General features: G+C 33.0%; 17 protein-coding genes, 1 long non-coding RNA gene and 5 other non-coding genes across 31 annotated transcripts in view; 8 read left to right on the top strand and 15 right to left on the bottom strand.

Annotated features, from left to right (window-relative positions):
• The window catches only part of LOC11415434 (protein CHROMATIN REMODELING 4), a 17,323-nt gene extending 15,908 nt beyond the window's left edge, over positions 1–1,415 (bottom strand). For 2 of the 3 annotated variants that reach the window (XM_024781253.2, XM_003608467.4), the window contains exon 1: positions 1,197–1,414. The gene's annotated coding sequence lies outside the window, so the exon portion shown is untranslated. Of the gene's footprint in view, positions 1–1,196 lie in introns of all 3 variants that reach the window. The other variant, XM_024781254.2, reaches the window with a different exon arrangement.
• A 7,031-nt stretch (positions 1,416–8,446) lies between these two features.
• Positions 8,447–12,444, bottom strand: LOC11437903 (aspartate carbamoyltransferase 3, chloroplastic). Of its 3 annotated transcripts, XM_003608463.4 has the most exons (7): positions 12,300–12,401; positions 11,130–11,260; positions 10,727–10,964; positions 10,513–10,652; positions 9,770–9,943; positions 9,307–9,543; positions 8,892–9,206 (listed from the first exon to the last, which is right to left on the bottom strand). In XM_003608463.4, exons 2-7 carry the CDS (start codon positions 11,241–11,243, stop codon positions 9,099–9,101), a joined length of 1,011 nt encoding a protein of 336 aa, XP_003608511.2. In that variant the 5' UTR covers positions 11,244–11,260; positions 12,300–12,401; the 3' UTR covers positions 8,892–9,098. The 3 variants fall into 3 exon arrangements, with proteins under 3 accessions (XP_003608512.2, XP_039689466.1, XP_003608511.2); XM_003608464.4 differs by having other exon boundaries at positions 8,447–9,206; positions 10,727–11,260; positions 12,300–12,444; XM_039833532.1 differs by having other exon boundaries at positions 8,447–9,215; positions 9,315–9,543; positions 10,727–11,260; positions 12,300–12,444.
• A 56-nt stretch (positions 12,445–12,500) lies between these two features.
• TRNAE-CUC (transfer RNA glutamic acid (anticodon CUC)) lies at positions 12,501–12,573 on the top strand. The gene has a single exon. It is a non-coding gene; the product is annotated as a tRNA-Glu (tRNA).
• Positions 12,574–14,917: 2,344 nt separating this feature from the next.
• On the bottom strand, positions 14,918–16,322 carry LOC11413384 (uncharacterized). The gene has a single exon (XM_003608462.3). The coding sequence runs from the start codon at positions 16,141–16,143 to the stop codon at positions 15,181–15,183; it is 963 nt and encodes a 320-aa protein (XP_003608510.1). The 5' UTR covers positions 16,144–16,322; the 3' UTR covers positions 14,918–15,180.
• Positions 16,323–23,759: 7,437 nt separating this feature from the next.
• LOC11407768 (WD-40 repeat-containing protein MSI1) lies at positions 23,760–27,943 on the top strand. Its single transcript, XM_003608461.4, has 5 exons — positions 23,760–24,525; positions 24,611–24,763; positions 26,389–26,513; positions 26,604–26,699; positions 27,437–27,943. The coding sequence occupies exons 1-5, from the start codon at positions 23,854–23,856 to the stop codon at positions 27,660–27,662; spliced, it is 1,272 nt and encodes a 423-aa protein (XP_003608509.1). The 5' UTR covers positions 23,760–23,853; the 3' UTR covers positions 27,663–27,943.
• Positions 27,944–30,858: 2,915 nt separating this feature from the next.
• Positions 30,859–31,875, top strand: LOC112420993 (uncharacterized). The gene is made up of 2 exons (XR_003010902.2): positions 30,859–31,068; positions 31,710–31,875. It is a non-coding gene; the product is annotated as an uncharacterized lncRNA (long non-coding RNA).
• A 1,418-nt stretch (positions 31,876–33,293) lies between these two features.
• LOC11407257 (katanin p60 ATPase-containing subunit A-like 2) lies at positions 33,294–40,237 on the bottom strand. The gene is made up of 11 exons (XM_003608460.4): positions 40,061–40,237; positions 39,532–39,693; positions 39,375–39,430; positions 38,148–38,213; positions 37,884–37,991; positions 37,474–37,540; positions 37,170–37,254; positions 36,007–36,167; positions 34,915–35,016; positions 33,876–34,098; positions 33,294–33,686 (listed from the first exon to the last, which is right to left on the bottom strand). The coding sequence occupies exons 1-11, from the start codon at positions 40,103–40,105 to the stop codon at positions 33,553–33,555; spliced, it is 1,209 nt and encodes a 402-aa protein (XP_003608508.1). The 5' UTR covers positions 40,106–40,237; the 3' UTR covers positions 33,294–33,552.
• A 9,522-nt stretch (positions 40,238–49,759) lies between these two features.
• Positions 49,760–53,742, bottom strand: LOC11405283 (gibberellin 2-beta-dioxygenase). The gene is made up of 3 exons (XM_003608457.4): positions 53,156–53,742; positions 51,151–51,499; positions 49,760–50,250 (listed from the first exon to the last, which is right to left on the bottom strand). The coding sequence occupies exons 1-3, from the start codon at positions 53,560–53,562 to the stop codon at positions 50,008–50,010; spliced, it is 999 nt and encodes a 332-aa protein (XP_003608505.1). The 5' UTR covers positions 53,563–53,742; the 3' UTR covers positions 49,760–50,007.
• Positions 53,743–58,148: 4,406 nt separating this feature from the next.
• On the bottom strand, positions 58,149–63,744 carry LOC11406846 (uncharacterized). The gene is made up of 5 exons (XM_003608456.4): positions 63,037–63,744; positions 62,722–62,874; positions 61,899–61,985; positions 59,307–59,435; positions 58,149–58,448 (listed from the first exon to the last, which is right to left on the bottom strand). Exons 1-5 carry the CDS (start codon positions 63,520–63,522, stop codon positions 58,359–58,361), a joined length of 945 nt encoding a protein of 314 aa, XP_003608504.2. The 5' UTR covers positions 63,523–63,744; the 3' UTR covers positions 58,149–58,358.
• Positions 63,745–66,038: 2,294 nt separating this feature from the next.
• On the top strand, positions 66,039–70,467 carry LOC11411854 (pre-rRNA-processing protein ESF1). Its single transcript, XM_003608455.4, has 7 exons — positions 66,039–66,789; positions 66,996–67,067; positions 67,166–67,422; positions 67,953–68,115; positions 68,192–68,320; positions 68,745–69,433; positions 69,798–70,467. The coding sequence occupies exons 1-7, from the start codon at positions 66,181–66,183 to the stop codon at positions 70,090–70,092; spliced, it is 2,214 nt and encodes a 737-aa protein (XP_003608503.1). The 5' UTR covers positions 66,039–66,180; the 3' UTR covers positions 70,093–70,467.
• A 1,654-nt stretch (positions 70,468–72,121) lies between these two features.
• On the bottom strand, positions 72,122–75,962 carry LOC11407767 (DNA-directed RNA polymerase II subunit RPB7). Of its 2 annotated transcripts, none has more exons than XM_003608454.4 (7): positions 75,837–75,962; positions 75,174–75,327; positions 74,589–74,754; positions 74,426–74,476; positions 73,807–73,872; positions 73,621–73,689; positions 72,122–72,414 (listed from the first exon to the last, which is right to left on the bottom strand). In XM_003608454.4, the coding sequence occupies exons 2-7, from the start codon at positions 75,287–75,289 to the stop codon at positions 72,352–72,354; spliced, it is 531 nt and encodes a 176-aa protein (XP_003608502.1). In that variant the 5' UTR covers positions 75,290–75,327; positions 75,837–75,962; the 3' UTR covers positions 72,122–72,351. The 2 variants fall into 2 exon arrangements, with proteins under 2 accessions (XP_003608502.1, XP_024636778.1); XM_024781010.2 differs by having other exon boundaries at positions 75,174–75,316; positions 75,837–75,951.
• A 3,428-nt stretch (positions 75,963–79,390) lies between these two features.
• On the bottom strand, positions 79,391–81,943 carry LOC11442711 (40S ribosomal protein S14). Its single transcript, XM_003608453.4, has 6 exons — positions 81,786–81,943; positions 81,493–81,615; positions 81,352–81,397; positions 80,248–80,333; positions 79,930–80,059; positions 79,391–79,676 (listed from the first exon to the last, which is right to left on the bottom strand). Exons 1-6 carry the CDS (start codon positions 81,786–81,788, stop codon positions 79,609–79,611), a joined length of 456 nt encoding a protein of 151 aa, XP_003608501.1. The 5' UTR covers positions 81,789–81,943; the 3' UTR covers positions 79,391–79,608.
• A 2,907-nt stretch (positions 81,944–84,850) lies between these two features.
• On the top strand, positions 84,851–88,372 carry LOC11415433 (cytochrome b561 domain-containing protein At4g18260). Of its 2 annotated transcripts, none has more exons than XM_013601900.3 (4): positions 84,851–85,256; positions 85,487–85,651; positions 86,942–87,090; positions 87,677–88,372. In XM_013601900.3, exons 1-4 carry the CDS (start codon positions 85,119–85,121, stop codon positions 88,029–88,031), a joined length of 807 nt encoding a protein of 268 aa, XP_013457354.1. In that variant the 5' UTR covers positions 84,851–85,118; the 3' UTR covers positions 88,032–88,372. The 2 variants fall into 2 exon arrangements, with proteins under 2 accessions (XP_013457354.1, XP_024637193.1); XM_024781425.2 differs by having other exon boundaries at positions 84,852–85,256; positions 85,484–85,651.
• Positions 88,373–88,821: 449 nt separating this feature from the next.
• Positions 88,822–88,894, top strand: TRNAF-GAA (transfer RNA phenylalanine (anticodon GAA)). Its single transcript has one exon. It is a non-coding gene; the product is annotated as a tRNA-Phe (tRNA).
• A 1,242-nt stretch (positions 88,895–90,136) lies between these two features.
• On the bottom strand, positions 90,137–93,864 carry LOC11426174 (urease accessory protein G). The gene is made up of 4 exons (XM_003608451.4): positions 93,255–93,864; positions 92,580–92,701; positions 92,362–92,466; positions 90,137–90,635 (listed from the first exon to the last, which is right to left on the bottom strand). The coding sequence occupies exons 1-4, from the start codon at positions 93,766–93,768 to the stop codon at positions 90,552–90,554; spliced, it is 825 nt and encodes a 274-aa protein (XP_003608499.1). The 5' UTR covers positions 93,769–93,864; the 3' UTR covers positions 90,137–90,551.
• Positions 93,865–97,723: 3,859 nt separating this feature from the next.
• On the top strand, positions 97,724–101,106 carry LOC11435805 (uncharacterized protein At4g18257). Its single transcript, XM_003608449.4, has 3 exons — positions 97,724–98,108; positions 98,574–98,891; positions 100,479–101,106. The coding sequence occupies exons 1-3, from the start codon at positions 97,825–97,827 to the stop codon at positions 100,651–100,653; spliced, it is 777 nt and encodes a 258-aa protein (XP_003608497.1). The 5' UTR covers positions 97,724–97,824; the 3' UTR covers positions 100,654–101,106.
• A 398-nt stretch (positions 101,107–101,504) lies between these two features.
• On the bottom strand, positions 101,505–101,577 carry TRNAR-ACG (transfer RNA arginine (anticodon ACG)). Its single transcript has one exon. It is a non-coding gene; the product is annotated as a tRNA-Arg (tRNA).
• Positions 101,578–109,449: 7,872 nt separating this feature from the next.
• On the bottom strand, positions 109,450–109,534 carry TRNAL-UAA (transfer RNA leucine (anticodon UAA)). The gene has a single exon. It is a non-coding gene; the product is annotated as a tRNA-Leu (tRNA).
• Positions 109,535–109,593: 59 nt separating this feature from the next.
• Positions 109,594–109,666, bottom strand: TRNAR-ACG (transfer RNA arginine (anticodon ACG)). The gene has a single exon. It is a non-coding gene; the product is annotated as a tRNA-Arg (tRNA).
• Positions 109,667–112,506: 2,840 nt separating this feature from the next.
• LOC11407765 (DNA replication licensing factor MCM3) lies at positions 112,507–118,815 on the bottom strand. Of its 2 annotated transcripts, none has more exons than XM_003608445.3 (17): positions 118,656–118,815; positions 118,461–118,570; positions 118,170–118,378; positions 116,910–117,040; positions 116,593–116,831; positions 116,276–116,512; positions 115,981–116,135; positions 115,692–115,900; positions 115,410–115,575; positions 115,130–115,332; positions 114,866–114,925; positions 114,690–114,779; positions 113,969–114,141; positions 113,656–113,727; positions 113,411–113,552; positions 113,014–113,108; positions 112,507–112,862 (listed from the first exon to the last, which is right to left on the bottom strand). In XM_003608445.3, the coding sequence occupies exons 1-16, from the start codon at positions 118,719–118,721 to the stop codon at positions 113,049–113,051; spliced, it is 2,322 nt and encodes a 773-aa protein (XP_003608493.1). In that variant the 5' UTR covers positions 118,722–118,815; the 3' UTR covers positions 112,507–112,862; positions 113,014–113,048. The 2 variants fall into 2 exon arrangements, with proteins under 2 accessions (XP_003608493.1, XP_024638346.1); XM_024782578.1 differs by having other exon boundaries at positions 112,507–112,855.
• A 2,350-nt stretch (positions 118,816–121,165) lies between these two features.
• LOC11411851 (3-oxoacyl-[acyl-carrier-protein] synthase I, chloroplastic) lies at positions 121,166–125,493 on the bottom strand. Its single transcript, XM_003608444.4, is given in 8 exon segments — positions 121,166–121,707; positions 121,807–121,873; positions 122,527–122,628; positions 122,751–122,864; positions 123,851–124,024; positions 124,318–124,436; positions 124,439–124,748; positions 124,853–125,493. Coding segments are annotated over 8 exon segments (1,410 nt in total). The 5' UTR covers positions 125,309–125,493; the 3' UTR covers positions 121,166–121,639.
• Positions 125,494–136,697: 11,204 nt separating this feature from the next.
• Positions 136,698–139,889, top strand: LOC11405720 (transcription factor bHLH144). Its single transcript, XM_003608442.4, has 4 exons — positions 136,698–136,860; positions 137,393–137,528; positions 137,828–137,981; positions 138,448–139,889. The coding sequence occupies exon 4, from the start codon at positions 138,756–138,758 to the stop codon at positions 139,542–139,544; it is 789 nt and encodes a 262-aa protein (XP_003608490.1). The 5' UTR covers positions 136,698–136,860; positions 137,393–137,528; positions 137,828–137,981; positions 138,448–138,755; the 3' UTR covers positions 139,545–139,889.
• Positions 139,890–140,932: 1,043 nt separating this feature from the next.
• Positions 140,933–141,307, bottom strand: part of LOC11405282 (tobamovirus multiplication protein 1) — an 8,847-nt gene continuing 8,472 nt past the window's right edge. For both annotated transcript variants that reach the window (XR_003011702.2, XM_003608440.4), the window contains one exon: positions 140,933–141,307. This exon is cut by the window's right edge and continues 19 nt beyond it. Coding sequence is in view for 1 of the 2 variants with exons in the window: in XM_003608440.4 (XP_003608488.2) it covers positions 141,303–141,307 (5 nt within the window). In the remaining variant the exon portion in view is untranslated.

Raw genomic sequence — 141,307 nt, 5'->3', positions numbered from 1 at the left:
TACAACAAATTTTGTGTTTGGTAGGAAAACAAGCTAATATCAATTAGCAAGGTTTAAAAATAAATGTGGCGATCAAAGTTAAGCAGAAGCTTTGAACGTGTACAATAGTGATGTCAAAATTAAAGCAAATGAGATGTTTTGTTTCACAATGTTAGGACAAAAAATAACCTCCACGCTATCCCTCCCTCGAAAAAGAAAGCCAAAAGCTTACTGTCAAACACTAAAAAACAGTGGCATTTGATCACAAGACATGTCTTCAAGGAGATATTAACATGATTAATAGCATTACCAATCCCATTTCAACTATCTCATTGCCAATGTTAGTCCCCCAGTTCAACTATATTCACACACTAAACAACAAGAAAACATTGAAACAAATATTGCCTACACCTTCAACCAACCATTCTACCCCTCCCCCAAATCAATCATATAAAACATTCACAATCAATGTATTATAAATGGCAGACGGAAGACCATGGCAGAAAGCCACAAATCCAACAAAACGGCGAACATATAAGGTCGGCATATCCAAGTATGGCGCCGGCATCCTTCAGAAATTACCCATGTCGGTTTTCTGAAAAATCGCCACCGGTATCCACCATGGCACCGCCATGGCCGATATTTGACAACGCTGTTGACATTAGTAAACTACTTGAGATACTATAAGATTCGCATTATCCAAAAAAAATCCCAAATCAAAAGCAAGATCAGATTATTCATATCAAAATAGACAAACTAGAAAGGAACACATCCAAGTAGAAACTATTAAATGTACTAAATCTAATTTAATCTCATATCTAACATAATGAAACGTATGCAATAAACAGCAAGTCACTGAATCTTCCAAAGCAAACCACAAAAACTTCATCAAAAACTTATCAATTCACTCCAAAACGTTAAAGCATTATCATGCACATTGAATTCAACTTAAAGCAAAACCTACAAACCCATTTAAAGCACTATTCAACTCAAGAAACCATCTCAAAATCAAAGTAACATTCTAGCTTAATAAAATCAAAAATTCTTCAGCAAAAACAACAATTAAACACACAGTGGCTTAAGAATGAAGATACTCAAACACAAACCAAACAAAACCCAGCTGAAATCAAACAAACATATAAAACCCCAGAAAAAGCAAAATTTGCAGCAAAACCAAAGAAAAAAGCAAGCAAAACAAGAGAAATTAAGAAGCATACCAATATTGAAGATGGATCAAAGATGAATTGCATGAGATTGAAAAGGGGGCAAGGATAGTGTTTAGGGCATGAAGATGGATACAGCACCGAGAGAGGAGAGAGAGAATGAGAGAGATTCGAGGAGAGAGAAAACGTGAAAGGGGCAGACAAATGTATAAATAGAGAGAGAAAGTAAAATGAGATAGATATGTTTGTTGATGTTTGTGTTTATAGAGAGAGAGAGAGAGAGAGAGAGATGTATAGTTTTAGAAAGAGAAAGACACACAAATACGGATTCGCCGGGCTCATAGGACGATCTGACATGGCAGTTGAGAGAGAACCACTCTTCCATTCTAACCATGCCACGTGGCATCCATCACAAGCTTTCTTGTACTTTCTTCTTTTTTTTTTCGAAACTCAAGTATCATCTGTACACAACTGCGTCCATTGATCGTTTAAAGTAATCAAAATGCATCGATCGTGTTTGAGTTAATTAAGATTCATTTAAGTCGTTGTTTTGTATTTCTACCATTTCCTTCATTTTCAATTTTCACTAACATTTATATTAATGAGTTTGGTTTCTAGAGAGAGAAATACTCCAATTCATCATATGAACATTCTCGTGATCAGTTATCAATGCTTGTGTTACATGTTTTAATGGAGTGCTTCATTTTTTTCGGTTAATTATTACGTATAATAATGTGGCTTTTTGCTTTTTTTATTTATTTATTTCTTTGCTTGTTTATTTCTATGCTTGAAAGTATAGGATATAGGATGTAGGAATAGGATTACGACTCTGTCCTTTTATTTATAATTTCCTATAAGTGAAAGTGAATGTGTACTATTGTCCTTCAAGGGTAACTCATGCCATGCGTGCTTATTTTGAAATTGGTTTATTTACTACAATTAGGACATTTTACTATTACTACTTGTTACTAATAATAAACAATAATCTTTATTATCAAAAATAGAGTTTTACTTTTACATCTTGTCGTATAGTATGGAATTAGGAAAATAATGCGTTCAAGTCAAAATCTATGTTAGATTCTGTTTATTAAGTCAATAGTTACATTTATTTATATGCTTGCTATATATGTAAATATGCTATATATATTTTGTCTCTTATTTATTTTTTGATGGAATTTATATCTACTCTTGTGAAAATAAAAAATGTTAAATTAGATCCTCCATATCTTTGTCGCTTGATGAGGAGGAAATTGGGGTTTAACTAAGCAATCTTTTGATATTTTATTTTTTTGAGGGATCTTTTGATATTTTATGTTAGATAGAGTTTTGATCATGTTACTATTTTTATCAAAAGGAAAAAAGTCATGTACTGCTATTTTTTAAAAAGGAATGTAGTAATGTTCTCTCTTAAATGGATTATCCATTTTTAGTATTTAAATGAGTCACATGTATACATATTACTGATTTGTTATAATTTTTTAATAATAATTACATGGTAAGCATTCAACTCTCACACAAATTTCTTAAATGAAACTAATTAATCATCTATTTGTAACTCTACATCGTTACATTTCAATATTCAAATATTTAAAAAATACGGATCTCGTCGAAAGAGATAGTACTTTACAAAACATATCTCCCTAACAGGTACTTTTTTTGTTGCTCCTGAGTGAAAGTACCTCTTAGATACAAAGTCTTAAAGAGTGAGACTTTTTCATTGTTGATGTTGATGTTGATAGTCTTATATATGAGTTTGGATTCTCTATCTCAAAAGGGGGTATTTAAGTGGATTCTAACTCATATAATTAGATTATTTGTGATTTTAATTTCTCGAGTCCTTTTAATCAATCATGCCCCTTAACTTGAGTTCTCCATTTATCAAATATCCCATATAGTTCTTTTAGGATAATGGATGCGAGACATGTAACAAAAATACTTTCATATAGTTCATTTAAAAAAAAATTTGTTTAATATAGCTCATTTAAGAAACAAATATTTTATACCAAAAAAAAACAAATATTTATTTAATCTGGCTCGTTTAAAAAAGGGCAAATAGTTAAAGCTGGTATTGAATGGTATCATTTCAATTTTTCTAACATAATAAAATCATTATTATTTTTTATTGATATTTTTATAATACTATTAGTATTGATATTCTTGTTTTGGCTGATATTATCGATATGCTGAATCCTCTAAAATGATCAATTTAATAATTATCACATGTGTTCGTTGAAAAATGATAATATTGGAAAACGAAGCTTTAAAACTTTACCATAAACAAAGATTGAGTTGAGCGAGATATATTTAGACATCCAACAATGTAGTGAAACAATTTCTAAATCCGAGTTATAAGACTTGTCAAAAAAAAAAAAATCTGAGTTATAAGAGGTATCAATGTTTGATAAAGTTCAAATAAAATTATTTTCAATTGATAAAACCTATTGAAATCTTATAAAAAATACTTATAAAATGGGTTGGTTTGGTAGTGGAAGTTTGAGACCTAGGAGTATGTTCATGTCTTAAGTTTGAATATTTAAAGTGTTAATGATTGTGTTTGACGAATTCATTCAGAGCATTGCGCTTTGATCGAGCTTCTTGCTAATGAACGGTGGGATTGGTCCTTTAAATTTGTTGATCTTTGAGTTGAATACCAGGTTTAAAAAAATGGTCCAATACCTTGTTATCAAGATTTTCCTTCATAACGTATTGAGAATAAATATTAAACTGGACTTTTAATATGTATTTTTTTAGTCTCGGTAATTTTGATGCTAAATCACATATTTGAAGCGAACAATTTATACTAATGAAAAAGGAAACAATTTATCGTTTACTCCCTTTTTTGATAGAAATGGAATTTAGTTAATGATAAACAAGAGGATGACTAATGGTCTTGCCATCAATTAACAACAAAGAGTCTAACAGAGGATTAGAATGCTCAAAAATACTTAAACTAAACGTAGCCATATGACCTAAATAAAGCAATAAAGACAAACATTCATCGGAGTACCGGTTGATAAGCTGAACCATAAGTTTTCAATTTGAATCTAAGACGTTGCAAAGTATTATGACAATCACATATGAACAAAAGTATGCACCATTCTATAGAGAGGAACAGAGAAAAGAAAAAGAAAAAGGAAAAGGAAAAGATGGAACAAGAGGAAGAAGAGAAAAAAACTAACAGAGGAAAAGAATAATTTTTGTTCCTCTCAATATTTTTGCAATCCGAAAATAACAGTGGGTTCTTTTAGAACATATTATAGGAAAGAAAAAAAAGCTCTCATGTTTTATATCATCATGCATGCATGTATAATATGTAGGGTTAAACAAGTTCTTAATCCATGTAAATATATGACCTTTTGTTTTTTAGTCTTTCTAAAAAAATGGTCTTTAAATGTTTACTTTCAGCAAATTTGATCCTAACTGTTAAAATAGGTGACATTTCATATGGGAAAGTTTAAAACTTTTTCACCATGAGCAAGTAACTTTTGACCATAAAATCAAAAGAGGAACACATTCTTATCATAATCTCTCAACATCATATTTTTTCTTACACCACCCTTCTCTCTCTTTTATGCTCCCACTCACCCACCACCACTAACTATAGTCTTAATCTGAATAAAAATGCAGTTGAATTGCATAAATAACCAAATCAAATATAAGTCCATTCACGATTTTAAGGTGACAACTAGGGTACCCATGGAAGAATGGTGGGTAATTTACCTCAACCAATACACATTAGCCACATAAGCACATTAATGGTATCCATGAACTATCTTGACCCCACCAACAAATTGCTCATTTTCATTGGTTGGTGAGTAAATTACCCACCATTCTTCAAATGTAATCTAGAAAAAACCCGATTTTAAACTATCAGGTTCAGTTTGATTTTTGAAATTTTGGGTTAAACCAAAAAAAAAAAAAATCATTTAACAAAATTCTGTAAATTGAAATTGAAAAAAATAGTTCATAACACTAATCGTATACACTCGATTAATCATCCTCTCAAACAGAAAAATAACGAGACACAAAAATATCTAAGATACATTTCTATCAAGTAATTAAATTGAGAGCTGCAAAAATAAATAAATAAATAAATGTGAAATTGAAAGCATGTCAAATATAAATATCGATTACATGTATACAAATTTAAAAGCAAAATGTTAGATCCTCCTAGTGATTATTAATCTTCTTTAATTTGAATTTACATGTTAAATTAACAGAAGGGTGGAACAACCGAAGCTTGCTCAACACCATGGTAATGTTGGTGGAGGTGGTGGTTGAGTGGGAGCATAAAAGAGAGAGAAGGGTGGTGTAAGAAAAAATATGATGTTGAGAGACTATGATAAGAATGTGTTCCTCCTTTGATCTTATGGTCAAAAGTTACTTGCTCATGGTGGGAAAGTTTTAGACTTTTTCATGTAAAATGTCACCGTTAAAATATGTTAGACCTAAAATGCACAAAGGGACTCAAAACGAAAGATTATATATTTATACGGATAAAAATATGTTTTAGCAGAATTTTTTTCCTATCAATATTTTATATTTCAACTTTAGTTCTGGTCACGTGTACAACATTAAAAAAGAAAATGCTGGTAAGATGTGGTAGCCTGGTAGGTGTGTTGCTGAGCTCACAACAACAATGAAGAGAGTGATATGGTGGCAACGGGTTTGGTGGGGAAGAAGGGTGTGTTAGGTATTGACTAATTAATTTAGCTTCCAATTTTTTTAATATAATTAAATAAAAACCCTAATGCCAAGTTGGATGCCAACACATTGATGAAGCTGGTGTGGCTGACTAAACTTGCAAATGTGAATATTGAGGGACTAACTATTTATTAAAATTTAAGTAGGAAACTGAATTTTTTATGGAGAGGATCTTAACCCCCAAGTAGGAAGCTGGTGTGGCTGGACACATGACAGGTAGGTGAGTGAATATATGCTGAATTATACAAGGACTCTTTGTTTGTCTTATTATTAATTCAGTCATATTGAAATATAAGAATTGTTTGTGTCAATATCTCAGGTGTAGAGATGACAAATGTTCATGCAGATTCTGTCTTGATCAGTTCCGATAATATAGTTGAAATCGCTCCGAATGCGGACAATTCCAATGGTGAATCACAAGTAGAGCCTTCTTCAGAGTTTTATGAAGGAACGGATTTTGCATCATTTGAAGATGCAAAGAATTACTATACAAGGTACGCAAGGAACAAAGGTTTTAGCTTTCGCTTGGGTCGTATTACTAAATCAAGAACAGATGGATTGATAATTGGTCAGGAGATTCTTTGTTCAAAGGGAGGGGTTTCGACCTAAAAAGTATGCAAAAGTTGCAGCACATGAAGCAAGCTAACAACAATCAGGTTGCATGCATAGCTACTATAATCTGGAGTATGTGGAAAAGTAGGAATCTCAGAATTTGGCAGCAGATAGCAGAAACAAGCAGCAATATTTTAGAGCGTTCGAATCACTTGTTGGAGGATTGACAGTACGCGAATGGCAAGAAGATTGGAAATGCTACTTGTTCAGCAAATAATAATATCAGAAACAACATGACAACAACGCAAGGAATCACAGAGCAACGGTGGCGGAAACCGGCTAAAGGAAGTTTAAAGTGTAACGTCGATGCTTCATTCTCAAACTCCCGTAACAAAGTGGGGATAGGAATATGTATCCGGGATGACAAATGAAGTTATGTGTTATCCAAAACTACGTGGTTTACACCGTTATGCACCGTGGAAATAGGCGAAGCTCTAGGACTCTACCACACCATTATAGTTTAAGTATTGCTGAGTTGAGATTTTTTATTCATGAAGTGTCTTAAGGGGAAGAACCAAAGTTTTCAGATTTGGATTTGGTGCGGTAGTTGTGTCGTGTATGTTTCAATCTCAAATCAACGATCATTATAGTTGTAGCTGATTTTGTTATTGTGTAATTTGAAACTTAGATTAATGACTGGCATAAAAAACTGAGTGCTTTTTCAATCGAATGGAATTCAAATCCAAATTTCGTATTTATTGTTTTTTAGAGGCTTATGTGAGAACATAGGACTAGTAAAGTATTTGCATCTGTTATATGTTGAATAAAAAGAACCTAAGGCAAGGGACTTAATATTGTCTCCAATCATCTAATCTTAATTTATTTCTATTTTTATATGTGCCATTTATCATGGATTGATTGTTTTTTTTGTTTGAATATTTTGTGGGCTTAAGGCAAGGCGTTGGAACCTGCAAAGGTCTTGAATTTTTTTTCTTTCAGAAGCTTGCAGACTGACATGTACATTAGAACTTTTTCTGCTACTAAGTACAGTCTACAGCCTCTCCAAAATAATAATAGTAAGGTAAGGTTCCAATGCTACTATTTAAGCAACTTTGTGATTGAGTTCAAGTGTTTAATAAATTTTAATTAATGACAAATTAATTGAAGAATCAAAGCTCGAATTTTGTTTTAAGCAAGTTTTTATTAAAACTTTACTTACTTCATGGCTAGACTCATATTACCAGGAACTCATTTTCCAATGAATAGAAGGGTAAGACAAAAAAAATAGGCAGAGCAAGGCCATAGACAAATTACAAATTTATTGTTCACAAAAGAATACTAATCAAGTAGTCAAGCATGCTTAGGCAGTATTTTTCACTTTTGTTTGAAAGGCGACGTAATTTTATCAATGAATGCAAGAGTAGAAAAGTGTACATATGATAATTGGAATATATGAAATGTCTAAAACCACCATAACATAAAGACATCAGAGGAAGCCTAAAAAACTCCACGCCAATAGATTAAGACACTCCTATAAATTATGCAAATTTTCCACCAGACTCGCCCACAATCAAGAAGCCTTAGGCCCTCCTAAACTCAAAGTCCTTCTATAGGATCAACACATTTCCATATTGACTTGACAGCATAATGGAACTCCACTCGAATGATAGCTTTGTCGCACCATATCTACTACACCAATGTGTCAGAACACCTCAACATTATCAGTTAAAGATGAACCACGATTACACACTCCCAGCTAAAACAATACCAGTGGAACTCAACATCAAGAACACAATAACACAACTTAAAAATTCTGACAGAACAGAGAACCGCTTGCAAGAGCAAAGTTTGAAAAAATGCAGAAAAATCAAGTAAATTTCCCCCGATACGTTTCTCTAGACGATTGACATTATTGATCACATATGCGCCATGCAATGACCAATGAAAACCTGATGGCAACACCTCTAAACCGATTCCACCCCATCCAATTAGACCAGTCAAAGATGGTATCAACAACCTTGCATAGTTAAAAGTAGGTTAGGAATATGGTTGATGGTTGTCTTGGAGAATTAGTGTGCTTCCCGGTAATGGCGCTGAGATCGGGCATACGGTGCTGGTTGCTCTATAGCTTCACCAAGATGAAATTTAAGAGGCAGAACAAGGTGTTGATCGTAAGGTAGTCAATATGGTAAGGATAACGACGTTTATGGAAGACTGCGGTGGAGAGAGGGGATCTTAATGAAGATTTAGTTATCTTAATTAAGGAACCGAGAGGAATTGGTGTAGGAGTTTATCAAGATTTTGGATGCAGGTTGAATATGCAGATGATAGAGGCCATGAATGATACAAAGCAGTTACAGATGAAATCAAGGGGAGTAGGGTATATGAAATCAATAGTGAGAGGAGGAGCTTTGTGAGTAGGGTAGATGAAGATGTGAGTATGGGTGGTTTTGATATATTTTTTCAATTGAATTATTTAAAAAAATAATAAAATATGATGTGTCAAAATGATAGATATTGATTGGCCGAGTGTGTATGATATCTTTACACTGTCTGCTTACCATCTTTAATCTCTTAAAGATTAGAAAGTATAATGAAAAACAAAAAGGACAAGTATTAAAGGATGTGACAAGCAAAAGCATAAGAAGGTACGATTGATGTTTCAGCATCTTGCAGACATTTTGAAGATGAATTGCAAGTTCACCACCCAACAAGCAAGAGTTTCAAAATAGCCATCCGAATATATAAACCATATTTGGCTTGCCTAAAGTAAGCAGCCCTTGGATCAGCATCAACATCCACAGTGATCTGCATCAAAACAATACCAAAGTTGTAAATCGAGTAAACTTGGTACTTATGCTCCTAGAGAGACCTGCACAAGTCACAGCGTTTGATATAGAATGCTTACTTCATCAAGTCTTGGAAGAGGGTGCATAACCACGGCATGTCTTTGCATCGCCTTCAGAATATTCTGATTCACAATATACTTGCCTCTTGCTTTTTCATATAGGTCGAGTCTTTCTCCAAATCGTTCTTTTTGAATACGAGTTTGATAAACCACGTCACACTCGGAGGCCACTTCCACTAAATCAGAACTTTCTTCCCAATCCACTCCTTTTGATGTCAAATAGTCTTTTATATCGTCCTATAAATGTAAATATCATTAGTGACAAACCAAAGTTGTGCGTTACCGATACAAATGGGAAGGTTCAAAAAGACAATATCTATATTTACAGCTGTCAAGATACATTGTGATTGCCACATAATCTCAAATTAATAATTTTCTAACAACCAATTCTTTTCTCACACCAAGCATACTCATAAATCTCAAACATACACTATGAGTAAAAATAAGAATGTTCAACCATTACCTTCATTTTTACCACATCTGGAGAGACAAAATAAATTTTCACATCCTTGTACTTTGCAAGCAAGTAGGCCAGTGATCGAACCGTCCTTCCGTTGGCTAGGTCTCCAACAAGCCCAACTTTAATACCATCAAGCTTTCCAATCTCTCTTTCAATTGTATAGACATCCAAAAGTGCCTGAATAGTGTTCGAAAAAGATACAAGTTCAAGCTAACATTTTGGATATTAAACCAAAATGTTGTACTAATGAAAATTTTCCCTTTATCCCATAATTATTTATGATTAACACAAACATTTGACCAAGCTCAAAAACAAGGATGAGGGTATTAGTATTATTAATAGTTTATCAAAGTGGTGGATGGTAGCAAAAGACCAAGCATTGCAGAAACAAAAAATCACGTTCTGTCTTTTAATATTTGCATTTCATAGACCTCTATTTTGATCTCCATCATGTTTGATGTTTTTAAAATTTTCATTGAATTTTGAGTGACCTTTAGACTTCTCAAAATCCAGAATCTATATACTTTTGTGTTAAAAAAAAAACAAAATGCATCCATGATACATCTAGAAGTTTTGAAAAATGGACTAGCAATGAGATGTATAGCCTAAATCAGTTTGATTTGCAGAATAACCTACATCTTATCCAATCTATTTGACATAATATAGTGATGATTTCTCCAAGATATTATAATCCAAAACACGGGAACTTTGGTTGCAGTAGAATCCAACATGGAATGCATACCTACCTGGGTCGGATGTTGTCCAGGTCCATCCCCCGCATTGACTATTGGAATGCCAGCAATAGCTGCAGCTCTTCTGGCAGCACCACTTTCAAAGTGTCGAAGCACAATTAAGTCAGAGTAACCCTCAACTGTTCTTATTGTATCTGCAAGCAAACCACAATGAAATTCTTTAAAGAAAGAAATCAACATCAAACTTGAAATTAAGGGAATCAAAAACCTTCAAGCGTCTCTCCTTTAGCCGCGGACGAAAATTCTCTAGCATTTTCCGTTGTTAAAACCTCTCCACCCAGTCTTCTCATAGCAGACTCAAATGAAAGTCTAGTTCTAGTAGAGGGCTCGTAAAATAAGGTAGACATAAGATAACCCTCTAAAATCTGGCTTTCAGGAGAATTTCTCTCAATATTCTCCATATCTCGCGCAACTTTAAAAATGGCGTTGAGAGTATCTGTATCAAACTGTTGAGCTTCAATAACATCATCAAGTTGAAATTTCTGCCCCTCTAAAAAGCAATGGATTCCGTCTCTTTGCCAGGATTTTTTCACATTGTCACATTTTGACAAATTGTTTGTGCATAAAAATCTAGAAATAGGATAGCATGTAGATTTTAAATAACTAGGTACCATATAGGAGATTTTGCTACGACAGCATACAAAATCTGTAGGGCATTTTGATATCTTTGGAGAAAACAACTCCATGTGCATTGAGCAGGAGAAAAGTGAAGATGAAGCAGCCATTGCAGAAGAAACCAACCCTAAAAAAGTAAATATATTATTAGTTGGCTAAACAGATATTGTTTCAAACTGTTCATCCATCCAAGATATTCAATAAAACCATTGAAGACATTATGGCGTAATTTGATCCATTTAGCTGAGCCCACTTAGTGGAATAAGGCTTAGTTGTTATTGTTGTATTAAGCATTTCTCATGTAAAAATGACTGGCATAAAAGTCTAGAAGACGAGGAAAGATAACAAAAATTTGAACCAGCACAACATAGTCAGAGAAAAGACAAGCGGAAAAGTCTAAACTTCACTTTCAAAATCACCAACAGTCCAACATAGCAAATAAACCAATTTAAACTATTAATCAAAATGGCTAGTATTGCAATGAGAAAAAAGGGAAAAGAAAATTCAAATTGGTGTTCCAAGTAAAACAAAAATGCATCCAAGTTAAGGTCTTACGTTAAATAGACATGCAAAGCATTAGAACAATAAAAAACTACAATAAGAAATGTCAACAAGCAACTCTTTGATCCACAAAAGAAAACCTTCCAAACAATTCATGAGCTAAACACCAATAAAACAAGAAGCAAAAGATCCTATAAAATTTTCTCTGCATCAGAGGTTTCTATCTTTGAAACTTCCGATGGTTATTTCCTTCCAATAATAGCTCATAAGAACCAAATTCAATATTTTTCATGCAAAGAAGGTCCACAATTTTGTCAAATCCTGATATGAACTATACATAAACAAAACAGATTCCCAGCCAATCTTGGCCGTCTGATATCAAATCAATACCGAGATTGATCACTGCGTGGTATTATTTATGGAAAGAATCAGGATCCAAACTATACTGACTTACTCCAATCATGGCCATCTAATTTAAGATACTCATAACATATATACATATAGTGGACTATTTCAAGCATCCTACATGCTAGATTGTGAAATTATGCCTTAAACTTGAAACTTAATCACTGAAAACTAGTCATGAATTTGAGGATCCCATGCATTTTAATCACATAATTCAATTTTGACAAAATGGTTACAAGCTTGCTATAAAAATAGTATACCTGTGTGTTCAGTGGCAGTGCAGTTAGGTGTGAACTGCAAAACTGTGAAATTGAGAAGAGAAGACAATCTTCTCAATTAATCTCGCAATTTTGTAAGAAGGGACCTTAGTCCTCAAATATTGTTTGTAATCGCTTTTTCAAATAAAATAAATGGTTATACGTGTCCTTTAAATATCTTTTACATTAGCGCTTAAACATCAATCCGTTGTAGTCTAGTTGGTCAGGATACTCGGCTCTCACCCGAGAGACCCGGGTTCAAGTCCCGGCAACGGAATTCTTTTTATTTTTCTCATTTTTCGTTTCACGTCCGTAATTTAGTACAGGATATTGTGTTTACTAGTTTGGAAGAAAAAATATGCATGTATTTTTTTTTTTGTTAACAATAACAAAAATCAAATTGCATAATAGTATCAGCAAATCACATGGTTTTTGAAAATTTTACGAATCTAATTAAATATATGTTCAAGTACCGCTTCTGATCATTTAAGTTAAATGTTTATAACAAGTTAATCCTATAAAAATAATTGTTGATCATTTAAACCATAGAATATTTATAGTGTTATATAGTAATTTTTAACCAACTTCGTTAAGAGGTGTATAGACCATTTAATATTGAAGTGGTAGGTTCAAAAGCATTTAAGACATTAAAAATAATTACGTACGCTTTTTTTTTTGTTTTTAAATTCAAACTTAATTTTATATATAAATATGTCACTTCACACATATCAATGCATAATCTCGATCATTAATATATTTAATTATCCATCATAAAAAAATTGATATTGAAAGAGACAAATTGAGTATCTTATATACTAACATTTGTCTTTATATGAATAATGCATATAATCAAACTACAACATGTATTTAGGAATCGATGTAGCATTTCCTTAAAAAGAACAAAACGATGTAGCACTTATTAGCGAAAGAATCACTTGATATGCAGAAGTGCAAATTTAAACCTGCAAAGCTCGTTTTTTTCTGCACTTACTGCATGTTAGTTTCGGCTCAATGCTCTTCAACACAATAAGAAAGCAAAATTTCACATACAAATACATTTAAATATATGTCAATGCAATTTGAATGCAAAGAAAAATTATAGATGAGGATCCATTAACCCTCTCCTCTTCACTGAAGAGGTTATTATCATTATATTCACAATCTTGTTTATTTGTGGTAGCTTCACTCATCCATAATGTTAAGCAACAATTAAAGAACTGAGAACATAATCCGCACAGCAGTAATGCAGAATAGCATAGAATGTATAACGCGAGTGCGGTTTGCTAAAAGATTGAAGCATCTAACTACCCCACATTTTATACCATTGCCAAACAGCCAAGAAATTTTCTAGGTAGAGTTATGGACTAAGAGGGGACTAACTTGATGCACTCAAGGGAATAACAATAAACATCTAATTACAGAGTGCAAGTTTGATTATGCGGTGATGAAAATTGAGTTTAGTTTAGGAAAACATACACTAAATGGTAGAGGGGAATCTAATCCTCCCAACTCAATCTCTCTTATTGTACCATCTCTCTTCTCTCTCTTTCAACTATTACAACTATGATCTTTCTTCTCAATTTTTCTCTCTGGAACGAACGAGTGGTTCATTGTTAACAAAAGCTCATCCATAAATAAAAAAATTGCAAGAAAAATAGTACAATTTCTTGTTATGAATAATTTTGCTATCTTGAGTCAAATGTTCATAAAAAAAAAAAAAGCTTTACGGAACCATAAAAAGGTATAAAAATATTAAAAATTAATAGGGGAAGATGGAAAGTTAATGCATAATTTACATATGATTGAAGTAAGATTCTTCAAAATTAATTTTTTCGGTGAAGCTAGCTTTTCATTTTGCTGGGTGGGAGGTTTTTTTTAGAGAAATTAAAATTGGTGTGAAATAGATTTTTTTTTTTTTATTAAAGGTAGAAAAATGTTGAAAGTAGAAGAAAGTTAGTTTGCTTCACTACTTCAAGTGTCCCATGTTAAATGCCACCCTAATCTTTATGAATCAATGGCCAAAACATCAACAATGAATGAAACTGATTCCCAACAACTATAAAATGAATGGATTTTAGATGTGAACAAAGAAAGAAGAGAGTGTAATGAGAGAGTTGATGTTGATGGACCATGATAAGATTTTGTGGGATAATCTAATCTAATGGTGGGAAAAATTGGTCCATCATGGACCAATATCTCAATGGGTCCAAGCTAAATGGCATCTGTGTTACAAATGAATATTGGTGTTATCAAAAGTAATAAGAGAAAAAAAATCAATAATAAGTTGTTTCATTTGAATCTCACCCTTGTTTGATAGAGCTTTCCTTTCACAAAAGTCTTGAAAGCCTTTGCTTTAAAGACTAAACTCTGATTACACTCAACTTTGAGAGGGTAACCATCAAAGTGATTAACTTATAGAGCATCACATGAAGAAAAAAAATTGACAAAAAGGCCTAGTTGTAATTGTGACTAATTTTTGTAAACACAATTAACTTACACGAACAATGCTGAATCTCATTTATCAATAAGGGTCAGGAAAGAAAAAAGCCAATGAAGTCATATAATTGTGTGTCAATTTAGGGGAAAAACCCCGTCTAATATATTCAAGGGAGGATAACATATGGACGCAGTCATGATATCAAAATGCATTTATAAGGGAAGAAAATAATGAGCTTCAACTTCTAAACAAGCATTGGTTGATACACCGCATTAAAGAGGAAAAAACCGAAACACTACACATGCAAGAATTGAAAATTCAACCAACATACAATCTATCATTGGTCTTTCATTCCCGACCATTTTACACAATTTCATTACATCATCATAAGTAAGAAAAATAAACTTACAAATCAAACCCACTTGGGTTAATTGTCTCATCCCACAATCATATATCCAAATTTTCCATTTGAATGCTGCTCTTAAGAGGCACATATTCTCCAAGGTAGCCACCAAGATGATCATGCAAAGCACTCTTATCAATCTCTTGATGATGATAACTCTTGCAAACATAGTAAAACACACTCTGCACCAACAACCCAACCAAATTCACAATGACAAGAACACCAACCAAGAACCCACCAATGAAAATCCTAGAAAATACATCATAGCCATCACCACCATGTACCACAATCACGCTAAACATCCCACTAATAACAGCACAAAGAAACAAGTACCCACAAACTAAAAGTGAAGCATATCTAACCCTCCCCTTCAACAACTCATAACTCTTCTTCATAGCAGCAAAACCATAAAGAGGTTCAAGCACAGACACAACACTAGCCAAATGCCACAAAGCAGTTATATAAACATGAACAACGAGAAACAACACGAAAATCAAAACAACAGAGAAAAACAACAAAACCGAATTATCAGTGTCAACTGCTATAACCATCAGAACCAAACAAAGAATAAAGACAAAATTGTAACAAAACATAAGTAGAGTGACCCATAAGAAAGTAATGAACAAACGCTTGAAAACGTTAGGAATTGCTGAAATGGTGTTTGAAAAAGACACCGGCTTTGAGGTGTAGAGAGAAGCGACAGTGAAAACGACAGCAGCGGTGGAGAGGAGAGAGAAAGCGAAGAGGAAAATGAGATAGAAAAACTGAATGATGAGGAGAAGAGTCCAATCATGAGAGGTTTGTGCAGGATCAGTGAAAGGAGATTCAATGTGAGAAATTAAGGGGTGTGTGAAAAGTGAATGTGCTAAGATTGCAAATGAAAGAGGGAAAATTAGGATTAGGGTAATTAAGTAGAAGGTTTTAGGGGAAATTTTTGGAATTGAAATTGATTCTTTTAAGATGTTTGGGATGTTGAGGAATTGAAGTTCTTCAGGAGCTAGATCCATTGTTCTTGATTCAGGAATAATGGATTTGAAGAATGGAATTGAATGAAGAAGGTTTGAATTGAAGTTAGGGATTTGAAATTTATTTATTATTTGTTTGTTGAGATGAGATTTGGAATGAGAAAGATGTGGAAGAAGGAAAATGGATTTCGAGTACTTTACTTTCCTTTTTGTTTTGGGTGAAGACACGTTTATTTAAGACATCAGAGATTCTAGATGTTCAAAGTTGACTATTCTAACCCAATGATCATATTATATTTCGTTAAAATATTTTCACAGAATATTATAATGTTTCCTCTATTTTATAAAAAATTGTTTTGTGCTTTTTCACATATATTAAAAAATTTAATTAATGTTGTATTTTGTTTTTAACAAGCTAAAATAAGATATATTAATCTTGCAAAATGTTTCTTCTGTCACAAGAAATACATGGAAGAATTTAGAACATGGAATCAAATTAATTTTATATTTCCCAGCATTCAGACGGGCACTACATGCACGTTTGTCCGCTCTTTTAATTGTGAAATCGGTTAGATTTTAATTAAAACTACACGTCTAGATATTTGAGATTTCAAATTGTACCTACATACTTATCTTTTAAATTACATCAACAATATAATTATTTTTATCAATTACTCTGACAATATAGCATTATTATGGAAAAATTGTTGAAATGTTTGAGATTTTAAATTGTAACAACATACTTATCTTTTTAAATTATATCAGCAACATAACAATTATAATACAAAATTTTATCCTTTTCAATGACATTAATACTATGACATTATTACAAGAAAATTTGTTTAATGGTATAATAAGAATAAATAGAATTCTAACATAAATTTTCATATTTTCTTTATACATTGTTATAGATAATATTATAGTGAGGTTGTTCATATTTTAATGTGATTTAACTTTTTTAATTAATAATTATTATTATTATAAAAGGATAAAATAGTAAATAAAATACTTTAAACAAAGAATAAAATTGGAATAAGAAAGTGTCAGTCCAAAAACATGTACTTTCTTTATAAATGCTAGCGAAAAGAGGGGCACTCACGTGTACGTCTTTTCACTCTTTTTACTGCGCTAACGTCCGTAGATTATCAACGTTATTTTATAAAAAAAATTGCGAATAAATTACAAACGATATTTTATATCAATTTTTTGACATAGATAAAAAATTATAAGTATAGATATTTGTGATTTTCAAATGTAGCAAACTCAACAAACCATATTTATATTTTTCAATGACAAAAATAATATAATTTATTCGTAGTCATATTTGTTAGAAATTTGCGCAAAATATTATTTTGTTGGATCGATACTTTAATAACTTATGTTTAATTTATTCGTAGTCGTATTTTTTTGAAAAATATTAATGTTACTCATCTTTCCTCTATGCTTCTTAAAGCATTAACATCTGTTTGAATAACTTTGTTTAGCTCATGTTAGGAAAAAATAACATAAGTATTGTTTACGTTGAATTCATTTATTTTGTTTGGTATCATTTTCCATCAGATCTAGGTATGAACTTGGTAGTAATGAGTGACTTCTTATATATGTGTTTTTTTTTTCTTTGTACAAACTTGTTTTTTATCACGCGAGGGTTTCTTTATTTATTTGTAATTTCATTAATTATGATTATTATGATTTTAGACATATGATAAAGAGAGCCTTAAAGATGTAATTGAACAAAAATGTATTAACGATTTTGAAGTGTTGTTCGATAAGGACCAACAACAACTAAGACAAGACAGCTTTTTGACTCGCTGAAGTCCACAAATCAAAACATTTGTAAGGAGCCACTCACCTCTACTGAAGTTAAGAAAGGATAATTTATGAGGTTATTCAACTGCATTTTATTTCCCTGAAAATTGTTATTTTACCAATCAATGCATTGAAAAATATTTAACGTTTAACCGTTTACGACTTATAATAAAATACGGAGTAGTATGTTCGAAATACAAAGAGATTATAAATTTTAACTCATGTCACATTTATGTATCATGTGTTTGTTATATATCAAATAACTAACTTTTTTAGTTATGAAGTTTTGAATACGTAGTTTATTCTGAAAACTCTTTTATTATGCAGACATCGAGTTTAATCAATGAACAATAACATAAATTTACATAATAAAAGGTATGAAGTATCATTATTAAAAATACAAAAGTTTAGAGAAAACTAAAGGATAATAAACTCTACATGAACAATAACATAAATTTACATAATAAAAGGTATGAAGTATCATTATTAAAAATACAAAAGTTTAGAGAAAACTAAAGGATAATAAACTCTAAATGAAATATATGATTTGGTTATGATATAACTTTTCAATATCAAAATAATTCATATCTTAAAATTTAGACAAATATAACAAAAACATTTGCATAATCAATTTAAGATTGGTTTATATTTACTAATGATATAATGAAAGTGCTAAAGATGGCTTTAAGACGTTGACTAAAGAAACAAATACATAAATATTACGTTAAAAAGTGGTAAATTAAGTATTTTAAAAGTTTAAAAATTGTTGTTTTCAATACAAAACGGCTACTTATAGCTTTCTTTATTGGCTAACATCACCCATAAAATAAAGATCTCATATTGTTATTTTTTCATTAATTAAATAATTTTTGAAGTAGTCGTCTAAAATTTTAGCAACGGATTTATTGAATGACTAACAAGAAATATAAGTATTGAAAATAACAATGAGAACAAGTTAAGATGACTTATAAGGATTGAAAACATTAGATTTCATTACTAAAAATACCGACTTTTAAATAAAAATTAATTATAATATACTCTAACTGATAACATAAATATACAACATAACAATATGACCTATAAACTTAACAACAAACATCCACATAAGCATCTTTTAATTAAACTTGATAAAAAGAGGGCAACAATGAATATATTTTATAATTTAATGGATTAAGCTGTATATTTATAGTGACTAAAATCATATTTAACCTTTAAATATATAAAAAGTGGGTGCATATACGATTTAGGTTAAGGGAAACTAGTGATTATTCTCTATTTATTATGGTTGATTTAATTTCCTTATCATCTTTATGCTCCAACAAAATTATTCTTTCTTTCTTAATGTTTATGTGGGCACTTTTTTACGGTGGAGGAGGACAATTCGGTAAGGGAGCGCTACATGATAGAATAATGGAGGAGAAAAGGAAATTGATGATGGAGGAGGAGATGAAAGTTTGCGGGTCAAATCAGCTTAGTCATGGTTAGCAAGTGCGATATAATATTCGGATTCCTTTAAGACTAATATTCTTTAATAACCAATATGAATAGAACTTACCAAGTAAAATATCAGTAGGTCCGAAGAATCTTTCGCCAACTTCAACGCCATGACCACTCATATAAAACATTAAGGAATTACTTTTTTGTGTTTGACTTATTAAATTTGATAACTTGGTCAATATTTCAGTAGTCTCAAGATAGTACCTGAGTGAGTTCCAATAATTTGCATCGTCCCTCGTGATATGGATATTTTCGTCAATAAATATACATATCATCAAAATATCTTTCATATTGGCACGATGTCAAGAGAGCGTTATTCAAACATGTTTTGATTATTGATAAGAGTATAAAAATATATGAGCAATTTTCAAAAACTACTAGAACATCATATTATAAGAATTCCAATATCTTAACAAATTTCCCTCACAACATTGTTGTAGCTAAAGGAAGACATCGTGTTTATGTCTTTGCAGATGTTACTGTGATTGAGCATATGTCTTTTTTTGCAAGACCAACTACATTAGAGTCAACTTCCCAAGTTCTAGGTATTCCTCTATTAAAAATATTTGTCATTACTCACATACCTCCATAGTCACACTCTGTTTCTGAGTTACAATATTATGGTATTATTATGAACGTCAATGTGTTCTAGTTTCAATGGAAATGTGGTGAGTTCGGCCATAAAATATGTATAATCTAACTAAGAATGATTTCACTCGAGAAACGAATTTGAATTTTCTTGAACAATTGATCCTACTGTATAGCTCATTAACCACTCGAGTCCGATTAATTGGTTACTGTTTTCAACATTTTCAGTTTCAGTACCATAATAATTGTTCAGATTCAATAGTGTGTTTCCTTGGGGGTTCGACCATGAGGTATGTATAATGTGACTAAGCGTTATTTCGCTCGATAATCGAATTTGAAATTTCTTGAATGATTGATCCTGCGATATAGCTCCTCAACATTTTAAATAGAGTGTGTTACCCTAATATAAGCATATTTTTGCTTTATTTTTCTTTAAGGGTAGAGGAAGCATATTTTTGCTTTATTTTTCTTTAAGGGTAGAGGGAGATTGTTATTCTCACCACATTGAACTTTCCGAAAGAAGTGTTTGTTCTAGTGACTTACATTCGCTTACTGTCTTTCCATAACCTACAGAACAACATAAACAAATAAAATACTTAAATAAGTACACAAGCATTTATCTTAAAAGATAGACAAAACTTTTAAAAAAAGGTAAGTAAAAACCTGTTGAGATATTAAGTTTAAAGTTTTTTTGTTTGTTACACAAGTATGGGAAAAGACCCCTGAAGAAAAAGTTTGGGAAAAAAGTTTTTTTTAAAGGTAAATAAAACTTGATAATCTTAATACAACAAACATAAGTGTCTTATTAACCGATCAGTTAAGTAACTAAAAGTATAAAGAAAAGTCAAATTTTACATTAAAAAGAACAGGGGCATTACACACCTTAATATCTTTTTTGAGTCAAGGATAAGAAAAAAAATATAAATTTTCAAGTTCGAGGGCATTTTGCACATAAGTGCAAAACTTCAGGGGGTATTTGCAAAACGTCAAGTTGACTAACAGAAGAATTTGACGGAAGGGGTAAATTGATTAACGTTGTGCAATTTCAGGGGGGTAATTGAAGTTTTGTTAATGTCAGAGGATAATTGACGAAACTTACAATTTCAGAGAGGTAATTGTCTATTTACTCAAATAATTACTAAATTAATTGAATAAAAAATCAACAACAATAAAGAAGATATTTGCCATTCAAAAAACAAAATGAAAGAGATATTTGAGTTCATACCTTTTGATGAGAAGTTATTAGATATAAGCATATATAAATAAAAAATGAAAGAGATATTTGAGTTCAACCTGCAAACGACGAATAAAAACATCTCAAATAGAGTAAAATCATAGATAAATAAAATATGAAAGGTGATCAAACAATTCATGTTTGTATACTAATTTGATTGTCTTATTGCACCAAAAATAAAGGTAAATATATATGTCATTCTTCAATTAGTGACTATATTTGTGATTGGTCCTTGAATTCAATCAAACAATATTAATTCTTAGTTACATTTTTCGAAACAATAGTAACTACCAAACATTGTTTCCTCACATGTGATCAACATATCCAAAACCATACATAACATAACATGTAATAACAAAGATATTCACACAAGCTGAAATTCAACTAATATTTATAAAAATATTCACATATCTCTTGTTCGCTTTGAAAGGACGGCACATTTTAAATCTTTCATAGAAAATCTTTTAAAGGAGAAAGTTGTGTGTATGGTATTCTATAAAATAAAAATATAGGAATTGTTTGAAAAATATAAAAGGTAATGTGAAATGTCAACATATCACAAATACATGACTATGCAGTACGAGTGATTAAAACTAACCTTATAGCATGCCAATTTTATGAAAGTACCAACTTTTAAGATCAAACAGTACAATACCAACATATGGTATCCTTTAAAAGATTCCTCTTCACATTATCATAAAAACATTAGTTGGCCAACCTTGTAGAGAAATGCGTGTATTTGGTATTTTAAAAAATACATGTAAATGAATAGTTAGGAAAATATAAAAGGTAATGTGAAGTTCCAACATATCACCAATTCATGACTATGTAGTAAGAGTGATTAAAACCAACCTTGTAGCATGTCAATGTTCCTCATAACATGTCAATGTTCTTAAAGTACAAATTTTTAAAATTAAATAATAGTGTCTGCAGGGTGTACACTACAATGGGGGCTATTTAATGTTGTGTTAAATAAGCGAAGCACCTACCGTTGTGGACGATCTTAGTCGATGAATTTTACAAATAGGAAACCATGTTTCTTAATGTGTAAGTCGTAAGGCATACACATACACGCTCTAGTCATTATTAGGATAAATACCTTTTTTCGTCCCTGTAATATTAGCGAATTCTGGTTTTAGTCCCTGTAAATAAAAAGATTTAGATTTTGTCCCTGTAATTTCATATTCTTCCACTTTTGGTCCCTCCTTTCATCACGTCAACAAAATCTGCATCAATTGCGTCCCTGTAATTTCAGATTCCTCCCACTTTTGGTCTCTGTAATTTCATATTCCTCCACTTTTGGTCCCTCATTTTACATGCCATGTATGCAGATTCTGCTGACGTGGTGGAATGAGGGACCAAAAGTGGAAGAATATGAAATTACAGGGACAAAATCTAAATCTTTTTTTTACAGGGATTAAAATCGGAATTCACTAATATTACATGGACGAAAAGAGGTATTTACCCTCATTTTTATTAGCAAAAATCCACATTTTAAATTTATCTAATAAATGATTTATGTTATTATATAGATCACATACATTGCATATTGAATCAATCTAAAAGATGAATTTCTACTTATAATAGTGACCAAATGAGGTACACAAGTTTAGATTGGTTTATCAGAAAATAAAATTAGAAGGTATAACAATGACATTAAATTAAATGTATGGATAACATCTTCGTGGAAGTGTTACTTAGACACAAACCCAAATAAAATTATTCAAGCACACATTCATAAATAAAAATATTAAGAAACAATAATATGGTCACATTTATTAATTATTTTTTCATTTAATTATTTTCAATTGTGAATGTGTGCTCAGATAAATTTTATTTGGGTACGTGCTCATGTAGATTTATCCTAACATCTTTAAATGAACGTCACGTCACATCATTGTCACTCAATACCTTTTACCACTTACTAAGAAACATTTGAAACAATTTTTTCTTTTCATGTAACAAAAAATTTGTCAATAAAAGTTGACTCGTAAGAAGTTGATTTTTCCATAAGGTCGTGAGTTGAACTTTTAATTTTAGAGTGAGAACCAAATATCTGATGAATGATAATGTTCATTAATCCTTAAGACCTATCCTAACTCTCGTAAGTCCCCAGAGATCAACTCACCTAAATTTTTATTCACAAAAAATTTGTAAATTTGTGTATCCATTTTTTTTTTCTAAGCATCAATATATACAAATTCAATTCTTCTCTTTCATGGGTGGTCTCATTTAGTCATACTTTGAGAGAAGGGAACGAATGTGCTGACTGGTTGATTAAATTTGGTGCAACTAATACTGACTCCTTGAAGATGTGGACTTCTCCTCCATCTCAATTGGATATCATCATGCTTGCGGATACCTCTGGGGTATTTAGGCAGCGGATTGACTAGTTTGGTTTTCTTGTCTTTTAATTTCCTCTTCATCAAAAAAAATATATACAAATTCAATTTAATTTTCTATTATTTTTATTAAATGATAATCCAATTTAATTAATAAAAATACGGCAAAGGGGTAAGTGAAGAAGTGAGGGAAGTAGTGGGATAGAGAAGGGGTTAGTGAGTGTTTATATTTCTCCCTCGAAAAAACAACATCACATTTGAGAGTTAGGGTTTTGAAAGTGGATGGGGAAAGAAGACGAAGAAATGAGAGGCGAAATAGAAGAACGAATAATCAACGAAGAATACAAAATCTGGAAGAAAAACAGTCCCTTCCTCTACGATCTCGTCATCACTCACGCTCTCGAATGGCCATCTCTCACCGTCGAATGGCTTCCAGATCGCACTGAACCCTCCGGCAAAGACTACTCCGTCCAAAAACTCATCCTCGGGACCCACACTTCCGAAAATGAACCCAATTATCTCATGCTCGCTCAAGTTCAACTCCCTCTCGACGACTCCGAAAACGACGCCCGTCATTACGATGACGATCGTCCTGAAGTTGGAGGGTTTGGTTGTGCCAATGGGAAGGTTCAGATAATTCAACAGATTAATCATGATGGTGAGGTTAATAGAGCGAGGTATATGCCTCAGAATAGTTTTGTGATTGCTACTAAGACGGTTAGTGCTGAGGTTTATGTTTTTGATTATAGTAAACATCCTTCTAAGCCTCCAATTGATGGAAGTTGTAACCCTGATTTGAGGTTAAGAGGTCATAATACTGAAGGGTATGGTTTGTCTTGGAGTAAGTTTAAACAAGGACATTTGCTTAGTGGTTCTGATGATGCTCAGATTTGTTTGTGGGATATTAATGGTACTCCTAAGAATAAGTCTCTTGATGCTCATCAGATTTTTAAGGTATTCTTATTGGGTTTTCTACTTAATTTTGTTGTTTTTTGTTGCTTGGTTTGTTGTTGATGATTTTGTGTTATTGTTTGTTTAGGTTCATGAAGGTGTTGTGGAAGACGTGGCTTGGCATTTGAGGCATGAGTATTTGTTTGGTTCTGTTGGGGATGATCAGTATTTGCTTGTATGGGATCTAAGGACACCGTCTGTTACTAAGCCTGTTCAGTCTTGCATTGCTCATTCTAGCGAGGTGTGTTGCTTAATCTATTTAAATATATGAGTTTGTTTTGATTATAAGCTCTTTTACATTTGGTTTTTTCAAGGAAGTATAATTAGTTTAGGGTTTAGTTTTGTGAGAATATGCGTTTGTTTGTTGTGAATTTTTGTTGCATATTCTTTGATTTGTGTTAAAATATATTTAATCTAGGACAATTGTTTTTGGCTTGAAAGTAGCAACCTATTTTGTGGAAATTAGTGCGAGGGATTGGTGAATCTGTCAAAATGAGCATGGCCTGGGGATAACGTGCTAGGTGGAAAGATACGGCGAAGTATAACATGCACCATTCGAACTGGGTGGTTGAAATGGAGCAGGGCCTCCAATGCTTTATGTGATGCAAATGTAGGAAGGCCTAGGAGTTTGTTTTGGATAATAAGCTCTTTTACATTTGGGTTTTCAAGGAAGTATAATTAGTTCAGGGTTTGGTTTTGTGGGAATATGCATTTGTTTGATGTGAGTTTTTGTTGCATATTCTCTGATTTGTGTAAAAATAGATTTAATCTAGATAATTGTTTGTGGCTTGAAGTAGCAACTATTTTGTGGAAATTAGTGTGAGGGATTGGTGAATCCGTCAAAATGAACATGGCATGGGGATATCATGTTAAGTGGACAGATACAGGGAAGTTAAACACAAACCATTCAAGCTGGGTGGTTGAAATGGAATAGGGCCTCAAGTATTTTATGTGATGCGAAAGTACTGCTCAAGTTGATGGGAAAATTTCATTGGACGACTCTAAGAACCAATATGAAAATAAATTAAGCGTGGCGGAGATAGGGATGTTGTGTTGGATGTGTGGTACACTAGACAAGATAGGATTGGAAATGACAACATTTGAGAGAGAGCTGGGGAAGCACCTATAGTACAAAAGATAGTGGAAACTAGGCTTAGGTGGTTTGGGCATGTAGAAAGAAGACATGTGGATTCCATCGTAAGGACAATAGATCAGATGGAGGAGAATTACTAGAGGTAGAAGAAGGCCTATAAAAGGCATAAAAAACTATTGAAGAAAAATCTTGAGATTAATAAGTTGGATAGAAAAATATTGGTTATTGTTGTTTAGATATGAATTATGATGTGCTGTTGTAAGAGGGAATTTGAAACATGGACTTATATTTTGTGATTATTCTAAAATTATCAATTTATTACTGTTCAATCTTCATTATATCTTTTGAAATTTATGAGTTTTTGAGAATGTTTGACCCAACCCATCAAAACATAGTGATATTAGACCTAAAGGTTCAACGTTGTGTTGAAAGACTTCATTCGGGGTGGGTGATAATTGAAAACTAAACACGGATAATGCATAAATTTTTAATCACGGTCAATATTTGAGAACTGGCCGAGACTCCACTCTGCAGTTGTACAGTGGCCATATTTCACATATCTGGCTTCTCATATTTTCCTTGCTGATATAATTTCCTGTCTTTACTCAGATTTTCAATCTGTTGGCTTCTTATAATGTCTTCTCCGTTGTGCTCTAATTCGACTTTATCTTTTAGCAGTGTTCTAGAGTTTTCACAATGCTGATATTACTCTCAATATATATCACTTCTAATAACACTTTTCTTTATATAATAATGACATTGGATCTTGTTAGGTTAACTGCTTGGCTTTCAATCCCTTCAATGAATGGATAGTTGCTACTGGTTCTACTGACAAAACAGTGAAACTGTGGGATCTGCGCAAGATCGGCAATGTTCTTCACACCTTTGATTGCCATAAGTAACATTCTCCTTAGTTGTTTCTATATTTACTCTAGATGTAATTATATTTAATAGATATTAATCTGGATTGTTGTTTTCGGGTTAACAGGGAGGAGGTTTTCCAGGTTGGCTGGAATCCAAAGAATGAGACTGTCTTGGCTTCTTGTTGTCTTGGTAGGAGACTGATGGTGTGGGATCTTAGCAGGTATTGCTTAATGAAAGCATCACCATATCTGGACTTTTTAGTGAATTTTTTATTTGTTTCCCTGAAATGTTTACTGAGTTTTGGTATGTTGGTGATTCATTAGAGATGTTTATAAATAATAAACCCAAAAGCCGGTCCTTCCAATGGATTAAAGTTTCTCTTACCTTTCAATTGTTAATTTTTTAACCTCATGAGTGAATTAAAGTTCTACTCTTTTTAGCGAATTAAGTGGACATCAAATTCTGCCTTTCTCCTTAATGAGACTAATGGAGTAATGGACATAATCATTATCATGTGAACATTGATATCAAATCAGTTGTTGACACCCATGTCCCCTGATCTTTGGACTTTGATGTAGCACCGACTTTTGTTGTAGACGGGGTGCCAATTGCATGCTTCTGTTGATTCATTTGTTTGTATATAATATATGGGCTTCGGTACTTGTAACGCACCTTGAATGTTACAATTTTATTCTTTTTTAATGCCAAATGTTAGAAGTTAGTTGTTAGATTAATATTTACTCCTTCGTCTTTTTGAACCCAATACCTCGTTATCCCGTAGCTCAAACCGGTTGAGCTATCCAACCCCCTCAAATGTTTCAAGTTAAAATGGCTATTGTGGGTTGATTTTCTGATGAAAATGAATTATTAAAAAATACCATTATTTGATTCATATATTAAGAAGTCATATATGTAAGATATATTTGCGATGACATTGTTGTTCACTCTTTTATGTAGGATCGATGAAGAGCAGTCACCCGAGGATGCTGAAGATGGTCCACCAGAACTGCTTTTTATTCATGGTGGTCATACAAGCAAAATATCTGACTTCTCATGGAACCCATGTGAAGATTGGGTTGTTGCTAGTGTGGCTGAAGACAACATACTTCAAATATGGCAGATGGCAGAGAACATTTACCATGACGAAGATGATATGCCAGAACAGTCAGCACAGGCCCCTTAATGTAATTGAACTCAGTTTAGTGTGAAATATAGGTTGAGTGTTTGGGTCTAAGGTGCTATTCCATCTGTATTCGTGCTGTTACTCCTTTCTACACAATTGTAGCTGTATTTCAATATGGTATGAGGTATGATCGATTTGTTAGTGACTGAACATAATTCTGAAAAATTGGCTGGATGACTTGTTTTGTTATGCGTTGAGTCATTAGGCTTATGTAGTGTTGTATAATTTTCTTGATGTCAAAGTTCTCAGGTCCCTTTTAACCGAGGTGGCTGATTCTGCAATGAGAGAGATGTGCACTCTGCCTGTGTATGAAAGCATTTTGCCTTATTTCCTTGTGTTTTTGCCGAAAGAATAAGTAATTTAGTTTGCAGTCATGATGGTTTAAATGACCAAACCCCTTTTAGGATGAACCTTGCATACCCCACCCAAACCTTTCTTTCTATTTGAGTTGCCCCCCTACTCTATTGATTGTGCATCAAGTCTAGCACAGTAGACTTCTGTCACAACATGCTTTTGTCTCCACGCATGTTAGTAGAGCTTCCAGTCTTTAGGAACCAAACTTCTTTTTACACTGCTTCATACATCTCCACGCAAAAAATCGACATGATCTCTTCATTTACTTTGTTCTTACTCAGATACTCATACTCTCTGTCTTCCCCAATCGCTAAAGCCACATTTACTTGGACCTGTATCACCAATTTTTACTTCTGATGACACTTTTCTATTATTTTTCAAAATCTTTAGGTGATTATAGTTTAAGAGATTTGCAGATTATCAAATGAGTCAGGAATGGGGTTTAATTTGGTATTCAAAGATTTGAGGTTTTTCTGAACTTCACATCTCACATGTTCGCCCCTTGTGCTCTCATTTTATCTATTAGCAACAAGAACGACCTCGGCAAAAATCTCCTTAGAGCATCCACATCCATGCCACTTACATTGGTGGTATGAATGGACCTCACTCAATATATTATATTACTTCTTACTTTTCAATTATTTAAACCACTCAACTACATTTTTTAAATATTCATACCACTATTCTAAAACTTTAAAATGGGTCATTTATTAATAAAATAGTCGTTGTGATATTTCTTTTCACCTATTATGTTAATTGAAAAAAATAATAATCAAAGGTCAGCGATGTAAGAGAGTTGCCGTGCAGGAATACTATGGTGAGTTTGGACACTCTCTTACCATGCCAAACATACAAGACACGCTAATAAAAAACTTAGACTTTGTAAAGACATTCGTTTGTGTCGGCCAATATTTATGCTTTCACAACTCGGAGATGGAACTCTGGACACTTGCATCACATTCATATATATATTTTTTGTTCATTGAACCCCTAATTTATTTTGATGTGCATTTCTCTAGAACCAACTCAATGATTGTCTCATTAATTGCATGCAATAGGTAACTCTTGATGCTATCTCCTCATGGCTTATAGGCATAGCCTAACATGATCAGTACTCTTTAAATGAGAAGGATTGCACAAATCTTGCATAGTGACAGTCAAAGCATGGGATTGAAGGTTGAACAAATCTTGCATCACTTAACATTTCTTTTTCCTCTCCCAAGTTAATTGAAAATGTTTTTTCTCAGGCCTATTGAGGCCCCCTTCATCAATTTGTTAGAAACTGAAGAAGGATTGCACTTCTGATAAACTGGATGAATTTTATTCGAGGTAGATGCAATAGGCTAATTTACATCACCCAGTGTTGTTAAGATATATAGACATAGTTGTATCCAATCGAAACAAAAATCGACAAATTAGAAGATAATAACAACTCTAACAAAAGTTTTAATTTAAAATTACTCAAACAAATGGAAAACTTGATAATGACTATTCTCTTTATGCATCGATACAAAAAACCTATGAATTGGCATAACTCATTAACTTGCTATTGTAAGGTTTTCCATTAAATTAAATTTTCTAACCTACATATCATTTTTGGTTTTGAAGGAAGCATGCTAGTAAAACCAAAGCACGTTAAGCAAAACTAAAACCTAAACATTTTTTTTAAATGCCTCTAATTTTGCTTAGCTAGCTAAAGGTCTTTTCAGTCTAGTCAAAATAATGTTCATCACATTCAACAAAAGCATAAAAATGTATTGCTAGCTCCTTAAATAACAATGTTCCTTGCTTCAACAAAAGTATAAACAAAGTTTCAGATATTTTTTACAAGGCTAAGTTTTATATTTAACTTGGGATAATTGAGTAATTTTCCTAATTTATTAACATGTAAGGATACCGGGAAGGACATTATTAAAACTCCATAAGTCCATTAAGTAATATATAATTGAAATATCAATTTATTAGGACATTCGCTATACGTCACATGCTTGTGACGGCTTTTAATCGCGAATATGGGTATTTTTATCATCCCTACTCTAGATTCACAGCTTCAACTATTGGAATAGATTGTAGTAGTACTTATCGTTAGCTCGAGATTTAGTTACACCAAAGCATCTCAATTCTCTGAATATGTTTTGCAGGAAAATAGAATCTCTCTATTTTTCTCAATTGTCACATTTTAACTATCAAATTCAATCATCTATTTTCTATATAATTTTACATCTCATATTTTCTATATAATTTTACAGCTCGCAAATTTCATCTTTTTTCAGTTTTAATGATGTTGAAATTGAGTTGTTTTCAACGTATTCTACCAATTGTTTTGGTTACAATGTATTCTGCTAATTTGGAAAGAAAATAATTCTAATAAAAAAACTAACAAACTGAAAAATAAAATAAAATAAGGAGGGATATGAAGGCAAACACACCAATTGAGGGCCTAAAATGGTCGTTATACTTATGGCGCGTATTCAAAGTTCAATATTTGACAATGAGAGTAATTTTCTTCACAATTTCAGAGTACACATTTTTTTGGGTTACTACATATATATTAACACGTGAATTAATTAATTAAATGTAAATGTAGGCCATCATTGTCAACAAAAATGGCAATGTAGGGACACAGGTCTCCATTCACCACGGATACATCCTTGAGCTACAAGCTACATATTATGTTGCACACACCTTGCGGTTTCAAATTTAATTAAATGTGAAAGAATTAAGAAAAATAATAACAGAAATTTCTATGTATATTACCATCAATTAATTGGTAAGTTCCATGCATTGTCCCTATAAATACACACAATCTCAATGCTATGTTTCATCAAAATTAAGTGTTTCTGATCAATACAAAAAAACAACACCATCAATACCAATTTGAAACTGCCAACATGAGTTCCAAAGATTTAAGCATTCAGAACGTTCTTATCTTTACCACAAGGCCACCTCCCCAAACATCCAAACCTTCAACAACTGGGACTAAATTTCCAACTATGCAACAAATTTTTGGAAGAAAGAAGTGATTACATACCATTTGTGTTATTTCATACAGGTGCATGCTTATTTATAATAATAAAGATAATATTTACTCTTTTTCTTCTTCTTGGTTTTGCTCTCTTTAATTACAAACATAAATAAATCAAGATAATATTTTTTGCTTAGAATGTATTTAGATGGGGTAGTTGAAAATTCTAAGGAAATTAGAATTAGGCAATTCAAATGGTTCAATTGAATTCCCTTTATTTTAAAACTCTTTTGTTTAGATAGAGTAATTAAATTCTTTCTTCATTCTTAAAATTTGATGGTTATTTCTATTAATTTTGTTATAAATAAATTTGAGACTGTTCCAAAATTTGGAAATATACGGTCCAATTTGTAAAACTTATGGATCAATTTGTGCGCAACTTCTTGAAATTTTAGGGATCAATGTACAAAATTTTAAAAATTTAGGGATCCATTTGCAACATTGGAAAAAATTATAAAGACCAATTTGTAATTAACATTGTATAGTTTAATGAAGGAATTTCAATTATTAGATAGAATTTGAAATTTTTTAAATTTAACTTCGACAAAATACTTAAAATCAACTTATTTTAAAAATTCTCTAAATTTATCATTTAAACAATGAATGTTACATATAATTTGATTTACTCTTAAGATACCTTTTCTTATTTCAACCTTTTATGTTTGCAGATTGATGCATAAGAATTAAGAAGGTTTGCTGACTGAATCAAGGAGAATGAATCAGCTAGCTAGTGTATATTTGTTCATTGTATTGATTAATTTAAATTTGTTCAACTTATCCTTTGTTGTAGTACTCCTTTAATTAATTTGTTTCTCATTCTAAAATTTGGAAAATGTATGTATCTCCTTGTTCAATTGTGCTTGATTAATTCAGTCCATGTGCCACTATAACATAATGCATGCTTGTTAATTTACTCATCTAATCTTGTGACAAGACAACGTCTTTTGGGTGTGGTTAATTAATAGAATGGGGAAAATATTATGATTTGCAATTATATGATTGGTGGTGTAATCCTTTAGAATGTTTACAATCTGTTTGAAATGACGTGACTGTCTTAAGTTGGTTGGGTTAGAGTACCTGATGCAAAAGCCAACCCCGCTTCACAATCAAATATTCAACTCTAATCGTTGACATTTTCAAATGTTAAGACGATGAAATGAGAACTGAAGATAAAGTGTTTTTTTTTTTTTTAAGAAGTTAAATTAGCCTACTTAAATTAGTATCTGGAGAATTAAACTGAGACTCTGAGAAAAAATACACTCCCAAGTTCCGAGCCAATACCACCGTCAACCAACGGAAAAAAAAAAAAGTTGCATGGATTAAAATCAAAGCATTCCAATATTTAAAAATGCCTAAAATTCTCAAAGTTGAGTCCCAAAACTATAATTAAAAATGTGGAAATCAAAGCGGTAAAATAATGCATGTGGACCACATGAATACTAAAATAGAAGAACCTAAATCTTTTTATAAGAGGATAAGAACCTAAATTTTGAAGTTCGAAAAATATTGGACTAAAAATGTTATAAACCTAAAAATAATTATAATGTTTTTACTTCAACCCTCAAAATTAGAAATTGCCATATTATTCTCATATAAAGGTGGGTTGGTATTTTAGGGTGCGGTTATGGTGCATAAAAAAATCCTTATGCATCCTGCATGAATTCATAAATGGTTTTGGAGTACAACTCACAGAAACCATTAATCTTTATGCAGGGTGCTGGAAACCATTAAGTACATCTAATGGTTTTGGAGTACAACTCACACAAACCATTTATGGATTTATGCAGGATGTATAAGGATTTCCTTATGCACTATAACCGCGCCGGTATTTTCTAGGGAAATAATTTTAAATTTCATAATAAAATCGGATTTTTGTTTTTCCATGAAACATATAACCTGATTCTTTACTGGATTTCCAGTTTTAGCATCGAGCAGAAATAGGAATTATGAAGAGCTTTCCATTCAAGGTTTTCTGAGCGTGAACACGAAGAATACTTCATTGAACACCTAATGCTGAAACAAGTCCTCATATTTATTTATTTTTTTGCCAAATGACAAGTCTTCATTTTCTAATTATAAAATAGTGCGAAAATTAAACTTGTGGGAAGTGAGAATATGCACAGAAAATATTATTTCAAAGTAAAACAAACTAATGTAGGATTTTAAAGAACAGAAACATTCTGTGCAGTTTGTTACTTAAGTTGTAAAAAAAAATCTTGGTACTACTAATAAACAATGAACAAAATCAGATATAACGTTGCATACAGATTATAATATTACTGCTCGTCTGCTCTGCTGCAGAAGAATAAACTAAGGAATGTAAAATATCACAACCATTTGAAAAACGATCAAGTGTGATCACTCACATAGAAGAATGTGATTAACATGTCATGAAAATCTATAAACAACATCACTGTACCCAAAATAATACTATTTTATTTTTCCTAGTTGTGCCGCAACAATTTTATGACCCCAAATCATAGATCACCTAACAATAACAATTACATCATTTCATTGAAGTATTTGACTACCATAATCGGCATTAAACGTGTCGTATTTGTGGGCAAGAAGATGAGCAGATGGCCGTGTGTTCCTTAAAGCTGCCTCTACATCTTCAGGCACGACTGGCCCAACTTTTGGCAACTCTGCACCATAATAATTACTTATAATTCACGAGGAGTAAAATTAACTTTACGAAAATAACAAAACAATGTTTAAATTTCATGAAAAATGCTCATATTTGAAAAATAAACTTAAAAGGAACAAATATAAGTGTTCCTGTGCAGGCACATATCATGGATACATATTGAGGCTAGATTTTGTAAGCGATATACCTTCTTCGGGCACCACATCTGGTTCTTGTTCAAGTTGTGTCATTAAGCGTCTCAATGGCTGCATTGCTGTTTCTTTACAAAGTAAGCGAATATCCGAGCCTGAGTATCCTTCTGTCCGGTCCACCAGTAAATCATAGGGCATCGGTTCCTCATCAGGCTGCAGAGGAAGGAGTTCCTCAAACATTGCTCTTCTTGCTTCTGGTTCTGGAAGCGGTACAAGGATCTTTTATTTATGGTCAAGGCACAACCATTAAAAAGAATCAGTGGAGCATTCAAACGCAACATCAGATTGCTTGTTGAAGATCAATGAAATAAGCACTGAACTATGGTCTATCCTCAACGTAGTAAAAGACAATAAGCATCAATTTGCTGATCAAAGGGTGCAATGAGCTTCATGCATACCGTGTTCTTTTTCGTGATGGTAACATTTGGTATGTCCCAAATATTCTTGAATAAAAAAATAAATAAGGGTGCAATGAGCTTCATGCATACCGTGTTCGTTTTTGTGATGGTGATGCATACTCCCTCCGGTCACATTTATAAGCAAAAAACAATTTTTTAGATACATTGAATAATTAATGTATCCGGTCACATTTATAGGACATATACATTAATTATTCAATGTATCTAACAAGTTGTTTTTTGCTTATAAATGTGACCGAAGGGAGTATTGTGTTTATACGCAACTGTAAGCATGCCTACTTCCAATGCAAATGAAATCTAACCCCAAAACAACAATTACTGATATTTTGAGAACTTACCAAGAAAACTAGAAAGAACACCAGGTTCGTTTGTAAGGAATAGAACGTTATAATGACAGTACTCTAGAAAGCATAAGTAATGAGGTGATTAAACATGCTTACTAATTTACTCCATGTTCCCAAAAAAAAAAAGAGAAGGAAACCTAACAGATAATACATGTTTCATCCACAAGATCAGTTTCAAATTCCATGAAGTAAAATGTCATTTAGAAGACTAGAACAATTTGGTCAATTCAATTATCATGAACATTAAGCAAAAACTTAAACTGGAAGGATACTCGCTTCTCAAGACGTCTAAGCATGGCTGCATCCAATTCCCAGGGAAGATTTGTTGCCGCCAAAACAAAAACAAGTTCATCCGTCCGTGCTAAACCATCCATCTGCAATCTAATCTAAATGATTAACATCGGAAAAAGCATGGCAGACGCAAAATATATATATGCAGCTTCATTGTATTGTAATAATTCATATTTACTTCGAGACTGAATTTGCAGAAGGCACAAACTGAAGTAAAAAGAAAAAACGTTCACAGTTCCAAACGCCAACCACCCAGGAAACTTAATTAACTAATGGACAACGTCACTCATGATTCTGCAAAAGCTAAGTTTTAATTATTTATTTGGATAATCTATCTTTAATCTTTGTTCACTGTTCAAATTATGCATGAGAAGCTTATGGACCTTCCTCCATACTGAAGGGTACTAGAAGAAATGCTGGATTATGTGTAAAGTAAAATGGGAAGAAAATGAAAAAATAGAATTCTGAAATTTTTACAATTCCAACGATTATCATTACTGTCTATTTACGATGAGAATGTGGTATTACATTTAGACTAGCAGTGGGTTTCTTAAATTGTAAAGTACCTTTTATCGTTTTTTATCTGACTCCGTTATAGTTGCTGGTTCATGGGGGAAATTTATGATCAATAACATGTTTATTCAATAAATTTCTTCATCATACTCGGCGGCGGTATTTGTCCCCAACACATATAACACTAATCTGACACAAGGTTGGGTGGGAGACGTGAAATAAAAAGGAGTCTTATAAAGGTGATAACTTTCAAAGTAAGTGTGAGGTCAGAGGTTCGATCTTTCTACTCATTACCATTGTATCGGCCCCTCATGCCAAAAAACACTCTTCCAAATTTAGCATAAGCTCAATAAAGTCAGTTTAGAGTTTAGACTAAGAAATAAATCAACAGAGTTCCCAAATATGATGTCCCAGGGGAAAAATCAATTGCTAAGTGTTGGCGGTAGAGCTAACAATAGAAGCATATTAAAAACTCAATGATATAGTAAAAACTTTAAACTGATAACCATATTATTACAATCCAACAAGTAACTCAATGATATATCAGAAGCATGCATCACCTGAATGAGTAGTTCAGTTTTTAACCGTCTACTTGCTTCATGTTCACTGCGCCCCTCACCACGTTGACTAATGATTGCATCAATTTCGTCAAGAAATATTGTTGCGGGCGCGTGATGCCTTGCAAGCTCAAATAACACCTTTACTAACTTCTCTGAATCACCTGCAATCATTAAAAAAAAAAAAAAAAAAAAAACCTTTGTAAAAATGTACATGTTAGCAAAATCGCAAAGTATAACAAAGAGAAACGAGAAGCAAAACAAATGGAGGCAGAGAAGCCAGCAATTAAAATGTTTTTGCGATGAGTTTTCAGCACTTAATGGAAAACATATTTTGGGGTGAGGGAGATTTTAGACAGTGAAACTTCAACCATAAATGATTTCACTACGAAGAAAAATTTCATATTTCATGAGAAGAGTTTTGGAGGTATAAGAAGAACAACATAATTAAATTCCAATTCAGAGTTTTTGAAAGGTTTGAATTGAATTAGGAGCTCTCATCATCTAAATCATATGCACTAAATTTGTATCATTCCAAAAGATTAATAGTGAGGGTATTAAATGTAAAAATAGTGCCGTGTAAAATGAAGTGCATACTACATTTTTTGTTCCATATCATAGGTTTACAATGAGACGTGATAGAAAAGTGGAACACAACAAAAGGTCCAGGAAAACAATATCTGGAGACTCGTGCAACCAATTGTTTTAATACAAGTTATCTATGCTACATCAAGGGGCTGCTGTAAGTTATTCTCCTTGACAATAACCAGTGTTCTGATATGATATATGATGTCCAAGCCTTTTTGTATATATTTGGGCAAATAAAATAGATGAAGAGAATATTGAAAAATTGACTTCTCCAAACCAAAAAGAGTATATATGATCAATTTGAAAAATTTATGGTAGTTGTAACAAGAACAATATTTAGTCATATCATCCTCTATATATATATATATATATATATATATATATATATATATATATATATATCTTCTAAAAATAGATATTATACAACAATTATCTTGGATTCCTGTTCTGATGCAAGGGCAAGAGATTTAAGTAAATTTCTTGAAACATTGAACTCTTTCAGGTTTCATACCAAGATTAAGATTTACGCAAACAAAAATACTCACGAAAATAGGAGGGAAAGGTTGTTAGTCACATACCTCGCCATTTGCTGACAATAGACGATGCTGAAATATTAAAAAATGTAGTGTTGCACTCAGTTGCAACTGCCTTTGCAAGCATTGTCTGCAACATTTGAACAAAAAAATCTACAGTTATTCATTTATTTGAAATGAACCTGTCATAGTCACAATCATCAAAATATGAAAATAGAAAAGTTAAACGTAGTTTATATTTTAATATGTAATTTTATTCACAAAAATACAAATACTATTCTCTTACGGTTTTAGTATGAAACTGAGAAAACAAACTATATATATTTCTGAAGGGAAAAACAATACAAACCTTTCCAGTCCCTGGGGGCCCAAAAAGGAGAATACCCTTCCATGGTGATAACAGACCAGTAAAGTACCTAGACAGAAGAGAAAGACCGGCTTCACTATGAGTAAAAAACATAATTCATGTCATATCTCAAGTAAATTTTTATTTGCAGATATGCAAGTGGAGAAAATATATTAGTCAATCATTTCCGGTCAATATCTTAAATCTGAACTAAGCCGTTTTTAGCATTATTAGTTACTTCAAATCAAGAATGCAACAAATCTCTAAAAAATAAACTAAATGACTGAGGTGGTCAAAATTGCAAAAATAACAAATTTTGAGGCCATTAGCATATCAAGTAATGTAAAATGAAAAAAAAAATTACTACAAATAATTTATATTAGGCATAGTACGCTTTCATTAGTGAGACCTACTTGGGATACTTAATCGGCATCACTACAGCTTCTTTCAGTAAACGTTTGGCATTCTCTAAACCCTTGATGCTTTCCCACTTCACATTTGGACTCCCGCGAATGATATCCCTGGCAATGGTATTATGTGAAATGATAAATACATACATGAAAATAGAACTTAAACCGAATAGAAAGACATTAGAAAACCTTGACCGACACACAACGTCCTTGCAGTCGCCAGTTGTCTCAAGGGTGTGCAAAAGACTAAAAGAAGAGAAACTTTACCTACTTAAGCTCTCTGCTAAAGTACGCATTTCTGCAGATTCAAAAGGTGGAAGCAAAGACTTCTTCCTGTAAATGTTAAAGATAATTGTAATTGTTATAGTTTTCAGTACTTCAGAGAATGAAGAAATACTCTATCTTCCAAATAGTTCCTCAATAGTCAGAAAACTCATAGGATGATACTACCGATGGTTACAATTGTTAACAAAGATCAAATGATCAATTTCAGTTGTCGCATCTTAAAAATGCACAGCTGTAGAATATGTATGGTTCTTCCTTTTGTCGGAAACAAATTCGAAATCTTCAATACCGTACCTAAGAGTCGGAGAACTCATGAGATGATGATACTATTAATTGCTACATTTGTGAGTAAAGATCAAAGAATCAATTTCAGTGATGGCCGTTAAACTATGCACAACTATATCATATTGTCTTTTTTCTTTCCCGTTAGATGGGGTAAAAGCCTAAAAGAAACAGGGTAAGCACGACAATAGGCCAATTCAACATGCAATGGAAGAAAATAGAAAAATTTCTTGATCCCATAACTGCCCAACCCCGATTGTCAAATTTTGAGCATCAAGAACTTCGGTCATAGTTGAACCAATTTGTTGCTAAATAAATTATGGATGTTAACCTACAAGTTTGTGATATAAAATGACATTTCAAATTCCAATAAATTACTCTAACTAGTATAAGTCACACCAAAAGTATTTTGGTTCAGTAAAATTTTGTTTCATTTATTAAAGACATGACATAAGGCATGATTCAAACTAGATAATTCAGGAAGTCAAGTTAAATACCGAATCGGTTTTCTCTGAAAATTTCTAGGTTATTGGTTTCATACACTTCAGTTTTAGTGGCACAAAGATTAGCATGCGGATAAGCTATGCTAGGCTTGTAGAATAAAGTATCATCCTATGGAAGATTTGTTTTCATTATCGACACTAAAAGTACGTACACTTTTATGACTGATAAACACTAACAGTACACCACTACTGGTCAATTACCTTAACTAATTAACTTGAAACGGATATTTGATCAATAAAATGATGGTTTTCGGTAGATAGTTGACTAGCTATTTAATTATCGAATCATAAACTTGATTCACAACTCAAGTAGTATTCTAATACTATTTTTCTCAATTTTTATTCGATTAATCCTCACAGTAGAACATAAACTAATTATTTGCCAATCACAATGTCTACAAAGTAACGGATCAAAGAATCTTACGGCTTTTCATCAACACCGTTTGGTCCAAAACCATTTGTATGCGTCGGATTCTGCCCCTGAAACATAAAGAAATACAACATAACAAAACACAAATCAGCTAAATTTAAAAAGAGTAACAACCTAATCACCAAGAAACTCGACATATCAAACACGGTACCTGGCTTTGAAACTGATCATAAATAGCCCTATCCGATGTTACTTTGCCGTGTGAATTGCCATTGGATGCAATGCCGGACGAATTTCCATTACTAACAGCATTCTCACCATTCTCCACAAGTTTCTTCCTACCAAGCCTAACATCATAATACTTTTTGAACTCCTGAAGATCCAAATAAATAATTAAAAACTCTAACATCATAAATCAATAATTCAATCCACCAGATCAAGATTCAAATTCACATCTAAACAAATCAATAAGCCAAAACAAAAACTGCATCGTAAAAACTAAACCAGCAACAACAAGTAAAATTTCCTAGAAATTCGGAAAGCTAGTAAGAAAAAAAGCAAAAACCGATTGAAGCAACAAGAACAGCTTTCAATTGCATGAAAACCGTTCTAGATAGAGTAACAAATTGTTGAACTAGTTTAGATGAAATCAGAGAATCGAAGCATAAAAATTCTGGAATCTGAGAATTTTCTCGGGAAACAGAGAGAGAGAGAGAGAAGGAAAAGGAAAATTCACGAACCTCGAAAGACCAACGAGTAGGCATTGGTTCATCATCGGCGGCCATTTTAGAGAGAGAGAGAGAGAGAGAGAGAGAAAGAGTTGAAAAAGAGTTTCTCTCTCTAGAATATATGAAGCAGCTGGCAAGTAAGCAAGCAGCCCTCCTCCACGGCTGTTGAGAGTGAAGACAGCGAAGAAATGAAGAATGCAGAATTAATAAATAATTTGAGATTGAAGGAAGGAAACACTTAATCACGTGTGGTGCCACGTGCGTTTATACTGTATAATTCAATTTTATTTTTTTGTCTAATCATGAAAATTTTGCGTACTAAACACAATTTTATCGGTAATTAATTTTTGGCAAAATTAAAGTTTTAGTTCCTTAACTTAATTTTAGCTAAAAAAATTAACAGTTTGGTCATTTATCCTTTTTTTCATTTTAATTTAGTCATTTTTGTCCATTTTCATATACATTTTTAAGCTTAAGATTCATGATTTTATTTTCTTATGATCTTTTAGTCTTCAAATCTATGATCCTCGTCTATGTTTGTATAATAATATTAGATTTGAAGCTTGAAAATGTATATGAAAATGGATAAAAAGGATCAAATTGAAATGAAAAAAAGATAAAGGATCAAACTGTTATCTGAAATTAAGTTAAGGGACTAAAAGTGTAATTTTGCTAAAATTGAAATATTCTTTTTCTTTTTTTACTAAAATAAAATATATATCACTTATAAGAGTTTTGCTAAAAAAAGAAAAAGACTATAGGGAAAATCGCCAAGGCTAATTTCTTTAGCAAAAGCGAGTAATTTATAAGTTCATATTATTATATTGGTCAAAAGAGACATGATTTTCGATGATTAGTGAAACAAAAATACAACTCGACAATTCTGTGGAAATAGAAAGAAGTGAAAAATGAAAATGGACTTTAAAAAATTCATTGAAGAATCACAAGATTTCTATATTCAACTTTAAAAGTATAGAAAATCATTTTTATCGAAATTAAGTTTTTTTGATATCACATGATTTCTATATAGTGGAACTTTAAAAAAAAAAACTTTAAAAGTATAGAAAATCAAGAAAAATATTCAAAAAAGAAAATCTTCAATAATTTTTTTTCTGTTGAAAAATTCTTAAATCCTACTTAAATTATCACATTTTAATTTTCATTCTAATAGACAACTTTTTCAATATCACAAGATTTTTATATTCAACTTTTAAAGTAGGTTTAATATCTCGTTTTGTCCCTTAACTTATTTTTAGTTTTTACTTTGGTCCCCTAACTATAAAGTGTATTAATTTGGTCACAGAAGTCTTCCTCCGTTTACTAACGTGGTCATTTCCGTTAGTTTTTAATCTTAAATGTCTAAGGTGAACCAACTTTGTAGGTGGTCTACCATAGACTTTATTAAATTTTTTAATTTAAACCGTTTGATCTTTTTTATTTAAAGGAGAACCATTGGATTACACATGTCTATTTTATCTTACGGTGAGTCAACAACATCTAACTTTATATCCCATTCTTCATCTTCTTCCTTCCTCTTATTCATCATTTTCATCAAGCTTCATAAAAAAATCCAGAAATTCATCAACAATATCATCATATCATCACTACACCTCCTACCACCATCAACAATAGCAACTGAATTAACGATCATAAATTCATCAACCATGAACAACATAAACTTTAATTCCTTAGACAAAAAATCAACTCATATCAGCAACAACACTCTCCCATAAATTCATCAACGATCTCACAATGTGGTTGGGTCATTCCAAAGCATGTTAATCAATGTGTTCACTATAATAGACTAAAGCACATCACACGAGCTTGGAGTTTTCTTGTTGCTAATATGATGGAAAACCTCACTTTCAGTCACTTTTATGTGTTTATGTACACTGCTTACTCAATGACACGCGCATGTTATACGTTCCTAATTGTCACTTCTCTTTCAGTCTCAACAACAACAACAAAATTCAAATTAATAAACAAACCCATAAATAATTCAGCAACATTCAAATTCATAAACAAACCCAGTAATCTATTTATTGTCACTGTAACAGAGCGATGAATTTTCCCTCAAAATTAGATTCGATAATTTCAGATCAAGCATTACCGAATTATACATCACAACTTCAAATCCTTGTGAATTAAACCACAAGTAGAAAGGAAAAGAAATATATTTCATTTCGCCACTGTTTGAGGTAAATGACTCTAACCCACAAATCCTTTTGCTAAACGTGTTCCATTTTTCCAATTCTCTTCAATCCCATTACTGGGTTTTTGGAATTTCAGATATGGGGGTACTGGTCATATGTTTCTGTTGAGATGATGATGATAGTTTTGTTATTGATTGTTGTTGATGATTTCTGGAATTTTTCTAGGTTTTGTATAAAGATTGATGAAGCTGATGTTGAAGATGATGAAAAAGATGAATGAAGAAGATGATGAGGAAGAAGAAGAGAGAAGATGATGAAAAGTGAAAAAAATTAAGTGATGACGGTTCACTATTAAATACAATGGACGTGCGATCAAATGGTTAAAATCATATCAAAAAATTTAGACATTAAAAAACTAATGGAGATGACTACATTAGTAAACGGAGGAAGACTTATGAGACCAAATTGAGACACTTTATAGTTAGAAGACCAAAATAAAAACAGAAAATAAATTAAGGGACCAAATGATGTATTAAACCCTTAAATATAGTAAATCCTAATTAAATGCCACTAAATTCTCAAAAAAAATTAAAAAGAAGTCTTCTACTAGGATTTTTCATCACAAAAGATATTAAAAAATGATTTCCTAATTACCTTGGTAGGACATATAGATGTGCCATATGCCAACATTGTCATTATTTTTGTAATTATCTCTCTTGTTAGAATAAGCCATTAATTTTGTCCTTGAACTATCAATGTTTCACTAATTTAGTCCCTGAATTGTAAGGTAGAAGGAAGGAGAGGCTGAATCACATGTGGCGCTAAAAACATATCCCATATCCATGTTACGTTTCAGATTCTCAAATCACATTTGAGGTTTTATCAAGTTACAGAATAAATAAGATCGATTTTCCATTTATTATTTGGACTTTCCCTTCAATTAGTTGCGTCAAACTTGTTTTCTATGTCAGGGGCATACAACTTGTGCGGGTGTTATTAGAGACAATAATGGAGATTTCATTGTTGGTTTTACTTCCAGCTTGTGCACATGCACCATTGAACACGAAGAACTGCATATGTTTTTGTTGGGTCTTAGAGTATCTTGGAATGGAGGACTTAGAGCAACTCCACTGGTAGTATTTTGACCCAATCCGCCAGCATGTCACAACCCAAATATCAGTTTTTCATGAGTTCATTTGTTGGAGTCCGCCAAGCTGGAGTTATCGTTACTTCAGCAAGTAACGTTGCTTTCTGACACCAATTATATATTTAATAGTATTGTTGTTTTGAGGATATTGGAGAGAGGAAGTTAATTCTGTTTCTTGCTTTATCTGCCATTCATTTTTGTTCAGAGAAGAAAGTGAATGGTGACAAACTCCCAATCACTTTAGTATAAAATAGATGAGTTAAAATTGTGGGCCCAATATAACTTTTTAAGAGTTACACCATTGGAGTATAAAATAGATGAGTTACTTTGAAATGATGTGGCAGTGTGGACCCCACCTATAATACTAATGTTGGGTTGCACCATTTGAGGTGCTCTTAGGCGAATTTCGACCAAATTATATTTTTCAAATTGCTTTTGACTTTTTAAATAAAGGGTGTCATCCACGTGTCATCTTGGTGTACAAGTACTACACATAGATCCGAGGATAATCACGACAAAAGAACTTTTGCTTATCATCACAGGACGCTTATGGACGATGGTGATGTAGTGTGCATATTTTTTGTATGCATGATATTTCAAGAAAATAAGTTATATATTTTGGGTTCGTTTGAACTGTAAATGTCCAAATTATCACAGATTTGATGTCATATAATGGAATTTGAAGTTATTTGATGTAATTTTGTGCAATGCAGTCAATTTCCTTATTAGGGAATTGTTGAATTAAATAGTTGGTGTATTGTTGATCACTTTTAAGTTAGAATAATTCTTGAGTTGACACAAGGATTTAGATCCTTTATTTGGTCACACAAAAAAAAAAGTTGACATGATGTAATCATTTGAAAGCTAATGATATTTAATTATTATTTCTTCTATCTTTTTCCTGTTTATGTGTGTGTGACCAAATAGAGGGTTCAAATCCTTGTGTCCACCCAAGAGTTTCTCTTTAAGTTATGGTGTAATGTTGTTGAATTATGAACGGTGATGTATTGCTGTTGAGCAACGTGCGATTTAAATGTCGGAGAAATTAATGGTTGTTGAATTGTTTGTGTATTTAGTGTGTAGACAAGCCATTTTGTGTCACAATTTTGTATTCCACTTATGCACTGGAATTTTGTATGGAACTCATTCATAACTACCGTTCTTGTAAATTGTGGTTAATTTTTATTATAGGGAAGGATTTTTAACTCTCGTTCGACAATAAACAATAGTTAATTATCATTGGAGGTATTTTTTATAGTTCGATGTGTCTGTGAGCAATTACTATATGCCCAAAGAAAAATATTTTATAATCTAAATTGAGATCGTTTTCTAGTCAAATAACAAGGAACACTACTCTTTTCACTTTCCAATTTTTTTTTTCAATTGTCATTGTTCGAGGACACTCTCATGTCGTTCGACTCTCTAATGATAGTTAAGTGCCATTCAGTTCCACCTCTTTTTAATTTGGTATAACTGATTTAAAAAGTAAACAATGGTTAATTATCGTGAGCTGTAGTTAACAGCCATTGGAGGTAAAAAGATAATTTTGAAATGGACGAGAGAAATATCGGAAGTCTATCTAAAAGCAAAATTTTCAACAACAATAAGGTCAAGAGTTTTACTTTTCCCACCCTGCTGCCTTCTCGCGCGCCCTGCAAAATTTCCAAAAATACCCCTGGTCCGGATTATATAATCCGGACCAGATTGTTAGTGATTTTCGGAAAACGAAATACGGACCAGATGTTATGTGCTTTTTTGTGTCTTTCCTTGATGTCAAGGGTCTTTGTGGACCGTTATATGAACCCCACACAAGCTGCAATGTTATTGCAGGGTTCATATGAACGGTCGAGAATGACCATGACACCACCGACACCCCTAAAAAACTAAACATTTGAAGAAAATGGAAGAAAAGATGTGAAGTGAAGAATGAAGGTATTTGTTGAAGATGGAAGCCTATTTATAGCCTAAAACAAGTCCTAGGTCATTAGTACAGTCAATGAAAACGTGTTAGTGGTTGTAACCGTCCAAACCTACATTAATGGCTCTCTTTCAAAAGAATCCAATGCTGAAGCTTTCCGGATTTTAGATTCCGGAACGTCCTTAACCCTACAAGAAGTGCCAACTTTTCCCTCGTTCACCATTATCGTATTAATCCGGAAAATATATTTCGGAAAACAAAGGTGCATTCCAAATTTTATTTTTCGGAATGCATCAGTGTCATGGCTGGTGGTTTGCACCACATGTTTTTGTCTTACCACGTTTTTTGACTACATTTATGACCGCCCAACCATTTTTGACTCACCCTGTCCCTATAAATAGCTTTTCAAACCCCACTATTTCTCACACCATCCTCTCCCACCCTCTCCTCCTCATCTTCCTTCTACAACCATGGTTTTCGATCGTTGGCCTTTCATAAATAAGGGCCTCGTTGAAAACTTTTAGAGGTTGTATGAACGGCCAATGAGGATGGAACCGCGCTGCAACGAAGTGCGGTTCATCTGGGGGTCATGTGGGTTAGTGTGGTTCTTAACTTGACCTGTCTGGGTGTAAGTTTGAGCACGCCCTACCTTCCTCAGGGACATTGTTCTCTTTTTCCCGCCCTCCTCTTCCCTCCTCCTCTGGTTGCCCTCCAATAGGGAACCTACTGCTATGTCCTATCACATAGCAGTAGTTAGGCTCTTAGGAGATTAGAATTAGGCTCTTAGTAGATTAGAAATAGATTTAAGATCTTATGTATTAAGCTTAAAAAGCTTGAAAATTATTATAATGTATTGTTCATATATTAATAAAATGATTTGTTTTTATGTTTGTGTCTTTTTATTTCTGTTTTTTTTTATTTTTTTATTTGCATTTTATTTTACGAATTGTAAAGCTTAAAATTGTAAAAGTTCTGGAAAAACACTATTTCGGATTTTAAAATCCGGATACATCTGCAAAATTCTAACAATACAATCTGGAAAACGAAATCCGAACCAGGGGTAAAAATAGAAAAAAAAATAGGGTGCGCGAGGAATGACATAGGATGAGAAAAGTAAAACTCTAAAGTCAAAGAGTGGTATGTCTGGCCCAAAGGGGAACTATACCTGACCCATTTTTCTTGTGGATTAAGGCCTGTTTTATAGTAGTGCCCTTCACACTTCAAAAAATGTTCTCCCATACCTGAAAAATAATAAAATACACTAACGACAGTTATCTGCTGTTCACTCCAAAGCTAAATGTTAAGAGAAAATGGAAGTTAATTGTTATTGGGGGTATTGAAGGTCTTCTTGGGCACTGGAGAGCAAATTTGTTGGTGAGACGAGCATCTTGCTCTTTTTTATCACACAATTTGTTTTTTTACATGTTTATTTGAACTTTGAAGTTCTTTTATCATACATACATACACACATGTTGATATTTGAAGTTTTTTAAGTTCTTTTTATCACACAATTGCTCTTTTCTGTCCCTCGGTTGATCTCAGTCTAGTTTTCTTTTTTCGACATAAAGTACTCTTGTTAATAAAAAAATACACACACACATATCGTTATTGCCAATGCAAAAAGAAAAAATCCAACGTCCAAATAGGGAGAATTAGTTACAGCAATTCTTTTGACCTCAAAAAATTGAATGAATACACAAATTGGTATTCAAAATTGTAAGCATGATCAAATAAATTGTTAATGTTGTAAATTGATAATAATAGGGTATTTTTTCGATGAAATACCTTATAATGATAATAGGTTATTTCATCATAACTAATTATTGATATTTTAGTTTATTGCTTGGTTTTATTTTGTTCTAAATGATTATTATCTAATATGAGAGTGCAGATAAGCAATTAGGAGAAAGATTGTTAAACATAATCAACCATAATAATTATCAATAGCATTAGAGTAATTGCATAAGTGAAAAATGAATGTTGCATGTTTCAATAAATTGAATTTTAACGATTCCTTACTAATAATTAGTCATATACAAATAAAAAAATGACCCAATTGTATAGTTGTCTAATTTACATTTTTAACAAAACATACTATTGTTTTCATGTTTTGCATTCTATTCATTCATGTATATATCTTGTGTGATGGAGAAAGTTCAATGAACTTGACAGTCAATGTCAAAAGCAGCATCATACTTTAAGAGATGCAAAGATTATCCTTAAAACTTTACTCCCTAATTAATAATTCTCGTCTCATCACTTGGTGAGTGATGCTGAACAAATTCCTTGCATGATTAGAAGGTAATGTCGTTGAAAATAATTGCCGACCATATATGACATTAGTATATTTACTATCAACTCAATTTGCAAGCCCAAATCCTCTTGAAGTTGCTTTCAGCCATTTGGAGAAGCAATTAAATAATTAGACCAATGGGTTAATTGTATTTGAATTACATTATTACATTTGCTGCTCAGTGATGCATGCATGCCCTCATTGGTGTCACTTTCATTCACCAACATTTCATGTCAAGAACAACAGATTGCGAAACATGGAGTCCTGCTAAATCAGTACTTTGGAGTTAGTGATATCAAAATATTTTAGTTAATCAAAAAAATATTTAATTTCTTTAAAAAAATATTTAATTTAAATATTTGTATTCTTAAAATGCCTATAATTGGTCTTTGGAATGATGCGGTGGTAGATGATGAAATTGAGCACAAGATAGTTCACATGAGGAGTTCATCAAAACCCTTTTGCATAGCTTATTCAAATGTTGCTCATGATATGCGTCTTTTGAACAATCTTTGAAGTGACAATGGTGATTGAGAATATCATTGTCTTACATAATACGTTTTCTTTAAAGTTATCTCGAAGTTCAAACAAATAAAATAAAAAAACTATATTTTCAATGTTGAATCTTATAATATGCTTCAATGATGTTTTCCTTTTCACTTTTTTTCTCTGTCTTCTAGGTTTTTTATTAATATATTTTTAGGCTCAGAAAAACTATACGTTATTAGAGTTTTTACAAATAAAAATCAATTTGAAGGATTTGGATACAATTTTTTTTGCAAACTAAACTCCTATTTATTGAAGTGATGTCATATTCCTTTAAATAATCAAGCAACAACATCATACACAATTCCTTCTTCAAAAAAAAAAAAACATCATACACAATGATAGAAAAAATATAGGAAATAAATAAATATTTTCTAGTTGTCATGATACATTTCTACAAAATAAAAAGATGGAAAAAGTATCTTTACAAAAAGAAATCAAGAATGAAATGTTACAAAAGTCAAAACTCTATATAATACTAGTTTTTTAGTTAATTATTATAGAGATTTTTTTTTTGAGGGGAGGCACACCCCATGCTGCAAGGTCGCGAATTAATGGTTCTTGATGAAATTTATGTATTTTGTTGCAATTTTATTTAAATTTTACTTTTATTGTTTATTTTGAAATAATAGTTTAACTATGTCGTAACTTTTTATGCTTATGAGACCCTTTTACTCGTTATACTTTTTTTTTTAAAACTATTTATTATACATATAACCTTTAAATTTGATATATTTTTTTAGTACAAAATTTTGATATATTTTAATGGCGAATGTTAATAAGTGGGTTTTTTTTAGATTACCTTTGAAAAATGGTGGGTAATTTACCCACCAACCAATCATAATGAGCAATTTATTGGTGGGGTCAAGATAGTTTATGGATACCACCTAAAAAGGTGAATGTTTATTGGTTGGGGTAAATTACCCACCATTTTTCTATGGGTACCCTAGTTGTCACCTAATAAGTGCCCTTGGGGCATTTGATAGTTTAAAGTGGAAGGTTTATCTTGAAAGTTATGTATTCAACACATTGAAATATTAAAAAGTAGTTTTTTTAACATAAAATTTATCAATTATTTCTTTTTTTAAATCTTTAACTAGTGCCCGAAGGGCACTTATAACGAGATCCTATTTTAATATATGAAGAATATTTTTTTTGAAAGGTATAAAGCCCTTGCTCCAACAGCTTGTACCTTAAAGCTCTGTACGATGGATTGGAGTACCTTTTTCTATTCATTCCAATAAAACTTTAGTTTATAAAAAGAAAGTCCAATAGTTTTTTTTTATTACAAGAAAGTCTAATAGATTATGTACACTGGTGGAATATTTTTTCATGGTCCACCTAATATGCACACCATTTATAAAAAATATAGATCTTTTAGGAAAAAAATATAAAGTTGAAAATGATTGTTTACAATTGTATTCAATTATAAATTGATAGACTTTTTTTTTTTTTGACAAAATTATAAATTGATAGACTAAATTGACATAATATTAATCATTTTATCTTCCCTTAACAGGTCATCGATTTTTTTTTTCTCATTGAATTATAAATATTGGGTCATACGTGAACACACTATTTTAAATTTAGGTCAACATTAATTAGATATGAGCCAATTATTTTGTTAACTATACATGTAGTTGACTTAAAAAACTTATTATACAAAATTGGATGGGATGGAAATTTTATTAAACATATATGTTACATAAGAACAGTGACAGTTCCATTAAGGGAGCAAATGTAAAAAAGAAAGAAGATAATAAAACCAAGTCATTTTCCTTGTATATTTCAAAGCATAGAGTCAAATATTTGAAGTATATCCTTAGATACATAGTCAAAATGGAGGAGATATATATGTGACCCTTCAATTGAATTGGCCTCATTTCATTGAGAAGCAAATAATTATTTCTCAAAGAGACTGAGCCTATTATAAGCAAGCTTTGACTTGTAAGCAGCATTTTTGTATTCCCTCCATGTGAATTCTTTGTACAAACTCTGTTGTTCTTTTGATCCCAATATTGAAGGCAAAGGTACTAACTTTTCATTCAAGGGTGGCCCTCCAAAATAAATCATTGACAACCTTGACATACTTGTGTCAGTCAATACCCTATGCTTTACACTCTTTAATTCCCCATTTGTAATCACCTGCAATTTAAAAAACATAGAGAATCCTCAAACTCAAAATAGTTACTAATAAATATCCTTACTAGAAAATTCCCACATCAAAACATCGAGATGTCTTTCTAATAACTATATTCTCTCTTCTCCTTCTCTCTTGTGAGTCATCACCAAAATCCTAGTTTCTTTTCCGTCATCTATCAAAGAGGGGAGATTTAAGGTCAATTTGACCCAAAATCACCCCTCTAACTCGCTCGTTTTTTTCTTTCTTTTTTATTGAAATAAATGATTTTCGACATGATTTAAGGATGAATTCTCTCTCTCTCTCTCTCTCTCTCTCTCTCTCTTTTATTTCGTTCTCTCTTTCTTGATTTTGTCGTCTTAATGCGACGTTGTGTTGTTCGTCGTCTTTGTGCGATGTTTGTTGTCTTTCGTGATTGTCAGATCAGCTTAGATCAAGTGCAAATTCAATCAATGACTTTTGCGTCATCAACGTTGCAGATCCGGAGACATGGATATTCCGGAGAATTTGTTCGCAAATTCATCCTTTTTGTTTTTAACGAATTTATACTGTATCAATGTACTATATCAATTTGAATGAATGAATATCACTTATTTTTGTAAAAAAAAGAAAAAAAAGTCTTTCTCATAACCGCATAGTGTTGAGGGAGATAGGGGAAGGAAAACAACAATATTAATTGCTGGCAGATTATGAGGTACAACATTGACTTTTATAATATAGAACTATAGAAACAATTTTTTTATTCGCTCAATATAATATAATACGTTATATCAGCAATTTGACCCTTTAACATATTTATTAAAAAAAAATAAAAAATCTAACACATTCATTAAAACATTTTGACAGCATGAAATATTTGATTTTTATGTGTGCCATATAGTAGTGACATTTAAGTGCAATGTTACCTGTAAGGAGTCACCAACACTTATGAAGAAAGAAGTGTGATCAGGTGGGATTGAAACCCAAGTCCCATCTCTGAGACAAATTTGCAGTCCTGATGCATTATTAGACCTTAGGACAGATATTATCTGTGGGTCAGTATGCTCCCCAAATCCAATCAAATTTCCTCCACTCAATGCTTGAAGTTCTCCACATGCCGCGTAGTGATTTACCCTCAAACAAGAATCACTTCTCTCATCTCTCACCAATCTGCTAAACACATTCCTTGGTTCAATCCTCAATCCATCTGCCATTAATTCCAATACTTCACAACACACCTCCTTCACTGCCACTATATATTCTTCAGCAGCACACCTTCAATGTAATTAAGTTTAGTTTCATATTAGTTAAACCAACCACACATAACAAAATAATTTTGTCAGAATTTCATGTATATGCTCTGTTAGTTTTATTTTTGATAAAGTATATGCTCTGTCAACAATTGAAGGTAAATAACGTTTTTTTTTTTATTGATAGGAGTATGTCATGGTATACAAGTTTGACATATATCTTATCATTTAGATTTTTGTTGACATATTTTAGAAAGTACCGTGACACTGTAGTGGAATATAATTGAATTACGTATGCAACTTTTATTATTATACATTGTATCTGCATGTCAAGTCCCTCATTTTGAGGATATGCAATGTCATATTCTTTTATAGATATCAAATTTTATTATTCTTAAGGTCAAATTTTAAAAAAATAATAATTTAAAGTGCAATATAGTTTTTAAATATAAATATATGTAGACTTTTAGAAAGAAAAATGAACGTACACTTATAAGAGCATCTAGTGACAAAGCAGGAAAAAATTGTTTGATGGACCATCAAACTAAACTATAAAATATAAACACAAAATTTATGTTGTAATATTGATGAAGCATAAAATTTAACTTCATACCTTAAAAATTGAAAATAATTCTCTACGTGTTCGAATGACTTAAAATCATCAATAATAGACTTAAAAGAGGGTGGTTTAAAATGTGATTTTTAAAAAAAACAAAAAAAAGGTATTTTAGTAATTTTATCTATAGATTTTTATTTAATTTTTTTGTAGGGTGGACCATGGCCCACCTATGCCTAATGTGGCTCCACCACTAAGAACATTTGTAATGGAGTGTTTTACTTTCACCTATTTAACACCGTTAAATTTGTCGAATGAACAATTTGAGTGTCTATAAAGAACTATCGTTGGAGAAGCCCTCTTGCTCTTCAATTTTTCTGCAAACACCGCTTAATAAATTGTATTAAAATAAATGAGTTTTACTGAATCATAATGATATAAAATTGTCGTTGAGACTCGTTTAATTATTTTTGAAAATGCAAGGTTTGAAAGATTGAATGTTTATTAAGTGTTAATATAAAATAAATAATGTGTATATATGAGAACTACTTATTTTTTGACCAAATTATACGACATCTACTTAAACACCCAAATTTAAGAACTTTATTGTTGATACTAGATAGTAGAATTCATCTGATAATAATTTGATTATACAGTCACAAATGCAACAAAATTACACATGTTCAAATACACATTACTATCACTAAATAGATAATGTTATTCGGTGAGAGATAAATACAAAAAAGTATATACCGGTTCCTACCACTAAATGAGTTCTACTACTATTAATTATTTTTAAATTTATTTGTGTTTTTATCTCTCTATGAAAAAATGGAGAGGATATTGACTCGTAATTTTGCATCATGATATGATAATAAATATGATTTAACTATCTGTAAAAAATTTACATCCACAGTTATTAAACTTTTTAAAATTGTACAAAAATATTCAAACCGTTGTATTCATATTAATGAAATTTAATATCTATATGACTATATATATATATATATATATATATATATATATATATATATATATATATATATTTTGAGATAATATCTATATGACTATATGTATGTATACAAAGGAGAGGTTTTTGATTTTGAGGAGAGAGGTTCTGTTTACCTGAAGTTTTTTGTGTTTTGCTGTAAAAGAAAAAGAGACTTGAGAGAGATGACATCTGGGTTAGTATTAAGAAGAAGATATTCAACCCAACCCACATCACCGTTTGTACCAATAATTTTGCTTCCATACCCAAAAGGATCAGGTGGACCTGCTTTCTCTTTCTCTAACTGAGGTTGTCCAAAAAATTTGAGTGTTTCATTTTCTAAATTGGTTATCAACTCTAACGGAACTTGGTGGTTAACAACCTTAAAGAATCCAAATTCTGTACATGCGTTGACTATTAGTGTCTTAGCTTCTGGGTCTGAAAGGTCAACCTCTGGAACACCTTTGAATACATAACTTGTTGGTTTGCATGTGTTTATGTGAAATAACTCGTTTAGTGTAGCTTGTTGAGAAAGAACAACCATCGTTGTTTCTTACTACCAAAAATAGGAATTCAAACAGAACACGTGTGTGTGAGAGAGATAGATTGAAAGAGAGGGTTAGGATTTATGACAAGGTGTTGTGATGAACAAATTGGAGGGTTTAAATGGGTGAGAAGTTGTATTGTTATATATAATGCATGAAGAGTGAGAGAAGGAGGTGGCGTTACGAACTAAAATAGCCATCTGGCTCTTATTGGCTTCGTGGCATTTATCCCATCGACTCACACATTTAAATTTAAATATATGAAAAGTCGTCAAGTGAGTTTGATCCAATTAGTATGAAGTTGATTTAGACTTCGAATTCCATAAAAGCATAAGTTCAACTTCTACTATCAATGTAAATACTTTGTAAATACTAATAAATATGATATATCAATGTATCTTCTTCAAAAATAAATAAATATGATATATCAATGCTCTTTGAACCTTTATATCATGGAGATGAGTGATTTTGACTAGGCTCCAAAATACAATATAATAATGGCCTTAATATAAAGTTTATATATATTGTTTTACACGACTTCTGGTCAGTTTTATCTAAAAATTTACAATCTCCGTTCCTTTTTAATCGTCTTTTTTGGAGAAAAATTTTGTTCCTATTTAAATGTCACTTTCAAAATTCAGTGCAACATTAAATATTGTTTTACCAATATTATCCTTAGTTATTTATTGCGAAGAGAGAAATATATGAAATGAGATGTTAAATGAATAAGTTCATTATAGTAAAAGTCTAACTTATTGCATCAAAAGTAGTAACAATTATTAATTGTCTTGGTTTATGTAAAATGTCAAAAAATGACAATTAAAAAGGAACTAAGTAGTAAGTTTGAATCAATTTGTTAAAAATCAAACTGAATGTTGATTCAACTACTTGAATGGAGAATAGGTCAATTCACTCTTAGTTTGATTCCAATTTTAATATATAGGATGGTTGAATTGGATTGAAAAAGAGTTAAATATGTTTAACGGTAGTTAGTTTAGTTGGTTTTTCATTTTACTTTTTAAATGCCTTTTTTATTTTTTTTAGTTTAATTGTGGTTGAATAAATTAAACGACTTGAATTTTATGGTAAAATCTATATTACTCCTTCATAAATTAAAGGTAATTTATCCTTAATGGTGACAATAAAACTCTTATGGGAATTGTTTCTATGAGTTTAGTTCAGTTGATAAAGACATTGCATAATTTATGTAGGGGCTGTTGTTCAAACTCCGAATATCCCACTTCTCCTCATTTAATTGTGTGAGTTCTAACGCTAATAAACCAAAATAAATAAATAAATAAACTCTTGTGAGAATTTATGGGATCCTCTACACGGCTCAATGTGGCAAACTTGTACCTAATTTATTGTAAAAAAAAACTTAAGGTGTAGTATTATTTTATTTTTAATATTTAAAAGTAATTACTGTTTAAAAAGCAACTACAATGAACTTAGACTATCTTTCCTAATTCCAGGCACACTCGGTTAATTTCACTGACGAAGTAATTAGGGATAACATTCAATTTTCAACGATGATATTATGATTACGGTGTTTGTTGATATTTTGTTAATTATGGAAGATTTACAGAAGGATAGATTGTTCATGAAAATATGAATTTGAATATAAACTTTTAATTATATGTCCCTATAAATATTTTAATTTTTCCGTTTTATTCTACTTGAAGTTTTCCTTCGACTTTAGTCCCACGAAAGTTTTCATTCACACTTTTGGTTTCAACTTTTAAGTAAGGTTATGTGTACCCTTTAAAGTTTCTAATGAGCTTTTACATGAATGTTAAGAATATTATAAAAACCTCTCTCAAAATTATTATCATTAATTTTTACAAAATATGATTTTTAAACGCCAAAAAACATAAAAATTCATATTTAATTCAATTTTGTTAAAAAAATCTATTTTTTTACATACTCTTATAATATTATAAGTATTTATCTAAAAACTCATTTAAAATTTTGAATGATACATATGAGATGATTGAAAAGGAAGGACCAAAAATGATGAAGCAAAACTTTTTAGGACTAAAAGTTGAAACAAAATTTTAGGAAAATTAAAATGAAAAGTTAAACCGATAGACATTTGCATAGTTTTTTAAAGTAATCATATAATAAAACATAAAATTCACTAAATTGTATTAGGTAAATTATAATTCTAGTAAATGTACATGTTGAAAATAAAATAAGAATTGCAATGTGTAGGAGTAGTACTAGAGACCATTATATCGAGAGAGCGGTCCTAAGACGTGTATTTCTATAGAGGGAGTTTGTTCTGATGTGTTGAAGCTTTGTTGTGATTCTTCTAAGTTCTAATTTTATGTATAAAATTCTATTGTTATCTCTTTGTTATCACTTTCTAAAGTTTTGTGGCGATACGTTTGTCTTTGGGAGATGTTGAGGTTAGTACTTATTGCATAGATTCGGTCTATATGCTAAAGGAAAATGCAGTCAATCCAACAAGATTCCTATGAGACCTAGTAAACTTATTCCTGATCTGGTTTTCTTTTTCTAGTTGGAGAATTCAAATTTGAAGAAAAAGGGATGTTGATACTTGATAGTGTCTTTAGTCTTTACTTTATATTTGAAAGATGTAGGAAAAATATTTTAAGAAAAGAGAAGAAAAATGAGAAATATTGATTTCATCTCCAAGGGAAAGAAATTGAAGGATCTAGGGAGTAAAGGGATTATTTTGTTGTTTCTTACAATACTTCAATAACTAGATTGATGAGTTTTCATAGTTTAGAAAATTTTAACCAACATCAAAAACATGAAGGAATGATTTAAGGCTAGTTTTAGCATGGGACAATTTGACAACTGTCATATGGTAAAACTAGCCATAGTTTTAATAGTTTGTGAACCAATTTAAAAATCAAGTGTTAGTTCAATGACTAAATTGATTGTTTATCAGAATTATTGTAAGTCTAGTAAAAGGGACAATGTATCAAAGTTGTCGATTCCATTTAGACAAATCAATGTTCTATTGGCTCTTGGAACCAAATTTTGGATTCAACTAAACTATGATTCAATCAAACTTGAGCCAATTGATGAACGAACCAATTCTCGATTCAACTAATTGATCCAAGCAGTTCTGCCCAAATTTTAAATTACTTTTCAATACCAAATAGTGCAACATGCTATATTTTGCACATATAACATGTTATCTTCCAATTGTCATAATGCTATGCATATCTTCAAAAGAAGTGCGTACGATAGAAATTCTAACTTCCAATTTCCAAGCTGGTCCAAAGAGTCAAAATTTGCATATTCCTTTCAAAATCACTAGTGGGGTGGAATACATGCAGCAGAAAAGGTCCTACATCAGGGGCCCATCTGTCCAACTATAATTCGGTGTCAATGCCATTATTGATTTTTCAAGAAGTGTTTTTCATGGAGTTCACTCTTCTCTCTTTAGTCAAAGAACCTAAAAAAAATTGGTACAATTTTTATTATGTTTTGCTAACGCCATTGCCGAGGGCACGAATTAAGGAATATATTATAGAAAATTTTGTATATACATTCAATTAACTATGTATGTGGTCTTTATTATATGCCATATACATCATTTATTGAATAAATTTAAAATATAAATTTTTGCTTATAATAGTGATTGGAAGGTGTATATACATTGTATTTCTGTCAAACAACAAAAAAAACATATACATCGTACCAAATTTAACATTACATATTTTGATGAGCGATGTCTTATTCAGAATATAGTCTATGATTAGCTCTCCACATGAATCGATTCATAGTTTTTTGCTGCCTAATCTCCTTGGCATAGCTAGGAACAGTCACTATTGATCTATACTAATGAAATTAAAGGGAATCACACAATCTAGAGTTTTTTTCTTAGTGGAATTTTGTTTTGGAAAACACACAAACAAAAAAGTTCCTAGCAAGTTAGATTACATAAAATCTATATAATATGTTATGTCAATTTTTGAGACCTGAAAAACCAATCATCATTCGACAACTAAGACAATATGATGATCAATAACGGGCCTTGTTGTTTAGGAATACTGTAGGAACAACAGAAAGGTACAAGGCATACTATACTATACAATAGACATTAATTATATATAAATTTATGTGGCCAATGATTATATTATTGTGGGACTTGGATTCCCCCTTTCTTCTTTTTCAGGGTTGGATTGCATTTGAAAGCAAATGTCCCTTTCGATTTCTTTTTTGTTTGGGTTCGACTCCTCAACCATTTATTTATTTATGTGTAACTTGTAACAAGTCTTTTTCCTTAAAGAGTCTTAGAAAAATATCCCAACGTGTGGTTAAACTATATAGAGAAATTTCACGATGCAAGGACGTTTTGATGATCGTATGATTTACTAGCCACTCATTTTCTGTTATTGTTGATTCTTTGGCTCCACGTTATACATGTTTGTGATGCGGTATGCATGTACTGAAGGAGCAGAATAGTTATTTTTACAAATAGTTTGGTTTTTCCGAACACCTAATTTGCGGTTAAATTTATACCGCTAGACTCCACTAAATGTGACCAACCAGGAGATAGATCAGTCACAGCGATTAAGTTGGTAGATATTTCGTATCAATAACATGATTAAAAAAAGAGATTGACGGAGTAATTTATAAGAGCCGTAAATTCAATAAAACTCTTCCATTTGGTCATAAGAATAAGTGCTAGCATATATAGTAGCATTAAACAAAACATAAACAAGTTTTAGAGAAGGTGTTCAGTGGAAAGGGGGTGAATAATATGCTGCTGAACTTGATAATAACACCATATAGATGCTCCGTTGGAAATAGGGGCCTATTCGTTTAGTGTTTTAGCAAATGCTTCCCACCACTTAGCTGCTTCCTTATGTGCTTCCTTATCTTTTAACTTGGTGTGTACAATGGCCTGCATTCATTAATTGGACTTAGATTCATTTTTGTCATCAAGAATAAAAAATCAAATCATTAAAAAGAACATCAGATAATAACTGACCTGATAAATCTTATCCAAAACTATTCACTACTAGTAGTAATCATTATAATGAGTCAAATAAATTCAATAACTATATAAAACAAATTTGTTTAAAAAAGAGAATATGTTAAAAAAAACTTGTCAAAAAAGATAAGATATGGCATAAATAATTACGATGTGAAATATTTTATCTGGAATTTGTTGGCTAATGCGACTTCTTTTTCTGTTTAGGAAGACTTGCTAATGTGACTTCATCAAACATTCTCTCACCCCTTAATTTGCTGACACAAACTTTTGAATGTAATCCACAAGACCATAGTATGAATTCCATTGTGAAGATGAGAATTTTTTTGGTAGATAATATATATATATATATATATATATATATATATATATATATATATATATATATATATAAGTATTTCAATCGGGGGAATGCTAGTAACACTTATTTTTCAACACTCTCTCTAACATTTTATTTTTCAATCGGGGGAGTACTATTTTATTTGATGAAATCAATGTATGTCTTACTACTTTGTATGAGTTCAATTTTCAACAAAGTGTAGATTCATAATGATTTAAATCAATAAAAGAATGATTATTAGAGAGAGTGTTCAAAAGAAAGTGTTGCTAACATTACTCTTCCAATCGGACCGGTGTTCTATAAACGGAAGAAATGGGTATCCTTACTCTTGAAATTTATTGACTCGGCATTAACACTCAGACTCGACTCATCTAAGTTTTTTGTATATAAAAAAAAAAAAATAATAGTAAAGTAAAATGGTGACCAACCTTGTAGAGCAAAATGTCAGATATTGCTTGTTTTTCAAGAAATGGTGTCTCATCATTGTTGTAACTATTGAGCAATTTGGTAATCTTTTCCTCGTAATTATATACCCTTTTCGTTGAGCCGCCAAAAAACTGCACCATAGATATAGTGAGGAAATCGGGAAAATATGTGTATTCTTAGATCATAATAGTATCACAGAAGTACTCTATGTGGATTCAATTATATGAAGGAAAAAAAATACATACTTTCATTTAAAAAAGAAAAAACTTTCACTAACCTACCCCTAATTAAGATCACTATCTTCTCACAACATTAAAAAAGAAAAAACTTTCACTAACCTACCCCTAATTTTTTGAACATATTATTCTTTGCACCAAATGTTTAGGCATACACCATCAAGAATTGGGCCAAGCCCAATGCCCTAACTAAACATGGGTTCTCTCATCTCCCCTGAGACTATTACTTTTCCCACCCTATGGCCTTCTCCCGCACCAGGTAGTTTTTCCAAAAATGCCCTTGTGCATTTCGGATTTTAAAATCTGAATTCATGTTTACTATTTTGGATTTTATAATCTGGATAATTCTTATGTATAATCAGTCATCGGACTCTCTCACATTTTAACAGTTTTGAGTTTTGCTTTTAAAAACAACATAAAAACTAAGTAAAAAATTCTTAAAATATGTCAAATAAAATCATTAAAATATAAAAATAGCACCAAAAAATTCTATAAATCAAATAAAACTAATGTAAATTTTTTCGGATTTTTTTGAGAATATGAAAAATAAAAATAAAAAATGAAAAATGGGTCTAAACGATGGAATTTTGGATTTTGAGGGGCGGAGTCCCATAAGAAGTCCTTTCTAAAGGAGTTATGGTCCTTGAATTTTTTCTGATTTTCTGGGAAAGTTTTGGAACAATCCGATCAAGTAGCCTGAAAACTTGATTTTTGACTAAGAACATGTAACAATGACCTAAAAACAGAATAATGAGAGTTAGGAAGATTAATATTGTCCATAAAATGACTATTCATGTTACAAACATGTTTAGAATTTGTGCAGATACAATTTAGATTATATAATCCGAACTGTTTTACCTTGAAAAAAGGTGTTTAGGGGGTTTCCGGATTATGTAATCTGGAAACATCATGTAACACGCCCTATTTTTTGAAGTTTCCGAATTACAAAATCCGGAAAAACCCGTAACTTCATTTTTCACCCTATAACAAAGGAAAACACCATTTCGGATTATGAAATCCGGAAATGCAAGGGCATTTTTGGAAAAAAAAATAGGGCGCGCGAGGAAACCCACAGGGTGGAAAAGTAATCCCTAATACCCTTCATTATGAATTCTAAAATCATTCTTCTTCTCTTACTTCTCATGCGACTGCGCCACCACCGGCCATTTATCCACCACCGTCGAGCTCGACATTGTTTGGGCCAAATAATTTCGTTTTCATCGTCTCCTCAATTGCAAATGGAGCAGATCCAAAAATGATAATCCTAACCTATTTTCACTTTTTTTTCATTAATCGAACTCCGAATAGAAAATCTCTTTAAATAGCATAAGCCAAGCAAACAACAAATTGTGCCACTAGGCCGTTTTGGATGCAAAACTAATCCTCGTAAACACAACATCCATGGACCTATAAGACATGACATTGCTATGCATGACTCTTTGAACTCTATGTAGAGGGTGAACAACCTCTGGTGCTAGGAAGTCAAAAGTGTCAAATGCAAATGGTATAAGAGCATGCTTTCTTATATTTGACCACTTTGTTAGACACAACTTTTAGAGCTGTCTGTTCTACATTAAAAGCCCCAACCTCAAATCCCACAAGTAGTGAAACCCTAGTCAAGTCTGCTCACACATATTTTCCTCCTACCCATCCGTCCACAATAACATCCACAGACCTAAGTGTATATAATAATAATGATGATGATAATAATAATGAGTAATAGGGACAATTTATTGCATATTATTATTTAACTTATGTCTATTGTTAGTGTAAAATAGTTTTATATAACTGTCTAATTAGACCATAAAAACGTATAAAAATATCTAAATAGTGAGACATGGTTAGATCTATGTGTAAGTTATTTCATATAGGTTAAATTATTAAATACAAATTATATATGTAGAGAACTATTACAATTAAATTTTATGTGGTTAAATATGTTTTTAGGTCTTGTTTTTAGTTCCTATAAAATACAAACTATATATGTTTTTATCCCTAAAGAAGGACTAAAGGTATATTGTTTACTGATTTTATGGACTTACAAGTGAGTACATAGATTAAAAACAAATTTGATATAATTATAGAAACAAAAAACATACCAATATTAAAAAAGAACACTTAAAACAATTTTCCTCTCTCTTTCGTTTATACATTTTTTTGAATAAGTGTGAAATGAACAAATGAATTACTTAACTTAAGACAGAGAGAGTATTTATTAATAAATTTTTCTGCCCCCGTCTAATTGATTCTTGGATCATCCTTGATGAGTAAACAATTGTTTGTTTGCGTATGTCTCATTCAACATGAGGGACAAGACTAAAAGAGAAAAAAGAATATATAAATCTGAAAATTACTGACCTTAGAGTACGTGTTTTTATCACTTTCATCGTCAAGCAGCGTATCAATGTCACTGTCAAGCAGCTTACATGCTTCATCGAATCTTCCCTACAAAATGAAGCACTGCGTAGTTATTTACCACAAGTGTGAGTTACACAAGATTCACTCCCGCTCTCCAACCAAGCTGAACCAGCACTTGTTATGGAATCAGAGGGTGCAAGCAACAACGGGACAAATACTTCAGGGCCACAAAAGAGGGAGGCACTAAATCTCCACCCAAAACCTTAATGTGTTTAGTAGATGTGTTACCTCTTTTATATATCTAACATGTTATTTATTCATAAGCGATGGGGTACATACTCACTCACTCACTACAAATTTAACCACTTACACTTGAAACCTAACAAGCGCATCTTCACACCTGAAACCTACATTTATCCCAAAGTAGTAAATAAAGGGAGTTTAATTTTGTCGGGTTAAGAGGGAAGCCAAACTTATAAGAGATCGTCATATTGAGCTTGAGAGTGAGAGCAACTATACAAATGGCTTGGAAAACCTCAACATGTATTCAAAACGAGACCTCTTATTTACATTTGGTACAGCAACAAATTTTGATCCCAGCAACATAAATAATTTGTTCAATATGTAAGGACAACATTCAACAATTATTCCACAATTTTTTTCTTTGAAGCATCCAACCTTCGCTCTTAAAGATATCCCTAAAACTATCCGTAAGTATGAATGATAGAAGTTTTTTTTCTTTCAAGAAACTTAGTATCCGACTCAATGACCGTCTAATCTAAGGGGTTCAATCTCAATGATGAAACATCTATGTAGTATGTACCTGAATCAAGAGAAGTTCAAACACTGCCTTTCGCAAGTAGGGTTCTCTGGCTGGATCATCCTCCTTAGATTTGGTGTATTCGTCTTTTAGCTTTTCCACCATTTCCACTTCTTCACGTTTCTTCCCACGATTTCTTAGATAAAGAGCATGCATCTGCAAATATAATTCCAACAAGAATAAAAAGAGAGTAATTAATAATCAAAATAATCATTCTAATTAATAATTGTCACTTTTTCATATATTTTTTTAAAAATTTTACACCTTTTTCCTCATTTGAAGTATTTCAATTATCGTAACAAAAGAAGAAAAATTAACCTTCTTTTTATCAACTAAAGTCTCGTTAGGATCCAACTTGGGATTTAGCTCCACTCCTTCAGCATTAATCGTGTTCCACAGTGAATCAAATGTATTCACTCCTCTACCTATGTTAGTAGGATCAAAAGGCAAAGCCATACTGATTTTGGGATTCATCATACCACTAAAGTTGATTATTCCAAGAATACAACCCAAAACGAGAGAAACTCCACTCATTCCTCTCAAATTTTTGTTCTCACTTCCTTCAATATTCTTTGAATTAGGCACGGAGAAGCTGTTGTTAATCATGCAATTTGCATGCCCAAATGAACGTGCAAATTGGTGGCTTGCGGAAAATTGAGGGAAATTAAGAGTGGCATGGTTAAATTTGAGATGAAATTTGCTTCCCCTAGCACTTGCATCTTCATATCTTTTGGAACCATAGGAAAGATGCAAGGGAGGACTACGAAGGGGTGAACAACGAAGGCGAATAGCATAATGTTCCATCTAGTCTAGCTAGGTATAAAGTGATGGTGAGAAATTAAAGGCTAAGAAGTAAATAATATTATATATTCAATCACAAGTATATATACTAGTAGTATTTAAAAATCATGATCTAAAATGAGTGAGAATGAAATGAATCTCTCAAATGAAGGGTTGAAGTCAGGTATCATTTTTTTATGCTTTGAAACCGTGTTACACATTTGTGAAGAAGCTTTTATTAGACTCTCCTTATTGTGTTTCTAATCTATTTATGTACATGTGGGGATAAACTTTGCTTAAAATAAGGGATATCTAAAACCTGTGCAAAAGGAAAAGCAAAAGCAAAAGGGAAGAAATCAAGATTCATTTTGTTGTACATGTGGTCATGGATCTCTTTTTTATATGCATGCTATGAAAATTAATTATTTTTAATTTAATTGAAAGACAAAATTTAAATGTGCTTCAGATTCTCAAATATATTAGACTATGTAGTTGTGTACAAATGATATTTTGGGATAGTAAACAAATAAAAACTTGTTGAAAAGCTTCTGTTGGAACATAACAACAGCTTCTGTATGGACAACTTGGTTGGTTGAAACGGTAATCATGGCCAAGGAGAAGACATGTTCTTACTTGATCAAAGTCCGTTGTAGAAATACTCGTTGTGATATTGATCTGAGATCTTGAAGTATGTTTCTTTTAAGATTCTCATGTTCGATTATCTTTGATGTCAATTTTAATAAACTATAAATTACCTTACTTAAAAAGAAAAAAGAACTAAACGTTGTAGGCTAAAAGATTCCAAATAGAATGCTAAAGAAACAACTTTTCAAATGAAATTATGACAACCTAATTAAACTTGTAAGAAAAGCTAGTGCTCTAGAATTCGAGCGATACCGTTGTGAAGATTCGAGAGGTTATACATATTTACATGTTGCAACTTTACTTTTTTGTATATAAAAGCAGAAGCAAATAACTTTTTTGCATATAAAAGCAGAAGCAAATAATAATCTAGCCATTTTACCATATGTGACAAGCAAATTTTCATCATTTTACTTTTTTATATAATCAAAAGCAAATAATAATCTAGCCACTTTGCCAATTATGACAAGCATATTTTCATCATTCAGTCATGCTTGTGAGGTTACATGGTTTAAAGTTATTTGAAGTGACATTACATAAATCTTAGTTTCACTTTAAATCCTCTAAACCCAGCGTATCCAAAAACTTTAATATAATGGACTGCCAATTTTTTATTTGACCCCTTAAAGTATTGTGATTGTGCGATGTTTTTAACCTTTCCTTTTGTATTTTTGGGTGATTTTAACTCTTTATTTGTTTATAATTGAGTTCAGACGGAGTACCGTATTTGATTAGATAAGAAGAAGTAATAAAATAAAAATCATTTTTTTTTTCTATTAGTATTTATTTTATTTAATAACAATAACAAAACTATGGATTGTGTTTTTGCAAAAAATCTTTGAAGATGTCGTACTTCTTCTCTTAACATTTCTACCGACACTTCTTCTTTTGATGTCCTTCTAACCTTCTTGTATAAGATCTTGGTCTCCTCAATGTAAAATTGTCATTATTGTTGCTATATATTATGAACTTAAATGATGTGAATTGGTTTTGTAAAAATTAAAAGAACATTTCTTGAAAATTGGTCTCTCATATGGTGATCTCCAATATTCTCATGATGGCAACCATTCTACACGGAACTCTTCTCATTTATGTTTGAACTTGTGACACTTACTTAAGGTCTTTTATGTTCTAATCCATGCTCCCGATGCTCCTCTAGTTAAAGAGGTTTATAGCACCCTCCCATTGTTTCTTGGATCAAATGCAGCATAGACGTTACAACAAAGGTCTATTTTGGATCAACCGCATGTGGTGGTATTTTCAAAGGTAATAATGTTGTTGTTGTATGGTGTTTTGCTCAAAATTTAAGTATATCTACCACTTTTAATGCCGAGCTCGTTGAGGTTATGCATGCAATTGGGATAGCTTCAAAAAAGGGTTTGACCTCTCTTTGGTTGAAAATATACTCTTAATTGGTTACTCTTGCTTTCTAAAATCATGATTTGACTCTGAAGGTCAAAAAACAAGTGGTTGAATTGTGCTGATTTAACTAAAAATACGTGATTCATTATATCTCATATCTTCAGAAAATACAACCGTTGTGCAGAAAAGACTGTTTTTTTGTTTTGTTTTTCAGCCTAAACTTTTTGTATACACATTTTTTTCTTTTTCTTTTCAAGTTGTCTTATGGCTAATAATTCAGTTTTAAAGATGAATAATTACAATGTTTGTAGATCGAATTCAACCCTGCAATGGTTGAACATCTGAGACATATGCTGTTTACGCCATGAATGTTTACTTTAGATTTTAGTCTAGTAACCCAAAGGTTGTAATTTCTATTCTTTTTTAATTAATAAATTTTACAAAAAATAAAATAAAATAGGGTTGGTTGAATAAAAAAATTACAAAAAGAATGAACAAAAAAAAACATTTTAAAACCGAAGCCCATTCCAATTAATTTTAAAGGTCCATCATCGTTTTTATATCAACAATAAAATTGTCTAAAACCCTAAAACCACAAACTTCAGCAGCTCCTTAACCTTTGCCGTTCTTTCTGAAACTAGTCGGAATCACTCGCCGGATTTCATCGTCGTCATCGCAATGGGATCCAAAAAGGAAAACAAGAAGAACCACGACGACAACAAAGGGAAGAAGAAGAAGATGATGAAGAAAAATGGGAAGGGTAAGGATAATTCGTCCAATTCGAACAAGTCTGATAAACCATCACACAGTAATGACAAAGAGGTTATCGAAGATCCTCGATTTGCAATGGTTCACACCGACCCACGTTTTCGTGAACCACCAAAGCATCAAACTAAGGTTTCAATTGACTCTCGATTCAATCGCATGTTCACTCACAAGAGCTTTTTGCCTTCTTCTGCACCCGTCGATAAGCGAGGTAAACCCAAAGATAAGGCTAATTCGCAGGAACATTCTCTTCGTCATTACTATAAAATGGACGAAGAAGATGATAAGAAGAAGAAAGTAGAACAGAGTAGTGATGAGGAGGACAATGATGATGAAGAAGAGGAGTTGGTGAAAGTTAAGAAAGCGAAACTGGAGGTTGAGAGTGGCACTGAGTCTGAAGAGAGCGGTGATTCGGAATCTGATGCTGTGTATTCAGATACAGATAAAGAAATAGATATTGATACTGATACTGATGATGGTGTTGATGAGAACGATTCTGAAGAGGATGAACCTGAAATTCAGGTATAGTTTATGCATTTTATTTGGAATATTCTCATGTTTCTGATTTATATGCCATTTTAAAATTATGTCACTTATTTGATTCTTATTATTATTAGTACTAGGATTTAAAGGAGATGCACTGTCAGTGTAAAATAATTTTAATTGATCGGTCGGTCTCTTATTGTGTATGCCCATTAAACTCTTGAGTATTATTATTATATGGACAGGAAGAGGTAGCAGAGATTGAGAAAGAAACACATAGGTTGGCTGTTGTTAATATGGACTGGCGGTATGTGAAGGTGCGTATTCGAAGCATAATGTGAGTTAATTGTGTGTTTGTTTGGAGTGGGAAGATTTTGTTTAGTTAAAATGTTGTTTGTGTTTTTTTTGGCTGTAGGCTGTTGACTTGTATGTATTATTTAGTTCATTAGCCCCAACTAGTGGACTGATCAAATCGGTAACTATTTATCCAACCGAGTTTGGCCTTCAACGTATGAATGAGGAGGAAGTAAAAGGGCCTGTTGGTCTATTTGATGGTGAAAATAAAAGAAGTGATGAAGACGGTAGTGCGGAAGAAGAGACTGATGAAGAAGATTTTCATGATAGTGATTCTGACAATGAGAAGCTGCGTGCATATGAGAAGAGCAGGATGAGGTGAATAACAATAAAACTGATTCGTGTTGTGATATATTTGCTTGAATGGCGTATAGATTAACATTAAGCTGTCAGATTTACTTTCAACTTGAATCAAGCATGGTTTTAAATTCTAGTGCTACTGTTTCTGGTCATTTAGTAATTTTTTTTCCCTTTAACCATTCATTATATCAAGGTTTAAGTCTTGTGCTATAATGTTCCGAAAATATTTTACACGCTGATATTGTCAAGTGGGAAATTTAATGTGTGAAGTTTTATAAATTTTGTTCCTTCCTATCTTTGTTATCCTCCTTTCTTATGATCTAGAATGCGTCTATGTGGTCAGCAATGTTGTCATGTCATTACGCTTTGTTTTATGGAGATTATATTTCCCGGAACACATGGGAAATAGTGAAACACACATTGCTATGCACCCGTATCACATGTCACTCATATTATTGTTATTCCATGTTTACTATTTTGACGTGCCCATCTCCCTTTTTCTCTTACCACCATGTTTTTCTAACTTGAATCTTTATTTGGCTCTCTAGGTACTATTTTGCTTTGGTGGAATGTGACTCAAGTGCCACAGCAGATCACATTTACAAAGAAAATGATGGTGTTGAGTTTGAACACTCATCGAATCCACTTGACTTAAGGTTTATTCCAGACGATATGGAATTCAAACAGCCTCCTAAGGATGTTGCATCAGAGGTATTTAACATTTATATATACGCTGTATCGTGGATTATAATAGAATAGGAAGATATTGACTCATTTCTCTTCTTAGATACCTGCAAACTACGAGAACAAAGATTTCTATTCTCGGGCACTTCAGCACAGTAAAGTTGAACTTACTTGGGATGAGGATGAACCTCTTCGAGCAAATACTTTGAAGCGGAAATTCACTGACGAACAGGTCAGCATTCTGTCTTAATGTATTGTATACTGTGTTGATAAATTTCTATCTTGGAAAAATCTTGTGTGGTGTTAGTTTTGGAACCTCTGAGTAGTTACCTCATTTTTTATTTAGTCATTTCCAAATAGTATTCACATTTACGAAATTATCAAATTTGATGCTGCGATGGAAATATATCCATGCAATGCACATACATATACGCTCACAATATACAGCCATTCTTTTGTCCCTTAATAACTAGTACAGATGTATCCTGTACTTGTCTTTTTTTGTTAATTGTTATGTATCTGTGTGGTAGAAGAAATTGGGGACCACTGATATTCTTTATGTAATGAATTTATATTATTTATTTCATGCAATTTGCTTTGTAATAAGCTGTGTCCTAAAGCTTTAAGTTTTTTTCTTTTCCTTTCTATTGTGACAGCTGGCTCAGTTGGAAATGGATGAATTAATAGCTTCTGATGTGAGTGATAGTGATGATAGTGAGGATAACAATGAGACTGATGAGCGGCCTAGAAAAAAAGATAATAAGTATCTTGCCTTGCTTGACAATAATTCAGATGAAGATGGAGATGATGATGCCATGGATATGGAGGTGACCTTCAATACAGGTTTGCAAGATATAAGCAAACATATTATGGAAAAGAAGGATAAAAAATCAAGAACAGTTTGGGAAGAATGTCTGAGGAAAAAACGTGAGAAAAAGAAAGCCAGGAAAAACAAATCAAAGCATTCATCATCAGATGATGATAGCGATAATACTGATCATGAAGCTACTGAAGACGCAGATGACTTCTTCATTGATGAGGAACCTGATATTAAGAAAAAGAAGAAGAAGGCAGAAAGTAAAAATGACAAGGATCATAAGCTCCAAGATATGGATGGGGTAGCCAAAGCAAGCAAAGAAGAGCTTGAACTGTTGCTTGCTGATGACAAGGGGACAGGTACTGGTCTCAAGGGATATAATCTGAAGTTTAAAAAAGGCAAGGGCAAAAAGGCGGAGAATGCTATTGATGAGGGGAAAATACCAAACAATGCATTTGATGATCCACGTTTTGCATCTATCTTCTCAGCTGACTTTGCTATTGATCCCACCGATCCACAATTTAAAAGGTATTTTATGACATAGATAAAAACTTTATTGTAGATAGCACAGAAACAGTATGAAGTTCTTCGATATTTTTTTATCACTACTATTTCACTCTGATGGGGTAAACTTGGGATAATGTTGTAAAATATTGAAAATTATTTCTTGGCATGATGGTTACATTCAGCTGGCACCAAAAAATTTCTTAGTTAAATCAAAATCTCAATATTATCTTGTCTAACTCAAAGATAACATTTATGTTGCTAAGATTGGAATGGTCTTTGCTCCCTATAATTGTACTTCCTGCTATTCAAGAAACTTGTATATGCCTATTTTCATGTAGTAAACTCTTTCTCTTTCCTTTCTAAATATAATTTTTGTTGATTGCAGGAGTGCCGTGTATGCCAGGCAGCTGGCACAGAAGCAGCAGAAGGGTCGTGAAGAATTGTCGGTAGAAAGGGAGCACGTGAAGTTTCCGAAAGAAACACAGTTGTCTTCTGATGGTTCTGGTGCGAAGCTGAAGGGTGGGGAAGAAGTGTCAGATGATTTGAAATCAAAGCAAGATAAATTGGAGTTATCATCTTTGGTTAAATCGATTAAGATGAAATCAAAGCAAATCCAGCTATCCTCTGATGTCAATACAAAGAAAGCTGGAAAATCACAATTTAAGAAAAGGAAGCACTAGGTCTTAACCTTGTGGTCCAATCTACTCACTTGAATGGAAGAGACCAAGGAACTTGTGAAATTGTTACGGCCCCTTCCACATGCCGGCAAAAATTGCTGGGGTAAAAAGCAGGCATGTGGTTGGTCAGTTAGTTTAATCTTTTGTCAAGAACTTTCTTAATCACTATGCTTATTAAAAAATTTGTCGCATACTAGGTGGATATTTTTTGTTTTTAGTTTATATTCATATATAACTTCTCATAGGTGGATATCTTTTGTTTTAAATTTATCATTGGAGAAGACGACTTCCTAACCATTGTGTTCTAAGCCTCGGCAGTTTTTGTTTTTGTAAAAGTTGGAATTCATTCCAAAAGGGCAAAAGCTCTAAAGCCAGAAACCTATCCATCAGAGGTCCCAAAAGCGTTGGTTCAAATATAGCTGCTTTTATCCCCTAACCATTTCTAAAAAACTCTTGTACTGTCTGTGGATAGGAATAAACCATGGTTTTCTCCCGATACACCGTTCCATAGGTGGAAAGACTGTGTTTGCCTGTCCAGGACGGTGCTATCAGATGGAATTGATTTTTTAGAGTGGAGTGGGGGGAGAAGTCTCTTTGACAGCTTAACATTGTTTATATTGATATTGCATATCTCTAGATTAACCTCAAATTTAAATTTAAATACAATTTTTTTTGTAAAATAATTATTAGCATTAAAAATCATTGTTTTTTTTTGTCTGAAGTGATTTGTTGTTAAATTTAAAATAAAGCTCAGGTATTGAAGCAGTTGTTAATCTCAAGTTGTTGGACTCTAGTTGGAAAACCTGAGTTTAAATCCTAGCAGCAGCAATCATTGATCGGAACTTCTTTACTGTCCAATTGAACTTCATGTTACTATTTTCCTAAGAACCGTTAGGAATTAAGTTCAAAAAAGTATTTAAACTATTCTTTTCTTTTTATAACCCTTACGATTTCTTTTTGAAACAATTTGAATTCCATTAAATTACACCGACATTGGTTCTCATACCGATAACAGAAGTTGAACTCGCGACTTTACTGCCTTTTAGGAACAATTTAAATTCTATTAAATTACATTGACAATGATTTTCTTTACCCCCCATAATGTAACATGTCATTTCTTATGAACGAAAAATACTATATACTTTAAACACATAAGCAAAATAAATATACTATACTATTAAAATGGATCCAGATCCTCTCTTGTCCCATTGTCTAATACCATCTCTACTGCATTGATCCAACGGCTGAGAGTCAAAAGGTAAGATAAAAACGGCAATGTCACTGGAAAGATAACGGGTGGGCTAATTTTTTGTGAGAATTGTGAGATTTCTTCATCCCTCGCATTGCTGTTGTGGGATTTCTTCATTGCATCATCTCTTTTGCCTGTTAGAAATTGGAATCTTTTTTTTTTTTTTTAACAATGTCAAACTCACCACTAGGAAACAGAATCACAATCCCACCTACCATGGAGGAGCTAACAACTGGGTTTGAGTAGAAACCGCATAACACCCGAAAAATCAATTCACCGATTTTGTGTAAAAAGCCACTGAAATAGGATCTATGTACAGCTTGTGTCTCCTATACTGTTCTTTTCCTTTACTGTTTTTGTCAAATATAACATATGGGGCAGATGTTGTTTCTAGGTTGTGTGGTGAAGATTGATTCAACTTATTTGTATTTTGGGTGACATTGATTCAATTTATTTGTATTTTGGGTGACTGAAATCACCATTCTTGTATTGTAAAAAACTCGAGAACAACAACAGCAGGTGAAGAAAACCCATGAAAGTCGAAAGTGAAGAAAACCCATGAAAGTCGAAAATGAACCACACACACTTTCTCTGTTTACCACTAAACCGTTGGATTAATCCAACGACAAGAGAAACTGCCGGATAAATTAAGGCAGGAAGGGATTCATTTCGTATTAAAATAGTACCTGTTTGTTCCAACAAAAAAAAGTACCCGGACATCTTACTTTGCGTTGCTTCCCAAAAATTAATTCTTGACCCAAATAGTAAACAAATAATGCAGTGTTTTTTAGTAAAAGGAAGGACTGAAAATATTGCCATTAATTATGGGTACAGCACAAAGGTAATTGACATTGACAGATAGAAAATATTCATACACAAATTGTAATCAATAAGAGAATTTGATACATCAACTAAGTAACTCTGGTAATTTATGCAACAGAGTTACACCAACATGATGAGTATCAGGTGTATGCCACTAAAACTATACGATAGAAGGGTACATAAAGGTGAATTTAAACTGTTGCAGGGTCGTTGATCACACCCAAGAAATCGTCTTTAATGGTACCTATGCAGAACTGCAAAAGTGGATAATATGTAACATTAAATAAATGAGTTCTTGAAGATAGTGAAACCATAAAACATGATAAATAGTTATATACAAAAGATCAAAGGAAAAATAATTTAATAGCTATGAGAAACTGAAGAGTTGCACTGGTCAGTGTTCATTGTATTCGTGTTATAGCCCTAAGGGAGAGTGAGGGGAATGAAAAAATAGGCTTAGCATGTGCAAGAGTATACTTGATTCTCATTAAGAAATATTGGAAAAAAAACATTATCTAATGCTAAAACGGTAACTAGGCTGCGAGGCCATCACTATCACGAGTTAATTAAGACATCTTACAGGATAATCATGCAAGGAAATAGGAACAATAATCAGACAAGTAACATCAACTAGTTCTACCATGTTCTGCATCTTACTACCGTAGTAAAGTAAAATTGCAGCATGGAGCAGTCATGAAGAATGATTCTTGCAAACCACAAAAGTGATAAAAGATTAACCTATACTTGGTAGTCACTTTCACATTCCATGTTGATCACTGTTGACATGGTTGTTGGAATGGTGGTGATAAAAGATTAACCAAGTGGTAAAACACTAGCATAAATTTATCGCCACTTTTATGGTATGTACAGATCACTACTGCTAAGCCTGTGAATCATATAAACTGATAGAAACCGACAGTTATGAGCAATGCGACAGTGCATTATTTCATAAAAGGAAATGAGATCTAGCTCTACAATGAAAATAAAAGTACATCCAGAGTCAGTGACTCCTAACCAGAGAGATATTATCTCCTACCCAGCTCAATAGCATAATCCGGAATACCCTCACACCTAGACTCTCCCTCCTTCAAATAAAATCTAGGGACCCCTCATAACTAACTTCCACTATTCCCCACTGACCCCAGTCTTCCCCTGCTCGTGTATACCTACCATGTAGTGGGTCTATTCATATTTGCTTTTATAATTGGATCACCTGTGTCATAAGGCCCAAGGGTCCTACCATGAACTTAAAAATCAAACTATCATAAACTAAGGCCGTTCTCTAGCAATTTGTACTAGTAAGCAGACCTGCAAGAAATGAAAGCTATATCTGGCACAGACCACAGTGCTTTCATATCCTATTAATTTGAATTTCTTAAAAGTATAATTTCACATAAAACTGATGGAGCTTAACAACATAAATAAAAGCAAACTAAAAGCTGCAATATATACAGGCTTACAATTTCAGTAGCATCCACTCGAGTCCCAATTATCTTTAGCCTCACTTCACTGTCTTTCTGAATCTTAACCTGCAAAAAAACAAACGATCAAAGCCAAAAACAGAAGAAAACACATTAAATTGAACACCTAAAAAAAAAAATTGCTCTCTTCCTCTTCAATGAGAAATTATTATAAATGATATGTACCGATCCATCTGAAGTAGTGTAGTTTGGCATGTCTCCAGTCTGGAATTCCATATCATCTGGAATCAACTGAAAGGAGAAAAAAGGGTCTGATCAAGACAAAAATACATGAGGAAATAGTAGCAAAGGCAAAACAGAATAGCTACGGGGGAGACTAAACTCGGGTCACAGTTCAAAGCTTGCAAATTATCCTTTTTTCAAACCTAGCAAGAAATCAATGAAAACCATTTTCATACAGACATCTAAAAGAGGAATTGCATTGGAGATAATGATCTCTAGTGTAAATACTATATAGTCAATATGACAAATGACAAAACAAGAAGTCGATTTCTTTTCCATTATTCAGAAATCAGAAGAACATAAGTGCTTATGCAACTTGAGTTCAACAAGTTTGGACAGCATTCCGTAATTCTTTTTTTTGGAATGTGCATTTAATTTTTCAATATGAAAGAATAACTTAAGACAGGTTATGTCTTTTACTACTCTAATCTCAAGTTCAATAAATGAGAATCATGATTTTAGGGCTTAAAATGAAGAACAATAATAACAGTATCTTAGGTACAAGTGTGTAAGGTGAAGATGATGATAGAGGCCTTTTGTCAAAGGTTATAAAAGAACTTACATGGTTGGAAACGAAGATTTGAACTGGTCCAGCTTCAGCAAAAAAACCCATCTGTACAAACAGAACTCAATAATATAAACCACTTTATCAACACAGCAGAGTCAGACACCTAGATAAAGCTAATGAGTAAAATGTAGAGACAGGGGAAAGGAATTGCATAAACCTTGTTCACCATGGTAACAACAGCTTCTAAGATCTCTCCCTTAAATGGTCTAAAGACAACACATTGGTACTTAACCGGAAATGTCACAAATCCGGTCCCATCCCGAATTATTCCTTTGCCAATGTTCTCAATTCCCGTCACCGCCACCACAAATCCATGTCGTCCACTGCGTAATAGTTGAAAGCCCAAAAATTGCATCACCACAAAGTCCAAAACAGAAACAGTTTGATCCAAATTATTACAGGTTTATTTCCAAACAAAATTAGTCCAAGACACAAAAAGGCTTATCACAGATATTGTTAGTTTGGGGTTAAAGAGGTCTGTTACTGTTCTACTGGCCCTTTATTTCAATTGAAATTGTTTCCATCATCAAGTAATGCTCAAAGTGCAGTTCTATTTAATTTGTCTTCTTCAAATGATAAACAAAAACAAAATTGAAAAGAAATCAAAGACAACATAGTACATATTCTTCAAGTAGTAGTCTGTTAGTGAAAAAATCTCAAGTGATGGCATCTTTTGTCCTAAGTTTAATTACTAGAACTATGGTTTTGTAAAAAAGAGTGAAATGATCTTAAGGTGAATCACCTGCAAGTGCCTTCGACATCTTTCATTAGCTTGGAAACAAGATTATCACGAAGGTTACGCCCAAAGTAGCGTGGATGCAGTTGCATGTTTCGCTCCAGCACTATGTGGAAAAACATTTTCTTTTCTCTCCCTTCTCACCGAACCTGAACAGTTACTTGTGGCCACAAAACAAATAATAAGAGTAGATTCAAAGAATACCATAAAAAAAAAAAAAAAAAACAGTCAAAACCATATAAACCCTAAATCGAATAAAAATCCAACTAACTTCATTTCAAACAATGAAAGAAAGATGAAAAGATATATATGAATGTACCCAAATTCCCAACGCTAATGAAAATAACATAGTAAGTTAAACGAATAAAAAAAAATCACAAGTTGTCGATGAAATTCAATGGATATGAAATTAGAGAGAAAGTGTGCCCTAGTAACAGTTCATTGTTCGGGTAATTTTGTGAAGTAATAAACAGAGTTTAGCCTAATTTGCTCTTCGATTGTAATATTTGCTTATGCAATAACTAATATTAACTGAATATGTGGTTAATTAGAGTGTTAACCCTCGTTACTCTCTTGAAGTGATGGAGAAAAGGCTAGTCGCTGTTTTCGCACTTCAATTCGAAAAGATAGGGGAGAGGAAAATAGGGAAACTAGAGAGTAGACACGAACCTTGTTCGTTGATGAAGCTAAGAACTGCGGGGGAAGAAGTGAGAGAGGAATCACGGTTTTTATTTTAGACTTGTTTGGGGATTTTTTTTGTTTTTCATATATCTATAGAATCGATTTTTTATTTACAGAATAATTGATATATTTAGACTATATTTGCTATAAGACTCTATTATAGATAAATTAAATGGGTGCGTTTGATTTGCTAAAAGAATGAAGGACATGACAGAACAGAACAACTCATATTTGTCCCTCACCAAACCACAGCATAATTTTTTGTCCCACGCACAAGTTGTATAAAATACCAAAATATGTTTTGTGTTGTGTTGTAGTACTGTTCTATCTTATACTGTTCTGTCCAATACTAGTTGTTTTGCAAACCAAACACACCCAATAAGTTATTCGATTTCAAAAAATATTATTTGTTTGTATATAAAATCGGATAGATATGTTAACATCATTGTTTTAAAACCCAGCACCGGCCAGTCGAACCGTGAACCGGTGGTAGAACCGATTCAAGTAAGTAGTTAGATCAGTCATGCATTTGACCCAGTGTGAATCGGACGACTCGTCCGGTTTTTTCAATAAACCGATGAACCGACGGTTTCTACAACTCGGACCGGGTCAAACACCATCGCAGATCGCACAACAAAAAATTGATGTCGCTCAAATTAATTTCTGAAAAGGAAGGGAGAAAGAGGTATAGAGAAGAAATACATGAAATAGAAAACAAAACAATTGAAGAAGAAGCATCAAGAAAGAAGCTGCGCTGTGTTTGAATCGCACAAGGGGAAAATCAAAATGTAACGGCGGCTGCAAATAACTAAGAGACGTGTTGTTTGTAAAAAAAAAGAGCAATGTTATTTGTATAACCATTTATTGTGACAACTTGTTGGACAACCAAATTTTACAAAGAAATTTAAATAGTGGCACAAAAATCAAAGCAATAGAGAGAGAAAGTAGAATAATCATGTGAGTATGAGAGAGAAAGTTGTCACAAAAATTGTCAAAAAATGGTTGTTCAAATATCATTTTTCAAAAAAAAAAATGTTGGTTTTATAATTAGGGTTATGCCTTGAGAGAGATCAATGGGCTTGGGCCTTTTTTCTCTTAGACTCGGGTCAACTTTTATATTCTTTTTTTTATTTTAGCTTTTTGTTTGTCTTTTTTTGTTTTTTGAATGCATATTTTTTTGGTTGCAAGTATTTATATTTTTAAACGTGTGACATCATTCCTTCCGATTAACATTTATATACAGCCTAATTTTGAAAATTTTAAAAGGAGAAAGAAAATAAGAATATAGAAAATTAGGAGTTTTTAACTAATTTAAAAAATTGAAATTTTTAGAGATTGATTCATCTTGTTCAACCTAATTTAATATTACATAAACAAGTTTAATATAGAGACCAAGTTATTCGATCGAGTCATCCGATTTAATCTGGTTAAGTCATGCGGTTCAACCAGTGACTCAATGGTTCGACCATTAACCCAGTGACCCAATACCTTTGTCAAGTCGATGGTTGAGCCGAGTTTTAAAACTATGGTTAACATATGCTTATTCCGTTATTATTTGTTGCTTTCACATATATATTGAGATGGATTCTAGGGTGAAGGAGCAATTAAGTCCCTCACCGGTGTACCACTTATATTTTACCATTAGAATTTTAAAAAAATTCAATGGTTTAGATTTATTGGAAATAAAAAAATAACACTTATGTCTTCCTAAATAACACTTATGTCTTCCTACATAACACTTATTTGTAAATCCACAATAGTAGGAGAGATAAATTGTTGAATGATAATTTATTTGCATACATAAAAAAAACATTGTATTTTTTCTAGTGTTTAAAAGGTACCTTATACAATTTTGTCTGTTCAATTGCAAGTTTGGTTCAGTATTTTCACCATTTCACATACCCTCTATTTTAAAAATTGGTCCCTTTGTCATTGTCATTTTTATTAAATCTGTAATGTTTTAAATAATGTAGAATGTGATTTCATGACAAAAAAACTCAACCTCGATATTCCCTTCAAAACTTCAAATATCATATGGCCATATTTTAGACCAAATATGTCAAATTTTAAAATAGGTCAACTAACATCGCATAACTAAACTAAGGTAAATTGATTTTATTAGCGCAACTACAAAAAACCATTGAAAACATCCATAACAAAGTTTACAAATTACAATCAACATAAGTAGGAATGAGGCCGGATACTCGCACCAACGCTTGGTGGAATGACAGATATTGACTGTAGTTTTAGGTGGTGATTTTAGGCAGATATTAACTGTTGTCTGAGGAGGAACGAGACCGGATATTGTTAATGCCTCGGTCAATTCGTCAAAGATATGGGCTTATTGTAATGTGTTGAGGCTTACTGTTAATATGAGATTGGGTGCATCTTCGGTACCTGCAGAGCAGGAAGAAATTGCTAATTTTTGCAAGTGGATACTCTCAATTGGAGACGGCAACGATGCTTTGGGTGACAATGGTGAAATGAAGGTAGAAATTCCTGAAGATTTGCTGATATCAGACACAACAAATCCGTTGATGTCACTTATAGACTTTGTGTATCCCGATCTAAATGATAACCTTGGTGACCAACTATTTTTCCAAGAAAGGGGAATACTCGCACCAACGCTTGATTCAATTGAGCATGTTAACGAATTTATGATGTCGCTGATTCCAGGTGAAGAGAAAGAGTATTTAAGCTCTGATTCTATTTTTAGATCGGGTGAAAATTCTGATGTCCAAAGCGAGTGGTTCACACCAAAATTTCTTAATGGTATTAAGAGCTCTGGAATTCCAAATCACAGGTTGAAACTAAAGGTGGGATGTCCAGTTATGCTGATGAGAAACATCGATCAGGTCAATGGACTGTGTAATGGTACTAGGCTGAAAGTTACACATCTAGGGAAGAGCACGATAGTTGCTACCGTAATTACAGGAAAAAGGGCAGGTACTAGGGTATTCATTCCCAGGATGAATTTTATTCTGAATGATCCAGGACTACCCTTCAAATTCAGGCGCAGGCAATTTCCTTTGACGCTTTGTTTTGCAATGACAATAAATAAAAGCCAAGGTCAATCTTTATCTTGAATGGAGTTTTAGCTTCATAAGCCTGTGTTCACGCATGGACAACTTTATGTCGCTGTCTCTCGGGTAACTTCAAGAAAAGGTCTAAAGCTGCTCATCCTGGATGACGATAATAATGTTTGTAAGGAGACCACAGATGTTGTGTATCGTGAAACCTTTGTAAAAAAATTAAACGTTTGCATTTACCGACTACATATGCTAAGTTTAACAATGAGTGAATCTTATACTACAAATAATTAGTACAAGTATAATAATCCAGATATTTTTATCGTTATATGCAATGTTTAGATATTTCATATCGAATTTAAAATCTATACATTTGATCAAAAAAGATTTTTATTTCCCCGTGCTGACACGGGTCACTATACTAGTAACTAGGAATTTCACAGCCATTGATATTTCAATGGTAATTATACCAATGCCATTAAGTACTAATTCTCATACGGTATAAAGTAAACATGAGAGAACAAAACAAAAATTAGATGAAGCAATTTATCAAATCCGCAAAAGTGTAAATCATAGAAGAAACATGAAAAACTTTCATTTGACTCTTAACTTGTATCTAAATAAACTCATGTAGAACTTTTGAATATGCCACAATACAGTCTGGAAAGAAACAAAAACACGGTGACCAAAATAAAAACATAAGCAGCTCCTTCCATAATACCATAGCAAACTCAGAGCCTTCTACCCCTTCTACCACTCTTTCGGCGGGTGCTGTCAGAAGGAATTGGGGTCACATCCTCTGCAAATTTAAAAACAAAAGGCAAGCTAATTAGATATTAAGCTGGATATCAAAACTTAGAAACTCATCGTCAAATGCTGAGAATACAAAATAAGAGTAACTAGGAGGGAGAACTATTACTTCATAAACAAGATTCACAAACACAACGCATAAAACAAAAGCACATAAAAAACTATAGACCACATCACCAGCTTAGAGCAGCAGGGAACAAATTTACCAAGACATGCATCCTAAAAATGGACTAAAGGAATACCTATGCGACCGATTTTCATTCCTGACCGAGCCAAGGCACGGAGAGCAGCCTGAGCACCAGGGCCTGGTGTTTTGGTCTTGTTTCCTCCAGTAGCACGTAGTTTGATGTGAAGAGCAGTTATGCCTAACTCCTGTTCAAGAACACAGAATCAGCAAATTATGACAGCTAATGGAAAATGCCAATGAAATAACAATTAATATTTGATACGACAGGCGGAGCAATCAGATTACAAGAATTCAATCAAATTAAAAAGAGCAACGCAATCGCTTGTCAAGAAAAAACACAAGTGAATAAAAAGATACAAATATATGCAATTACCTTGCATCTGGTGGCAACATCTTGTGCAGCAAGCATGGCAGCATATGGAGATGACTCATCTCGGTCAGCTTTGACCTTCATTCCACCTGAAACATAACAAATTAGATAAGACAAACAGACTTAGACATGCATCAAACTGGTTAATGACAACGAAGATTTATACATTTAAATGAGCAATTCTACTATGGTCACAACCCCAAATGAAAAATATTTGGGCACACCCAAACATAAATGAAAAAAATAAAAACAAAATTAATTAAATCACATCAATCAACATCATTTAATTTTATTCTCTTTTAAATTTTTCATTTGAAGTGACTCTCATATGAGTGTGCCCAAATGATTTATATTTGGTGTTGTGCCAATAGAAGAATTGCTCCATTTATATTATCAGGGTCATTGGTAAACGGTAGAGCAAAATTGTAAATGGCAAGAACGGTCTGTTTGGAATTGATTATTTACGCTTATCTACTAGCATAAACACTTGACTTAGAAAACTTGGGAAAACAGCTTATGACATTCATAAGCTGTTTTCAGCTTATTTTTATAAATTTTCCAAAATAGCTTGTGAAGACGTATTATAGCTTATATGAAAACACTTGAGTTTATTTTATCTATTGTTATAGAAATAGCTTATGGACCTGTTTGGATTAGCTTATTTTTTGACATTATGCAAAACAGTTTATGGGAATAAATAAGCCTCTATGTATTATTCATAAGCTTGTCATAAGGTTATTTTTTTGCATAAGCTATTTTTCTTAAGCTAAAAAACAAGTCAATCCAAATGCGACTTATACCTAATCATGACAAGTGCACACAGCCACACACTATAATTGGATTTGGAACTAACCAAACAGGTCCCAAATCTTCACTTTGGGCATTGCTCAAGTTTATAATCAGTTGAAAATCAAACAGTTCCATAAAAACGTAGTTCCACAAAGCACATATCAAACATAAAAATCTTGTAAATCAAATATACATGAGATAAAAACTTATTTTCACACAAATCAACTAAAATTACAGAGAAAAATTTCAATATAACTTCAAACAATTGAGCAAATTTAATGTTAAATGAAATGAAATGAAATAAAAACACACACTTACCAGTAATACGGACAAGTGTTTCTCTACCAGACAAATCAGTCACATGCTGAAATAAATCAATTCAATGAATTACACCAACAAATAAAATAAAAAAAACACAAAATTTGGAATGAATGATAAAAAGAAGGAAAATAGACTCACGATGAAGGTATCGTTAAACGAAGCAAAGATACGAGCAACACCAAAAACTTGTTCTCCATCTTTAACAGCTGGACCAAGAGTCACTGTTTCTTCCTTTGGCTCTCTAACCTTTCTCTTCGACGACTACAATCACATAACCAATCATTTCACAAACTATGAGATCTTACAGAAAAATATTTCAATTTCAAAGGAAAATCTATTTGTATGCTCAATGACTTAACAAATTGAAATTGAAAGCCATAAAGTGTTTGTAGTGAAATTATTACAGATCAATGTTTATGGAGTTAACGTACCATTGCTGAAGGTGGTGTTGGGTTCCTACTTCAATCCGCCGGCGTGCACCTTCTTCCTCTTCAGAGAGAACAAAGCGTCGATGGTTTTCGTTTATATGGGAGAAAAGAAATTTATCTATGGATTAGGGTTTTGTGAAAGTAGATGTTGGGCTTGTGAGCTTTTGGTAGCAGCTGAGCCTGTCAGCCCAAAATATGGGCCTATCAAAAGTTGGAATTATCCAAATATAGATAATTGTTCTTTAGGCCCCCGTATTGCTCTGAAGTCCCTCAGTTTCTCTATCGAAAGATAGAAAATTTTACTCCTTTTTTAATTCTTCTTTGTTTTGGAAACAATGCATAGGGATCCAATTTAACAACGGTTTTTTTTTTTTTATTAGAACTTATCCTTGAATTGCTTTTCTTACATTGTACAAATAAAAAAAAATATTAAAAGATGCTAACATAGCATGTGCCTTAGAGCATTGCATTCGTACTTTGTAGTTCTGTGTTGTCGACGAAAGACTGTTGGAACAAAATATGTTTAGCAATAATAACCCTTTAAGAGTTTTGAAGATAACAAAGTATTAAAAATTGTCAATTGGATACGCTAATATTTGTTCAAGTGTACATGACTATAGACAAAATTTGACATCTAAAATTGATCGTGAAAGAACAAATAAAGAGTAACAATATCAACAAAAAGAGAAGCTTAAAGCGTCTGAAGAAACCTGCTCCTGGAGTTTGAAGTGCTCCTGAAGACAAAGTGCTTCTGAAGTGATGATGTCATCAGAAGCCTAGTTCATCAGAAGCTATGTATCACTAGAAGCTGCAGTTCATCAAGAGATGGAACTCAAGCTTTCAAAAGCTGTTTCAAGGACTCTAATTCGCCTATAAAATTAAAGAAGACTGGAAGAGTGTGACAACGGCTAGTTTAAAATGCATTGGATGTTAATTCTTCAAAGAGCGTTGACATAGTACGATTGTACGAAGTGTACAACCACTACTTTCACTACTCTGTTTTTGTCTCTGCTACAAGACGAGAAAAACAGCTCTGCCTGCAAACAATGTTTATACACATTGGGAACGCATTTGAAATTGATCCTTCATACGACAATAACCATATCAGACAAAGGATCAATGGTGAATTATCAAAGCTTCAAACGACTCTATTTTGGATGTGCTGACAATTTAACGTCTCTCTCAAACCTCTATATAAGGGACTGAAGACACAAAGTATCACAAGAACAATATACGCATCAGCTAAGCAAAAACTCTGTTCAAATTGCTCTTCACTCCAAAGTTCACTTAGAATTTCTTATCAAAGTTTACATCTTAGAAATTCTAAAGTCTTTAAGAGTCTGTATCTGATTTGTATTGTGAACACCACTGATTGTATATCAAGTGTTCAACCTCAAACATTTTTCATTGTAATTATGTTTGAATTTAGAAGTCTCTTGATCTTGTTCAGGAGCATAGGAAGTCTCTTGCAGTTGTGCTTGAGCAAGTTGAAGTCTCTTGCTAGTTTTAGCAGTGAGTAATTGTAATCAGATATTACATAGTGAACTCCTCTTGGAAGTGTAAGGGGGACATGACTGACTTCCGGTTTGTGGAAGGAACCTGTATAAATTGTCTGTGTCTTTCTTCTCTCTGTTCTCATCCGCTGCATCTAGCTCTGAACATCTATTCAGAAGTAGAACTCTATCTGCTTCTGAACTGCTTGTTTCAGTTAGGAGAAAAAGAAAAGAAAAAGCTAACACAATTCAACCCCCCTTCTTGTGTTTTTTCTCACCTTCAAAGACAACATACGTCATCTTTTGACAGTAGATATTAATGGTCTTCTACGTGTTTACTATTGAAGTGACTTAACTAACATTGGTTTGATTAAAATAGCAGAAAATAAGTATGTTACATGTATTTAACCGACGTCAATATAAGTTGCTCTCTAAGTCGTAAATATGAGAAGGAATGTGCATTTTTATTTTTCATTAATATCGTCGATTGTGGATGAAAGTTCTAATAATTTTAAATATTGGTTTACGTTGGAACATTTATGAATATGCTCGATGGAAGAGCTCAACCTAATTTGTAATTGATATTTAAAAATAACTACCTTGTACCCAAAAACAAAAACAAAAAAAAAACTACCACATATTTTATTTTACTGAACATTTGGTGTAAAAATAGTTCACACCAGCGGTGCATATCATTTTTCCAAAAATAAAAAATATTAAACAAACTCTACTTCCTCTGTCCTATAATATCTAGGTGAGGATGCAACCTCAAAGATGTTTTTAGAGCCGAACTAAAAACATTTTTATAAATCTTCGGAAAAGTAGTGTTTCTCTTGACGAGTATTTAAGAGGTTTTATCTAATGTGTATAATCCCTAAAAAAAAAAAAAAAAAACTAATGTGTATAAGTAAATTAGTCTTGCAGCATATCAATAAATCACATATATCACATTTAATCCAACCATAAAAATAAACTTATATGTGGCGCAAAACTTGACTCGCTTCTATATCATTGGCCTATACAGAATATATGCGAATGATGAGCACTTTCATCCGATCAAATGATAAACATGACGACCCTAATCACACATCATGATACATCAAAGCATTACCCTCTTGAAATTGCATCAAGACACTACTGATCCAGCAACATCACATGTGAGCTTAGTACGAACTAATGAACTCGTCAAATATGAAATGTATCGTTTTAAGCCTTTCACTATTTTAAGTTTTAACACCTTTACTGAAACTCCTACTTATACTGTTGAGAGATAGCATTTTCTTTTTGTTGATTAAACAAGGTATCTGCTGCTAGCAATTCTTGTTGTACCAAATGATTTATGGACCCAAGAATAAAATTGTCATCGATTGATCTGACTTAATTTTATCCACCTTCACATACAAATTGTCCTCCTTAAAACATATATATTCAAAGAACACATCAATAGGATTTTGACCTATCAGTATCAAATGTCAACCAACCCCACGTTAGAAAGTGAGGTAGTATAGTCTCAACTTTTTCAATTTTAATATACTTTCTTTCTAACATAAGCTAAAATTTACATTCAACTAACTCACATAGTGACATGACATATAACATATTCATATATTGCATGTATTGTATTGCATCCTCCCCTTGGAAATTTAAAGCTTCTTTATACAAAAAGCAGATAAGTCCCTTCATTAACACACTTTAAAAGCTCCCTCTGCCATACCAGAAACAATCATATCTTAAAGCATATTTAGCTTCAAAACTCAGAGAGAAACAGTGGGAGAAGCTTAAGGGTAGTAAATAGTAATCAGTACCTTGTAGTTTTGTGTTGCTGAGTTATTGTGCTAGGAGAATGCACATTTCTTACAAGTCAGCGTGCTTTGTTATTGTTTCATTTTATGCATTTGTTATACCCTTCACTCAATGCACAACCTTGAAGGAAGTGAATCAGTTTAACAGCCAAAGGAACACAAATAGCAAAGTTCACAAGGTATACAAATTTCTTTGGAATTTTGCATGTATTTTATCTGTCATGTTCTACTTCTTCTCAATGCTGCTAACTATCTAGCAGCTATTGATTTAACAACAATTTTAAATTGGCAAATAAATAGGTCATCAATATTCATTTTATCAATTTAGTGACCAATTTTTGGTTAATAAATGACCAGTTTTTAGCAGTGATCATTCCTTTATTATAAGTACTGGTGGTTAATATAGCAGGTAAATCATCAAAAAGCATCAGATATAGCATTACATGGATTGCTTCTATGGGGTTCAGTGGGATTCTTAATGCCTCTTGGAATACTTACAATTCGAGGATCCAATAAAGCAGAACCTGGATCAAGAAGGAGCAGAATACTCTTCTATTTCCATGTTGCTTTTCAGGTCATGTATCTCTTCTATTAATTCCTGTGATTAAAAGGGTCATGCTAACAAGGTATTGAATGTTTAAGGAAAAGATCAATTTATATGGAAAGGAAAAAATTTATAAATTTAGTTTCTTAACTATATTTCTACATATAGTTTTTTAAAAAATGCCCCAAGATAAAATTAGAGAAATGATATTTGAAACAATTATTTTTTACAACTTTTATGATAATTTTATCTCTCATACTCACATTATCTTTTAATTTTCTCTCTCTATTGCTTTAGTTTTTGTACTACCACCTTATTTCCTTTATAAAATTTTGATTGTCACAAAAATTATCATATATAAATGTTGAAATAACACAACTCATAAAATTATACAATGAAAGTGCATTTTTTTGTTAAAAACTTGACAAGTGGAGTAGTGTTAAATTATCTTAGTGGAGGAGTATACAAGATGCTTTCTTGAATGTTACATTCTGTAATCATTGAAATTTTGATCTTTGTGTAACAACATAATCATAACTTGCTTTAACTTTTATAGTGGTGTGTCCAATGTTTTTTTAAAAAAAAAAAATTAATCCTTCCGTTTTAAAATGAGTGTAGCTTTAGCAAAAAAAAATTGTTTTGAAATGAATATCATCATTTTTAGTTTTCAATGCAATAATAACTTTTTCTTTTCAATTGTACCATCCAATTAATACTCTACACACTACTTCCAAAGTATTACTTTTAAAACTAACCAATAACTAATAATTATAATTTGGTAAAATAACCTTTCTTTTTCTTTTAATCATTGCATTTTTTAATATGTGTGTAAAGATCTAAAACGACACTCATTTTAAAACGGATGGAGTATTAATTTTCTTTTATATCATGCAAGTTTAAACTACTCTTCCATTAAAAACAAAAGATTATATACTTATTCTTATTTGTTTTTCTTGATAACAACATTATCATGTTTCCTTTTAAAAAGGGTCATATTAACATGTGCCTTCGGGCATTGACTAAGGAACCTAAAAAAAGAAATTTTAAAATAAAAATAACACTTTTCATACTTTTGAGGAGTTGACAACACAAGTTCCAATGCAATATTTATTACATTTGATTCCTTAACAAGTGTTCCGGACACCGGTTAACATTACCCTTTAAAAAACATTATCATGACTAAAATTTGAGAACCATAAGTTCTATACATTTGAAATAGTTGTATTTTTTTTCAGCTGTTCGGATGCAGTATATATACTTAATGTTTCTTTTTACCTTTCTATCCTCGTTGTAAAAATAGTCTAACATTTCATCTAACAGATGCTTTCAGTGCTTCTTGCCACAGTTGGAGCAGCTATGTCATTGATAAAATTTGAGAATTCATTTGACAATAACCATCAAAGATTAGGTTTAGCACTTTATGGTGCTATACTTGTGCAAGCATTCATTGGATTTTTCAGACCTCACAGGTTAATTCATTAATATTTATACCTCATATAAAGCTAACAATCAAACAACACAAACTTCATAGTTCATATAGTAAAAATGGCCATTTTAATTTTCTACATTTTTTCATGCATGTTAATCAGCAGGGAAAACTGTAGAGTTATTTGGTTAGAAAAATTGTTTTTATTTGCACTTCTTTTTTTTTTTCATTACAAAATTGCTACCTTATTATTCTTAGACTAAATAAACTCATTTTAGTCCCTCATAATTTTCAATGGGTCTGACAAAAAATAATTAACTCCTCACATTTTCATGCGGGGGACAAATTAGTTCCTCTGTATGAAAGTTTGAGGGACTAATTTTACACATTAATCACATTTATACATAGATATTTGAAAGGATATTTTAAGAACGAATATAACAAAGTGTCACAACAATCGAATATAGTTAAAAGTATATATGTGTAATTTTACATTGAATGTCTACAAATTAAATTTTTTAAAGTAAAAATATGAAATGAAAATAGTTAATTGTTTTAAAAGAAATCAAACATACTACTATAATGTTTTAATCTAGTAGTTGTTTTAAATATTCTAATTGAATTTGCAGGGGAAAGAAACAAAGGAGTTATTGGTACTTTGTACACTGGATACTAGGGACAATAGTTTCCCTTGTGGGGATCATCAACATTTTCACAGGATTAAAAGCATATCACAAGAGAACCTTAAAAAGCACAATGTTTTGGACTATACTTTTTACGGTGGAAGTCTTTTTCATTGGATTGATTTATCTCTTCCAAGACAAATTGGAATATATGAGAAAGCAAGGAGTGATTGAAGGAAGTGATGAATCAACTATGTCATCTTACCAAGATATTCCTCAAAGGCAACAAAATCAAAATCAAAAGGAGATGTTGCCAATTGCATGTGGAAAGATAAATGCACTTGGGAATTTGTTTGACTAATATGTGACGAGGTATTATAAGTGTTTGCCATGATCTAGTGAGATTTGACCTTTATCACTTTGATTTGATTTGTAAAAAAAAAAAAAAAAAGGATGACTTTTTTCTATTACATTTTGATTAGGCTGTTGGTTTGTTAATTTTTCACTTTAGTTTTTGGTGCATGCACTTTATATGTAAGTGGGATATGAATTATGATTTTATGAAAGGTAAGATGATAGAGTGCATTCATCAAAAAGTGAAGTTTGATTGGTGTATGCCATTATTTTTCTTCACAGATTTTTCAATGTATAGTTTTCACATGTATTAATGAACATTATAAGTGTGTATGTGAATACTTACCATAGGTTGTGTAGACAATTGTGCAAGAAAGCGACTATAATTTTTGGAAAAAATAATTAAATATGATTTGATGATATATATTTGTATTGCAATACTTCAAATGGAAGGTTGTGGTGTTGTTCCTTCACGAGTAACCAATCATGAATACTTTGATCTCAAGCAGTCTATTTTCAAGGATCAAAATTTATGATGGCTCACACATACAAGCTATCATTCTTATGTTTTTTGAAAATGAAAGAGAGAGTTGGCTAGCAATATTAGTGTTTTTTGAAATGTATCACAATAGAATGTGTTAAAAAGAGAATAAATAAAATAGCAGTGGGAGGGTGACAGGCTCAATCGAAAAAGAGAAAAAAAACTGTTGAAAACGAAGGTGATTATTTTCTATTCCATGTTAAATTATGATTGTCTATTGCCATTTTATACTAAAAGAAGTAAAGTGTTAACATCAGCGGGGATAGCTCAGTTGGGAGAGCGTCAGACTGAAGATCTGAAGGTCGCGTGTTCGATCCACGCTCACCGCATTTGTATTTTTTTTTATTTTTATTTTTATTTCATTGCAAAACTATGAATCGCTTTGCTATGATCGCTACATTGGTTGAAACTTGAAACTTTTTTTTCTGTAAATTATAATTTGCTATACTTTATTTTCTCTTTTCTGTGCTGTTGTGTATTACGAATATCCATACTTTATTCATACCAATTTTTTGCTATGACTAAACTAGACAACTAAACAGTGGTTTGATCACCAAAAATAAATTAGAAAGTGGTTTAAGAAAAATTTGTGTGCATATTTTGTTTTGTTTGATGATTCATATTTTATGGCTCTTTATTATATTTTAAAATGTTTTCTGTTTTTTGGATACACCATTTTTTAACTGGAGAATAATTAATTCATTTCATCAATAATTAAATATTCAAAAATGTAAAAGAATGGCACTGAGAGCTGGATGTTAATGTGGTTACCTTGCTAAGATTGAGTTACCAAATTTGTTTATCTACTAGAGAACTCAGCGTGAGAATTTTTCAAATAAAGACTCAATTAAGATTCTACAATCATCTAAAACAACTTGGATAAATTTGCCCATGAAGAATGAAAGCTATCCACCACGTATTTTGCAGCCAACATACCATCAACATTTTGATCTAAAGGAAATAATGCATCTAAGTTACATTTTAAATAAGCATGTGGTGGCTGTGGCTTAGACCAGCTAACCCTTCTGCAGACGATTTGTATATTTCAAATTGATTCATCCTAAATAGAATTGAATAACTAACATTACATTTGAAAACCCTGTATTTTTTTTATAAGAACTTGGTCTCTAGTCAATTGTGTTTCTGGCATGATGATGGATCTGCTATAAATTATGGCCTATAAATAATAATAACAATCCAAAGGAGTTCATATGCGTGTTAAATATCACATAAAAACACATTTAAAGTTAAGACTTGAGTATGTTTTTAGTCTATCGTTTCTAAGAAATGATCACCATTGGATCGCTTCGTATTCTTTTGGCCAGCTTTTAATCCCTCTTTTCTAACTGAGAGGAGCCAACTGTGATCATTTTCAAAAAAGCGAGAGACAAAAAACTGACCGAAATTTTTTGATGACCAAAATCAATAATTACCGTATTTTTTGGGGACTAAAACATATCGAAGCTCAAAGTTAAATATACTGGATAAGTATTGCACATCAAACACAACAATCATGCATGGTCATAGTTCAAGTCCTTAAGGCTATTACTCAATTAAATTGAATAAACTAATTTATGGATTGAAGCAATCTAGACAGATGTAGCATGTATTTGCTAAATGAAGGTGATAAAATAATCTCATATATGCTCGTGCATATTTATGAAGAGATCTAGATGTCAACATGAATGAAAATAGTTATTTAACATAGTAGCCACAGCCAGGGTAGATAGATATGCGATCCATACACATTTATAGATGTGTGAATTTGCATATTTATACCGAACGACCACTAGCGATAGATAGACGCATAACTCATACACACTGATTAGATCCAAGGTAGTAACATGCTTCAAAGAATAGAATAGTTTCTTAACATGAATGAAAAGACAACAGACTACGGTCCGCTCCTCACTCGAGCTACCATCTTTCTTATATATCATTCCCCTGTTGACCAATCCAAGTTCAACAGCATTTTTCAAAGAAATGTCAATGGCGTTTCTTCCCTGTGGCTGCTTCCCATGCCTGTAAAACATGATTCACAATTTCCTCTACTCCAACATTGTGCTTCACCTGGGATGCAGAAAGAAAGTTAACAAGAGTAGTAAAATATTGGCAGGTCATTGTTATTTGTAATACAAGAAAGGTCATGTAAAGAATGCTGTTAGGCTGCTAGAAATTTAAAATCTGACGGAAAAAAATCGCTGTGCTATAAGGTGAGTGATTTGGTTGAACAACGATAAGCTCACAAGAAGCTGTGTTATTATTACTGCCTTAAAGATGTTACAAAGAAGCGCAACTCCCCCACAATATTTTGTTTCTTTCCATTTTCTGAACCAGTTCTGCGAAATAGTTATATAAGCAGAAGTAAAATTTGCATAAGAAAAAATGCTTCATGTAAACCTTGATGCACTTCAATAAATCAAATGAGATAAACACACACATTTAATGTTATATAGCCAACTTTCAATCATAAATACTCACAACACACACATTCAATGCTATATAGCCAACTTTCAATCATAAATACTCACAATTTCCTATTTAAAAACAAATCTAAGATTCACTATACAACATATCCACCAATCAATCTATCAATCAATTTTCTCTGAATGTCTGATATAAATTCTGACTGTGGATCTATGACAGTTGCTTGTGAACAATTCAGTTGTTTAAACAGGGTAAATATGCAATTCCAACCAGATACCAAGGCAAAATGCTCAGTGGTTTTGTGGCTATACATGATTTTAAGGTTAGGTCATTCACGTTGTATTAATGGTTCCTTACTATTATGAAAGATGAAACAATATTTTCAGAATACACTCAACAATGGGAATGGTATTTATACAAGACGGGAGAGCAAATGTGGTCAACAGAGAAGCAAAAAGGAAAGGAAATTAACACGGAAAGAATAACAAGCAAACATCAGTAATTTGAGAAATAACATGGAAAGAAGAAGGCATTCGTTATTCTTGGGAGGATTTACTTCTCTTTCAAATTTATTACCTGGACCGGTTGTTTTCTACTCAACAGTTAAGATGGAGCAGAAGAAGAATGAAATTAATTCGAAGACCAAGATACAAACCTAATGTATATACCAACTCAGCTAAATCCAACATGCAGTTTTTTGATGGACAACAACCTATTTTAGTATTTTTGTTGGATAGTAGTGCATATGAATAAGTATATATATGTGCTTTCTTCAAAAAGTAGAATATATGTGCTTTAGCATTAACTTTTGTATATGGAACCTCAAATACTCTCATCATTACACCAATTAATGTACTTTATGGATCTGTATATTTCCTCTAGCAATCATCAATTAGCAAAGTTAGTGCAAACTACAAACTAACCCTACGGCTCCTCCAAAATATTCAAAGTGTTCTATCTGATGTGATAAAGGGTCAAACTGGACGGTTCAACTGACTGAACTGTGCACCGGCACTGCTATGATTCAGTTATATGAGGGTTCAACCGCGCTTCAATCCCGGTTCAAACAGTTTAAAGCAGTTGAACCATGACCCAGAGATTTCCAATTTGATGTCCGGTTTGGTTTCTAAAACATTGGTTTAGATGACCCAATAATATTAACAGGCATTAACTTGGGAATTGGATTCCCTGAAGTCGGGTATCCTCCATCAAGCGATCCAAGCCATCTGATCTTTGATCGAACAATTCCTTACATGCTGACTACGTGACTGTGTGGATTCCCTGACTGCAGAGAATCTGAGTGTTGCTGGATATACTCAAAGCCACAAAGTTTGCAAGAAAGAAACACTAGATAACGTCCTAAACTAACCTGAGCAAATACAAATGGCCCCCCATCTCTCATCCTAAGAGCATCCCGCTCCATGACACCCAAGTCAGCTCCAATTGCTTGTGCAAGGTCAGTCTTGTTTATCACCTGAAATTAAGTCCAATTAGTTCCATAATCATCAAATTCAAAAATAAAATGAAAAAAAATTGTATATAGACAGATTTATGCATGCCAGAGATAGTTTTGCGTATAGCACTTACAAGGAGATCAGCTTGTGTGATTCCAGGACCACCTTTCCTAGGAATTTTATCACCACCAGATACATCTATTATGTAAATAATATAGTCAGCCAGTTCCCTGCTGAAATTGGCAGCCAAGTTATCTGCACAAAAACTCAAATCAATATCCAAAAATTTTGGGCTCAAACTTATAAACATATACAAGTGTAATAACATAGAGTGCGTAGATCTTCATTTTAGCCCCTGAGATTGTAGGTGACGCGTAATTTGATCTCTCAAATTAATAAAATTTCAAAATGTTATCTAAAACCAAAAACCGTCGATTGAAGTAGTTCATCCACAGCAATTTCCCAAACCAAACTTATGGATCCAAGAGTAATAATATGATCAAAGTTTTTCAATTTCGAAGACAAATTCAGCTAGTTTGAGAGACTAAATTTTCGATACTTATAGTTTAAGAGACATGTCTTTTGGTTATGCAATGACAAAAATTGACTCTTTCCACTATGAAACCAAACACACAAAATTCATGTTTGAATTTGCAGTCAGTTTAGCATAATCCTGTTGGCTCACCGTAATTTTGGCAAAACCATTGTGATATCAAACACACACTAAACTAGTGATTCAGTCTTTTTAACTCAATTAGAAACAACTAACAAATTATTTAAGTGAGTAATACTAATAAATTAACAATACCTCCACCGGATTCACAAAGAAGCAAATCAGCTTTATAAAGATTGGAAAGCTCTTCAAGTGGACCAAGATTAATACTAATATCCTCGCGAATAGCAGCATGAGGACACCCACCAGTTTCAACAGCACGTATTCTTTCTTCTGGAAGCGCTTTATGTTTCACCAAAAACTCACCATCTTCTTTGGTAAATATATCATTAGTCACAGCAGCCAGACTGTAACGATCTCTTAGATTCTGACAAAGTGCTAACATCAAAGCGGTTTTGCCAGTACCAACAGGTCCACCAATGCCAACAGTGAAAGCTCTTTCGTTGAAGTCTCTGTTGATAAGAGGTTGAGCTCTTCTGCTGAAGAATCCGGGAGAGTAGATTGGTTCGTGGGAGTGTGGTGCAAGACCGTCGTGGCTATGGTACACTTTTCCATCAGCGCCTATGAATGAATCACCATGCTTGTGGTCATGGTCGTGGTGATGATGATCATGATCATGTACATGGGTGTGATCGCCTCCGGAAGCCATTTGTTGTTACTGAGTTTAGCTAGATTCTCTCAGTTCTCAGTGTACTTGAGGACGAGGTATCTCGACTCTCGAGATGAGGTGTGGACCAATTAAAACAAAACGACAAGACTGACAGGTTTTGGTAAAAAATACTCTCACTGTTTCAAAATATAAGCGAAATTCACTTTTTAGGTTGAAACGACGTGACTATAATTTTGTTGAAAGATGAATGGGCAAACAACTATTTTCTTTTATTGATGGGAAGAATATATACCGTAAGGGTCGTGTTAGCTACTCCATTATAATACTCTTATTTATTGAATTTTATCCAACTTAACTACTACATTAACTATAATTAATAAAAGTATTTTAATAAATGATACTAATTTTACCATCAAAATCAACACAATTAATTATTTCCTTAATAACTATGCATCAACCTTAAACGACTATTATTTAGAGACGGAGAGAGTAACGAAAAACGAGCACTCACGTGTCAGTCTTTACGCTCTTCTTATTGCGCTAATGTTTGAAAATTATTAACGATGTTTTTTTTTTATGAAATTTTGATTTGGATGAAAATTAAAAATATAAATGTTTGTTATTTTCAAGTTATATAACAAACCAAACTAATCGTGATTATGATTTCAATTACACCAACAATATAACAAAAAGAATATGAGTCATGCTAACTTATGTCCTTAGGGCACAAGTTAATGATCTAAAAAAAGAATTAAAACATAAGTGTTGTACTGGAAAAAAAAAGTTTATCCAATGTGAATATTAAAGATTTGAATTCTCTCCATTTAAAATTCTCTCAAAGTTTTCCCTATTTTCAATCTCCACCATTAACTCATTCACGTGACAAAATCATTTTGTCTTTTTGTCACTTGGATTGGATTGGTTTACTTTTCAGTATTCAAGCAATTCTCTCTATTCACGGTATTGGCTCACATGCCCATGTACCTTTAAATTTTGAGAACTTTTAGTGTTACTGTTCGGTGCTCCAATTGGTTTCTACTGGACTTCTGCTATGCCTTTCGACTGGCAGGCAGAGCTCTCTTTGCCGGCAGCTACACCATCCAAAGCAGCGCCATCTCCCATGGCTCTGACTTCAGCAGCGGCGATTTCAGCACCTCAACCACAGCCGCGTTCCTTTGCTCAAGCTTTGGTGGCATCGCACAGTAATGTTACAAACGTTATTATGCCGCAGCCAACTATTTGTGGTGATACACTCTCCATTCGTATTACTCAACCAGTGTATGAAAAGGGGGTCAATGTGTGTAAGAGAAATCTCTGTGGAAGATTGGTTCTCAACAAAGGAGACAAACCCTACGCGTCGAAGGAAATTGAGGACAAGCTTAAGAAACAGTGGAAGACTGCTGCTCCTTGGACGTTACTATCTCTAGGTAGGGGTTTTTACGAATTCTTTTTTGCTAATGAATCTGATATGCAAACTGTTTGGGCAGTGGGAACTATAAATTTGAAACCGGGGGTTTTACGCTTATTTGAATGGACTGTCGATTTTGATATGTATAATCAGAGGAACACCCATGCGCAGGTATGGATCCGATTGATGGCATTGCCACAAGAATATTGGATGGAGCAGACTCTACGTGAAATTGCTAGTGCGGTTGGCACGCCGCTAGTTCTTGACAATGCAACACTGAAAAGACTTTTTGGACACTATGCCCGTATACTTGTCGACATTGACTTCTCCAAAAGGATCTTTCATGAAATTATTGTGGAAAGGGAAGGAGCTTCTTATCCTGTAGAAGTTGTTTACGAATGAATTCTGGATTTTTGCTCGCATTGTCAGACGCTTGGACATGATGTTACAAACTGTCGTTGGTTGTACCCAAGGAAGGATGTCATGTCTAAGGATAAAGTTGCAAAAGGGAAGACGCAAATACCAGCCACAAAACCTCACTGGGTGTCTACGAAAGAAAATCCATCTGGTATAGGTTCATCCAAAGCATTTGCAGCACTTACTATCCCTAATGAGACTCAAAAATCCATGCTGGCTGCTGATATGCCTACTACTACGACTCCACCACAACAACAGACATCACTTGTACCAGTGTTGGAGTTAGTTTCCCCTGATGATGTGCATGATGACGTGCTTTCAGAACATGTTAATTTGGAACCACGGGAGGAGTTGGAGATTCTTCAGAATGCACTTGAGACACATCCATGCTCGGATGCCCTTGTTTGTGAGCATTCTTTGACTGTTGATTTGGAGGCCTCTGCTTCTGCTAGGGAGATGTCACCAACTCAACTTAATATTGATGATGCGCACGATGACGTGCAATCTAGCCCTCTTGTTGTCAGATCCATCCCGGACGACACTGCCACTTTTTTAGAGATGGAGCGTATTGCTCAGAATTACACGGTTGCGCATACAGGGACTAATGAAAATGGAGACAGAATTTTGACTGTTTTTGAACCACATAGCAATCCGAATGTTCAACATGACTTGGATCTTTGGATGCGTGTCCGTGAATATGACAAAGCCAATGTGGAGTTACCCTTCACTCCGGTTCTTTCTAAGAAGCAAAAGCAGCAAGTTAAAAAGCAGCTTCAGATTGACAAGCCACCACCATATAAAACCTGCTCTTAAGGAGGATCAAATTCAGGTGATAAATGAGTTTTATATCCTTTTATTATTTTTGGTGGAGCCAATGGTAACATTTGCACAGGTTCCATCTTTTGGGAACCTGTGCGGACTTTCTAGTGAATTTGGGTCATTCGTTACAAGGCAAGGTTTAGTTATCGGTGTTGCCTCAGAATCTTCAGACTGACTTCTTCTTGGACCGGAGAGGATTCCCTCACCCTAGGTTCCCGTAAACAGATGTTTCTTTTTATGTCTGCTGTTTTCTTTCTGTTTTATGTTCCTTTTCTATTTCTGCTTTGTTTTTTGAGGGTTTTGGCCTAGTCCCCCCTCATGTACTTTTTTTTTTCCCTTTTTTTAATAAAATTTTTATCTGAGATTGGCGGCATAGGATGAGGGTTTTGCGGGGTGCCAACCTAGTTGGGATGTTGTTGCTTCCCCCTGATGCCTGTCCAATCTCCTGGCTTAGCAAAAAAAAAAAAAAAATCTCCACCATTAATATACAATAACCATTTTTCCTTATAATTTAATTATTATTTTCTCTCTAATGTTTAATGATTGAGATTTTACTCAAAAAAACTATTCATTAAATCTAGAATTAAATATATTTGTGGTCCCTATAAAATTTGGAACTTCTAAGTTTAGTCCTTACTTAATTTTAATAGTTTTTTTAGTCCCTATAAAAATAATTTACATGTTGTTTTAGTCCCTATTAAAACAAAGTTTCTCTAATTATCCTTAAACTATTAAATCTTAAAACGATTTTTTTTAAACAAGTTTATAATATTACAAAAGGTTCGTTTACTAAAATTTAAATTTTTTTTAACATGAAATGAATTAAATATGAATATTTTTAAAAGACATGAGTTCAAGATAAAAGTAAAAAAATCTGGACATAGAAATAAAATTTTGAGATTATTTTTTGCAGATGAACTTTTAGTAATGTTCTTAACACTTCTGCAAAAAATTGTTCAAAACGTTAAAAATTTAAACATGATTAAACAAATTTAGATTTAGTAGGGACTAAAACTAAGTGCATAAATTTTGTATAGGGACTAAAAATACTATTAAAATTAAATAAAGACTAAACTTAAAAGATCACAATTTTTTAGGGATTAAAAACATATTTAACCCTTGAATCTATAAAATGATTCAATTCGCATTGTGAACACTCTAAATTAGATACAACAAATCTATACAATTTGGGTTAAAACGGTATAAATAAAACATAAATTTTTAGGGCTTTAAAATTTGCAGGGGAGAGTTTTCAAAAAAACTATTTATCAAACGCATCTTATTTCAGTGAACAAATTTACAAAACTAGCCCAATAAGTTATTGATATTACTAAATCGAGCCCAAAATTATTTACACTTCCATCCGTGTAAAATTGAGGAAATAGGAACCGAGCGCACGGTAAGAACAAAGGAAGAAGAAGAGAGAAAATTCATCGGAATCAGGTTTAACGATGACGGGGACGGAGGCGCCGTCGGGGAAAAAGAGAGTCGCGACGGAATCTCTAGGATGGCTAACAGAATCGACGATAATGCCAAAGAAGCACAGAACCATCGAGGGTGTTGGTGCATCTTCCATCTTCGAATTGAAAGCTGAACTCTACAAATCTCAAGAAGATTCCAAAAAGTCCAGAGAATTATCAGGCACCGACGCTGAATATCAACGCGCCAAAAACATCATCACTTCCAAAGGTCCCTACTCCAATAAGAACTCCGGTGTTGATGCACGCGATCTCAAGTAATCACCTGTTTCCCCTTTCTTTCACTTTATGTTTCAATTGTTTTATTATTTTAATTTTTTAGGAATTAATTTGGTTATTCTGTTATTATATCCGGTGTGTGTTTGATTCTACAGTGAGAAAAATTGATTTGGAATTATATGATTTTGTAAACTTGATTCTGGCCGAAACGAGAGTTGAAAGTAAAGTGATTTATATTTGAATATATAAAAGTGAGTTGAACAAAAAAATTGAGTCTGGTAATCAATTTTAGAATCAAAGCTCAAAATTTAGCTTCTAGGTAGAATCAATTATGGAGGCAAAATAAATTATACTCAAGAGCAGCCAAACCTGTCAGAATTGCTTCTAAAGTGGAACCAAACATACATTTATATCTTTAGATAATACCTAATTGAATTTGTGTTTGTTGATAATTGAGATTAATTTGTGTTTGTTTGTGTGTGTGTGTTTGTTGTTATGATTAGGGATAAACTTGAGTTGAAAGCTATTAAAGATGGATCAGTGAGCTATGCTGCATTGGAGAAGAAGGCTGAGTTGTATGATAAGTTAGTTAAGGGAGAATTGTCTGATGAAGAGGATAAAGAGAAGTATTGTGTTGATTTTGTTCGTAAGAGCGATGATCATGATGATGGCAATCTCTCTACAAATCCCAACGTGTTGCAAGAAAATGAACATGGTGGTGCTGGTGATGGTGATGCTTTTTCGCTGTTTAACTTGAAACCTGTTGGGCTTGGTCGAGCTGCTGGAGTAGTTGACGGTGCTGAGCACAAGCGCAATGTTAGGTACACGATTTGTCTCCTTATAACTTGCTATTTGTTGAAAGTGTAATGTTTTTGTTCTATATATAGTTAGGATAAACTCGATGCAAAGGTTCTTTGTGTGTGTGTGTCAGTTTGATTGTTTGGAAACTTAACCTTTGGATGATATTGATTATGGTTAAAGTGCATGTGAGCCTTGAAGGAACGTGTGTTTTATGTTTGGAAAACTTTGTATGAAATGTGATTTTGGAGGAATTAATGTTGTTTGGTTAGATTAAAATCGATTTTGAGTGCATAATTACCAAAATATGCTTTATATATGGGAGTGATAGCAATGATTTGAGAGGTTTCCTTTCAAGCTTCAAGGTTAGAAATGTCAAAAATTTTGTGAGGAGCTTGTGCTTCAACGCGGAAGCTAAATCTGTTTGGCAACTGTGATAACAATTTCAGTGACAAATCTACGTATTACAAGTAAAACTTGGTGACAGAGTGAGGGGAAGCAATGTGTAAGAAAATGTTTGAGAGAGTGGAAAAGAAAATCTAAAAGTTTTATATTTCTCAAATGATGATAATCAATATTACAGGGTGCAAAATCTGAACGTCGATATAGAAGTTCAGTGAGATTGGTCGCTGCTTCTAACTATCAGTTGGTTAATTAACTCTCACTAATACCAGTTGCAAGAATCCTAGGTTAACAGAAGTAGCAAAAGCTGCTAGAAGCAGAAGTTACTATAACTTACAGCAGAAATAATCTATGTGAATACAATGGAAACAAAGAGCAATGCAGCTTGCAGTAGAACACAGTAATTACAAATTCTCTAATACCCACCTCGTAATTCAAGGTGGACACACCATGGCAAAGAAGTCCAACACTTCAGGGTTTATCTCTATGTGTAGCAAGTCTCTGAGTGGATAAGGTCTTTATTAGTATGTCAGCCAGTTGATCCACAGATGGGATATGATAAACAACTAGACTCTTGCTCAACATTGTTTCTCAGAAAGAGAATATATTTAACTACTTGTGCTTAGTTTGGGAGTGTAAAATAGGGTTGAGTTAAGGCAAAAGTGCTCAGATTGCCGTAAAGTATCCTTCTTGTTAGAATTGGCACATAAGTAGTGCAATAGTGAATTAGTGATTGAGTGCCCGTTTATTCACTCTTCTAGAGCTTTTAATTTTGGATTTAGGTAGGGGTCAGTTGTTGAATGCCTACTGGGTTAAGTCAAATTTTTGGTTTGATGATATTAAATTCAAATTGCTTGAATTATATAATACATAGTGCTGTAACCTATTGAGGTAAGTAATGGCTTACTATAAGTATCAACTCTTTCGAGGTTGCTCTTTCAAAAAAATAAAAATAAAACTCTTTCTAGTTTGAGCTTGTAGAATATATAAAGAATAATATCCTGTTTGTCTTTTACATTTAAGCAGGGAATGATGAAGATGGGGCTGGGGATGTTTTTTCCTATTATTGTTACTTTTTACTTTTTTCCGGGGGTGGGAGGTTGAGGTTTTTGCATATTTGAACTTTTTTATCCAGGATTATTCTGGGTAATTGCTTTGTTAAATTTGTGAGCCTATGGCTAATTTGGTCTTTTTAACAAAATTTTCAGGGAAGTTCATGAAGAAGCCAGTCGTGCGAGAGAAAAGGCTTCCGAAATTAAACTACGCAGACAGGAGCAGTTAGCTGCTCAACGCGAGAAACTTAAGCAAGCCTATCTTCGGAAGAAATTGGCAGAACTGAAGGCCACTTCTGTTGGATCTGAATCTGAGATTAAGCACACATGATGTGCACACCAATTATTCTCCATAATTTATAAAGGTGGATGGAGAGAAGCAAATATTTCCTTTAAAAAAGGCAAGAGGAGTTCAAAGCAGACTAAAACTGAGTTATTATTCACTCGAGTTACAATATTGGTATATCTGGTTTCATTTGATGCAAAACAACCCTCAGATAATCAAAAAAGAAAGAAAAGATAGAAGCAAAAGAAACGTTCCTCTTTTTTCTCTTGTAAATAATTTAATTGCTCTGTACATGAATTATTATAGCTAAAGCACTGCCTTTAGTTTTGTTGGCCTAACCAAGAAGAGATTGGTCTTCCTTTGACCTTCAACTGATTTCAGTGACTTGAATCCACTGTTATTATGTCCTTGTGGATTTGAAATCCCTTATTATTATGTTGTGTATTGAGTTTGAGGTTGAAACATAAAGTTGAAAAAAAATTGTTTTTAGGAGTAAAATAGAATTTCGCATTCCCTATAATTATGCTGTGGATTTGAGTTTGAATTTAAAAAAATTGAGTTGTTAAGAATAAAACAGAAACAATGAAAAAATCAACCCAAAATCGCACATTCCCCATAGGTATTGTTATATTTTTATTGCTTGCTAAATTTTATTGTAAAAATAGGTAAATAGTGAAAGATAATTTGAACTATACAAAAGTTTTCAAAAGTGTATCTTATATTCAATACGGATCTAATCACAAGTGAAGTGATAAAACCATTGTTTGGGGATTCAATACAGTAAGCTTTTAAAATAACCAAGTGAGCAGAAAATAAGAAAAGTAAACTAAAATGAAAAAAATGTCAGTGTTTTTTGTTGCATATTTTATATAGGACGTAATTTTAAAAATATAAAACGACTCCGCTGGGGATCGAACCCAGAATCTCTGGTTCCGTAGACCAGCGCCTTATCCATTGGGCCACGGAGTCATCAATTGAATTCTTGTTAAGGTGCCACAAACCAATGTATTTATATACAAATTACTACTGTGTTACCGATGTCTCCTGTCCTCAAAGGAAAATATGATCGAGATAATTTGCTGTGGAAGCTAAGCCAAATGATTCATGCTTGTGGAATAATTTGGTTTAATTATGTCCAATCTTGGCAGCATGGTTTTTTTGTTGGGTCTTGTTAACGAGTGCTGGGCACTTTTTAGAGATTTCAAAAAAAGAAATTATTTAAAAAAAGGCAAATCTTTCGATTTTCGATGCATTGATTACACATATTTTTATGATAAATTATCATATAAAGACCTTAACTAGTGCCCCGGAGGCACCGGTTAACATTTTCCTTTTTTGTTTGGTAGGAAGTGGTGAATATGTCCTTGTTTATGACCATTGTTGAATATATACAGGCTATGAATCCTCTCCTTCACTCTTATCTCATTCTATCTCATAACTCTTCATATCTCTCTTAAACTCATTCCCTCTCCTCATTAAAAGATAAAAATATTAACAAAAAAGAGTGAAAGTAAAAGAAATATAAAAAAGTTAAGAGACGGAAGAATGAATAAGATGATCCAATTTGATAGATGCGGGGTTAAGAGTAATAAACATAAATATTAGAATTCCTCCTAGTTTGAGGCATGTTAAGGTGTCAGACCTTTTCGATGAGCATGGTAAGTGGAAGTTTCAAGAGCTGGAAGCATGTTTGCCTCTAGAATTTGTGCATAAAATGCATGTTGTTATCCATCCTCCTTTAGCTGATCAAAGAGATGATGTTGGAGAGTCTGTATAAGTGGGAGTGTTGGTGAATACTCGGTAGCGCCTGGTTACAATGCTTTGTGTATTTAAAATTTCAACATCAATCGGAATGTAGGTGGTTGGGGATGAATGTGGACGACTAAACTCTAGAATGAGTTAGGTGATTTGCTTGGCTTATCGAACATGATAAGTTGATTACTAATAACATACATATTGAGACTCTTTTTTTTTTTTTTTTTTTTTTTTTTTTTTTTTTTTCTCATTGTGGTGATGTTATTGAGTCAATATTACATCTTCTTAGGGATTGTCTGATTGCAATGGGCACTAAATCACTTTTGCGTTTCTCTGAATTGTGTCTTTTATCTAGGACCCTGGACATTCTACGAGGTTCAAATGTTCTCGAAATTCTTCTTTGAATTTGATGTCGCTCCTCGTCTTGAGGGGGTTCCTTCATATCTGCGAACTTTTGTAGATGTCCCTCGTCTTGGGTAGATATATTCATTAGTGCAATGACCATGTATCATATGGTATTCACAATATAGCGTGTGATATTCTTTAGGTTTGATTAAGGTAGGAAATGAGTCTAGTCGAATCGAACTCGTCTGAGTTCGACTCGACCCGATAAGAATTAGATCGGCTTGAAACTCGAATCGAGTTCGGCTCATTTAAAATTCACGAACAACTCAACTCATTAGGCTCAAATCATACAATTTAAATGTCTTTTATTTTTCAAAAAAACTACACCTTTGGCCTTTCAATTTATTTTTTTAAAAGGCAAAGATTAAACTAAAATAAAACTATGAGTACCAAAACGTTGTACCTCTATCAGATTAGTACATGGTAAATCATATCCATATGGAAGATTAATATGTACCAGAAAAACAAAATAATAATACTAAGGTCCCTCAGAAATAAATATTACTAAGGGAGAATTGTAGTTACACTTTATATATGTTGTAGTGCTCGCCATCAGAAAATTACTCCAATGAAGTGATGCGCTTCCGTTATATAGACACAACTCCTCTCTATTGTTTACTAATCCCCGATGTGGGACTATTATAATTTAAAAGCTTGAACTATAAGACTGCCATTGTATCAACATTATGTGTTACACTATTATAATTAGCTTTTATTTTTTCTCTAACATATTATCGACTTAATTTATGAACCAAACGAGTCAAATTATATATAACTCAAGTTCAACTCATTTAATTAACAAACTTAATTTTCAGCTCATTTGGTTCATGAACCAAATTCAACAAGTTAATTGTCGAGTCGAACTTCGAACCATATTTGAGTTAACTCGGTTCATTGCTAGCCCTAGATTTGATCTAACTTTGGTGGGATAGATTCATAAGGTTGGAATCATAGGCATCTAGAAAAAAATTTCGAGGTCTATCACTGAGCGGAGAAAATGGGTATGTATTCATGTTTCTCATCCTTATCCTATCTTGACGTTGGCCATTGTTTGTGATGGAGGCTTTGTATTTTTCTCAATGTTATATCTTCCATGGGGAAGTAGCCTGCTTCCCACTTGTGCAACGTGTAAAGGGTCTTTGAGGGTCACCTTGCCAATGAATCAGAAAATGGTCCTATTTTGAGTCATGATACCAATGCATGGGGCGCTCAAGACAAAATCAAGTCTTTAATTGGGGACATTTTGTCATTAAAACAACCTACGAAAGCACTCACAGATTCATCTTGTCTATGTCTTAGTCCAACCAAGCATATTGTACACTTTTGAGTTATTTGACTCATATTGAACAAGCTACAAACATCTCAGCCGTTTTTTCCCAAGTTTTGACTTGGCTTCTTGAAAATTGCAAAAACACAATAAATCAATTCTTTTCAAAGTGCAAGAAAAGACTGCAAACTTGAGGGTATTTGGGACTCGTACCATTACAATCGTTCAAACATTATTGATTAGATCCTCTGAAGCCCCGATACTTCAAAATGGATGACGTACTGTATCCCCTGCGTATCCTGCACCGATACCTGCCCGATACGTATCCGGAGAGTATCCAAATATTAAATTTTATTTTTTTAAAAAATAATTATCCGATACATCCCGATACGCACGGATACTTGTGTTTTTTTTATATTATTTTGATTTCTGTTTTTTTTGTGTAAAAAATAAGAACAAAAACATTATAAACGTTAGTTACTTGTTAGTGTTAACTCTTAGTAATGATGTGTTCTTTTTTTGGATATAGGGATTCTTTTTTGGATCGATATAGTATAGCACTAACAAGTTCCTTTTGGATATAGTGTAGCATTGATGTATCTGGTGCTCTTTTTGGTATATATTGCGTATGTAATTACCACTCTCTTAATCGTCAATATTATATTTATATTAATGTGTTACGAGCCTGGTTTCTTGTGTTTGTCAATATACTTGCATAATAAAAAAATGATTATAATTATATAATACATTTAATTATATAATTTTTTTTTATTAACGTATCACAGCCGTATCGTATCTTGATTTTTGAAATTTTTCCGTATCGACGTATCGGTGCAGTATCGTATCCGTATCGTATCTCGTATCCGGGTTTCACAGATTAGATCACATGTCCTGATTAGGTGTGTCTACTAGGTGCATCCATGACATGGTATGCTTTTATGCCAATGACTTTGAGGTCACTCGTTCCATTGTTAGATTTACCTTAGCCAAATCTTAAATAATAACAGCATTTAAAGTTATAAATATTAATATTAGTGGTATTTTTTTTTCTTGACAAAAGTAGTGATATGTTGATACTTGACAGTGTAAAACATTTAGCCGTATGTACGAAAATTAAAGTATATATTTATTTATTTATTGAGAAAATTAAACTATATATATATATATATATGGTATTTTAATGTTTTTTTTAACTTAATATATATTTTTTTAATGTTGATATCGATACAATATAAATGAAATTTCCAGACAATTTTTTTTATGGGAGACAAAATTTGTTATTTTATAAATTATTATACTCAAAATAAAGATTAAAAACGTTTCCAATAGAAAAAAATGATTTATCACAAAAATAATTCAATATTTGCAATACATGGTCTTGATATTCATAATACATTTCACAAAAATAAATGAAATCTTTTTTTTAGGAAATTTAAAATACATTTCACATTTATATTCAATATATATTAAAGTACATTTTATTTTTATGTTCAAAATAGATTTAAAATAAATTTGAAATTTATAATTAAAAATAAATTTCACATTTAGACTATTTTAAATTCAAAATTAACGTAATAATTTAAATCTATACTATATATGAAAAAAAAATATGTTATTTTTTGCAGACTTTTTCTCTTTCCAATTATACCTTTAAACAAATTTGATTATAAAACTGTTGTTTTATTAATGTTATTAAAAAAGATAAGAATTTGTATTATATTTGTTATATTTATTTTTGAAAGATATTATATTTGTTATATTGTTTGTAACATTGAAAAAGATACATTACAATATGAAAGTGCAAAATATTAATTATCTATACCTATAATTTTAATTAAAATTTCATAAAAATTGTTGTTTGTAATTTTGAGAAAGAAGATTTCACCTTTTTATTCAAAATATTTTGTTGTCATTTATTTATAAATTGATTCGATAATTTTAAATACAAGTCATATAAACCAAGGCTTGTTGCATTCCCTGTTGGAGATGATGTCGCCTTCCCACTGCAGATAGAATTAGCGACTTGCCTGATTCGATACTCTGTCACATTCTCTCTTTTCTCCCAACCAATCTTGCTTTCATCACAAGCTTCCTCTCAAAGAGATGGAAATCGGTGTGGCTCTCAGTCCTCGCCCTCTTTCAAGACTTCAACAGCTTTCACAAATTTGTTTTCTTAACCATGTTCTCGTTGCTAGATAAAAAGATTTCAATCCATTCTTTTACCTTCAAATGCGGTCAATCTTCTCGCTTCAACCAAAAAGATTTGAATGCACGTCGTTGTTAGGAATACTTCCACATTTCCCCAAACTTCAACATCTTATCATTCAGGTTTTGATGTTTAGGATTTGCTTTCTTTTTCAATTCTAATTTCACGTATTTTATTTTCTAAAAACAAAAATTATGCGAACTGTTTACAGGATAATGCGAAGGAAGGAAATAATTTGTTACAATTTTTGGAAGCATCCTCCCACTGTTCCAAAATGTCTTTCATCACAGCTCAGAACATGTTGCATTAGAGGTTACAAAGGCACAAAACATGAGTTCGATTTTGCAGAATATATTATGCACCATTCAAAGGTACTAGAGACCATGAAAATTCAGAGAAACTGCCTTGAAAAGGACCAAGTGTTAGTGAAATTATATTCATACATAAGGGGGGGCTCTACAGCATGTAAAATTTTATTTGATTATATTGATAATGACGTATACACCATGTTTTTTTAAGAACCTGTAGTGGTTTTTTATGTATGAATTTTTTTGGGAGTTATATTATATAACTTTGCTCAGTGAAAAAATAACAAATCCGTGTAATCAAATTCTCCTTTCGATTATATGAATACTGGTAAAATGTAAAGCTATGATATATTTTGAGTTTTAATTGATTGCTTGAAACTTGAATGAAATCTAGGTTCTGTCAAAATATAACATTCGATGTCTATGTAGGCATAAAGTATTGAACAATGTTTGTTTGTCAAAACAAAGAGGATTTCAATGACTGATGAAATTAATGAGGGATAAAGGTTATGTTGTCAGCTTGAATATTTTCTTTGTTGCATACCTCGCTTTTTTTCCAGTTGTTGATTGTTTTATATGGTTAAGTGCTAACTGGTAAAGGCTTGCTTGAAACAAATTAATTGGATATAATGTCTCATAAGAATTTTCATAGTTGTTGGATGGTTTATAAGGCCTTTTACTGCTAAAACCCTTATGTTAAGTGCGTACTTGAGCTTTTTGATCAAACGAGCTTATAAGCTATAAGCTCGTTTGATGGCTTTACCAAACAGACCCTGTGTCAACAATGCCATTTTTCTCAATTTTCTTTTGGCATTCATCATCTCTCATCCCCTTCCATTTCACTCTCTTTAGAGCTGGTTTATCAGTTGTTTCACTGCTTTGTCGGTAAAAATATCATAGCATTTTTTGGGGTCTGTTTAATGCTATTGATTCGTAGATGTCAAATATTTTTGCAATGTCAAAGTGTTTAGAGTAAAAAGGAAATCGAACTTTTCTTGTGACTGGTTGTTTTCCTAATTGAGTGAATTTATAAGGGGTATGAAGTCTTTCATATCCAATCTGTTTCATGCATTTGATAAGAACCAGTCTGTGAGACACAAATTCTATGTTGTTCTATCGTATTAGATTATGGTTAGTCTTGCAACCATGCGATATTTTATGAAATTTTACCGTTTCTGAGAGTTAAAACATGATTTTGTAATAATTTTCTGAAAGTAATCGTGCATGTCACTAAGCATGTAAAATTTGAACTTCAATGCTCTTAATCCCCTCCATCTCCTACCACAAAATCGCAACCCTTTGATTTAACATCAGCTAAATTTTTATTCTCCTAATGGAGTGACATGAAGAAAAAAACTGTCTACTGATGTATATAAATTTTGTATTTTCCAAATGGACTGAATTAACACTTTTAATGTTGTACATATTTTACTAGTTCTTTAAAACATGAAGAAATTCTTGATACTTGTACTTGTTTGTAATATAAATTCCCGGATACATGTTTAATGCTTACTAGTATATATGCAACTGTTGATTAAGCACATGCACATGCACAACTCTTTCACAACCCCCCTGTCCACATTGCAAGAGCAGAAGTTGCTGGCTTTGAAAAAATATAACTGAAATGGTAAAATATGAAATGGATGTATAGATCCTTCATTCTAATGGCTTGATTTTTGTTAGACCTTTATGGTAAATACTATTAGGCTGTTATAATGTTACTAGTGGTAATTATTATATTATTAGGGGCAGTTATGTTAATTAATTTAATCAGTTATGTTTAATTAGGTATGTTATTAGTGGCGATTCCTCAATACTATCCTAGTACATTCAGTATATCCTGTTTATCGATATAATTTGGTTTGGTTTAGCATAATGCAGAACTTCTATAATTTGGTATGGTTCTGCATAATCAAAGTATAGCTTCTGCTTTTATTTTTTCATAAGTAGCAACCCTTTGTTTTTATTTTTAAGTTATGCTTTCTATAACATAGAGTAAGTGCTTGATTTTTTGGTTGGTCGGAGGTGTGTTTTGGTGTATGAATCTCTAAAGTTCTAGTGTGGATATTAAATTTTATTTTTAGGTAATCCAACAACTACTTCTTGGTGTTTTATGTGAGATGAAGTATAGCATAAGCTGTTTTTAGATAATACTACTTTTTATATGGTTTTGAAATTAGTGGCTTCTGAAGTCTTTCAACTATTTTCTTTTTTGTTGGGTTGTAATGTGAAAGGTTAAGTACTGCCAAAAGAATGTTATTTACTCACTTTAGGCTTAGGTTAAGGCATGTTAGCTAATTTTCTCCAAGATGACGGGTATAGTACTGGTGTTGGATTAGGTGTTGAGATCATTGGTACCTTTGTATTGGTATACACTTTGTTCTCTGCTATTTATCCTAAGAGAAATGCTAGAGATTTTCATGTGCCGGTGTGTTTTCAATCAATTTTTTAGTTATGACTTTGCCTTTTTGGCCTTGTCTTCAAGTGTATCCATGAATAATGTACGGACATAATGCATAATGCAGTTGCCTGAGGATTGTTGAAAATACTGATTGAATTTGAATGAGATTAAATGTGGAGGGAGAAACAAAGCATTTGTATATCTCGTTGTTTTTCTCAATATGTATCTTGCATTTAGGACATGGTTTTGTGTTTGCAATAATCCTAGTAGTAGTAGTAGTAATCTGAAAATCAGAGTTCTTCTTTTTCATCCATCTAGTAACAGTTTCACAATCCACAGGTGTATGAGCTTCTTCACCACAATGCAAACAAAAGATATGATAATAAAGACATGCAACATCATAATTTATTCTAGAAGTACTAGAACCATAACAATGATTATCTGGTATGTGAAATAGAGAATCAAAATATATGCTGTGATGGAAGTAAAAAAATAAAAATGTCAGAAGTGGGTTTTGAACCCACGCCCTCTCACGAGGACCAGTTCTTAAGACTGGCGCCTTAGACCTCTCGGCCATTCTATGCAGAGTGTTTTTTGTTGCATATTTTATATAATATATTAACGTAATTTCAAAAATATAAAACGACTCCGCTGGGGATCGAACCCAGAATCTCTGGTTCCGTAGACCAGCGCCTTATCCATTGGGCCACGGAGTCTTTAATCGAATGCTTGTTAATGCTTCTCAAACAAATTTATTTATATATAGAAGGTAGAACATACAAGTTACTATTTTTTCATTAATGAACGATGGTAAGGAGGGAAAGCTATTTATTTACTTACTATCATCGTTCAAAAGAAGCTTTAAAGGAGGAGGAGGATTATATAAGTTTGTCAATATAAACTCTCACCATGGTCAATTTATCAACACAATAATTAACCTCATGGTAATTATGTTTGATTTCAGAACTTCAATAGATCTAATCCGATGAGAGTAAAACTTCATGAAGGAGATGCATCAAATACATATGTGTGATTTTCTTGATAATGGTAAGAAAATCCATCTATATAAAGATGGTGAGAGTTTTTTTCTTACAAAATAAAAATGGTGAGAGTTGGTTTCTAACTTGCTCGTATTGTACTTTTTTTAATTAGTAAATTTATTTGTACTCTTTACCTCGATGTTATATTTCCTCCAAAAACTAAAACACCAATGTATAGATATTTTATGGGGTACAATACAATATATAGGGTGTGTTTCGTTTGCAAAACAGTAAGTACTAGACAGAACAGTGCAAGATAGAACAGCACAAGGCAGAACAGCACAGGACAAATTTTTTATGGCGTTGAGTAATTTTTTGTTTTATACTATTTTTGAGGGACAAAATGCTATTTTGATATTTTAGACAACTTGTACGTTAGACAAAAAGTTGTGCTGTGGTTTGGTGAGGGACAAAAATATGAGTTTTTGTCATGTCCCTTGCCTCCAGTTTATCCTGTACCTGAAACAGTTTTACAAATCAAACACTGGACAACTAGAGTTGTTCTGTCATGTCCTTCATTTTTTAGCAAATCAAACGCACCCATAAAGAATAGTATTATAATTTATTACCGACAATTTTAAATTTCTCCTCTCTTTTCTTGTCACAAGCAATTTTTAACCATTTTTATTCTTTGGTGAACTGTATTTTTAACTTTATTTCAAACAACTTCCGGTTAAGATTGGAAGAAAATGGAGCAGCAAGTTTTGATTAGTTTTATCGGCTACCTCCTCTTAACCAGCTAACCTCCTGTACAAGGTTAGTTTTTGAGAGTTCAGAAACATGGTTAATACTACATACTATTATGGTAAAAAAATTCGACAGTTAAGTTTTTCTTTCCTGATGAGTTACATCCTCAAGCAAATGAGCATGGATCATTTCAACAACATCCCCATTTTTTGTCTATATCCCTTGTTTGTTGTGATGCATGCTGTTGTTGTCAAAAGTTATGGTGCATAAGGAATTATGCACCGTGCATAAACGCTTCACAACCATCAGATCTAATGTACACGTGTAATAATCCTAGGCTTCTCAAAATACATTAAATCAAACTTCATTTGCTTCAAACATTTCTCTCACTAAAAAACATAAAGATCTCCCTCTCTCTCTACAATTTTCAATATTATGGAAAAGAAAACGAAGAACTCATATGAGTCTTCATCTCTTCCGGCCACACATGATGATTCCGGCACGGTGGTCGCCGGCCAAAGGCGGCTGCCGTACCGGAGAACCAAACTCACCCTTTTTAAAAACCCATTTTTCAACATCCATTTTCGTTTTAAAGCCAAATTCGAACTCGGATCACGCAAAAACACAATGAGAATGAGTAGATCTAAAGATTAAAACACAAACGAAATTTTCAAAATGAATAAACATAGAATCCTAAATAGTGATTATTTTCTTTCTAGTATAATCTTATATTAAAATAATGGCTTAAATATTGCACTCGTCCCTGCAAATATGACCCGTTTAAGTTTTCGTCCCTGTAAAAAAAAAATTGTTTTTGCTTTTGAAAATAGTCCCTCAAAATTTTTTGTTTTTGAAAATAGTCCCTAAGTTCACAATAACATTGATTGAATGAGGATTCAATGAAAGAAGGGGCTCCGGTGTATAGAGAGGACCTTACCGTTTAACAAGTAATCATAGAAACGATGGAACCCACCATTTCTTTGTCTATTTCTATTAAATTAACTATGCTTTTTTGAATACCTAGTATCAATAGAATTTCTTATTAAGAGGTTAAATACTTAGAAAAAAAAATCGTGGTTGGGAAGGTTATAGCAGCAAAAGCCATTGGAATTTTTATTTTATACATTGGAAAAATCCATTTTGTTATTAATAGACTAGGTAAGGATAAAAGAATAACCGAAAGAAAAAAAGAAAATAGTTATTCATCAAAGTCTCACTTATTCAATGACCAGAGTTAAACGTTGTTTTTGAAAATAGTCCCTGGAGGGACTATTTTCAAAAACAAAAAATTTTGCAGAAAACTTTTTAAAAAACAAAATATTTTGCAGAGACCAAAAACTACAAAATATGTTCAATCAGCGTGCGCCACGTAGGCATTTTGGTGACTTGTCATGACTTAAATGGACCCAGGGATATTTTTAAAAGACAGATTTTTTTTGCAAAGACTGATTTCTGAATTTTTATTTTACAAGGACCAAAACTTAAACGGGCCATATTTACAGAGACGAGTGCAATATTTAAGCCTAAAATCATCTGAAACAAATTGTCAATGCCATGTGAAACTCATTTCTTTAAAAAAAAAATAACTGATCCGCGCTATCCTATTTTGGTCTAGTAAGAGACTGGGTGGGTAGGGTGGACAAACCCACATTATCAACACTTATTTCATTGATTAAAAATATGCATCGTTCATTGTTGGCAATCCCATCTTTTCTTTATATATGATGGACCCCAAATTTTTGTCTGAGAAAAAAACTGCAACCTTCAACACATAGGACGATCCTCCAACTGAACTAGTATGCGGCAAGAAAATTGTGCAACCGCACAGATGAGGGAAACATATAGGTTCATTTCATAAAACATACCCAACGAAAAGGTTCAATTCTAGAAGCATTGTTTACAGTACACATGAAAAGTTGGCGGTAAGCAGCACTGAAATCGATAAAGACGGGGAGTGTCAATTATACACAACTAAGAACTTTTGAGAGGGGATTGCAAAGTTCCTTATGACCCAAATAATTCAGTTATAAATATGCCAACAGCATTGCATTGGTTATGTCCTTGTTGAGGTATTAGCAGATAGCTCTCTGGCAGTATGTAAACAAATTAACTCTGAAAATTGAAAATCTTTGTCAAGTCTCCCACCAATGTAGACTGCTTACACCCTAGCAGCAAAACCTGCTCCCTGAAATATACGTTTAGTTTGTAATGCAGCCTATCAAAAACAACTCATTCCTTCATCATTTCTCATAGAGATGTAATCGATGTACCCAACAAATGAACTATACATGATACATCTCCACAAAGAAAATAAAAGTTGAATAACAATTGCATACCTCCCAGAATCTTTGTTGAGATATTGATCTTGCAATTATGATACCATATGCACTATTCCATCAGCTATCATTAATCTATTGTCTTCTTGCAACTTCTGAAATTTCAAAAAAGACAAGACAATGTAATTGGAGTTTGTGGCTGGAACATGGCGACACATTTATAATTATAAAGACAGTGCTAAAGAGAGAAACTGAAGGAAAAAAAAAAGGGGGCGAAACTGTACAACCAGACATTATGATAGCGCCTTGCTTCGAGAGAGAGAGAGAGGGAGGGAGAGAGAGAGAGAGAGAGAGAGAGAGTGTGTGTGTGTGTGTGTGTGCCTATTTAAAATACTATTCCTGGATACGTGTAGTGAATACGGATGGAATAAATTAGAGAAAGCCTCAAAAGATGTACCTCTAACAGGAGCAATACATCTGCAGAGCTGTAAGTGGAACCTGCCCCTCTATTGATTACATCCTCTATGTCTGCAATAGGTATTTGATCCAAACGGTTGGAACGCATATGCTGACCAAATAGGGAATTGAATGCTTCGATTCTGCATGTCAATGGAAAACAGTTTACATCCGAAACAGGTAGAGTTGAGATTTCGATATAAGAAAACAAAGTTATAAGAGGCTAAAGATTGGCAGTTGAAAGACCTTTCAGGAGTGAGACCAACAGCAGGTTGGGCTTCTGAGGTATCGTCTACTTCCATGGCATCTGATGTTGAGCTAGTGAAAAGAAAAACAGGCAGAGTTCAATAATGGCTAAATAAATTTAAGAAATCAGGACAACAAAAATGTCACCATTAACATGGTATCAATGTATCAAAGTCGTTATGAACTATTGTAAATGATGTTAATTTAGTTTCTGGTATGGGAAATAAATGAACCTATGGTAAAAATTAAGATATAAAGACACTTGTAACATTTTTAACTTCCCCAAAGATAGCATAAACTAATTTTCACTTACTTTCTTTTACTTTTAGAACCACGGTCAGGACCATCATTTTCACCGTCAGCCCTACGCTTCCTCTCCAGTTCCCTTTCCCTCTCTTCTTCACGCTCATCCATTTCTGTCAGTTCTTTATGATATATTGCAAAATTCAGAATCTTCAACGCAGCATCAACATCAGACTTTGAAACCTGGAAGGACAAATGGGGATTCAATCACCACGTATGCTGAACACAATCACAAGTTGTAAAAGTACAACAAGGTTCAACTTAATAAGAAGAGCGAGTAACAATTGTAACAAGAAAAAATGTAGCCAATGAGGGTGCCAAATGCATATTTGAGCAATTGATGTAATTTACTTTCAAGTATTTTAGAAGAATTAATTTTGCAAGAGTGAGTTGTGTTTTCAAACGTTTGCCTAAAAGTAATTTTATGGCATTTGGCGGTAATACAACTATTACTTTTGGATGAAAGTAATGACAACATTGACATGTAACTCCAAAAATCGACCAGCTAAACACCGAAAGTGATTAAACCACTTTTGGGCTGCAAAACGTTGAGCCCCATAAGAAACTTTGGAAGGGTATCCAAATGTCCAAGTGTAACTAAAGAAAGACTGAAAAATTAATTTGAAATGGCCTCTGGACATACTACGTTTGTTGTCAAAATGAACATGCATCTCACGACTCATGATATTAGTATGTTACGAATATCTAAAAGGTGGAACCAAATACAGTACCTTTCTGCTCAACTTCAATTTAGCATGAGCAGTAGAGAGACGTATTATAGTTTCTAAAGTTCTGGCAGTTATTGGAAGTGTTCCTCCAGTCTGCACAAAGCCAGCAGGATATCAATACAAAACCAATATGTAGAACTATTGATATGTTTCAGGCTAATTGCACTCATGATGCCAACCTTCGCATTTGACTTTGCATTCCTGAGCTCAGCGTATGCTGCAGCAATCTGCTCAGATGCCTGTGGAAAAATTTAATTGATATAAGGGATTGGAACAAGAGCATAAAAATCATCGGAAAAAGTCAGACTTCACAATAGCCATTCAGATGTGGCAATAGCAAAAAGACAGCAGACCCAAAAGTTCCTTAAAACAGATAAATTGTAATATATGAGGGAATTCACTATTAATCAAGAAAAGAATGATAATTCTATTAGTAATATCACCTCGTCGGTCAGGTCAGGTTGAATCCTATGCTTAGCATAATGGATATACTTTTTCAGGAACTTAATCGTAAGTGTATCGCGTTTGCGACCTCTGTCTGTTTTCTTTCCATGTAGCATTCTGTTATATTTGACAAAGACAGATGATTCAGTATCAGCTTCCTCTTCTCTTCCATATCTTGCGCTCCCATCATGTGCCGCCTCACCTGCATTGATACGTATCTTAATTTGAATTCTCTAGTGTATGCAGGTTCATAGCATTTTTTCAAAACTGCTTATCTACCTCCATCAATGGCAGAACGAAATCGATGCATACGCAGAACGTGCTCTGATATTTGGCGATCAATATCAGGATCCATTTGGTCCAACACAATAAACAACAGATCAAATCGAGAAAGTAAAGAGTCCGGTAGTCCAATATTTTTAGTTGGAGTCAGTGAACGATCATACTGTAGAATCAAACGAAAAAAGCCACAAAGTCAAGTTTGGAAGAGTTAAAGGTACAGTAGAATATTAGTAACTTTTGTTGTTAATACAGAACTGCAAATAGCAGAATGCCACTTACAGTTCCATATATGGGATTTGCAGCTGCCACCACACTGCAACGAGCATTAAGTGAGGCATGGATCCCAGCTTTAGCGATAGTTACGGTCTGCTGCTCCATAACTTCGTGTATAGCTACACGATCTTGATCATTCATTTTGTCAAATTCATCAATGCAGACAACACCTCTGTCAGCAAGAACCATTGCCCCAGCTTCTAACCTTCTTTCTCCTGACAAAAAGAAATTATAATTTTTCTTTAGATGGCAAAAGTCATAAGAGAATTATGTATTGTCCTTGAAGAATGTTTACCTGTTTCTTGATCTGAAGTAACTGCTGCTGTCAAACCAACCCCAGAAGAACCCCGGCCAGTAGTTGATATGGCCAAGGGAGCAATATTCATAATTGCTCTCAAGAGTTGAGACTTAGCAACAGAGGGATCACCAACCATCATCATATTAATGTCACTAAAAGAAGAAGGCACACCAGTATTACAACTTTTGTAAACAATATTAAGAGAGATAAATTTCAAGAATGTGTTGGACTGCAATAATACCATCTTCCAAAAAAACTAAGGGATATAATGATATATGGGGAAAGCACTAACCCTCTCAAATGAGTTCCATTCTTTAGGTTCTTCTCCACTCCACCAAGCATCAATAAAATCACTGCTTTCTTTATCCAAGAATGGCCATGTATAGAAGGTGCAAGTGAATTACCAAGAAGATCAAATGTATCATCTCTTTCAGCTATCTTTTTTATGTTTTTAAGGTCTTCAGGGCTGTAGATTGGAGCATTAGCCTCTTTGTTGAGAAGAGATACATTGTTCGCTATGAGCACAGTCCTGCATCCACAGCAATCAATCAAGTTTCTGTTCAATAAAGCAAGAGCAAGGGAATTACTCAGTATATTTTCTGAAGCTACCTGAATACACCATTCACACTGCCTTTGCTTTTTCCTGGAAGAGCCTTATATATCCCAACAATAGCTACACGATCTCCAGGCTTGCAAGAATCAACGAGGTCATCCTCTGCTATGATATCCACTGTTCTTGGGAGCTGACCAGGTGCAGAATTTTCAGGAACTTCCTGCATGGACAAGGTTTGATGATCCTTGTATTTGCACATTCCATACTCGGTCACAAGCAAGTTGCCACTTTCATCCTACAATAAACATTTAGTCGGTAAATTTAATCCTTTTGTAATAAAAATAATGCTAGAAATGAAGGATCTTGTGATTACCCTTGTGGGATAAACAGATCCAGTGGGCAAACCCAAATTAGATGTAATGTCGCGATAATCACGGCTTGTGAAGCTTCCAGTGGTGGGGCAGAAATGAACACTTTTAACAACCTTTGGCCTTACGAGAGAGCCTATGAGTGAAATTAACAAGTTAGATTCCAGCATGGATGAACTTATAATCTGTATGAAACAGAAACAAGAGAAAATGTGAAAAGAAACTACCAAAAGATAACACCAATTGCAGCTTGTAAAAGAGATTAGATGCTTTATAACTGGAAAACGACTTTTACATTACCACTATCCTCTAGCATAATGCATAACATGCCACCCAAGGACACATTAAAATATTTATCATTTCCTAAAACTCAATGGATACCCAAAAGAATCAAATAAACAGGTAAATTTACCCACCAAGTAAGTCTGGATACAAACATAAGCAATAATTACAGACCAAATTTGGTGGAAATGATTAAGATTATAGGCACTTTATCACTCAACCTTACCTATACCTGCATAACATGTTTATTACGTTTTTATATTTGATAATTTAAATTTGGGAAATTAAAAAAAAAAAACTAAAAAAAGATTGAAAGATCTTCTATAAAAAACTGAAGTTAAATGCTTTTGTCTGTAATGTTCTGTAATTAGGATTTGGATAAACTAAGATTATTATTCAGTTGTATTATATATTGTAATTAAAATTGAAGCTGTTTCAAAACGTATGAAGCTGAACATTAGTTAAAAATAGAGTTCCACTTCCAGATCATTGACCAATGACCAAAATAAAAGGTAAAGTATAAACCCTTAAACATAAGAACCCACACATCCCACCAACTTCACAGTAAACAGCAATTAGCACAGAAAATAAAAATTCCCAAAGCTATAGCCTGTTTGGATTGGCTTATTTGAGCATATCTACTGGCATAAGCACTAGCTAGCAACACTGTTTGGAAGAACTAATTCATAAGCTGCGTTCAGATTTTTTTTCCTATAAGCTCTCCAGGATAATAGGTTTAACAAAAGCAGTTTGACTTTATCTTATCTTGTGTTATAGAAATAGCTTATTCATAAGCGCATGTATGCTACAACATAAGTTGTTTATCCAAATAGTGGCTAATCAAGGAGTAATCATATATAAAAAGAAAAAACATTTGATCATACAGACAAGTTCAAGAGAAACCCTAGGAATTAAAACTCAATTATTATAACGCCAATTTCTCATGAATCATACTAACTAAAGCGAAAAACAGTTTAACTTACATTTAGTGATAATGCCCTCAACACAAACCATAGAACCTATAAATTCAGAAAGAAGATCCCTAGGCGTAACTCGGCGAGAAACAAAAGGACCTTCAAATCCAACAAGCACTTGTTCCCCTTCCTTCAAATACTTTGGATCACTACCACGAACAGTTTCGGTCACCGCATCACAGAATGATTGCATATACTCACTCGGATTTCTCAAAATCCTGAAAAACGCAAAAATCTCTTAGAATTTAAACAAAATCGAATTCTACAGTGGAAACAGTAAAGGTAAAAGCGGTTAAGAACCTGTTTCCTAAGTCGCGGAAGTTGTGGAGATCAGAGATGTTGACGATTAAGCGGCGGCGTTTGTGGTTGATTAGAGCTTTGATTTCATCCATGTAAATGCTTTTTCCGATCTGATTCAACAAAAAAAATGAAAATGTTAGAAATGAAGAAAAGGGTAAAAAGTGAAAATTAGGGAGAAGTGAGGAATTAAGTTACATCTTGATCTAAGAAATCAACGAATTCTCGCTTGTGAGCTTGACGAACTTCTTCGCTCAAATCCATTTTCGGAGGTTTCTGAGAGGGAGAGAGAGGGGCGATGGAGGAAGAAAGAGAAATGTTGCGGTTTGAGTGTTTTTTTAGAGATAGGGCATTGTTTTGGCGGGAAATGAGCTCACGTTGTGGCGGGAAATGGAGTATGATTTGGTTCGGTTCGACCGGTCCAGCTTATGCTTCACGCTTTTCTTTGTTTATTTTTATACTATACTATGGATTTGATTTTCTTGACCAAATACTATTTGATTTGATGTATGTAATGTAATTGATGCTTCCGTAAAAAAAAAAAAGTAGTTACTATAAAAGTTTGTGCGTTATTTTTTTACACTAGACCTTCAACGCTTAACTCTTTCTTAAAACCGATTTATAATTCTATTAAACAAATATTTGATATAAAGATAAATAAAATCCTTCGAAATACTATGTAAACCTTATAGTTTTTCTTTTCTGAAGAAGAAGAAGAAGAATATGTAAACCTAATGAAAAAACTTCTTGTTTGATACAAATTAAATACAACGAATCCATTACTATTTGATGAAGTAAAAATAAATCTATGTAACATGAGTCAATTCATCCTTTTATTCACGATCGTATTATATTTGTTTGATACACTCTTGTCAATGTTGAAAAAAAATACAATAGAGAAAACAAATATAAAAATATTTATATTCTATTCTATTTTTTTTTAATATAACTTATTTATAGCGTGATCGATATTTATGAACATTGTATTTAAAAGAATTGATTTTTCCATCTAAAAAAATTTAACGGCATAGTTTATTGCACGCTTGCCTTTCAGTTTTGTATAAAAGATTCCTTAAAAAATTGCATAAAGATGAAATAAATATATTAGTATTTAGTATACTAGTAAACAAGTTGAAGAATGGCGGTACATTGGTGCAACAAGATTTCTAAGCTAAACAAATATCCCTTGAAGATGCATCTATTGTTCTATTTACTTATTAATTAATTATTAAAATTTATTTGTTATGTATGCTTAGCCAATGCTCATGAGACATTTTTTAGCATTTTCCTTAGTCTTTCAATGACACTTAATGAAAGAACACCCTTTTATCTGTTCATACAAAAAAATTCAAAATACAAAACAAAAGATATAAAGCTTTGTTTACTTCAAAAAAGAAAAAAAAAAAGATATAAAGCTTTGTTCAGGCGACAGGATATAAAGTTATTACCGCATCAAATTATTTTAAGTCTTGAGAGAGAGAAAAAATTGTTTAAGAAGGCAAACTAACCGCCTACATTGAGAGAAAATTATTTTAAGTTTTGTTTTATGGAATTTGAACAATTTTGAAGGATTCCTTTTAAAAAAACAGTTTTGCAGAATTGAAAAATTCTTGCGCATAAAAAGATATGTAAATTTATTATTTTCTTAGCTACTTTTATCCCTGTCTCTAGTGATTCTTATTATTCAACTATCAATGAACATTTGTTCAAAGAATAATAAACTATCAAGTAACGTTTCTTCTATATAAGTTATACTTGTACATCAATGCATCCTTCACAAATTATAAGTAATTATAGGAAAAATATCTTAAATTATAAGTCACTTTACGATACCAATTAAGACCATCTATAATGGTGGGTGCTTCACCTATTTAGCACCACATTAAATAGACACCCCCATTATGAAGTATAATATATGGGTGGTTATGGAGAAAGGTGGTTATGGAAGCACGTTCTCTCTCTTCATTTTTCATGGGCCACATTTAATAAATCTTAATAAAATAAATAAATTTTGTTGAAATGTAATGATATAAAAAAATTTATGGGACCTATTTAATAATTTCTTCTAACGTTGGAGAAAATTGGTGCTTATTAAATATTACAGTAAAATGAATGATGTGGACATATGAATTCAATTTAAACACCCAATTTAGAGTGTTATGTCGTGGATGATCTTGAATATTACTTTTTCTATTATCCATTAATTATTTATTACTTTTATCTTCTTTCAATTGTTTAATTTATCTTTTCAAAAAACATTAATGAAAAATAATTTTGTAAAATAAGTCATAAATTCTCTTTCGTATACAAAATTAATTATATTATTTAATTTGTATAAAATGGCCAAAATGACTTATAATTTGAATTCAAGACCGAAGGATATCATTTATAGGCATTTCTTGCTCTGTTAAATAGCAGAAAGACTAACTATATTACTCTGCATTTCTCTGAGAATATGTTAAATAGCAGAAAGACCAACAGCATATTACTCTATATTTCTGAGAATAATCTAACCATAAAACAGATAACTGAAAACAGCGTGCAACCAAAAAATAAACTAAACTACACATGCTTATTCCGAGATTCTATATATGCCTATAACTGGTTTTCAGGAACTACAAAGTTATACTGAAAATGGCAAAAGACGAAACCATTCTTAACAAGCTAAATGTATCATGTATCTAAAAAGCTATGAACTGATTCAAATATAACCAACAAAGATTCAATAACAATAAGTACCATAAATACATGCTTGTTATTAAATATCTTTACTTAACAATAAGGAAGAATGCTCAAATAAGCTCTTTTGGCATTTTCTATCCGCAAGTCTCCCTACCAAACAATGAAATCTCCGTGCTACATTTAAAAAGTTCTACAGCAAAACAATCTTTGGAGCTAACTATCTGTTCAAAATTAGCATAAAATGAACAATTACAGGACTACAGCTTTTAAATATTATGGATGGACTCAATAAATAGACTCAACGATGCACAGAGAACAAAATTTTAATTAATTTAGATTCCATGTTCTACATGAAGAGCCTTGCTATGCATAGCCGGTTCCAAGCCCAAATGAAAGAAGAGGCTTGTGTTAGGCCTCAATAGCCAACGTAAAACGTTGTCGAATCTCTATGACATGGGTTGTAGTTGTTCTACATGAAGAAGAGCAGGCAAGCTTGGCAATCAGGGTCTGAAAGCGGAAAAAGCCACGACAGAGTTGTGTCCACCAAATCCAAATGAATTTGAAATGCCTGGAAGATAAAAAAGGCCAGTTAGTTACCAGTCCAAATTATGGTCCTTATCACATGAAATGAGAAACGCACTGGTCGTTGAATTATTTAGAATCTTACCAACATTGATTTCATGCTGCTGCTTGACATTTGCCACCGTATCAAAATCAACTGCAGGTTCTGGATTCTGCACCCAGAGACCAAGGCAAACAAAATGATTACATATGGTTCTGAAAGGCAGGATAGGGGGCCAATAAAAGGATATGATATGTTCAAACTAGTATTTCAATAGATAACCATATAATTGTAAATGAAACCCCAAACACCTCTTGTCCACCCCACAAAAACAACACGACTTGACTTCTCAATAATAACATGATAGTCCATATATCAGCACAAAAAAACAAAAAAAAAAAACACGAGTAAAAAGACAGTTAAAATACTGACATTGATGAATACTCCGATTTTCTTGTTTTATTTGTCATTTAAGATAATGGCCACACAGTAAAGAAATGATTAATTATAGTTCTTGCGGAGGTAAAATCTTTGTTTTGACTAAAATGTATTATTGTAGCAAGAGTTCAATAAAACGTAAATAACAGGTTGAGGTGTCAACTGCCAATAAATAAGGTTATATCGAATGGGAAAAAAAATTAACATTTTACTGATATTCTAAAATGAAAGTTAATTTGAACCAAGCCAGTATTCAAAGAGTGGCAGACAAAATGTGACAGAGCTAGCAACAATTTATCTACCAATAATGAAAGCCCATTCTCTCAGTTGATTCTAACAAAGACACAAAGATCCTAATCATGAAAAACCAAGAATTAAGTAACATACGAATTGATTGATTGATGGATGCAGCCATCCTGTTGTTATGGCTTTTATTGTGGCAATAGCTTCCAAACCCCCAGCTGCGCCAAGGCAGTGCCCTATCATAGACTGGTATTACAGAAAAACATATGCATCAGTTAATGGCCAGGGAATGAATCAAAAATAACCTGCGATGATCTATGAAACAGAAAGCTTTGGCTGTCAAATAAAAGCCAATGACACGATAATACCTTGGTGGCATTAATTTTGATGCCAGATGGGTTCTTGAAAACCTTTTTGATAGCATTGATCTCTGCCAAGTCACCAACAAGAGTGGAAGTTGCATGTGCATTTATGTAATTGACCTAAAAAGAAGCAAATGACACGCTTTCATTTTGCTAATTTATGGCATGCATTAATCAGTAACGGAATATAAATTAAAATATTTAGCAGACATTAAGGCTAACTTCTAGAATCGACAAATCAACATGCAGGTGCAGCAATGGCCTAACAAATTGTCTTTACACTTATTTATGTTAGCAGCTTAAGCCCTCTATTTGACCTGATGAATGAACGGGTAACTGGGTATAAACTTATTATTTGCAGAGGAGGCATCAACTTGGCCCCTTGCATCCGTTTGATGTTTTTAATATATTCTAATCACACAGGATTTCTAACTCCCGACTTCTTGCAAACATAATATAGGATCCCGGTACTGGTATCCGTACCAGTAAGCTGAGATGCAAGAGAAAAAATGAACACAAATTACTAAAATAAAATACAGTTAGTCAAGCCAAGATTTCTTAGAGCCCTTAGTTTCTACCTTCAATAATGCTCTCACTATGCAGATTTTTCTCGCCTTTTCTTCTCTTACATCTTCTCCGGATTTATCATGCGACTAAATGCTAACACCATAGTGCTTCCCCATCCCACAACCCCCACCGTGTGTGCGGACAGCCTTACATACATGAGTTTTAAACTTCATTTGCATCCTAATTTATGGAATTGTATATCTATAAAAAAAAAAATGCAACTTCTTCACGTCTATTTATCCAGAACTCAATATGCTATAAATTTTTGTAGACCTGCTTGAAATCATAACTACATAGCAGCAGCTTTACAAGAGTTTTTTACTATTATTCATACATGACATCCCCTATAGTACTGTGTACCAAAAGATGTTGAAAACACACACCTACTATGAATACAAGCAAACAGAAAAGTAGAGTAAGCTGGAAAGGAAAAACATGCTGAAGGAGAAAAACAGTGAATTAAATAGGAGACGAGAACAACAATTAATTAAACAGATAAAGTTAACAACAAAAGCGTAGTAAAAGGAGTAAAACAATACCTCCTCGGGTGACACACCGGCATCTACAAGACTGCTCTGGATGCATGAAGACACGCCAAGCCCATCAGATCTTGGATCAGTCATATGATAAGCATCACAGTTTACAGCACCTCCCAAGTATTCAGCAATGATAGGCGCACCTCGCTTCATGGCATGTTCCAGGCTTTCCATCACCTGTTAAATTACAGTACTCTCTTTAAAATAAAAAACACTTTATAGACACACAACAGGACACACAACATAGCCACTTTATAGACACTTCATGAAACAAGATTTAGAGTTATTCTTTTACGGATCATGTACAAAGGAAAAGATAGTGTTGTTACAAAGCTAATAATAGTCTTACAAATACTTCTTAAAAACTAAGCATAACAATTGCAATTGAATTTCACAAACGTTAATTAAGGTAACCAACATCCAAAAGAACAATAACAAAACATAAAGGAAAACACAAAACGAATCCTTACCAAAACTCCAGCACCTTCACCCATAACAAATCCATCACGGTCTTTATCCCAAGGCCTAGAAGCCGTTTTAGGGTCATCATTTCTCTGAGAAAGTGCCCTGCAAGCAACAAAACCCCCAAACCAATAGGAATAATAGCAGCTTCAGTACCACCCGCAATCATCAAATCAGCTTCACCCCTACGAATGTGATTGGCAGCAGCAACAAAGCAATAATTTGAAGTAGCACAAGCAGTTGAAATAGAATAATTTGGACCTCTGAAACCTAAATCAATCCCAAGTAAAGCTGAAGCCATATTGGTAATAGCATAGGGAATAAAAAAAGGTGATATCTTTCTATGTCCCTTTTCAATCAGATTCTTAACTCCATCAGAAAACACCGTTAAACCACCCATTCCTGACCCAACCAAAACACCAGCACGTTCTTTATCAATCTACAATATATCAAACAATTCAAAATCCAATTAGGGTTCGGTTCAGCTCAATTCAGATACAGCAAATGCAGATCTAAGTGAAAAAGTGTGAAAGAGTGTTAAACCTTATCAAGATTTTCGGCACCGAGACCAGCATCTTCAAGTGCTTTCTTCCCGGCGACATTGCAGTACCGGAGACAATCATCCTGCCTCCGGTCATTCTTCCCGTCGATGTAACCCTCGGAGCTAAACCCACGGATCTGACCAGCGAACCGAGTAGGGAATTTGGAAGCATCAAACCTATCAATCAATGTGATCCCACTATCACCGGCGAGAAGCTTTTCGTAGAAAATGTCGACATCGTTGCCATGTACAGTGACGCCACCCATGCCAGTGATCACGACACGCTTCTTGGGATCCTTCTCTCTTTGAGGAGCGGCGGTGGTGACGGAGGAAGAGACGACGGAGAGTCTCTTTGGGGTTCTGGCGGCGGTGGTGGCCGCATTGGAGGGTTTTTTGCGAAGTGGTTCGAGTGGTGAAGGGCGAAGAGTGAAGGGTAGTTGATGCTGAAGTGATTGCATTGTGTTTGTTGAAATGACGGAGAGAACGAAGCTAAATGGTGTGATGAGGAAGTAACAAAAAAGAGTGTGTTTGATAATTTGTGATGAAACTTTGGTATTTAATGGTTTATTTATTTTGACAACAAGGGAATGAAATGATAAAAACTATGTTTTCTTACATTGGAAATTCCGGGATCCATAAATTGAGCGGCAATTTTGACATGTCGTCCCTCTAATTAGGTGATTCATAGGTGAACTACTCTCTAGAAATTACTGTTTTTCCAAAGAAATGAAAAAATTTGTCAAAAAATATAATAAAGAAAAGAAAAACATTAAAATTAAGTACGGTTAATTGTTTAAGGGAAATGTTAACTTGTGCCTTAGGACACATATTAAAGTTTTAAAGATGGAAATTATGCATTGTAAATTGTATCAATTTATTTCTTATAGGATTAAAATTTAATGTTTTTCAATAAATACTTACTTTTTATGAAATTTTAACATGTACCATAAGGACATAAGTTAACAAGATTCATTGTTTAAGAATGTTGATAATAAGTGCTTCAACTAACATTGGTGAAGGAGTGTATAAATAGAATTTTGTTTTGAAAATATAAGTTGTTGTTTTTTACTAAGTAAATGTTTTACTAAAAATTTATGGGGTTAACCGGTGTTTAAGGGTATGCTTAACATTATCTGTTGTTTAAATAGTTTTTGCAATATACGCGGGAAATAAAAATAATCCTCGTAAAATAGAAAGAAAGAAAAAAATAACCATTGTAAATTTGATTCCTTAGTATTTTTGTTCTCTTGGAGCTTAATCGCATAAGAGGCATTGAGTAGTATGAAATATTGTCTCGCGACTATTGTTTGTGGGTTTTTTTTATGATATAGAAATCTAATTTTTTTACCTCAATATTTTTTACTAAACTAAATTAATGGAACGAAATAAAGAAAAAAATAATCTTAAAGACTTAAATCAAAGTTCGATCAAATGCTAGAGTTCAAAATCATAAAAGTTTAAAAAATTCAACATTCATCCATCCTCAATCTAAAAATTCGTAAATTTCAATAAAGACTCTTCTTTTTTCACGATCTTCACATTTCAACCTTTTCTTTTTTGGTGGTGTCCGCGGTTCGAACTCCGGACATTGCATACATTATGCATTGTCCTTACCAACTAAACTAAGTTTACGGAGACTACATTTCAACCCTTTCATTGCTACCCGGATAACCTTATGAATGAACAAATGTTCAATAAAGATTAAAACATTAAGAAAAACAAAAAAAAAAACTTAAAGATCAAAAGTTGCAAATGTTCGATGAAGGTTGAAAGGTAAAGTAAGACAAAAATAAATTAGGAGCAAAAACAACGCGTGCTTCCCCGAATACCAAATCGAAATTAGGAGCCTCTTCGAATATAGATTTCTTACTTCATGCTTCTCCTTCAGATGACTTGCTGCATTTCCTCAAGTTTGATGCGGCTCGAACTTACTTTTCTAGAGTTTAGTTGTTGTTGTTTTTTTTTTCCTTATCTTTTCCTTTTTGTTTTGATTAGCCTTGTAACACAAAAAAAAAAGTCAAAACACTCATACAACATTCAAAGAAAAAATTGTATACAAATTGGGCGCATACTGGCAATGATCATGTCACGATCATGGACGGAACTAGTGTTAGGCATAGCCACACCAAATTATTTCTCAACTTTTTTTTCTTCATGTTATCCCCAAAAACAAGAAACTTCGGCTAGAGATTGAATTTTCGGCCACTAAGATAAGAAAATCAGTCACTACATTAGTTAGAGACTACTTAGCAACTGATTTAGTGCCTGAGTTTAGAGACCAAATTTATGACCGAATACGACGGATTATAAAACCAAATTGGTCGCTAAGTAACTCAGTCTGCATTCGCCTTCTACTTTTTTTGAAAAAAAATAAATAAATTAAAACAGCTAATTCTTACAAACGAATATACAGATAATATCAAACACGACAATACCAAGACAATGTTAGACTTACACTATTCAACTAGACCAGCACTTTCATCAAAAGCGTAGATCCAATGCAGTCTAACAATGCCAAAATTATTTTTCAACGACATGCTATGTTGCAATTTCCAGGTGAGAAAATCAAGTATAGTTCTTTTAGTCCTTTGATGATTACTTAAGAGTAAAACTATGTGTGCAAAATATTTTGTTTTTTAAAAAAGTCCTTGTAAATTTTTTTGATTTTTAAAATAGTCCCTCCATATTTTGCAGGGACCTTTTTCTAAAAAAAAAAAATATAGGAACTACAATCAAAACGAGATATATTTCTAGAGACTAAAACCATATTTTAGCCGAATATATTTGATGAAGTCTTGATGGTCAATAACCCATTTATGATAGTGGAAAGCTTCTTCGATGCAAATACAGTCGAAATTCAAAATGTAACGCCTCAAAATTGTTGCCAAATAACTAGAAACCGTCACCATAGCTCAGAGAAAAAAGGAAAATTACAAAAGACATATCATTTAATCATGGGTGCATGTAATAGTTGTTACAGCCATACCAACATGTTGATTAGAAATTCGTCGAATAAGTTTTTTGGATTCAAATACATTTGAGCAATTATTTGCATTTAAGCCTCATGTCTACTGGTTTGCACGAAATTTATGACCTCAATGCCTTTAAATTAGCTGGTACAATATGATTTCATACCAATTTCCATCACTGTAACACTTCTCTTTGTTGGTTTGGAGAAATCTGATTCAATTTTTACTAGAGCAAACATTGGTTCTAATGGGATCAGTTTTTCTATTCTTTGTTCCAGATGCAATGAACATACGAAAACCCTATATCACTCTTTTATAAATTGATATTGACTAAACAAGCATGGTTTGCTTCTCCCTTATAAATCAAATACACACACAATTCTATTCATTTTCTAGTTGGGCCGAAGATGCTTTTTTACCTGCTTCTCCTCGAGCCCTAGGCGCCATTTTAGTTATCATCTAAAACATATGATATGCTTGAAATAATGTGTTTTGAGAAAATTACATACCTGCTATGCAATAAGTTTCCATGACTCTAAAGTATCTTGAAAATATCAAGCTGAGAGAAAAGGCCTTGTTACGAACTCAGACTGTTCAAACCTAGATCATGCGGAACAAAATAATATTCCAAAGCCTACTTCTAAATGCCCCGCCCTTCTTCATGATGCTACGTCCAATTTAGTGAATACATGTGGTTTTGGATGTATGATTGGGATTTCAAAGGTTTATCTATTGCAGTCATAGTTTTGAAAACTGAACCGGATCGGCTGGTTGAACCGATCCGACCGAAAACCAGTGGGGTGACCTGTTCGAGTTGCTAAACGGATCGGTCATGTAATCAAACCGGCCTAAAACGGTGTGACTCGGCCAAACTCGGGGAAGACCGGTGAACCGGCAGGTTTGACAAACTGGACCGGTTTAATGTGAAGCAGAAATTAGTTATATTAATTTTACCAAAAAATGGTAGCACTGGGTGTTGAACCCGCGTCCAGCAGATGGGAATGCAATCACTTATCCACTACACTACAGCATGAACCTCTTTTGTTTATAGATTGCTGCTTATAATCTAATCTAATCTAACTTATTTATAATCCTAGTTAACACTCCAATTAACACTTAAAACCCTAATTCTACTTATTTTAGGCGCCAATCAGTATTAGCCATTGGATCTAACTATTAGTGCGCCATTATTTTCTCAGCCCTACAACTAATCTTGATTATACAAGGCTCGCGTCACAACACACAGAAATTTCAAATTTTCCCTCCTTGCATTACGTTACAATATGCACTGTGTATATGCTTTCCAACTTCTGCCGTCAAATTAAGTAGGCTTTTGTTTTCCATGCAAATGTGTTGTACCAAGGCTAGGTGCTTTTATGACATATGATTTTTCTGATAGTATATATATATTCCATTCACTCTGTTCAATTCTCATCCTTTCAAGTCCCCATCAGTTACGTTTTGCAATGGCTATGGCTGATATTCATATTTTGCTTTCACTACTCCATGCCCTGGTATGTGCAATCCATTTTGATTTATTCTTGTACAATATTCAACTTTTTGTTCCTGATACTTATATACGTTCATGTTTTCGTAATCCAGAGGATTTGAATCCAAATCCAACGACTGAGCTGGAGAAGATCGTCAATGATCTTAGAATCAAATACCGAACCTATGCCGTTGATCTTGATGTTGAATACGTAAGTAATGATGTGTCTGTATATACGTTTTATCATATCCACGAAATACATTGGTTTAATTGCTGATTTTTTATCTTTTGGTTTTCACGGGATGGTTGTATTGCCAACCCTTTTTGGTCATGACTTTGGGGATGAACTTGGTCGATATGCTATGTTGGTGGACCGTAACTACAACGAATTTGAGGTTTTGGTTGAGAGAAACAATGGTCGGATTTACCTCACAACAGGTTGGCACCCCCTCAAGGACTTTTTCAACGTCCCTGTTGGTTCTTGGGTTTCTATGGTTTATGTAGGAGGTAGGGGCAATTTAAAATGATTGCATAACTTTTACGTGTTGTGGTGTGAACCTTGCAAGTATTTTTTAAGTTACATATGGTCTAATGCATACAGACAAATCTTCATTACCTTTTGCAGTGTCTCATTTCTATGTGTCAGTGATAATTCTAATGATAATTCTAACTCAAGCATGATTGTGTTTTGGCCTAATTAGTGTTTGTTTTTTTTTTTTAAAATGTTGCATGACTATTCAATTTTTTATTTGGTTAATCTTTGCATGCCTTCTTAATGCCAGTAACGAATTATGAATGTATTTTTTTTATTTTTTTTTATGTATATGCCTTACAAACTGTAAAATGTATTTGGAAGGCCAGTTCCCACCAACATTAAATGTGTTGTCTGCCACACCCAAAAAACAAGGTTATTGGAAAATGCCTAAAAAGTCATTTTTACTTATATTTAGAAACGGATGAAGTACTATCCTCTCATAATTTACATCACACCGAAAGTAGCTAATGGCTCCAATTTTCACTCTTGTTTCTGCTATTGTTGCTGGAAGAGTAAAGATCAAGCTCAATGTTCATGTTTCACGCATCTGGAGGGTCAATAGTTCAATAGGCTGGATGATGTACACACACCAGAATTTTTTAACTCTATTAATTCTTCCGGTCTTCCAAATCACAAAATATGTTTGAAAGTTGGAGTTCCTATTATGTTGTTGAGAAATTTGGATATTACAGCAGACATTTGTAATGGAACTCGGTTAATTCTTACAAAGATGGGAATATATATTCTTGAAGGCGGGGTTATATCTGGTAGCAATATTGAGGAGAAGGTATATATACCAAGATTATCGCTGACGCCGTCTGATACAAGAATTCTTTTCAAATTTCAGCGTAAGCAGTTTCCTATATTTGTATGTTTTGCAATGACCATACACAAAAGCCAAGGGCAATCCCTTAAGCAATTCGGTATCTATCTTCCAGAACCTGTCTTTACACATGGGCAGTTATATGTTGCAGTATCACACGTTACATCAAGGGATGGTCTAAAGATATTACTAACTGTTTTTTCGTGTACTGTTTTATTTTCTTTGTAATGGATAATTTTGCATTTTTATACCTTATAAACTACTAATGATCCGTGCGGTGGTACGGGTAAATGTTCTAGTTTATATATAATGACTAAACAGCTTTTTTTTAGGGGAACCAAGCACACTGTTTTTTTTTTTTTTTTAAGAAACCAAGCACATCTAAATATTTTTTTCCTTTTGAAGGAATCATTTAAATATTATTGTCGGACATTTCAGATATTTTAATAAACATTTTTTTACTTGATTACTACTATTTTTTAGCACTCTTTTGCTTTTATTTAATATTTATTTGAAGATGTATTATAGTATCTCATAAAAAATTTATGCACCTAAATTCAAAGGACAGCTATCAAATTGTTTTTATCTCATAAAAATTTGCTTCTATTAAGTGTAAAAAAAATTAATTTTTTTTAGTTGAAAGTCATTCGGTTCAGTCTAATTTAACATAAAGATTTTTTTTATATAAACCGAGTCATATAACCGAGCCATTCGATTCAATCTAATTCAGTCATGCGGTTCGACCAATGACTCAGTGATTCAACCAATGACCCAATGACTCAGTACCCTTTCCAAATCGATCAAAGATCCGATTTTTGAAACTATCATTACAGCTACTTGTTAGGCAAACAACGGGAATTTGAAAGCGCCTGAAGATGAAAGCTACTAAGCAATGCTCAGTGTTCAATTTACTTACAAGTTGTGTTGCAAAAAGTGTATTATAGGAAACGATCATTGTAATTTGATTTTGGGGCTTGAAAAAAAGAAACCCTTTGGTGGCTTTAATTTTGATTTGCTTTCGTCTAGTCATACTAATAAAGACATTAATAGAATAACAAATTTACAGTCCAATTTGTCCCTTTCTAATTTGAGAATTGTTGTTGACACATTTCATAAGGTTGAGGTACATGAGTAAAATATGATTTTGCTTCCTCGACAGTTAAATGACGAGGAATTCGAAACCGGCTGCAGTTAACTGTCAAGGAAAACCTCGGTAGTTAACTGACGATAATTATGTTTCATCAGATGAAACAGTCACCTCCCCCTACACACTATTTTCATCATCAACTTCCATACCACTTCCATCCAATCCCCAAATCCAATATTTTGTTCATCAAATCTTGATCCAAAATCATTCAAGCATCAAGCATAAGAGGTATTAGCACACTTTTGACGTAAAAAAACAGGTATTGAGCATTTTAATTCGTTCATTTTTTGGCTTTGTTATGGGTTTTTACGTCAGTTTGCGTAGAACTCTGTCATGGGAATCCTTTGTAGCTTACTGCCGAGGAAAACATCGGTAGTGTACTGCCGAGGAAAACCTCGGTAGTAAGGTACCGAGGAATACTTGTGAAAAATTTTCACAACGAAATTCAAAAAAAAAATCTTTTGTTTTTTTTTTTTTTTGGTTTTAATTCATTATGGCATTGATGTTTATGCATTAGTTAGTTGTTAATTCATATTTTTGTGTTGTTTAATTATAGTAATGGTAGAGAACGCAGAAGATGTTCCAGGAGAGACAAAACCAAATTTTGTCGAATTTTTCAGAGATGTCAAACCGCCTAAGGTTGAAGCGAAACCAAACATTAATGGAGCTTCAAAATATGTTGACTCCGATGTCCTCCCACTTCAAGCCCACGAAGTTGACACGGCTAGGTTTTTTTCAGACGACGTTAAGTCGAAAGATAAAGAAGAATTGCTTGAGTGGGCACGTCGTCAAGCAAATAAGGCGGGATTTACAATTGTTACACAAAGATCAAGCTTGATCAATCCAATATTCCGCCTAGTGTGTGAAACGAGTGAAGCTCACAAAGTGCCGGAAAAAAAAAAAAAACCGAAGCATGCGAGAACGGGCTCAAGAAAATGTGGGTGCTTGTTCATGATTAGTGGATATCAAAGTAAGCAAACAAAGGAATGGGGATTGAACATTCTTAATGGAGTTCACAACCATTCTTAAAGGAGGACGACAAGAAGATTGCACGTGACTTGACCAAGAGCAAGATGCTTCCAAAAAATATTTTGATACATTTGAAGGACAAAAGACCACACTGCATGACAAATGTGAAGCAAGTGTACAATGAACGTCAACAAATACGGAAGGCAAATAGAGGTGACAAGAAGTCGTTGCAATATCTAATCTCGAAGTTGGAGGAGCACAACTATACTTATTACTCAAGAACACAAAGTGAAAGTACTACAATCGAAGATATCTTTTGGGCTCATCCAACATTCGTTAAGTTGTTTAACAATTTTCCAACGGTTTTGGTTATGGACTCCACCTACAAAACCAACATGTACAAGATGCTAATGTTTGAGGTAGTTGGAGTCACTTCGACCGATTTGACATATTCGGTTGGGTTTGGATTTGTGACACATGAGAAAGAGGAAAACTTTGTTTGGGTTTTAAAAATATTGCGTAAACTTCTTACGTCAAAAATGAATATGCCTAAGGTGATTGTGACCGACAGGGATATGTCTTTGATGAAAGCGGTTGAAAATATTTTCCCCAAAAGTTATACAATGAATTGTTATTTTCATGTGCAAGCAAATGTTAAACAAAGGTGCGTCTTAGATTTTAAATATCCTTTGGGAAAAAGGGATGGGAAAGAGGTGAAACCTCGCGATGTTGTGAAGAAGATAATGAGGGCATGAAAAGCTATGGTCGAATTGCCCACTCAAGAGTTATATGCAAATGCATCAGTGGAGTTCCAAAATTCATGTAGTGATTTCTCACTTTTCAAAAATTATGCCATGACCACCTTGAATGAAGTGAAGGAGAAAATAGTGAGGGCATGGACAGACCATGTGTTGCATCTTGGTTGCAGGACCAGCAACATGGTCGAATCGGCTCATGCTTTATTGAAGAAATATTTGGACAATAGTGTGGGTGATTTGGGTACTTTTTGGGAGAAAATACATGACATGTTGTTGCTTCAGTTCACTGCGATACAAACAACCTTTGGTCAGAGCGTTACCGTGTTGGAGCATAGATTCAAAGATGTCATTTTGTACTCCGACTTAGGTGGTCATGTGTCTAGATATGCTTTGGACAACAGTGCTTTGGAAGAGACACGTTGTAGGGAAACATTGTGCATAGAAAATAACATTGTTCAAAGGACATCTTACGGGCTACCATGTGCATAACTCCTTGAAGAGAAGCCAATTTTATTGGATGAGTTACTCCACCATTGACATAGGTTACGTATGGGCGAAGAAAGTAACGAAGTTGGTTTTTGTGTCAAGGTTGAGTTGAAGGCTATTGTAGAACATATTAAGAAACTCCTTTTCCAAATGAAGCTTGAAGTCAAAGAGGGTTTGCGGCAGTTGACATTTTCTGAAACCACCATGATGTCTCCACCACCACGAAAAGTACCAACCAAGGGAGCTAAGAAAAAAGTGGACATTGCAAGGTCTAAAGGAAAAATTACATGACTAGTCGGATCCCTTCTTCGTGGGAGGTTGTTGATTCCCAAAATCCGGATAGTCAACCGTCACCATCACCAACAACATCATCATATAAAAGAAAAAAAAGATGTTCGTCTTGGTAAAACATCACTTAACCCACTTTCACCACCTTTTCGGTATCCAAAGCCTAAGACTATCCTGGTTATGAGGCCTATTGATTATATGTCACGCTACATGCTTCCATTTATTGAAAAAATGGTGGATGTTATTGGCGATGGACATTGTGGATTCCGGGCTATAGCCGCGTTCATGGGCTTGACCGAATAAAATCATATCATGATTCGTACACTTCTTATTCAAGAGTTGAAAGATCATAGAGATGATTATGTTGAAGTATTTGCGGGTGAGGATCGTTATAACTACATTTTAAATGACTTACATCCTCCCGCAAATACAAAAAGTTGTGCACATCTTGTTGTTGAGTGGTTGACTTTTCCGGACATGGGACACATTGTTGCTAATTATTACAAAAGGTGTGTGATCGTGTTGACAAATCTTGAAGTTGGAAACTCGGAATTTTTTTTCCCAATAAGAGGGCCACCACCGCTGGGTAAGCAAAAAACTCCCATCTTGTGCCCTGGGGCAATTCCGAATCATTTCGTGCTTATTTATTTGAAAAATGGTTGTCCACTATCTCCATCATCTACAGAGTGGCACAATCACAAGAAAGAAGATGCAGTGACTTGGGAAGATGAGTATTTGGATCAACATGAGTTGTTCCGAAAGCTCATGGCTATTGAAAGTGAAAACAAACTGCCGAAACCACAAAAGGAGTCAAACAAAGCGACGCCTATTTTGTTGGACACTCCAAAAAAAAAAAGCAACAATTTGAAGTTATTGCGAAAGATGAGGAAGATTCTAATTCACTTGATCTTCCCCAATCACTTGGTCTTTGATGAGTGATTTTTTTGTCGTTGTTAGTCTTTTTTTTTTGTAGAAATTACACCGAAGTATATTTTGGGGTCGAAATTGTAACGCCAATTTTTTGTGGCCAATATATAATTAACATTATGTAATTTATATTGATATATATGATAATATAACTTTTATGTGGTGAAACTAATGCAATACTTATTTATTTGTTATTAATGTTTACGCATTTGATTTATTCGTTATTACATTTCATTTAATTTTGTTCTGATCTATGATTCTTTTCTTAAAGCTTTTGTCAAGTGAAACATGTATGAGGTTGCAAAAATTGAAGGCCGTGTTAGGTACTCCGCTTTTAAAAAGACAATTAAGGTTATGATAACGCCGACAGACTCTCTTGATGATTTGAAGGCACAACTTAACACTTATTTTGAGCATCTTGATGAAAATCAATATACACGTCACTTGTTTGGTCAAATGTCATGCATATACCTAGGAGAAGATAGAGATGAATGCGCATGGAAAACGGCAAGCTATATGCCTTGGCTTATTAAAGACGATAGCGACGTTGGATTTATGTTTCAGAATATGGTGGAAAATAATATATTATATATGTATGTTTGTTGCATATGCAATTGTGATGAATGTAAGTAGGGATTTAATATAATCATGTGTAATGAGTTGTTTAATTATGGACACTTTGTAACATTTTGATGAATTTCAAACTTTTGTGTAATTTGAATCAAATGTCGGTTTAATTTAATTATGGACAATTGTAAAAGATATTATATTTTTCTTGTTTATGACCGAGTTTCAATGTTGTATGATTTATATTGCCTTTGAAAATGCTCTGGTTTAATTACAGGTAAAAACTGACCGAAAAATGGCTTGGAAATGCTTTAGAATTATGCAGAACCCACTGACTGCATAATTGTTTTCCTCGGCAGTTAATTACCGAGGTTTTCCTCGACAGTTAACTGCAGCTAGTTTCAAATTCCTAGGGAGCAAAAACATATTTTACTTGTGACAGACATTATGCAATAGCAATTCTCTTCTATCTTTGATAAGGCGTGGTTAGAAGTAATACATTCACATTTACTTCAACCAATTAAAAAGCGAGTGTCAGATAGAAGCTATAAAAAAAGACCGTATTTAACACTACCTACTTGTATGCACATAGCATATGTGTTTGCAATTTGAAATTATGTATTGAGAATATAAGTCAAACACTTATTAAAGTTAATATCGTACAATTTTCAATGCAAAATTTGTTATAATTAGATGTTTAAACAACGCCCTTAGAGCAATTGTTAACATTTTCCTTATTTTAATCGAGCATTTGTCAACCTCACGGGTACCCATCCCTCTTCACGCGTGCTCTAATCGAACGGTCACTATCATACCCGCGATAAACGGAAGTGCATTTCCAAGAACAATGTCGATCTAATCCAACGGCTGAGATCATCCATGTTTGACCCATCCCATCACGCCTTCATATCTTGAAAATGCTCCCAATCTCAAAACTCTTCTCCGCAAAAATTTCATCTTCTTAACATTTTCATCTCAACACTCAAACCCTTCTTCTCTGATCCATCTTCAATTTCCTTTCACACCCTTTTCCTCTTCCTCACTAATCCTAGGTCTTGCTTTTCTCTCCAATTTCACTCCTTTAAATCCATCAATTTTGATTTTTGAAATTCAATTTTTTTTTGGGTTTTGTTTGATTTCAGTTAAAAAGTTTCTATTTATGGTTCAACAACATAGATTTATACGTATATTGAGTTTTTTTTCGCTGATTACTATTTTTTTTATTTCTATTTTTGAATTCATTAATTGATTTGGTACTGTGTATGGTTTTGATGTTAAGTTTGGAACTTTATGCTATATTTGACTGTAAAAATTCATTTAAGTTAATGGGTATGAAAGTTGAATATTGGATTCTGTTCTTGAGATTAGGTTTAGGATTTTTATATGTTAGGTATGTAAATGCTTTATTAATTTCGAACTCGTATAATAACTGTTCTTTTATGTTTTGTCACTTCATTTATTTGTTTTGGATTTGGTTATGATTTTAGAGCTAGATTGGAGTGAGGTGGTCTTTTACTTCTATTAGTTTTCTGTTATTTATAGTTGATTTTGCATTTAATAGAATCTTAATTTTGACACTTTCAGGTCAGAGTTTTGGGTTTGTCATTAAAGATATTCTGGAATTGAGATAAATCAAGATGCCGTGGTTTTCCCTTTTCAAGAGTAATTGTGTTTGCTTGGTGGTGTTTTTTCGCGTGATTCTGTAATTTAATTAGCTGAGGTAAAATATTTTGTTCTCTTGACCTGCTGCTATAGTTTATAGAATCATATTTACAACTTTTTCTACTACTTGCCGTGGAAAGTAGAAGTTATGAAGTATTGTTTTGGCTTGATTGGGAATGTCATATAGCTCATGACATAAGTGCCGTAGATAGAAACAATACACCGACTACAGCTTCCTTAGTTTCATACTTTATTTTGAATATCGTATGTTCGTATCATGTTTTACTATTTCATGTTGTACATTGATTCTTATTTCTTCTGATTTGATGATCATTTTATCCTGTCTTGCTGCTGCAGGTGATTAGGCTGTAGAGGAAATCCTCTAATCAGTGTTTTTTATTTTTCATTATCAAAACTGCTGTTAAGGTTGAGAATGTTCATTGCCAAAGTTGGGTACATTAAAATGAGTGTTGGAGTTATTGCATACAGTCAATTGATGTTGGTTTGCCAGGTAAATATTTCTCCCCTTTTATGGATTGCCATGGTTTTGGATACGGAATTTGAAAATTAAATGGAATTTTGCATCATTCCTCCAATTTTGCCTGGTAGATATTAGAATCTGTACAATTATTAGTTCATATGACATAAAATTATTCTCAAAAGGAGGATCTGTCTATATCTCAGTTTCTAAAAATATTCTCAAAAAGTGGATCTATCTATATTTTAGTTTCTAAAAAATATTGAAGATTGAGCTGCATTATATTGTTATGGCTAATGGCTTTTTAAAGCAACATGCTTTGAAGGTTACCGGTAACTTTTTGAACATACACACTTTATGAATGGCACGGTATAGAATTGTAGTATTGAACATCAACATCTCTAAATTTACTAATTGTCTCTATTAGTTGTGAAATAGTTTTTGCATTTTTCTTGTTCTATTACTGCTACATTATTTACCACTTTGTTTTCTTATGCAGGCTGAATATTTTCGTCAGTTGCTTAAGCCTGTTACGTAGTCTAGCTTCAAGTAACATTGATTTGGGTTTGGGGAGAGATTGCCTTGTATTGAAATTCTTCATTAGAAGGCTGTTGGAAAAGACGAAATTTTAATTTGTAAAAGTTGCCATTATTTGTTAGATGGAATTGGAATTAGCTTAGTACCTGCTGTTTAGTTGTTACATCCCTGTAGGAGCATCCATCCAGCTCTAGTACAAAATAATTTCCAGTTGCATAGGCCAAATCAGCATTGCTTGCGCTTAGTTTAGTGAGAGTGACCAGATATTTAATGCAGACTCACGAGTATTTTCTCTCAGGAAAGGCAGTACATCCTCTGGCAGATGAAGCCATTGGTACTTGTATGAATGCTCCACATGCTTCTGCTTTCGGTACTTACATGAATGCTCCACATGGTTCTGCCTTTGGTACTTATATGAATCTTTCACATGCTTCTACCTTTGATGCAGTTTTACCTCCAAGTGCGAGGCAGATAACACCCTTTGAAAGGTTTAACTTGCAGCCCTCTGAGGTTTGCCCTAAGAATTTCATCGTCTTTGATCAAACAGATCAACAAAACCGGATTTTGTTCCATCCTGCAACGACCTACAAGTTTAACAGTCCTGGCTTCAACAGTCATGCTACTTGCAATCAAGATTTCGAGAAGGATAAAATTAATCAAATGGAAACGGAATTGTCATCTTCTTTTGTAGAGGACTCTAAGGACATTGATGCATTGTTGAGCCTAGACTCGGATGAACTAGAAGACTATGATGAAGAAGAAGTCAGCACTGCAAGGACTCATGAAAAAGATGATAGTACGTCTGATACTTGCTCCAGTTACTGCACGAAATCAAGGAAGAAGAGGTTGTTATCATCCGCACATAACTCGTCAGGGACAAAGGGTTACTGCATCAGTGAAAAGAAACAACACCTAGAGATGAAGAGGATGGTGAAAATATTGAGAAATATCGTGCCTGGTGGAGGCAACCAAATGGATACCGTTACCGTTTTGGACGAAGCTGTAAAATACCTCAAGTCTCTCAAGGTTGAAGTCGAGCAATTCGGAGTTGGACCGTGAAAATGTCGGACGATACATATATGTTGCTGCTGCAGTTGGAACTCTATCGTTGCCGACTACTTTCCGGCCCTGCGCACCTTCCTCGTAACCGTTGGAGGGAAGATGCCTTGCAAATTAATAATGACTGACATTTTACTTATTCTGGTCATGTAAGAGAATTCTGAAATAATTGTACTTCTAGCTAGTGATTTTTTACTTATGCTTGTTTATTTACTTTCTGTATGAATTGTGGGGATTGACTGAAGGCTCTTTCTGAAAATAATGTCTATTATGCATGTTGCTATGCCATGTATGTAATGTACTATCAATTTATTGGACTGATAATTTCTCCCATGTGGTTTCATACATGTTTTTTTCCGGTACTTCTTGTACCTTGGATCCGTATTTGCATGATGCAGTCAAGTGCCATGTAAGTGTTATTTTCTAGAAAGAAGACAGATTTATTTTGCATGCTTTATGTACAAAGCTCGCTCAAATCTCTGTTGTGTAGATTTTCTTTATTACTGTTGTGGTCAACCTTCATTGAAATGTACAAAAGTTGTTTCAATTAACACAGATCACTGTCGTGTATGCATTGAATGTGCATTTTCGTACCACTGGCTCCCAATACTGCATTTAGTGGCGCACTATTGAACCTTTTGTTTTTTTCAGTGACTTCTAACTTTATACTGGTTTAGGCCCCACGGTGTTTCAAGTTTCATCTCGTTACATAACCATTGGTGCACTGGAATATGCACACAAAAAAATCGGTATCTTTTTTTCCTTTTTCTTCTTTCATCCGGAAACAAACGAATCAACCCTTAAAAGTTAAATCATGATATAATTGACAATGAAACTGATAACCTAATTATCAACTGATAACCTAATTATCAGCTTCACCAATTGCATTTTCTCACGTTTATTCTGCAGGTTCGATGGAATTTATCAAATCCAAAAGTTGAATATAAAGATTTTATTGAATAGACCTGTTATACAACGTGTTGTAAAATATAAGATTTGTGGGTATATTTCGTACAGTTTCTTTAAACAAAACATCTTTATTAGAAAAAGTATAACTTTCCAAGTATAACCCTTCTTTTACGACTTCAAAAAAATGAAAATCTACAAAAATAATAATATAAAAACCGCTCAAAATGAGAACATGTTTTGAACACATTTGATTGGAAATCAATAAGTATGTATACCTTTCAAAAAATTAATGTTACCATGGTAAACAAACAAAATAGTTCATACTTCTTAAAATCTCTAAAAAATATCTCTATATTATCGGATGTATTTTTTTAAAAAATCTAATATAAAAAGACCCTTGGTTTGAGATGTTTTCGATTTGATTTTTATTTATTTTTTAAATATAAAGCAAGTCATACCATTACCATAAGGGTAGAAGCTAGTAAAAAGATCCTTGTCAAAACTGTGATATTGATTCAGTTTACAAGCAGGTTGGAATAACATGCTCGCTTGGCAACATTTATATTCACATCAGGCAAGTGTTATTTGAACCGAGAGATTCCAAACCAACATTGCATCCCAAAACTTGTATAGCACGAAAAGAAATTTCATATATCAAATCGCTGCTATATACAGTTAGTTAGATTTAAAAAGCAAGTACATTAGGATTGGAAATCACAAGGCCTTTTAGTACTTGCATCCACCATCATCATTTTCTCTCATCTTTGCTCTAAGGTTCAACATGTTCCGAAGAAACTCCAATATGCTGTGCCCAAATTCCAGCGGAACAAGAAGATTTACATGGAAAGATTATA

Source organism: Medicago truncatula, chromosome 4 (genome assembly GCF_003473485.1).
Source record: "Medicago truncatula cultivar Jemalong A17 chromosome 4, MtrunA17r5.0-ANR, whole genome shotgun sequence".
Lineage (NCBI taxonomy): Eukaryota > Viridiplantae > Streptophyta > Magnoliopsida > Fabales > Fabaceae > Medicago > Medicago truncatula.
Note: the sequence above shows the minus strand (reverse complement) of the source record. Positions and strands in the feature narration are given on the sequence as shown.

Excerpts from the sequence above, each read along its gene's own strand:
- LOC11437903 (XM_003608464.4), bottom strand. The coding sequence starts at position 11,243 with ATGGCTGCTTCATCTTCACTTTTCTCCTGCTCAATGCACATGGAGTTG. Across the intron at positions 10,653-10,726 it reads TAAAGGAGAGACGCTTGAAG|ATACAATAAGAACAGTTGAG; the intron begins GTTTTTGATTCC and ends GTTTGCTTGCAG. Across the intron at positions 9,207-9,306 it reads CTCTTCCAAGACTTGATGAA|ATCACTGTGGATGTTGATGC; the intron begins GTAAGCATTCTA and ends GTTTTGATGCAG.
- LOC11413384 (XM_003608462.3), bottom strand. The coding sequence starts at position 16,143 with ATGGATCTAGCTCCTGAAGAACTTCAATTCCTCAACATCCCAAACATC.
- LOC11407768 (XM_003608461.4), top strand. The coding sequence starts at position 23,854 with ATGGGGAAAGAAGACGAAGAAATGAGAGGCGAAATAGAAGAACGAATA. Across the intron at positions 24,526-24,610 it reads ATGCTCATCAGATTTTTAAG|GTTCATGAAGGTGTTGTGGA; the intron begins GTATTCTTATTG and ends TTGTTTGTTTAG. Across the intron at positions 24,764-26,388 it reads GCATTGCTCATTCTAGCGAG|GTTAACTGCTTGGCTTTCAA; the intron begins GTGTGTTGCTTA and ends GGATCTTGTTAG.
- LOC11407257 (XM_003608460.4), bottom strand. The coding sequence starts at position 40,105 with ATGGCCGCCGATGATGAACCAATGCCTACTCGTTGGTCTTTCGAG. Across the intron at positions 36,168-37,169 it reads TATTGTCAGCAAATGGCGAG|GTGATTCAGAGAAGTTAGTA; the intron begins GTATGTGACTAA and ends TAATGATTGCAG. Across the intron at positions 35,017-36,006 it reads AAACTGAACTACTCATTCAG|ATGGATGGTTTAGCACGGAC; the intron begins GTGATGCATGCT and ends ATTAGATTGCAG.
- LOC11405283 (XM_003608457.4), bottom strand. The coding sequence starts at position 53,562 with ATGGTTGTTCTTTCTCAACAAGCTACACTAAACGAGTTATTTCACATA. Across the intron at positions 51,500-53,155 it reads CAAAACACAAAAAACTTCAG|GTGTGCTGCTGAAGAATATA; the intron begins GTAAACAGAACC and ends ATTACATTGAAG. Across the intron at positions 50,251-51,150 it reads GTGTTGGTGACTCCTTACAG|GTGATTACAAATGGGGAATT; the intron begins GTAACATTGCAC and ends TTTAAATTGCAG.
- LOC11406846 (XM_003608456.4), bottom strand. The coding sequence starts at position 63,522 with ATGGAACATTATGCTATTCGCCTTCGTTGTTCACCCCTTCGTAGTCCT. Across the intron at positions 61,986-62,721 it reads TTGAACTTCTCTTGATTCAG|GGAAGATTCGATGAAGCATG; the intron begins GTACATACTACA and ends TTCATTTTGTAG. Across the intron at positions 58,449-59,306 it reads CTGACATTTTGCTCTACAAG|GCCATTGTACACACCAAGTT; the intron begins GTTGGTCACCAT and ends TAATGAATGCAG.
- LOC11411854 (XM_003608455.4), top strand. The coding sequence starts at position 66,181 with ATGGGATCCAAAAAGGAAAACAAGAAGAACCACGACGACAACAAAGGG. Across the intron at positions 67,068-67,165 it reads TGGACTGGCGGTATGTGAAG|GCTGTTGACTTGTATGTATT; the intron begins GTGCGTATTCGA and ends TTTTGGCTGTAG. Across the intron at positions 68,321-68,744 it reads GGAAATTCACTGACGAACAG|CTGGCTCAGTTGGAAATGGA; the intron begins GTCAGCATTCTG and ends CTATTGTGACAG.
- LOC11407767 (XM_003608454.4), bottom strand. The coding sequence starts at position 75,289 with ATGTTTTTCCACATAGTGCTGGAGCGAAACATGCAACTGCATCCACGC. Across the intron at positions 74,755-75,173 it reads GATGTCGAAGGCACTTGCAG|TGGACGACATGGATTTGTGG; the intron begins GTGATTCACCTT and ends ACTATTACGCAG. Across the intron at positions 74,477-74,588 it reads TTGTTACCATGGTGAACAAG|ATGGGTTTTTTTGCTGAAGC; the intron begins GTTTATGCAATT and ends CTGTTTGTACAG.
- LOC11442711 (XM_003608453.4), bottom strand. Across the intron at positions 81,398-81,492 it reads CGTTTAACGATACCTTCATC|CATGTGACTGATTTGTCTGG; the intron begins GTGAGTCTATTT and ends GATTTATTTCAG. Across the intron at positions 79,677-79,929 it reads AATGAAAATCGGTCGCATAG|AGGATGTGACCCCAATTCCT; the intron begins GTATTCCTTTAG and ends TTAAATTTGCAG.
- LOC11415433 (XM_024781425.2), top strand. The coding sequence starts at position 85,119 with ATGCACATTTCTTACAAGTCAGCGTGCTTTGTTATTGTTTCATTTTAT. Across the intron at positions 85,257-85,483 it reads CAAATAGCAAAGTTCACAAG|CAGGTAAATCATCAAAAAGC; the intron begins GTATACAAATTT and ends TGGTTAATATAG. Across the intron at positions 87,091-87,676 it reads GGATTTTTCAGACCTCACAG|GGGAAAGAAACAAAGGAGTT; the intron begins GTTAATTCATTA and ends TTGAATTTGCAG.
- LOC11426174 (XM_003608451.4), bottom strand. The coding sequence starts at position 93,768 with ATGGCTTCCGGAGGCGATCACACCCATGTACATGATCATGATCATCAT. Across the intron at positions 92,702-93,254 it reads TCTTTGTGAATCCGGTGGAG|ATAACTTGGCTGCCAATTTC; the intron begins GTATTGTTAATT and ends GTTTTTGTGCAG. Across the intron at positions 90,636-92,361 it reads GGCCATTTGTATTTGCTCAG|GTGAAGCACAATGTTGGAGT; the intron begins GTTAGTTTAGGA and ends TCTGCATCCCAG.
- LOC11435805 (XM_003608449.4), top strand. The coding sequence starts at position 97,825 with ATGACGGGGACGGAGGCGCCGTCGGGGAAAAAGAGAGTCGCGACGGAA. Across the intron at positions 98,109-98,573 it reads GTTGATGCACGCGATCTCAA|GGATAAACTTGAGTTGAAAG; the intron begins GTAATCACCTGT and ends TGTTATGATTAG. Across the intron at positions 98,892-100,478 it reads GAGCACAAGCGCAATGTTAG|GGAAGTTCATGAAGAAGCCA; the intron begins GTACACGATTTG and ends CAAAATTTTCAG.
- LOC11407765 (XM_003608445.3), bottom strand. The coding sequence starts at position 118,721 with ATGGATTTGAGCGAAGAAGTTCGTCAAGCTCACAAGCGAGAATTCGTT. Across the intron at positions 115,901-115,980 it reads TACTTCAGATCAAGAAACAG|GAGAAAGAAGGTTAGAAGCT; the intron begins GTAAACATTCTT and ends TCTTTTTGTCAG. Across the intron at positions 113,109-113,410 it reads ATGTATTGCTCCTGTTAGAG|AAGTTGCAAGAAGACAATAG; the intron begins GTACATCTTTTG and ends TTGAAATTTCAG.
- LOC11405720 (XM_003608442.4), top strand. The coding sequence starts at position 138,756 with ATGCAGACTCACGAGTATTTTCTCTCAGGAAAGGCAGTACATCCTCTG.